This window comes from Homo sapiens, chromosome 17 (genome assembly GCF_000001405.40).
Source record: "Homo sapiens chromosome 17, GRCh38.p14 Primary Assembly".
Taxonomy (NCBI): domain Eukaryota; kingdom Metazoa; phylum Chordata; class Mammalia; order Primates; family Hominidae; genus Homo; species Homo sapiens.
The window spans coordinates 38,019,518-38,141,413 of NC_000017.11; the positions used below are offsets into that span (position 1 = coordinate 38,019,518).

General features: G+C 44.8%; 2 protein-coding genes, 2 long non-coding RNA genes and 1 pseudogene across 14 annotated transcripts; 2 read left to right on the forward strand and 3 right to left on the reverse strand.

The window, feature by feature from the left end:
- Positions 1-9,777: 9,777 nt before the first annotated feature.
- LOC102723819 (uncharacterized) lies at positions 9,778-22,207 on the reverse strand. The gene is made up of 3 exons (XR_429957.3): positions 22,072-22,207; positions 18,952-19,059; positions 9,778-9,862 (listed from the first exon to the last, which is right to left on the reverse strand). It is a non-coding gene; the product is annotated as an uncharacterized LOC102723819 (long non-coding RNA).
- A 15,968-nt stretch (positions 22,208-38,175) lies between these two features.
- TBC1D3C (TBC1 domain family member 3C) lies at positions 38,176-50,784 on the reverse strand. Of its 7 annotated transcripts, none has more exons than NM_001001418.6 (14): positions 48,979-49,117; positions 47,478-47,550; positions 47,230-47,315; positions 45,907-45,946; positions 45,344-45,424; positions 44,793-44,900; positions 44,354-44,463; positions 43,050-43,098; positions 42,386-42,506; positions 41,578-41,672; positions 41,127-41,192; positions 40,564-40,663; positions 40,041-40,193; positions 38,176-39,059 (listed from the first exon to the last, which is right to left on the reverse strand). In NM_001001418.6, exons 2-14 carry the CDS (start codon positions 47,547-47,549, stop codon positions 38,491-38,493), a joined length of 1,650 nt encoding a protein of 549 aa, NP_001001418.5. In that variant the 5' UTR covers position 47,550; positions 48,979-49,117; the 3' UTR covers positions 38,176-38,490. The 7 variants fall into 7 exon arrangements, with proteins under 7 accessions (NP_001001418.5, XP_011523116.1, XP_047292038.1 ...); XM_011524814.3 differs by having other exon boundaries at positions 45,907-46,129; XM_047436082.1 differs by having other exon boundaries at positions 47,478-50,784.
- A 7,960-nt stretch (positions 50,785-58,744) lies between these two features.
- On the forward strand, positions 58,745-98,847 carry LOC101929950 (puromycin-sensitive aminopeptidase-like protein; annotated as a pseudogene). The gene is made up of 6 exons (NR_164156.1): positions 58,745-58,829; positions 81,886-81,963; positions 91,884-92,005; positions 95,262-95,369; positions 98,023-98,223; positions 98,670-98,847. The product of NR_164156.1 is annotated as a puromycin-sensitive aminopeptidase-like protein (transcript).
- A 5,741-nt stretch (positions 98,848-104,588) lies between these two features.
- Positions 104,589-119,351, forward strand: TBC1D3E (TBC1 domain family member 3E). Of its 2 annotated transcripts, XM_006722254.3 has the most exons (15): positions 104,589-104,626; positions 105,053-105,113; positions 109,978-110,050; positions 110,213-110,298; positions 111,582-111,621; positions 112,104-112,184; positions 112,628-112,735; positions 113,065-113,174; positions 114,430-114,478; positions 115,022-115,142; positions 115,856-115,950; positions 116,335-116,400; positions 116,864-116,963; positions 117,334-117,486; positions 118,468-119,351. In XM_006722254.3, the coding sequence occupies exons 3-15, from the start codon at positions 109,979-109,981 to the stop codon at positions 119,034-119,036; spliced, it is 1,650 nt and encodes a 549-aa protein (XP_006722317.1). In that variant the 5' UTR covers positions 104,589-104,626; positions 105,053-105,113; position 109,978; the 3' UTR covers positions 119,037-119,351. The 2 variants fall into 2 exon arrangements, with proteins under 2 accessions (XP_006722317.1, NP_001278395.1); NM_001291466.2 differs by lacking the exons at positions 104,589-104,626; positions 105,053-105,113 and adding an exon at positions 108,434-108,549.
- On the reverse strand, positions 107,518-108,344 carry LOC102723851 (uncharacterized). 3 transcript variants are annotated; one of them, XR_007065736.1, is made up of 2 exons: positions 108,264-108,344; positions 107,518-107,833 (listed from the first exon to the last, which is right to left on the reverse strand). It is a non-coding gene; the product is annotated as an uncharacterized LOC102723851 (long non-coding RNA). The 3 variants fall into 3 exon arrangements; XR_007065735.1 differs by having other exon boundaries at positions 108,260-108,341; XR_007065737.1 differs by having other exon boundaries at positions 108,282-108,315.
- Positions 119,352-121,896: the final 2,545 nt, after the last annotated feature.

Sequence of the window (121,896 nt, forward strand, 5' to 3'; positions counted from 1 at the left end):
TCTCATGACATTTATGCAAATATTCAAATGTTTCAGGAATATAAACATTTAAAATTTGGGTTATAAATAATGCCTCCTGGCTCTGAAATTATCTGAATTCATGAAGCAATCAGTAGTAAATATGAAGGAAAAATGAAACACAGCCTTATATGCAAGGACAAACACAAATTTCTAATTCTTGTTATAATTTGGGTGCCCACCTGGTTTTGAAGGTGAGCCTTGGTCTGACTGGTTCTGAGACATTTCTCTCAAATAGCAAATGAGTAGTGGGTATGAATAGGGTACATTGGAAAGTCATGTCAAAATTCCATGTAATTTTTGGAGCGTTTTTTCTCCCATATGATTTATATAATTTGACATGTGTATTCCTATGTAAAATATTTAACCACTTCTCTACAATAAGCATTAAGTGGGCTAATTAGTATGCTCTTCTTATTCCATATTTCTGTGATTTCTCTTATCTGGAACGACTTTTTTATGCCACCCAGGCTGGAGTGCAGTGGCACATTTACTGCTCACTGCAGCCTCAACTCCCCAGGGTCAAGCCATCCTCCTATTTCAGCTTCCCTAGCAGCTAGGACTACAGGTGTGCACCACTATGCCCTGCTAATTTTTGTGTTTTTTTGTAGAGACGGGGTTTTGCTATGTTGCCCCGGCTGGTCTTGAACTCCTGAGCTCAAGAGATCCACCCACCGCAACCTCCCAAAGTGTTGGGATTACAGGCGTGAGCCACTGCACTCAGCTTCTTTTCTAATTTGTTTTTATTCTGAGATCAGATGAGATCGGCATGTTCAGGTTGGTATGGCCATAGACTGCTTTTATCTATTCTAATAATTTTGTATTGTACAATGTGTTGGAAAGGCAAGATGAAGTTAGATTATGAAGGGTTCATTTCCATTCAATTCTGTCTATCCTTCTGGACTTTGCCTAAATCTTACCTTCTTTGGAGCTTTCCTGAACTAACTTATCTCCTTTGAATTCTTACATTTGGATCCTTTGTATTTGAGTATTTTTACATATATATGTACATAAATAACACGTTTTATGTGTAGTAATTTACTCTCCCAACTAGATTGAAAGCTGCTTGAAGAGTAACCTTTTTTTAAAGTCACATTGGACCGTTTTAAGTACAAATTTAGCATATGCTTGATGATTGAGAGAAGAACCATATGGTTACAGTCATTGGTGTGTCTATGATTGTGATATGTTGCTATTTAAAAATCAATAGTTATTTCTTATTTAGTTTTCTGTTAAGCCATAACCTTTTGCTCTCATTTATACGTCTTCTGAACGTTAAGTAACATGTGGCTCATATTTCAAACTCCCAATTTGGAAGTTTATAGCAATGTAACTGAAGTTTATAATTACAGGTCTCAGAAAACTGCACTACACAGAAGTTCTCTATGTGTTAGAAGAATTTATTAGAAGATAGACAATTGTAGGTTACACTGTAATTTAGAAGACTTTTGCGCATCTCATGTATTTGTGTCAGTTTGAGAATTTGAAAATGCCCCCAAAATGTCTGTTCTTCACTAGTGCCTCTTGTGATCCTGGCAGAGATAAGCTAAACTTTTGAAAGGGTAGACTTTTTCTGTTTATCTTAGTATCCTGAGTCCCTAAATCTGGAATGTAGTAGATGTTTGTGCATTTCCCTATGTCAGTGAAGTCAAAATACTAGAGGTGGATTTTTCAGCTTTTCAAAGTTTTCACATTTACTAAGTCCTTCACAGTTATCGCCTACTAGTTAAAAAACTATTTGCCTCAATTTAGGCCAGTGCTACTTTGACATTTGCATTGCTGTAAAACCCTTACTAAAAGGTATATTTTTCTGGTATATAAATACATGTATGCAGCTTTTCTCATATCTTTGAGAAAGCAAAAAATTGTACTAAATTATGATTTCCACTGTAATAGGATTATGGCTTAGTCATGATCAGTATTATGTTTTCAGCTATGTCTTACTAGGATTATTGTAAAAGACTTTCAAAATAGTTCATGTGAATCTTTGTCTGATCTTCACAAACTCGGGTATGTACATAGCTCTCCCCCACCTTCTCCTGGCTTTGGCAATTTATTTTATTTTTATGGTGGTTATATATATATATATATAAAACATACCATTTACCATTTGAACTATTTTAAAAAGTGTACAATTAGTGGCATGAAGTACATTCACAATATTGTATAACCATCACCACTGTCCATTTCCAGAACTTGTTCATCATCCCAAACAGAAATTCTCTATCCCTTTTCTTCCCCAGCCCCTGGTAACCTCTATTCTACTTTCTCTTTTTATGAATTTGCCTATTCTAGACACTTCATGGAAATAGAATCAAACAATATTTGACCTTTCTTATTTCACTTAGGATAATGTTTTCAAGGTTTATCCATGTTGTAGTACATAGCAGAATTTAATTTCTTTTTTTGACTGAATAATTTGTATATACTACATCTTGTTTATACATCCATCTGTTGATGGGACATATTTGGGTTGTTTCCACCTTTTGGCTATTGTGAATAATGTTGCTGTGAACACTGGTGTGCAAATATCTATCTGAGTCCTGCTTTCACTTCTTTTGGATATAAACCTAGGAATGGAATTGCTGGGTCATATGGTAATTCTGTATTTAACCTTTTAAGGAACAGCTAACCTGGTTTCCACGGCTTCTGTACCATTTTATATTTCTACCAGCAATGCACAAGTGCTCCTTCCATTTTCTCCATATCTACCCAATACTTGTTATTTTCTGTTTTCTTTCAATTAATAACCATCCTAATGGGTGTGACATAGTATTGTCATTTTGATTTTTAGCTTCCTAATGGCTAGTGCTAATGAGCATTTTTTTATGTGCTATTGGTCATTTGTATGTCTTCTTTGGAGAAATGTCTGTTCAATCCTTTGCCCATTTTTGAATTGAGATGTGCGCTTTTTTGTTGTTGAGTTGTAGTTCTGTAGTTCTTTATACATTCTGGATATTATTCTCACATCAGATATATGATTTACAAATATTTTCTCCCAAATACTTCTGTGGGTTACAGATATATTAATATCTGTAGATTGTCTTTCATGGTCTTGATAGGATCTTTTAATGCCCAAAAGTTTCTAATTTTGATGAAATAATGTATGTAGTTTTGAACTTAAACAATGTTACAGATTGCGCAAAGGATATAACCATGAAATTCTGATGGAGTGACCCCACAGCTGCAGAAAACCAGAAAGAACCCTACTCTAAAACCCAAAAGACTTCCCTAGATAGAGTCCTTCGAAAATAATTTTCTAAATTATTCACACAGCCTGTGGATAAATTAAGAGGAAATGATATCTGTAACAGTGCTGCTTGTGATGAAAACACAGAAGAGTCAATTATATTATCAAATCTTAGCTGGAATGGAAAATCAGGAGGATATTTATTAGCAAACATTAATAAAAGGTTGGCCTTTATTATTGTAAGCATGTACACAGACGACAGCATGTAGTCTCTACCATAAGAATGAGAAATGCCTCCTATCTTTATGCATTCTGAAATTTAACCTTTCTTAACCCAATTGCTGTAAGGGCCTAGGGTTTATTTGTTATGTGTGTTATTGGAGTAGAGACTGTTTGAAGGTTAAGGGGGTATTTAGTGATGCAAGTGACATTTATATGTTTTAAAATCTTCTGCTTTTCTAGGCACTTTTTAAAATGAAATGCTATATTTTTAAACTTTTAAAAATTATTTTTATTATTTTTTGCAGAGATGAGGTCTTGCTGTGTTGCCCAAGCTGTTCTCAAACTCTTGGCCTCAAGAGATCCTCCTGCCTTGGCCTCCCAAAGTGCTGGGATTACAGGCGTGAACCACGTGCCTGGCCCAAACTTTTTAAAGACTTTATTTCTGGAGGCAGGTTCTCAAAAGATATCCTATCTTAATGGGCATATATAGAGAGAGAGTAGTAGGTGAGTTTAAGGGGGATGTAAATATTGGCCGAAAGAGGTTTCTTTTAGGTATATAACCCCTCAAATGTAGCCCTTTGGATATCAAAAGTTTATTATGGCAATGTTCTTTGTGCATTTTTATTCGATGTTGTCAGCCATTCATCTAATAACTCTTCAGAAGATTTTGTCTCTGGGCAGTGGCATTTTATAACTTCCTATATGGAAGAAAACTTTTATCCAACTGATAACTGATATGCCAATGTGTTAGTATGAAAAAATTTTCCCAACATTCTTACCAGGTGTGGTGGCTCAACCTGTAATCCCAGCACTTTGGGAGGTGGAGTCGGGCGGATCACTTGAAGTCAGGAGTTCGAGACCAGCCTGGCCAACATGGTGAAACCCTGTCTACTAAAAATACAAAAATTAGCTGGGCGTGATGGCAGGCACCTGTAATCCCAGCTACCTGGGAGGCTAAGGCAGGAGAATTGCTTGAATCTGGGAGGTGGAGGTTGCAATGAGCCAAGATTTCCTCACTGCACTCTAGCCTGAGCGACAGAGTGAGACTCTGTCTCAAAAAAAAAAGAAAAGGAAAAAAAAAGAAAATTTCCCAAAATTCAAATGTCGTTTCACTGCGTGGCTTTGTTTGATTATTAATACTTTAATACTGTGTTTAAAATTAATATTTATTATTTTTAAAAATCAGCTTCCTTAGGTCGAAGAAACATTAATGTTTAATATTAAGCTATTATTGTAGCTTAGTGTAGTTATAATAAGATACTGGAACTCATGGAAGGGGTTAGATTTTCTTCATCTTAGAAACCGTTACTTTTCATAAAATATATATTGTGCAATTATATATAAAATTATATAATAATTAGATATACAAATAAAAAATCGGATTATAGTTGGGCTCAGTGGCTCGCATTTGTAATCTCAGCTCCTTGGGAAGCTTAGACTGGAGGATTTCTTGAGTCCAGAAATTTGAGGCTGCAGTGAGCCATGATTGTGCCACTGCATTCCAGCCTGGGCGACAGGAATGAGACCCCGTCTCTAAAAATAAAAACTAAAAAAAAATAGATTATGATTGGCAAAAGATTGAGTGACAGTGAAAATGCAATGAATATTTTGACTACTATTTTTTGATTACATACATAGGAAGATACGAATTTTTCTGTCTTTCCAAATTAGTTTAGAAATTAAAGATTTGGCCGGGCATAGTGGCTCACCCCTGTAATCTGAGCACTTTGGGAGGCTGAGATAGGCAGATCACCTGAGGTCAAGAGTTTGAGACCACCCTGGCCAACATGGTGAAACCTCGTCTCTACTAAAAATACAATAAAAATTAGCTGGGCATGGTGGCATGCACCTGTAGTCCCAGCTACTTGGGGAGACTGAGGCAGGAGAATCACTTGAACTCAGGAGGCGGAGGTTGCAGTGAGCCAAGATCGTGCCACTGCACTCCAGCCTGGGCGACAGAGCGAGACTCTGTCTCAAAAACAAACAAACAACAACAAAACACCAGAAAAAGGAAAAATAGTGTTAAGAGATAACTTAGTATGTACTGTTTGTACACTTCATGGGTGTGCATATATGACGTGTTTGGTTTTATAGTGAAAATTCTAACATTCTGCTGTATGGTTTATGGTGCCTTGTAGACGTTCCTTTAAGCACTCAATGATAAAGATTAAAATTACTAAGATAGAGAGTAAATCTATGTTATATGTAGTCATTTCTCAGTTTGCATAGTAGTATGGGACTGTAAAAATGACCATGCAAGCTAAGACTATTCAAAGGGATCATAGTAATCAGTGGAAAAAATTGTGATTGTTCTGTTGGACCTTTAAAAATTTTTGTCAAAACATTAAAAACTCTCTCACAGTTGGTTATAGATATACAGGGTAAGAAGAAGCGTGGTATCCACAGAGAAGGAGGGAGCTTCATAAACAAAGACAAACAGGAATATCAACTACCAGCCACCAACAGCACTCTTGTAAAACTTATTTAAATATTACAAAAAACAATATACAAGATTACTAAGAGATTGGAAGATAAAGGGAGAAAATTTCACTAATGATCTCATCACCAAACACAGTTAATTATTTGCTGTTACTCTTTTATCAAATTAGTGTTTAGTATTGTTTTAATCATAATGTACATACAATTTTGTATCTTGCTTTTTCTGAGATGTCTGTTTCTGTCCATGTTATACATACCTATACAGTCCTGTGCTGCATGATGATGTTTTGGTTAACGATGGACTGCATACACAACTGTGATCCCATAAGATAATAGTAGAGCTGAAAAATTCCTATTGCCTAGTGACATTGTAGCCATTTACTTGTTTTTGCTTTCTGCTTTTTTTATGTAGTCATTTACTATACTAAACCTTTAATCATTATTTTAGAGTATACTCCTATTTATTTAGAAAGGTCCCCCAAGGGAGGACAGAAAACACTCATAATTTAATGTTATTGTCCTTTTCACACATATGTAGCTATATCTATTATATTTTATTTTACTTTATTTTATTTTAATTTTTGAGACAGAGTTTCACTCTGTCACCCAGGCTGGAGTGCAATGGTGCAGTCTCAGCTCACTGTGACCTCCACCTCCCAGGTTCAAGCAATTCTTCTGCCTCAGCCTCCCGAGTAGCTGGGATTACAGATGTGCACCACCATGCCTAGCTAATTTTTGTATTTTTAGTACAGACGAGGTTTCACCATGTTGGCCAGGCTGGTCTTGAACTCCTGACCTCAGGTGATCCACCTGCCCCAGCCTCCCAAAGTGCCGGGATTACAGCACTTTTACAGCATGAGCTGCCATGCCCAGCCTATTTTATTTTATTTTGTTTTATTTTATTAGAGACAGTCTTGCTCTGTCCCCAAGCCTGGAGTGCAGTGGCGTGATCGTAGCTCACTTGGCTAATTTTTAAACTTTTTGTAGATATGGGGTCTGGGTATGTTGCCCAGCCTGATCTTGAACTCCTAGGCTTAAGTGATCCTCCTGCCCTGACCTCCCAAAGTGCTGGGATTACAGGCGTGAGCCATCCTGCCCAGCCTGTATCTATTATATAAGCTGGTTTTTTTGATTACTTTAATGTAAATGAGATTATACCATACTCTCTTCTCTGTCACTTCCTATTTTCATGTAATTTATGTTAGACATCTGTCAATGTCAGTATAAATAGGTCTAGATCATTTTTTATAGTTGTATACCTTTCGTTACATGGATGTTTCACAATTTACTTAGCTAACTACCTATTGTTGGACATTTGGTTATTTCCAAATTTTTGCTGTTTTATATAATGCTGCGCTTATATAAAATATAGTTCTATATAATTATGTTTAATTATGTACTACCGCTGTATCTGACAACTGACTTGTATCAAGAACATACAAAGAACTGTTACAAGTTGCCAGGCAGAGTGGCTCATGTCTGCAATCCCAGGGCTTTGGGAGGCCAAGGTGGGCGGATCTCTTGAGCCCAGGAGTTGGAGACCAGACCCCGTCTCGACAAAAATACAAAAATTAGCCAGGCATAGGGGCACACATCTGTAGTTCCAGCTACTTAGAGGCTGAGGTGGGAAGACTGCTTGAGCCCAGGAAGTTGAGGCTGCAGTGAGCCAAGATGACACCACGGCACTCCAGCCAGCGCGTCAAAGGCCCTGTCTCAAAAAAAAGGAAGAAGCAGGGGCGGCAAATAAGTAGAGTATAAGCCACCTCATCCAACTTTATTGGAACCAGTAGTTGACTGGTTAATCAGTCCAAGCAAGGAAGCATAAAAACTGATGCATGTGCCGGGCATGGTGGCTCACGCCCGCAATCCCCGCACTTTGTGAGACCGAGGCGGGCCGATCACCTGAGGTTAGGAGTTCGAGACCAGCCTGGCCAACATGGTGAAACCCTGTCTCTACTAAAAATACAAAAGTTAGCCATGCATGGTAGTACACGTCTGTAATCCCAGCTACTCAGGAGGCTGAGGCAAAAAAAGGAGAAGAAATGCTATGTGAAGCCTTTTTATAAGCACATTAATTTCATTCACGAGGGCAGAGCACTCATGACCTAATCACCACCTTGAAAGCCTCACTTCTTAACATCATCACATTAGGTCTTAGGTTATAACATGAATTTTGGAGGACTCCAGAAAAAAAAAGTGAAAGACAACCCACAGAATGGGAGAAAATACTTGCAAATTATGTACAAAGTAGGCTCACTTTATTTGTGGAAAATATGTAGCCAGACACAGTGGCTCATGCCTGTAATCCCAGAACTTTGGAAAGCTGAGGTGGGAGGATCACTTGAGCCCAGGAGCTCAAGACTAACCTGGGCAACATAGGGATACCCTATCTCTACAATAAATAAATAAAATTACCCAGATGTGGTGACATGTGCCTGTGGTCCCAGCTACTTGGGAGGTTGAGGTGGGAGAATCACGTGACCCCAGGAGGTTGAGGCTGCAGTGAGCCAAGATAACATTAATGTATCCCAGCCTGGGCGATAGACCGAGACCTTATCTCAAAAAAAAAAAAAAAATATATATATATATATATATGTATATATTTATCTATCTACCTATATATTCATATATAGATATAGATTAATATAGATATATAAACATATATTTATAGATATATAGACACATAAATATATAGCTATATATAAATATATATTTATAAATATATAGATATATATGTAACAAAATATGTTCCAAGACCTCCAGTGTATACCTGAAACTGCAGATAGTACCAAACTCTATATGTACTATGTTTTTTTCCTATACATACATACATACCTATGATGAAGTTTAATTTATAAATTAGGCACTGTAATAGAATAACAACAATAACTAATAATAAAAGAGAACAATTAGAATATACTTTTTGTTTTTGAGATGGAGTCTTGCTCTGTCACCCAGGCTGGAGTGCCATGGCGCCATCTCGGCTCACTGCAACTTCCACCTCCCAGGTTCAAGCGATTCTCCTGCCTCAGCCTCCCGAGTAGCTGGGCCTACAGGCACCTGCCACCACGCCCGGCTAATTTTTGTATCTTTAGTAGAGGCAGGGTTTCACCATATTGGCCAGGCTGGTCTCCAATTCCTGACCTTGTGATCCACCCACCTCGGCCTCCCAAAGTGCTGGGATTACAGGTGTGAGCCACTGTGCCTGGCTAGAATATACTTTAACATAAGTTACATGAATAGTTTTCTCTGTCTCAAAATACTGTAATATTTGGGATTGCAGCTGCCCGCAGGTAACTGAAACTGCAGAGAGCATACGGGAGACTACAGTATCTGACAATGGACTTGGATCTAGAATACATAAAGAACTCTTACAACTTGATAATAAAAAGGATATAACCCAATTTTAAAATGGACAAAAGATCTGAACAGATATTTCTCCAAAGAAGACATACAAATGGCCAATAAGGGCCAGGTGGTGGCTTATGCCTATAATCCCAACACTTTGGGAGGCCAAGGCAGGTGGATCACTTGAGGCCAGAAGTTCAAGACCAGTCTGGCCAACATGGCGAAAACCCATCTCTACTAAAAATATAAAAATCAGCCAGGCGTTGTGGCGCATGCCTGTAGTCCCAGGTACTCAGGCAGATGAGGCACAAGAATCACTCGAACCCGGGAGGCAGAGGTTGCAATGAGCTAAGATTGCACCACTGCACTCCAGCCTGGGCAACAGAGCAAAACCCCACCTAAAAATAAATAAATAAATAAAAATAAAAGAAAGAAAATAAATGGCCAATAAGCACAAGAAAATACACTCAATTTCTGTCTTAGTCTGTTTGTGCCGCTGTAACAAAATACCTGAGACTAAGTAATTTATAAGTAAAAAAATTTATTCCTCACGGTTCCGGAGGCTGGGAAATCCAAAATCAAGGTGATAGCACATTTGGCATTTGGTGAGGGCCTGTTCCATTGTTCCCGTTCTCGCAGTGGCATCTTCACATGGCAGGAGAAGAAAGGAAAAAAGAAGAAGAAATGTTATGTGAAGCCTTTTTATAAGGGCATTAATTTCATTCACGAGGGCAGAGCCCTCATGACCTAATCACCACCTTGAAGGCCTCACTTCTTAACATCGTCACATTAGGTCTTAGGTTATAACATGAATTTTGGAGGACTCCAACATTCAAACCATAGAAACATCATTAGCCATCGGGGAAGTGCAAATCCAAACCATGTTAAGATACCACTTCACACTCACAAGAATGGCTATAATAAACAGACACATAATAACAAGTGTTGGAGAAAATGTGGAAAAATTGAAACACTCACATGTTGCTGGAGGGAATGTAAAATGCTTTGCAATGAAGTTGGAACTGCTTTGGAAATAGTCTGGCAGTTCCTCCAAAGCTTAAACATAGAGTTATCATATGACCTGGCAATGCCAGGCTTCATCATATTCCCAAGGGAAAGGAAAACATATGTCCACACAAAAACTTACACATGAATGTTCATAGCAGCATTATTCATAATAGTCAAAAAGTGGAGACAGCTGGGTGTGGTGTCTCCCAACACTTTGGGAGGCCAAGGCGGGAGGATTGCTTGAGGTCAGGAGTTCGAGACCAGCCTGGCCAACAGAGTGAAATCCGATCTCTACTGAAAATACAAAAATCAGCGGGACATGGTATACGTGCCTGTAATCCCAGCTACTTGGGAGGCTGAGGCAGGTGAATGGCTTGAATCCAGGAGGCGGAGGCCGCAGTGAGCCAAGATCACACCACCGTACTCCAGCCTGAGTGACAGACTGAGACTCCATCTCAAAAAAAAAAAAAAAAAAAGTGATAAACAGATAAATGAAATGTGTTATATTCCTACAACAGAATATTATTGAGCCATAAAAAAAAAGGAAATAAGTACTGACACATGCTATAACATGAATGAACCTTGAAAACATTAGGTTACTTGAAAAAAGCCAGTCACAAAAGATCACAAATTGTATGGTTCCATTTATATGAAATGTCCAAATAGGCAAATCCTATCCTAAAAGAAAGTAAATTAGTGGTTGCCTAGGACTGAGGGCTGGAGGAAATGGGGAGTGACTGCTCATAGGTATGGTATTTTTTTTTGAGAGAAATGAAAATATTCTAAAATTGATTGTGGTGGCCAGGCACAGGGGCTCACGCCTGTAATCCCAGCACTTTGAGAGGCCGAGGCGGGCGGATCACCTGAGGTCGGGAGTTCGAGACTAGCCTGACCAACATGGAGAAACCCCGTCTCTACTAAAAATACAAAATTAGCCGGGCATGGTGGTGCATACCTGTAATCCCAGCTACTCGGGAGGCTGAGGCAGGAGAATCGCTTGAACCAGGGAGGTGGAGGTTGCAGTGAGCTGAGATCGTGCCACTGCACTCCAGTCTGGCGAGAGAGTGAGGCTCCATCTCATAAAAAAAAAAAAAAAAAGAAAGAAAGAAAAAAGAAAAAAAAGAATGTTTCAGGCAAAGGGAAGAGAAGTGCAATGGTGCTATTTCAGGCAGAAGCTTGTCAGGTTTGCTGTGGTGTGGTAGTGTGGAAGGACTCAGTGGGAAGGAAAAGAAATGAGGGCACAGTAGTGGGCAGGGCCAAGATAAAGCCATACGCATACTGCTACATTTTTTCCTTGTCCAATATATTTCATTAAATGTAGACAAAACTTATTATAAAGACATAACTTTTGATGTTTGTAAGGTCATCTGTTATTTGCACTCCTTTTTTTTTTGAGATAGGGTCTCACTCTGTCACCCAGGCTGGAGTGCAGTGTTGCCACCACAGCTCACAGCAGCCTCGACCTCCTGGGCTCAAGCACTCCTCCCACCTTAGCCTCCTGAGTATCTGGGACTACAGGCACATGCCACCGTGCCCCACTAATTTTTTATTTTTTGTAAAGACAGGGTTTCTCCATGTTACCCAGGCTGGTCTCAAACTCTTGAGCTCAAACAATCTACCCACCTTGGTCTCCCAAAGAGCTAAGATTACAGGCGTGAGCCACTGTGCCTGGCTTGTTATTTGCATTTGTGATTTTAAAATTCCATGTTTTTTATCATAAGATTGTCAGGTGCTTTCTGGACAGGAAATGCCTTAATTTATGACTCAAAATACAAACAAGTGTAGGTGATCAAATGCATATCTATGTCTTCAATGGAAATATATATACATACAAGTCATTAACGAAGACAAATGAGAACATGAAATTCATGACCTATTTTCCTTTCCATCACCTAGCCCCCTAAAGGAGAGATCTTTTTCATTCAGAGCCCTGGGTTTTGTTTTGTTTCATGATTTGCTTTTTTTTTTTTAAAAATAAGAGTTTATTTATTTATTTATTTGAGACAAGGTTTCACTCCCATCAGCCAGGCTGGAGTGCAATGGCGTGATCTCAGTTCACTGCAACTTCTGCCTCCTGGACTCAAGTGACTCTCTTGCCTCAGCCTCCTGAGTAGCTGGGACTACAGGCACGTGCCGCTGCATCCAGCTAATTTTTTGTAGAGACAGGGTTTCACCGTGTTGGCCAGGCTGGTCTTGAACTCCTGAGTTCAAGCGATCCGTCTGCCTCTGAGTCTCAAAGTGCTAGGGTTACAGGAATGAGCCGCCGCGTGGCCAAAAGAGTTTATTTTTTAAAGAAAATTGACTTCTTTGAAAACGTAGAAATGAGGCCGGGCGCAGTGGCTCACACCTGTAATTCCAGCACTTTGTGAGGCCGAGGCAGGTAGATCGCTTGAACTGAAGAGTTTGAGACCAATCTGGCCAACATGGTGAAACCCCATCTCTACTAAAAATACAAACATTAGCCGGGTGTGGTGGCAGGTGCCTGTAATCCCAGCTACTCGGGAGGCTGAGGCAGGAGAATCGCTTGAACCCGGGAGGCGGAGGTTGCAGTGAGCCAAGATTGCGCCATTGCACTCCAGCCTGGGCAACAAGAGCAAAACTCCATCTCAAAAAGAAAAGAAAAAGTAGAAATGAGGAAGCGGCCAGCCTGTGTGGGGATCTAATCAAACAAATCTTCCCCTGATGAGGGTAGCACTTAAGTTGAAAAAAATTTGCCTATATAATAAATATTGCAATACTTTATTTATTTATTTATTTATTTATTTTTCGAGATGAGGGTCTCGCTGTGTTGCCCAGGCTAGTCTTGAACTCTTGGGCTCAAGGGCTTCTCCTGCCTCAGCCTCCCCAGTGGCTGGGCTAATAGGCACACACCACCATGCCCAGCTCTACATACTGATTTTTTTTTTTTGAGATGGAGTCTTCGCTCTGTCGCCCAGGCTGGAGTGCAGTGGCGCGATCTCCGCTCACTGCAAGCTCCGCCTCCCGCGTTCACGCCATTCTCCTGCCTCAGCCTCCCGAGTAGCTGGGACTACAGGCGCCTGCCACTGCGCCCACTAATTTTTTGTATTTTTAGTAGAGACGGGGTTTCACCGTGTTAACCAGGATGGTCTCGCTCTGCTGACCTCGTGATCCGCCCGCCTCGACCTCCCAAGGTGCTGGGATTACAGGCGTGAGCCACCGCGCCCGGCCCATACTGATTTTGAAATTTAAAAAATCTACATTCTATATTCGCATCATAGCTTCTCCCTAATAAAATCTTTGTGAGTGTTTATGGGACTTATTCCCCGAAAAATCTGCAAGCAGCCTGGTAGCTTTATATACACAGGAAAGCCAAAGGACAAACTAGGAATTACCTCAGAGATGGGGAAAGACTAAGGATCTTACCCAAATCAGTTGAGAATCAGCCTTAAGTATAAATGGGCCAGGTGTTGGTGGCTCACACCTGTAATCCTAGCACTTTGGGAGGCCAAGGCGGGCAGATCACTTGAGGTCAGGAGTTCGAGACCACCCTGGCCAACATGGTGAAACCCCGTCTCTACTAAAAGTACCAAAATTAGCCAGGCGTGGTGGCACGTGCCTGTGGTCCCAGCTACTTGGGAGGCTGAGGCAGGAGAATCGCTTGAACCTGGGAGGCAGAGGTTGCAGTGAGCTGAGATCACGCCACTGCACTCCAGCCTGGGTGACAGAGTAAGACTCCGTCTCAAAAAAAAAAAAAAAAGTATAAATGAAGCACAATTAACATTTGTTAATTTTATAAAGCAAAAGTTCATAAAAATAAATATTCTAATTAACTCTCCTACATCTTATAAACACTATTACCAAACCCATTTAAGATTGAAGATAAATTATATCATGGCATGGGTAAAGATTTTCAATAAGGAGTTGCTAGGATAAAAGTCAAAATTCTCCAGCATAAATTCACTGACAGGGATTTCTGTTTAATCTTTTCAAAATTCTAATACCCAATTTGTTTCCTCTAGAGAATAACTCGTGTAACATCATAACCTCTTTGGTGGACCTTGATTTTTCCATCTGTAAAAGTATAGAACTAGTTTTGACTTAACAGTCAACAAATGCCTACCCTCTCCACATCTAGCTGATTAGAGCGCCCTCATGTGCGCATTTGCTGTAATGTTTTAGAAATCTGAAAAAGACAATATTAATCTCAGCAGTAATACAATAAATAATGTCTTCATTTGCACATTTATAGCAAATGCTATAAATATATAGCTCCAAGTATTACTCAGTAAAAGCTAAAGGCAAATGCTGTAGTAGGTTAATCTTACTGTCGTTCACTATCAAACCTTTCATATGCCAATTTTATCCTAAAACAGTGAAGTTATTGTTTTGGTTTCAATTTTAATTTAATGACTTAAAGGATTTTTTCCCTTAAAACTTCTAAGTATTTCATTATAATATTATTTCATCATTAGGCTTAAAGGAAAATATGTGGTCAATTGAGTTGTTATTTATTATACATGATAGCTTGACATCATCTTTTTAGGGATGGAAAACAGCTCCAGGGACCAAGTCTAACTCAGTTTTTTGATATAAGAATTTACCTGTCGGCCGGGCGCAATGGCTCACACCTGTAATCCCAGCACTTTGGGAGGCCGAGGCGGGCGGATATAGGTCAGCAGATCAAGACCAGGAGTTCAAGACCAGCCTGGCCAAGATGGTGAAACCCCATCTGTACTAAAACTACAAAAATTAGCCAGGCGTGATGGCAGGCACCTGTAATCCCACCTACTTGGGAGGCTGAGGCAGGAGAATCACTTGAACCCGGTTCAAGTGAGCCGGCTGCAGTGAGCCAAGATCACGCCACTGCACTCCAGCCTGGGCAATAAGAGCAAGACTCCATCTCAAAAAAAAAAAAAAAAAAAGAATTTACTAGTTTGAATCATAACAATTTCTTCCTACTCAAAGAGACTACATTGGAGGAAGCCAAAACAGAAGCTTATTTATTTATTTATATACTTTATTTATTTATTTTTGAGACAGAGTCTTGCTCTGTCACCCAGGCTGGAGTACAGTGGTGTGATCTTGGCTCACTGCAACATCTGCCTCCCGGGTTCAAGCGATTCTCCTGCCTCAGCCTCCCTAGTAGCTGGGATTACAGGTGTGTGCCACCACGGCCAGCTAATTTTTGTATTTTTAGTAGAGACGGGTTTTCACCATGTTGGCCAGGCTGGTCTCAAACTCCTGACCTCAGGTGATCCACCTGCCTCAGCCTCCCAAAGTGCTGGGATTACAGGCATGAGCCACCAAGCCCAGCTTAGAGAAGCTTATTTTTTAAAAGAAAATACACAAAAAAATCAAAATCTCATAAGTCCAATTGTAATTTTTTTTTGGCTTTTAAAAATTGTTAATGCCCTCAAATATTCTCCTATCCAATCACTGTATTTTAAATGGCATTCCTCCAGCAAATATTTGTTGAGCCCCCACTATGTGCCAGGATTGAAATGTCAAATTGAAGGAGGCAATAGCTACTGAAGTAAAGCAAAAAAAAGTACTGGTTATTTTTCCTTCTATAAAATGACCTAGTAATAACCGCTTTACCCAGGAGAGTTGCTGTAAAGATCTAATAACATGACACATATAACCACACCCCTAAAGAATGAGGTGTTACTGCATGTTCTCACTCATAGGTGGGAATTGAACAATGAGAACACATGGACACAGGAAGGGGAACATCACACTCTGGGGACTGTTGCGGGGTGTGGGGAGGGGGGAGGGATAGCATTAGGAGATATACCTAATGCTAAATGACGAGTTAATGGGTGCAGCACACCAGCATGGCACATGTATACATATGTAACTAACCTGCACATTGTGCACATGTACCCTACAACTTAAAGTGTAATAATAATAAAATAATAAAATAAAAAAAAGAAATTTTGCTTAAATAAATATTATAATAAAAAAAACAAATGAGGTGTTATTAAAATGTTTGCAAGAGAAACCCTAGTAATTCCAAACACATATTTTAGGAATGGTTTCTTGTGTAGAAAATCCTGGAATGTGAGGCTCTGCTGATTTTTTTAATGCATATTCTCTTCTTATGTATGCGGAATTTTTTTTTTTTTTGAGATAGAGCCTTGCTCTGTTGCCCAGGCTGGAATGCACTGGCACGATCTTGGCTCACTGCAACTGCCACCTCCTGGTTTCAAGTGATTCTCCTGCCTCAGCCTCCCGAGTAGATGGAATTACAGGCGTGTGCCACCGCACTTGGCTAATATTTGTATTTTTAGTAGAGATGGGGTTTCACCATATTGGCCAGGCTGTTCTAGAACTCCTGACCTTGTGATCCACCCACTTCAGCCTCCCAAAGTGCTGGGATTACAGGCATGAGCCACTGCACCTGGCCTATTTTTGTTTTTACTAATGTTTCAAGAGACCCACTTTATGTACAGAATTCTGGCTACAACCTAACAAATGAGTTGCTCTGTTCATCAGTTATAGCCAATTTAAGTAATTATGAAAAGCTCAACAATACTTTTAACTGGCAATGAAAGCGTCAATAGCTCACATTTACCACCACAACTTAGGATTTCTTGGTAGCTAAATAAAATGCTTCTATTTTGTGGGGGGAAACTGTCACATAAGTTGAAATTCTGCAATGTTCAATTGATGAAAAGGTCTCTATGTTAAATCAAAGGTATAAATTCCACATCAGTAGTACATGAAAGAGAAAAAAAAAGCCAAAATTAAAGTGATTCATGCCCACTTCCCTGAGTGAACCTAAGATTTTACTAACAGAGATGCCGTAACTTTGATCATGCACACATCCAACTTGAATTTAAAAACATGCATGCACTCACTCATCTTTTATCTCTTATGTAATTAATACTGTAAGATTATATTTTGCCTACGTGCTCTATATTACTAATTTATAGGATTATTACTATTCAGTGTTGTTTACTTGAAACCATACTGTACTATACACAACTTTTGCATTCCATGCTAACTTTATTTTTTTAATTATTTTTTTTTTATACAGAGTCTCACTCACTCTATTGCCCAGGCTGGAGTGCAGTGGCACGATCTTGGCTCCTGCAACCTCTGCCTCTCGGGTTCAAGTCATTCTCCTACCTCAGCCTCCCAAGTAGTTGGTACCACAGGTACATGCCACCACACCCGGCTAATTTTTGTATTTTTGGTAGAGATGGGGTTTCACCATGTGGGCCAGGCTGGTCTCGAACTCCTGACCTCAAGGTTATAGGCCTGAGCCACCATGTCCCAGCTCCATGCTAACTTTAGAGCTTATTTCCCATCCCATAAGATACAACACTACTTGTGTTATATAGTGAGCAGTGTGGGGAAGAAAAGCATAGAATTAAGTTAGTGACAAATCCAGTGAACTCAAAAAGAGGGAAAAAAACACTCCCAAACAATTGTTTTCCCCATATTCTATTCTCCCTAGAGGTATTCCATACAGGAACGAAAAAAGAAAAAAAAGGATACAAAATGAGAAAGATGTTCATGTGACATATAAGTACAGTAATAAAATCAACAAGCATATATGGTATTTAAGCAAAATAGTATGTATGCATTGATGGTCATCTGATATAAATCCATCATTTCTGTTGGCCAACATCTAAAACCTTTACTTTTCTGAGGAGACAAGCTATAAATCTATACGGATATTTCTACAACGAGAATTCACTATTACATATGAACCAATATAATTTGATGTCAAATATTCACAATTAGGTTTAAAAAATCCCCTACTTGGCCGGGCGCAGTGGCTCATGCCTGTAATCCCAGCACTTTGGGAGGCCAAGGCGGGTGGATCATGAGGTCAAGAAATCAAGACCATCCTGGCCAACATGGTGAAGCCCTGTCTCTACTAAAAATACAAAAATTAACTGGGCGTGGTGGCAGGCGCCTGTAGTCCCAGCTACTCAGGAGGCTGAGGCAGGAGAATCACTTGAACCCAGGAGGCAGAGGTTGCAGTGAGCTGAGATCGCGCCACTGCACCCCAGCCTGACGACAGAGTGAGACTCAGTCTCAAAAAAAAAAAAAAAAAAATCCCCTACTTATGTTAAGAGTACCAAAAATAGGGCCAGGAATGATGGCTCATGCCTATAATTTTGGCACTTTGGGAAGCCGAGGTGGGAAGATAGCTTGAGTCCAGGAGTAAAATAGTGAGACTCTGTCTCTACAAAAAAATAAAAAATTAGCTGGATGGGGCACACACCTGTAGTCCAGGTACTCACGAGGCTGAAATGGGTGGATCACTTGAGCCTGGGAGGTCAAGGCTGTAGTGAACTGTGATCACACCACTACACCCTACACCCAGCCTGGGCTACAAGGTGAGACCCTGTCTCAAAAAAAAAAAAAAAAAAAAAGGTACCAAAAATCTATAGCTGTTTCAGAAATAAAATACATGTAGTTAGTGAGGTTTTTCTCTCCCACTGCTATGACTTAATTTTTGGTTGAGATGCTAAGCCAAACATCATTTTAAGTCTGTGGCCCAACCAAAAAAGGGAATCATACTCTCCAAAGAATTGTACATTCCCACTCTAATTGCTAAAATAAAATGTTGGATTATGAAAATCAATTTTGTAGGTATCAATAAGTTATAAGAGCATGGCTTATTTAAAAAAAAAAGTGGGCCAGGTTACCTACATGAGCTGCAAAGCAAGCAAACTGAATTTTCTTATCGAAGAGCCCATCCTCATACTTAAAATTTCCCATGACTACATGGAAATTCTTTCACTTACCAAAAACACCTGATTGGCACTTTCACTGAGAGTTGTGTCATCTGGGCTGTCGACAGGTGTCTGACGTGTAAACTTGGAATCAAACTGACTTACATCCTCTTCAGATTGCTCTACACAAACAAAATAATTTAGAAAATAATGAATAGTCCATATGACATCAATCAAATGCACTGTAAGCTCTGGGAGCTCTTTTCGCAGGGGTGAACTATAATAAAGTATTAGAATAGTCTTAGCAGGCACTATTCTAATAGTGGAGAAATGCAAGTGGAAGAAAAAAATGCAAGTGGAAAGTACTGAGTCAAATTACATCTTCAAATCTTAAACATGCACTAAAAAAGATTTTAGTATACTGTTATTCCTATTAAAAATGTGAATATATTGGCTGGGCATGGTGGCTCAGGCCTGTAATCCCAGCACTTTGGGAGGCTGAGGCAGGCAGATCATGAGGTCAGGAGTTCAAGACCAGCCTGGCCAATAAAGCGAAACCCCGTCTCTACTAAAAATACAAAACATCAGCCGGGCGTGGTGGCGGGCGCCTGTAATCCTAGCTACTCGGGAGGCTGAGGCAGGAGAATTGCTTGAACCTGGGAGGCAGAGGTTGCCGCAAGCAGAGATCGTGCCACTGCACACCAGCCCAGGTGACGGTGCGAGAGTCTGTCTCAATGAAAAAAAAAAAAAAAAAAGAATATATCGAGCTCAAAACAAGCTGGAAAAAATGTGAATATCAATTTCCCCTCTCACAAAGCTTCAGTGTGCCTAGTCCACTGGCTAAATCCCTGTTTAGAGATAATTAATTCAGTTGGCTACTGCAGGTTTGTAATAAACCTGAAAAACTACTGAAGCAGAGTTAAAACATGAATAATACTGGTAAGATGCTCCAGTTAAAGTTTCTTCCCACAGCTCATTTCATTCCTTCAGAAATCTAAAGGAGCAAAAATAATTTTCTATTCCGCATGGGTTATAAGTTATATTTCCTTGTGAAAGTATAGTTATCACTTCAGTTCTAACCATGAGATTTATTTATTTAATTCCTTCTCTCTTTCCCAAAATATCTGGTTAAACTCTTGGGCCAAATGTAAGAAGTAAATAATAATTTAGAATATCTGACTTAATACTAAAAGATGATGACCACATTGACCTTATAATTCTCTTAGAGCCCAGACTGTGAACCTGCACTCCCTGGAGGAATGGCTGATTCCAAGTGTGGGGAAAATGTACAAGATAAGCATAGAACACCAGTTTCCTTATTTTGCTCTCTCGTACAACACCAGACAATGTGCTCATGTCAAAAGGACTCAGAACCCAACATGAAGATGCACCCAGCATTCACTGCACCCAGCATTCAACGAAGGGAAAAAACGAGCACCAATAAAAATAACTGCTAGGTGCGGTGGCTCACGCCTATCATCCCAACACTTTGGGAGGCAGAGGCAGGTGGATTGCTTTTGAGCTCAGGATTTGAAGACCAGCCTGGTGAACACGGCAAAACCCCGTCTCTACCAGAAACACAAAAATTAGCTGGGCATGATGGTGTACCTGTGGTCCCAGCTACTCAAGAGGGTGAGGTGGGAGGATTGCTGGAGGTCGGGACGTCAAGCCTGCAGTGGGCAGCGATCATACCACTGCACTACAGCTTGGGTGACAGAGTTAAGACCCTGCCTCAAAACAATAAATGAATAAATAAAAATAAAATAAAAATAACTGCGATGAAAGGAAACACAAATATGTTAAAACGTGTAAGTTCATAATATACTAAAAAAGAAAAAAACACACACAAAGTTCATTGGTCAATTTTGGAAGATGCTAGGGAACTAATTCATTATTTTGAAAACTAGGAAAGAATCAAACATACATCCTGCCTTTTCTGTATGAACTGTACCTTGGGTAACTAACTGATCAAAGAGTTTCTCTTTATGAAAGAATTCCAGCTAACAAAGAAAGAAGAAATAACAGTTAGAATAAAACCATTTCACAAACACCTGATGAAACTACAAAAGTAGGCCAGAGTTTCTCAACCTCAGGGCTACTGACATTTTAGGCCTATTAATACTTTGCGTTAGGGGGCTGTGCTGTGCTGTGCTGACTCTTACCCCTGAAGGTACCTATAGCATTCCCTCTCCCAAGCTGTGACAATCAGTGTGTCTCCAGACATTGCCAAATTACCCTGGTAGTGAAATGCTGACACAGGCAGTGACCACTAACATCACTAAAAAAACACACATATGCACACACAAGTACACATTATGCCTCCTGATCAAAGCATATGCGATACTGAGAGTGTAATCTGAATCAGATCAACCACCTAAATTTAACTACCAGTTTTTGGAAATTTGGGGAACAGATGAACATGGTCAATGACACTCTGGGGATAATATCAGCAAAATCAAAATTTGAGAATTCTACAGGACAAATGACCCCGTTTCTTCAGTAAATCACGAGGGGAATCTATAAACGAAAAGAGACCTAAGAGACATAGTAACCAAACTACATACAGACCTTGATTAAATCCTTACAAACAGGAGAAAAAAAAAAAAAGAATGGAACAACAACAACAAAAAAATTAGGTGGGGCAACACAGGGAGACCTCATCTCTAGAAAAATTCAAAAAATTGGATGTGGTGATGCACCCCTGTGGTCCCAGCTATATGGGAGGATCCCTTGAGCCTGGGAAGATGAGGCTGCCATGAGCCACTATCATGCCGCTGCACTCCAGCCTGGGCAACAGAGAAAGACCCTATCTCAAAAAAAAAAGAGAAAAAAAAAACTGGGGAAACTGTCAACTTCTTAGGTGTGATGATGGGATGACAGTTATGTTTAAAGAAGATGATCTAATTATTTTTAAGCTGGGCAGTAGGTGTATGACAGTTCTCCTCCTTACAATTGTTTGTTGTTTTTTAAAGTGGGTCACATTATGGGGCATGACCAAAAAATAATCACCATCATCATCCTCCTCCTTCTCCACCTACAGCCCAAGGAATGGAAAAAGAAACTGTTTTCTCAGATTCTGAGGTGGCAGAAAGACAATAACACACTAACTCATTTACTCATAAACATATTGTTATGGATTGAATCGTGTCCCTTACCCACCCCCCAGAAAATTTCGTATGTTGAAACTCTAACCTCTAGTTCCTCAGAATGTGACCTTATTTGGAAAGGGTTATTGCAGATGTAATTAGTGAAGATGAGGTCCTACTGGAGTAGAGAGGAACCCTAATCCAATATGCCTGGTATCCTTATAAAAAGGGGAAATTTGTCCACAGATATGCACACAGGTAGAACACCATGTGAACATGAAGGCAGAGATCCAGGTGATGCACCTACAAGCCAAAGTATGCCAAAGATGAGCAGCAAACCACCAGAAGCCAGGGGAGAGGCATGGAACATAAGGTTTCTCACAGTTGTCGAAGAAACCAACTCTAACAACGTGATCTAGAACTTCTAGTCTCCAGATCTATGAGATAATAAATTTCTGTTGTCTAAGCCACCCAGTTTGTGGTACTTTGTTGCAGCAAGCCTAGCAAACTAATGCACACATATTCTATATTTTGAAGAAAAAATTCCCAGAGAATCATATTTAAAATGGTTAAATTAAGCAAAATAAAACAAACCAAAAAAAGAAAAGTCCCAACTACCTGAAATATTTAATTGTCTTAGGAAACTGACTTAAAAATATCTAATACAGGCCGGGCGCGGTGGCTCACGCCTGTAATCCCAGCACTTTGGGAGGCCGAGGTGGGTGGATCACAAGGTCAGGAGTTCAAGACCAGCCCGGCCAAGATGATGAAATCCTGTGTCTACTAAAAATACAAAAATTTGCTGGGCATGGTGGCAGGTGTCTGTAATCCCAGCTACTCAGGAGGCAGAGGCAGAGATTTGCTTGAACCCAGGAGGTGGAGGCTGCAGTGATCCGAGATCACACCACTGCACTCCAGCCTGGGGGACAGATCAAGACTCCGTCTCAAAAATAAAAAAATAAAAATAAAGAGGAAGAACGCTATGGAATTTGACTAGAATTAGGGCTAACAATATGAAGCACTTTGGGAAGCCAAGGCAGGTGGATCACCATGTCGGCCAGGAGTTTGAGACCAGCCTGGCCAACATGGTGAAACCTCATCTTTACTAAAAATACAAGAATTAGCCAGGTATGGTGGTGAGCACCTGTACTCCCAGTTACTCCAGAGGCTGAGGCACGAGAATCACTGGAACCCGGGAAGCAGAGGTTGCAGTGAGCTGAGGCAGCCTGGTGTCCAAGCTGTGGTGAGCCATGATCATACCACTGCACTCAAGTCTGGGCAACAGAGGAAGTCCCTGTCTCAAAAAAAAAAAAAAAAAAAAAAGGGCCAGGTGCAGTGGCTCACACCTGCAATCCCAGCATTTTAGGAGGCTGAGGCGGGCAGATCATGAGGTCAGGAGTTGAAGACCAGCCTGGCCAACATAGTGAAACCCCATCCCTACTAAAAATACAAAAATCAGCCGAGTGTGGTGGCATGTACCTGTAATCCCAGCTACTCAGGAGGTTGAGGCAGAAGAATTGCTCGAACCTGGGAGGCGGAGGTTGCAGTGAGCCAAGACCACATCATTGCACTCCAGCCTGGGCAACAGAGTGAACCTCCATCTCAAAAAAAAAAAAAAAAAAATTTAAAAAGGGAGTATAGGGCCAGCCACGGTGGCTCACGCCTGTAATCCCAGCACTTTGGGAGGCTGAGGTGGCTGGATCACGGGGTCAAGAGATCAAGACCATCCTGGCCAACATGGTGAGACCCCATCTCTACTAAAAATACAAAAAATTAGCTGGACACAGTGGCAAATGACTGTAGTCCCAGCTACTCTGGAGGCTGAGACAGGAGGATCGCCTGAACCTGGGAGGCAGAAGTTGCAGTGAGCTGAGACCATACCACTGCACTCCGGCCTGGTGACAAAGCGAGACTTCGTCTCAAAAAAAAAAAAAAAAAAAAAAGAGTTTAAAAAAATCTTTACAGAAGAATGACAATATAGAAAAAATACAGAAAAAATAGAAAAGTCTCCAATTTCTAATCACTATAGTAATATTTGATTTGGGCAAGAAGCAATCCAGATGAAACCATTAAGTAAAGATTATTATGGGACAGAATATTCACACTGTTTCTATCATGCCATAGATCACTTGTTAATTACAAAAGGAAAAAGAGGCTGAGAATGGAGTCTCACGTCTGTAATCCCAACACTTTGGGAGGCCAAGGAGGGCGGATCACCTTAGGTAAGGAGTTTGAGACCAGACTGGCCAACATGGCAAAACCCCATCTCTACTATAATTACAAAACTTAGGCAGGCATGGTAGCAGGCACCTGTAATCCCAGCTACTTGGGGGGCTGAGGCAGGAGAATCGCTTGAACCCAGGAGGTGGAGGTTGCAGTCAGCCAAGATTGCACCACTGCACCCCAGCCTGGGTGACAGAGTGAGACTCCTTCTCAAAAAAAAAAAAAAAAAATGCCCTTATTCTTAGGAGATGTATAGAAGAAATTAGGGGTGAAGTGCTATGAAATCTGCAGTTAACTCTCAAATTGTACAGAAAGAAAATTTATTAATGTTAAAAAAAGTCAATATTCATAGATACACATATATGTGGGGGCAGGTAGAAAGGGAGGGACACAGAGACAAAGAAAATATGGCAAAATGGTAACACCTGGTGATCACTGAACTATTCTTGCAACTCTCAAAAGTTTAAAAAATTTCAAAGGTATATTGTTTTTGAACTGCTCGGGAGGTTTAAATTTTTGAATTTTTAAAATAAGCAATCAATTGTGAGGAAGTCTGAGAAGCCACAGACTTAAGAGATAAGATGAAAAATAAGGAAAGTAGAATCACAGTAATAAGAGGAACAGAGTTTCAAAATGCTGTGGTCAGTCAGTAGCTTCAATGCAAAAGAAAGTTAAATTAAGGACCAACTCAGTAAAGACAACTGGATTCAGCAACTGGGAAGTCAGTGATGACCTAGGGTACAGGAGCTGCACTGAAATAGTAGAGTTGGGCCACGCGTGGCCCACATCTATAATCCAGCAGTTTGGGAGGCCGAGGTAGGTGGACCTCTTGAGGCCAGGAATTCAAGACCAGCCTAGCCAACATGGTGAAACCCCATCTCTACTAAAAATACAAAAATTAACCCGAGACAGTGGCGCACCCCTGTAATCCCAGCTACTCAGGGGCCTGAGGCATGAGAACTGCTTGAACCTGGAAGGCAGAGGCTGCAGTGAGCTGAGATAGGGCCACTGCACTTCAGCCTGAGTGACAGGGGAAGACTCTGTCTAAAAAAACAAAAAATAGGCCTGGCGTGGTGGCTCATGCCTGTAATCCCAGCACTTTGGGAGGCCGAGGCAGGCGGATCACGAGGTCAGGAGATCGAGACCATCCTGGCTAACACGGTGAAACCCTGTCTCTACTAAAAATACAAAAAATTAGCTGGGCGTGGTGGCAGGCGCCTGTGGTCCCAGCTCCTCCAGAGGCTGAGGCAGGAGAATGACATGAACCCGGGAGGTGGAGGTTGCAGTGAGCTGAGATTACGCCACTGCACTCCAGCCTGCGTGACAAAGCCAGACTCCCTCTCAAAAAAAAAAAAAAAAAAAAAAAAAAAAGACGTAAACTGGGTATGTGCCTTTAGAGGTGGTGCACATTTTTAGCATTATAAATGAATATAAATGAGTGGCAATTGTTACTTTGGTGCACAGATTTTTGGTATCTTAACTAGTTTTTGGTCTCTTCCACTAAAGGCATTGCCTGTTGAACCTTGTTAGGAATGTAAGTACTGAAGGCAAACTGCCTGGGTTTGAATTTTGTTCTGTCCCTTGCACCCTGCCTGGTTTCAAATCCTAGCTCTGCTTATTACGTTCTTTTAAGGGGATGACCTTTGAGCAAATGTCTTAACTTCTGTTTTCCCCAGTAAATGGACACAATAGTTGCTACTTTGTGAAAGATTCATGTAATTGACCAGCATTTACCAAGTAGCATCAGTGTTTAGTTTCAGTCATTGGTGATTCTGCAGTTGGACTGTGAGGGGGTATTGGGGTGGGGGGTGGTGTGTGTGTAGCACTTAATTGCAGGCAGGAAGGAAAAGATACTTTTGATAACCGACAGGCAGCTTTTCTCTGCTTTTGTGTCAAAAGGGAGGAAGGGAGTTTGGAGAGGGAAATGAATTCTCTGTAACACTAAGCTCTCTTCCTCAAAACCAGAGGTAGATAGAATGTGTAATAATTTACAGAATTTCTAGACTTCAACGATCTGATTTTTTTAATTTATTTTTATTTTTTCAGGTTGAGACTGAGCTAAAGTTAATCTGTGGCGACGTTCTGGATGTACTGGACAAACACCTCATTCCAGCAGCTACAACTGGCAAGTCCAAGGTTTTCTATCATGAAATGTAGGTTCTATACTAACAATTAACAAGTGTACTTCAATAAATTTAAACATTCTCAGGAATAATTGACTTTGTTTCTTTTTTTCTTAGACATTTCATATTATTTTCCTTATTAAATATAACCAAAAATCCCACAGAAATTAACTGAGGAGCCTCTAAATATCAACAAAATTATCACTTGATAGACTAGAATTAAACAAGCAAGTGGTTCCAAGAAATGGCACGAGTGTATTAATCATAAAATAAAATTTCTACATGAAACATTCAGCCATTCTAGACCATTTCTGTCTGTGCAGACTCATCTTTTCCTGTTCTTTGCAAAGCCCAGCTAGAGCAAGCAAGTTCTTCCCAATAGGTTTTTCCCATCTCTGGTTGCTTGGCTGGCTGGGCTTCCTCTACAAACCCCCTTCCTTTCCCCTAAGCAGGGCCCGGTGTCCCCATCCCGCGGAGTTGACCTCATGAGGGCATCTGACCAGGAGTAGCTATTCCTGGTGCTATTGTCATTGTCCTGTTTCATGTGTGAACATGGCTGGCTCTACAGAGATTTGGCGGGTAGCAAGGAGGTTTCTTTTTGAATCTTCTTTTGGAAGTCAGACTTGATGAGGATCTTATGCCCACTTTTTCCTAGCTCTGTGGTGTCAGGCAAAGTCTGTTTCTGCAAATGGGGGTTAAGAATTCCTACCTCACAGCAGTCTTTTGATAAATAAATAAGATCTTAAGTGTAAATTATTCCACTAGAAATTGCACAGTCACTTTGGTCTTCATCCTGGAGGTCCACTGACAAGCCTCATGCAAACCTGTGGCCCTGTTCATAAAGTGTTTTGATCCATACTTTCAAATGGCCTCAGGAAGACCTTTTATAAAGTAAAAATGTTAGGCAGCCACATGATATCCATTGACCCAGTGAGGCTGTTTTACTGGATATAAGAGGTTTGACCCGGCATTTTGGGGGGCCGAGACAGGCAGATCACTTGAGGCCAGGAGCTGGAGACCTGCCTGGCCAACATGGAGAAACCCCATCTCTATTAAAAATACCAAAAAAATTAGCTGGGCATGGTGGCACATGCCTGTAATCCCAGCTACTTGGGAGACTGAGGCACAAGAATCGCTTGAACCCGGGAGTCAGAGGTTGCAGTGAGCCAAGCCGAGATGGCGCCACTGCACTCCAGCCTGGGCAGCAGAGTGAGACTCTGTCTCAGGGGAAAAAAAAGGGTGAGGGGAGGGTTTGAAAAAATAGTAGCATGTAGTTATGTTTCTACAATATTTGATATATATAAGGATTTACCAACCTCTTGCATTAGCTGCTATCCCCTACAGCAGTTGCTGTAGGAAAAAAACATCAAGTTCTGAGCTCCTACTGTTTGCCAGGCATATTCTGAGATGATCACGTTGAAATCTCAGAGTTACCCTGCAGAGTAGTCAGGGTATCACTGCCTGACAGATGAAGAAGCTGAGGCTTCCAGCAGTTAAATGACTTACCCCAGGCCACATAGAAAATGAGTGGGAGAGCCCAGGTCTGTCTGTGAGGTATAATGAAATTAGCATAAACCCTCCACATTGGCGCCACTCGCATAAATTAACATATATTCTCTCACAGAAAGTATTTTATTGGGCATAACAGTTTGTATCATTTACCGTTTAACATTAGCCGTGGATCTTCCCACATCACATGACTATGCCTCATTCTTTTTGGATAATATGATTACTATTGAATGGATTTACTATCATTCACTTAATCAATACTCCTTTTGATGGCCATTTTAATTGTCTATTTTTTCCTTTTGCACAGATTGGTGTAATAAACGTGATTTTATAGTAATATTTTTGTCTGCCTGTGAAAATGTTTGCTGGACAATAAATTCCTAGGAGTCAAATAAGGTCAAAGATTATAAATACAGTATTTATTTTCATAAATATTACCAAGTCAGCCACAAATGTTTAAATTACTAATGGTTTCAGATTATTGTATTTAATGAGTAAACACTTTTATAGGGTTTACTTTTATGAACACTTTTATTTGCCAGATATCATTCTAAGTCCTTTACAAAATTAACTTTTTTAATTTGTAATATAACCCTGAGATGTATATTAGGATTATCCCCATTCTACAGATAAGAACACTGAGAAGTTAATTAACTTGCCACATATCTAGGAAGTGACAAGGCTAGTTGCACAGCCAGGCAGTCTGGCTCCTGAGTCCACATTTTAGACAACACTATACCTCCTGGTTCTTTTGAGGCATTACTGCTGGAACTATCCTAATACTCATAAATAAACATTTCTTTTGGGGAGGGCCAAATAAAATTTTAAACAGAAAAGTTTTCACCAACTGTCAAGCTCATAAAGTTGTACGTTATACACTTTTTTCATGATGCCCACAGATAATTTATTAATGATATCATCTATTTTAAAAGACGTATGTAAAACCCAACCCTTAAGAAAGGATTCCTATCACTGTTCCCACAGGCACCCTCCTCAGTCTTATACCTTTCCATTCCACCCCCCAAAACAAATCATTCAGCATATTTATTTCATACTGTAATAGAGGAAGTAGCTTCTTTTTAGATATTCTTAGATTATTAACATTGATCATACAAACATGGAATAGAAATTCCTTATGTTTTATCTGGATTTAAGGTGCTACATAATGGAATCTATTTCTATCAAGCCATACACATTGGAGATAATGAAATCACTTGTGTTCTAGCCTAAACGTTATGGGAATTTCAGAACTGCAACATAACAGATAATCCTTGGACGAAAACTAAATCTCTCCTCTGGTCAGGCATCTATGTGCATCAGTGAAGAGAAGACGGGGACTGTGGAAGGGAAAACAGTGAGTCAGGAAGGACTGTGGCCACATCTGTTCCCCGGACCCTCAAGTAGTTAAATCCTGACCTCCTCTACCCCAGACTGTCCTGGGGAACGGCCAACACTGGCTTTTCACAACTGTGTGTTACCAGAAATGCAACAGAAACCCAGCTGAATCCCCAGGGTTTCCCTTCTGCCCTTCTCAATGGAAAGATCTGTCCCAGGACCATTTATTCCAACATTTTCAATTATGAGAAATCTGGGAAGATAAAGTTATTTTCACATTTCTCAAGAAATACATACTTATTCATACTCATGACAGGAAAGTCAGAATCTACAGAAAACCAAGAAGATTTTTAAAAATCCATGATACCACCATCAAAAGAGCCACACTTAGTATGTTGGTCCACAGGTTTCCTAGCACCCTTTTCTGTTGGTGTATGCACAAAATACACAATCACATTCTGTCTACATTTTACAATTTGCCATTTTTTGATTAACACTATATATTGACCAATTTTTAAGACCTGCAACATATGTCGACAACATTATTTCAGAATAATATATTTATAAATAAACGCACACACAAACTGTCTGTCTTATATACAACACGTCTTACTTTCTAATTCTCCACTCTGGAAGATTTAGGTTTTCCTAACTTTTTAATATACTCACCAGGAATCAGTAAACTTTTTTTATAAAAGGCCAAAGGGTAGATATTTTAAACTCTGCAGGCCATAGGTTTCTGTTGCAACACTCAACTCTGCTGTTGCAGGGAAAGAAGCCATACACAATTTGTAAATGAATGGGCATGACTGTGTTCTGATAAACTTTACAAAAACAGGTGGTGGACTAGATGCAGCCTGCTCCTCTGGACATGGCTTACCAGCCCCTGACATATACCACTACAGAGGATGCTGTTAGAATGAAATCTCTTTACACATCTCTGATCATCTCCTTAGGACTAATTGCTAGACATGACATCATGGTAGCTGTGGGTCAAAGGGCATGCACGCTCTGGGATGTACATTGCCAGATTGCTCATGATCAGCCTTTCTCATGTCAAAATGTTTTGTGACCACCAGAAGGCTGGTTCTGCTTTTATTATCCATTGACTGAGGAGTAGAAATGATATGGCATGTATGCAGGATATTTAACCATCGTATAGATAATCCTTGTGCACAAGTGCATTCTATATTCTTTCCCAATAGGTCTACATCTGCCAGAGTTGAAATAAAATAAAACAAAACAAACCTATTTAGCACCTTCTGTGTAGCAGGTCCATTCATGTATGTTGTTGTATTTCATTCTCAGAATTCTTATGACCTAGGCATTTTAAACATTTTTTTAAAAATATTGAGTTGACAAGGATTGTGTATATTTAATGCATACAATGTGATGATTTCATATATGTATATATTGTGTACTAATTATCACAATCAAATTTATTACATCCATTACCACCTATGCTGTACATTAAATCTCCAGAATTTGTTCATCTTATAACTGAAAGTTTACACCCTTTGATTAATAGCTTCCCATTTTCCCCACCTCCAGCCCTTGGCAACCACCATTCTACTATCTGTTTTTATGAGTTTGACTCTCTTAGATCCCACATATAAGTGAGATCATACAAAACTTGTCTTTCTGTGTCTGGCTTATTTCACTTAGCGTAATGTCCTCCAGGTTTATCCAGGACAGGAGTTTCTTCTTTTGAATGGCTAATAGTCCATTGTTTATATGTATTTTATTTATCCATTCATCTGTTGCTGGACACTTAGGCTGTTTCCATATCTTGGGTATTGTGAATAGTGTTGTAATAAACATGGGGCGCAGATCTCTCTTCAAGGTTCTAACCTGATTGCTGAATCGTATGGTAGTTCTGCTTCTAATTTTTTGAGGAACCTCCATACTGTTTTCTGTAAAGGTTATACCACTTTACATTCCAACCAACAGTGTACAAGGGTTCTCTTTCCTCTATGCTTTCGCCAACACTTGTTATCTCTTGTCGTTTTTTTATAAGAGCCATCCTATCCTATGAGGCAATATCTCACTGTGGTTTTGATTTGCATTTCTCTGATGATTAGTGGTGTTGAGCACCTTTTCATATGCTGGCTGGCCATTTGTATATCTTCCTTGGGGAAAAAAGTCCATTGGGGTCCTTTGCCTATTTTTAATTGCATTATTCATGTATTTATTAATTTTTGCTATTGAATTGTGTGAATTCCTTATATTTTTTCAAATAACCCCTTATCAAATATATGGGTCGCAAATATTTTCTTCCATCCCGTAGGTTGCCTTTTCATTTTGTCATGGTTTCCTTTGCTGTGTAAAACCTTTTAAGATTGATGTAGTCCCATTTATTTATTTTCACTTTTGTTGCCTGTGCTTTGGTGTTACATCAAAAAAAATATTGCCAATTATGACCAATGTCGAGGAGATTTTTCCCTATGTTTACTTCCAGGATTTACATGGTTTCAGATATTACATTTAAATCTTTAATCCACTTTGAGCTAATTTTCTGTATATGATGTAAAACAAGTATGCAATTTCATTCTTTTTCATGCACTTTCCCCAACACCATTCATTGAAGAGAGTTTCCTTTCTACATTGTGCCTTTTTTTTTTTTTACAGTACAGTGAAAGCAAGTCTATTAAGAAAGTAAAGGAATAAAAGAATCTACATTGTATATCCTTGATGGCCTTGTCAAAGATCTGTTGACCATATATGCACGGGGTTATTTCTGGGTGAGCTTGGCATTTTTTTTTTTTTTTTTTTTTTTTTGAGACAGAGTCTCGCTCTGTCGCCCAGGCCGGACTGCGGACTGCAGTGGCGCAATCTCGGCTCACTGCAAGCTCCGCTTCCCGGGTTCACGCCATTCTCCTGCCTCAGCCTCCCGAGTAGCTGGGACCACAGGCGCCCGCCACCGCGCCCGGCTAATTTTTTGTATTTTTAGTAGAGACGGGGTTTCACCTTGTTAGCCAGGATGGTCTCGATCTCCTGACCTCATGATCCACCCGCCTCGGCCTCCCAAAGTGCTGGGATTACAGGCGTGAGCCACCGCGCCCGGCCGAGCTTGGCATTTTTATCTACCTCATTCTACCGATGAGGAGGCCGAGTCTCAGAGAGTTCACAGACCTGCCTAAGGTCACTCAGCTAGAGGTGATACAACCAGGGTTTGAACTGAGATCTGCCAAGCTTCTGAGTTTATTCTTTTTCCCCCACACCAAGGATCCTCAATTCTGCCTTACTGACATCAGGATCCGGTCAATTCTTTGTGATGGGGGCTGTCCTGCACCTGGCAGGATGTTTAGCAGCTTCTCTGGCCTCCACCCACTGGATGCCAGGGGAATGCAGAAGAGGCTTGTTCATTCTCCCATTTAATCCTCAGGACAATATCTGACATAAATGTTACGTCTTTTATTTTATAAATGAAGAAAATGAGACTCAGAAAGGTTTAAGTGAGTTACTTAAGAACACACAGACAGCAAAGGTAGAACTGGAAACCGAACACAGGTGTCCACATGGGACAACAAAAAAGTTCACGTTCCATCTTCTTTTGAGTCTCTCATTTCAATAATTACCATTGTGTGGATATGAGCTGAAGTACAGGAAACCTGGGGCTGAACTCTCCTCCCATCAGGCCTAGGAGCCCCAGACCAGAACCCCAGCCCAAGGTCTCCCAGTCAGGCCCGCTGGCGTGAGCTGGCATCTACACTAGCATGGTCTCCCAAAGCTGCAGGGATGCCAGTCTCGCCGCTGATGAAGAAAATGAAGGGCATTTGCTTCTCATGCAGGCTGTCGGGATTTAACACAGATTCCTTTTCTTGCTCTCTTCTCCCATAGCACAAAACTGGGTGGTCCATCCCCCTCCCAGTGTCCCAAGGCTTTGTTGCGTGTTCTCTTTAATTTCTCCCACTCTTGTGGTGCACCCTACCCTCATCTCCCTGGCAACCTTTCTGCTGTATCCTCTCGACACCTGGATCACAAGAACACTTGTGAGACCCCTTAACAAGTTACATCCCAAATTATCATTCCCCTTTGTCCTCAGCCAGTGCTCAGGTCCAACTTGCTCTCCTGGGGTGACTTTCTTTCCTGCCCAATATGGTTTCATCATCTGTAAATTGGGGATAATTAAAGTCTTGATCCTGATATTTGACTCTCAAAGCAGAAGTAGCAAGCTCAGCCAAGTCACTTCAACAAGAGGAGAAGTTCCTTGTGAACCAAAAGGGCACTGGTCACAAGGGCCGCTCCTTCTTCTGTCAGGCCTCTCCAGCACGCCCTTGGCTCAGCCAAAGAAGAGACTCAGGCTGTGCTTCTGCACTGTTGGGATAACATAGGCCTCTTCCATGTGGTTCCACACCAGGAACATGGGGACAATCAGACCTCTCCCAGTGTGGGCATAAGGATACAAGATCATGTCAATATTGACGTTCATAATGGCTGGGCGCAGTGGCACATGCCTGTAATGCCAGCACTTTGGGAGGCTGAGGTGGGCAGATTGCTTGAACCCCAGAGTTCGAAACCAGCCTGGGCGACTTGGCAAAACCAGTCTCTACTGAAAATACAAAAAATTGGCTGGGCTTGGTGGCGCACACCTGTAGTCTCAGCTACTTGGGAGGCTGAGGTGGGAGGATTGCTCAAACCCAGGGAGGTTGAGGCTTCAGTGAGCTATGATGGCACTGCTGTACTCCAACCTGGGCAACAGAGTGAGGCCCTGTCTCAAAACAAAAACAAAGACAAAACAACATTCATAATAGTAGCAATAGCTACTATGTGCCAAGCCCAGGCACCTCTTCGAGTCTTTGCTGTCACCCTATCAGGTAAGCGTGCTTAGAAGTTACACGAAGCACACGGCTCAGTGTTTGGCCCATGGTAAGGGCCTAAAAAGGGATAGCCCCAGTGGTGGGGATGCTGCTGCTGCTGACCATTAACCCCAGTCTGCTCCACCTTCTTCCAGGCAGTCTGTGAGATGTTTCATGTCCGAGGCAAACAGCACATTCAGATCCCCAAGCTCTACACCTCCAGTGTGACCAGGCACCTGCACCACTTCAGGCTCATGCAGGACTCACAGCCTTTGGACCTCAGCTAAAGGACTTGCTTCTCTTCAGCACACGGGGCTTGTTTGTGTTGGGGTCTGAGCCCTGAGCCCATGGTCAAGGAGACCCCCAGGTCTTTCTGAACAGAGACAGCTGGCCTGGGGGCCTCCCTCTCACTGCGTGCAAGAGGCTGTTAGGGTGCAAGACTCAAGGCGCTGAGGGAGGCTGTTTCAGGAGGGAGCCCCAGGAGGGTGGTGGAGACAGAAGGGGGCAGCATCTGCCGAGGCCCTACTGTGTGCCTGGCACCGTGTGGGGTTTCTGGCCCATATGGGCTAAGTGACCCTGCACACTCCTCTTAGGAGAGAGGCTCAGATGGAGAAATTGCAGTTCAGGAAGGTGAAGCAAGCTGCTAGCCTGTGGCCATGTTGGGATCTGGGCCTCAGCCTTCCAGCCACGAAGGCAGCCAAGTGTCATGAAGAAGGCATCACAGAGGCAATTCCAGGCTGTAGTGGTGAACTTTCCACTCTGCATCCCCGGGTGCTGTGCCCTGTGCCCTGTCTAAGGTAGCCCTGTGGGTTTCTATATGTTTAAATTGTCCCCAGCATCAATGATGCTCTCCTGTGGATCCCAAGCCATGGAGATGTCCTGGGACTTTTCATTTTTAGGTACCTAAATTGAATTTCCCAACACACAGAAGCAAGACAGCCGCCCTAACAGACTCTTGCATGCAGTGAGAGGGAGGCCGCCAGGCCAGCTGTCTCTGTTCAGAAAGACCTGGGGGTCTCCTTGACCATGCGCTCAGGGCTCAGACCCCAACACAAACAAGCCCCGTGTGCTGAAGAGAAGCAGGTCCCTTAGCTGAGGTCCAAAGGCTGTGGGTCCTGCATGAGCCTGAAGTGGTGCACGTCCCTGGTCACATTGGAGGTGGAGAGCTTGGGGATCTGAATGTGCTGTTTGCCTTGGATCTTTATTTGTGATTCAGAAACAGTGGAATAAAAGGAAAGGAAAGAAAACCTGAATGGCCACCTCAGCAGGATGCTCCAAGGGTAGTGTCCAGGTGGCACTGACTCAGATATGTGGGGGCTTCCCCCACCCATGCTCAAGAGCCACTTTGCCATTTCACCATCTCTCTGTCCTCCACACCCCTCAGCAGCAAGCACAACAAGAATGTGTTCACCATGAAGCTCAAATCTCAGCAGAATCTAGAGTCTGAAATCCAAGTAAGGGAAAGTGTAGAGCTTCTTGGATGATGCCCTGTCAATTTTATTTTAACGAATGAAAGACCAGAAGAAGTCAGTCTTGAAAGGAGAGGACAGGAGCATCTGCTGGCATTAGCAGCCGTGCCATCGTAGGACCGACTCACCTGGACCCGCGGCCACCTGTGCTTTTACATCTAGTCTTGGTTAACCATGGGCCACTTTTCCAGCTTGGAAACTAAGCATATGCTCCACTTCCTCTCCTTCCTCATTGAACTCTTTCACTAAAAGAACAGTGCAAGAGAGACTTAAACTGTTTGCCTCATTCTTAAGACCTTTCAGGAAAAGTGTTGGCAGGGAAGGAAATCTCCCAGCTCTGGGAAACAGTCTTGTGGATTATCTGCTGGTTTCATTGATCTGTGCTGTCCTCCCTGCATTCATTAGGAAAACTGGCCTTGGTTCAAATAAGAACAGGATTTGTCCTGGTGACAGAGAAAGGTTTCTTCTGATGTCCATATATCTCCGAGGGGGATGCTTTCTCCAGGCAGAGGCTGTGGCCAAGCGATCGGGGGGCTCAGAGGGCTGCTGGGAAGGGGTGGGCCCCTCTCTCCCCAGAGGGAAACTCCTGGGGACCTCTCGAGCACCCCTGCCCATCCTTTAAACATAAATTCATAAATACAAACAAGTAGGCCATTCACAGAAATATATAAAATATGTCATAGGACGGGTGGCACTCTCATATGGCAATAATTATGACAGGGGCCGGCAAATGACCTGCGTGACCCGGAGTGACCTGAGCACTGACTCCCAAATGCCCTCCATAGGATGTTCTGCATCCCCGAGACCCTTTCCTGGGTCCTCCTGGGCCCTACCACCCCCTAGACCATCCAGACCTCAGGTCATCCCCCTGTCTGTTGACAGAGTAGTCTCCGTTCCTGAATGTGCTGGTCACCAGCAACAGCAGCTGCTCCTCCTCCGGGAAGCTCAGCCTATACTTCTACACGCAGAGAACCTGGACGGCACCCAGGTGGACCTAAGCCTTCAGCTCCCAGTAGACGCTCTGGGTTTCCTACCCTGCCCAGACACTCTGGGCTTCCCCCCACACCTCCCCTCGGCCGGGGCTCCTGTGTGCATCTGTCTCTCCCAGTGCCCAGCACAGGCGTGGAACGGAAGAGGTGAATGGACCGATTTGAACACATCATCCTGGATTCTCCGTTCCCTCTCAAGCCCTGCAGCTAACCCATCGGCAAGCCCTGGAGGCTCTGCCTCCAAAATCCTGCCTATCCCATGTGCAAACGCCTCTCACCACGTCCACTGCTATTTGCAGTTCTGTGTGTGTGGAAATACTTCCACAAATTTGGAATGAACAGGTCACGGCTGTGCCTGGAGGGAATGGCCAGGGAAATGTGCCCTCGCCTTGCTGTTCTATCCAGGCCCACCCAGCTGAGGATGGGGGACCTGCCACCACTCTCCTGGCAGTTCCGGACTCCTGGGAACCGGCAGGTGAGGACCCAAGAGTGTTTTCAGTGACCCGGCTGACCTGGTCATCCGTCAGTCCCACCTTGGCCTAGGCCTCTATACAGCACAGATCACAGCTCATTCCATCCTGGCATTACACTGGCCTGTGCCCTGTCCTCAGGGTCACATCCGTCTCCCAGAAGCCGTGCAACCCTGGAAAACCCAGGTCTAACAGTCAGGTTCCTCCTCCGTGCATTAACAATGGCGTTGACGCCTGCTTTGCGGCACGCTGGGAGGGGAGAGGGAGGTGTATGCTGGAGAGCTCCCCAGGGGCAAGGCCTGGCTCTGCGTCACCCACTGTCAGATCCTGAGAGCCTGGGGCTGGCCCAGCACGTGGCCACCGTTCCCTAAGAGTTGGATTTCATCCCTCAGTGCTGAAGGCAGGGGATAGAGCTTAGACAGACCCCCTGCGTCCTGTCTTCTTTATCTACAGCTTTCTCATCCTTGCCCCTTTCACGTGCACCCGGCAGAGCAGGTGTTCACTGAGCTTGAGCAAAATTCAAGCTAGAGCAGCTGATGGATCTTGAGGCCTAGATTCACTGTCAAAGTGTTTCTCAAACGGTGCTCTCCAGAACACCAAGGAAAACTCATTGACTGTGTAAGTCTGAAAATCCCTGCCCACCGGTCTACCTTTGTGTATGAGCGATCAGCTCTACCATTCAGCCCAGGTGTGTGTTTGCTGGACCATGTGGAGGAAGCTGAAGAGACGTGAGCTGAAGGCAGAGGGTGAGTCCAAGGTGGGATCTTGGGACAGGTACGAGAAGTTAGGCAAAAATGGGATAATTCTAGCCTTCATAACCTTAGATAATAGTTCACATTATTATTTAGTTAATAGAACTGTACCCACATTAAATTTCTTAAATTTTTTTAAGAGATAAAGTCTCACTCTGTCACCCAGGCTGGAGTGCAGTGGTGCAATCATGGCTCACTGCTTCCTGGAACTCGTGGGCTCCAGCAATCCTCCTGCCTCAGCCTCCTGACTAGGTGGGACTATAGGCACACGCCACCATGCCTGGCTAATTTCTTTGACTTTTCTCTAGAGACCGGGTCCACCTAGGTTTCCCAGGCTGGTCTCAGACTTCTAGACTCAAGTGAACCTGAACCTCCCGCCTCGACCTCTCAAATTGCTGGGATTACAGGTGTGAGCCACCACACCCGGCCTAAATTTCTTATGTGCCATGGGACTGCAAAACATCATTATTAGGGGCAGCTGGATGGAAGGTATAGGAGGATACTATAGTGCCTTTTCAATATTTCTGTCTAAAATCTAAAATCATTTCAACAGGAAACATTTATTTCAAAACATGAAGGTGGTTATCCTTCCATGAGTTTGAAGTACAAAGGTAGGCTCACGGTGTCGTCAGAATTCAGAACGATGGTCGTGGGGCTGGGGGTGCTGGGAGGGGCTGGGCATGGTTGGCTTTGTGATCTGGGGTCTGGTGTGTTCCATCTCTGAATCTCTCTCGAGCTGCACTCTTTCTTAATACATTTTCATAAGTTTAACCAAAAATAAAACGAGGATGCGAAGCTTGCTTGGGTTGTTAAGCCTAGGGAAATTATCCAGCCATGAGCCCTGGCCCAGATGCTTCTAGAAGCCTGGAGGGAACTGAGAACTTTCCAAGTGGAGGCCGCAGAGGCAAGGCCCTGAGGTGGGAGCACACTGCTGTTCGTCCCTAGCTCTGAAGGGGGTGCCCTGGTCGGAATCAGTGCTGGGTGCAGCGAAAGCCGATCTCACCCGCTCCGCAGGGTGTTCAGCCTGCCAGCAGGGGGCCAGCTGGTCCTCCTGGGATATGGCACGGACCCAGCAGCTCTGTCTGAAATCATAATGGCGGAACCAAGGGCCCTCTACGTCCAGGTCCGTTGGGAGGCGGGGCATGGAGTTCCACTGCAGGAATCTCCAGGAACCCTGAGGTCCTCCCTGAGCCAGGGCCGGGCTGGGCACACCCTGAGTGCCCACAGGGTAGGTGTCTTCCCGGACAGCCCCACCAGGACAGGGTGTGGAAGAACGAGGTGCCCGTGGCGGGGAAGCTGACCAAATGGGCCGCGGGAACCGGGCTGGTGGGCCTGGAGGGGCCTGCCTGTCCCCCTTGCAGAGGGTCTTCCCGCCACGTGAAGCCGGCACAGGCCTGGATGCCGACGACCCTTGCTCGGGTTTGGCTGAAAGGAAAACAGACGCGGTCAGCATCTCCAGTGAGCCCACGCAGGCCTTTCCGGGCTGGGCCCCACCTGCCTGCGTCTCTGGAGTCCTCGGGGTCTCTGTGTGGCCCCCGTGGCCTGACACCGAGGACACGCCTGTAGTCTGCTGATCCCAGAGGGAGGGGTGCGTGCTGCCTGGCGTGGGGAAGCTGTCGTGGCATGGCGGGTGGCTCCTGGGACTGCCCCCAGGGTTCAGACTGGCTGGGGGCTTCCTGCCACACACCTTCGTCCCAGGGCTGTTGGGCCTGGGATACGGCCCCCAGTCAGAACTCAGGTGGGAGGGGCCTTGGATGTCACCCAGCCCCTTGTCACCTCACGTGGGGACCCGTCTCCGCAGTGGGTGATTGGGCCCGGACGTGGGTCACCCTCTGCCCTCCTGGGCTGCCCAGTCCATGCCAGGACTGACCGTTCCCACTTCTGGCTGAACTCTTGGCTCTGGCTCTGGGCCCGGGGTCCCGCCTGTGCCCTCTCCCTGAATGCTCTGTGGGTCAGGGACACGGATTCCCTTGTCTCCCTGGCTCCAGGCTTCTTGTCCTGGCAACCTTGGAGGAGCGTGCAGGAGTGAGGGGCCTCTGCTGCTCTCTGAGGCTGTGGGTGCTTGCAGGGAGGGGCGGGGTCTCCCACAAATGGGTCTGGGCTCGTCTAGTAACTTGGAGGGCCCTGCGAGGGGGAGAGGGAGACACCGTGGAAAGTGGGAGGGGGCTTGTTGGAGGGTCTTGCCCACATCCCCCTCCTGCGTGCACAGCATGTCCAGTATACACGCACTGAGCGCCTGCCCTGAGGACCGGTGGGCCTCCTGTACTTTCTTAGAGTCCAGGAGGAAGAGGAGGAAGAAAAGGTGAAGAGGAAGGCCCAGGTAGTAGGGTTGCGGGTCCCGGGCACTCCCCTACTACTGACTACCCCAGAGGGTGACATGGGAGGGGACATGGCACTGGAGCCCACCTGGGGGTGGCAGGTCCCCCTTCTTTCTTGTTAGTTTCTTCATAGAGGCCCTAAGATGCTTGAGCACAGTGTCCTCATCCCTGGCCCAGGTATCAACGAACCGGTTGCAAAAACGTGCCCACGGGCCACACCTGGACGTCTTCGTGAGGCGCTCTAGGGACAGGGTGGATATCAGGCCAGGGGAGTTACCTGGGAATGGTCACAGCTCATACCCCGTGGCCACTTCAGTCTCCTACTGGGCGGTGCCGGATCCTTTTGTGGCCACCCCAGGTGTCCAGATACACACAGGAGACTGTGGCTGGGGGGCGATCCGGACAGGGAAGTGCTCACCACACTCTCGACTTTCATCTGGGTCATGTGGGGGATGGGCTCGGTGTCACAGTGTCCTGCCCAGCCCACCTGGCCAGACCTCCCTCTGGGCCAGAACAGAGGATCATGAGGACAGTGTGAGGAAGCTGCCCTCGGGCCAGTCGGGGTCTGACCCCAGGGCTCCCCAGGCCCCGCTGGGCACACGTAGACTTACTCTGCTGAACCTTAAAGGCGATTCTTGTTATCGGCATCAACGCCTGTTCGCCTTCTACCAGATACACGTCCCACAGGCGCAGGGTGAGCCCGAGAGAGATCTGTGGGGACAGCAGGTGTGAAAGAACCTGGTCCTTCCAGGCTGGGGCTGGTGGCTCGAGCTGCGCACACTGGGGCTTCAGTCTCCAGAGTCAGTGACCTTCCCCATGAGGGTCGCCTGAGCCCTCCAGGACGCTGGGTCAGACAAGGTCTTGAAGCTCCTCATGGGGGGCACTCATTTGAGTGGGGATGTGGCTCCTGGAGAGAGGGGCTTGCCCAGGGCTTGAGGCTTCCCTGAGCCCTCTCAAGTCGGGTCCTGGCCCAGTCTGCCCATGAGGCTGGGCCTGAGCCCCAGCCATGGCCCTGGGATGACCCCCCTTGGGCAGAGGGTTTTGCTCGTGTGTCCTTTGGGGACCCGCCTGAGCCTCCTGTGGGCTGGGAGTGAGCCAGACCCCCGGGCTGGGGAAGCAGGGCACTGCAGGGCAAGGAAGGTCCCTGAGCCAGGGTCTCCCTATGCCTCCTTACCCCGTCAATCAATATCCGGATGAGGCAGCCTAACGGGGAACACTGCCCACATAGATCTTTCTTGTCCTGATGGAAGCAACAGAGGTGCTCAGGCCACTGGGCTGCCCTAAAAACCTCCCTCTTCCAGGGCCTCTGAAGACCCTTCCCCTAGTGCAGAACACTGGGCGGTGTCCAGAGCTCCCCACAACACTGTCACCTTCCCACACTCCCGGTGGACACACTGCCCTTTGCCCTGCTCTGCGGGAGCTGGGCCCCCCATCCCTGTGCCTCTGTCTCCTCCAGGGCAGGAAAGGAAACCAACTCCCAGCCCATGGAGAACCCGACGTCCCAGGTCAGGCCCTGGCTGGGACTCAGCCAGTCACCAGCCCCACGAGGGGCTCCAGCCCCCCTGCTCCTACAGCCCCACGGGAGGCAGGGCCTCTGGGAAGAGCTGAGGGGACCATAAACTCACCTGATGCCCCATGGTCTTGGGTTGTGACGTGGCTACCACATGCTCCTGTTGGTCTTGGAGCCCCTGGACGGTCCCGCCATTTGGGCTGTGAAATCCTGAGAAGCCCCCAGCCCATCATGAAATCAGAGCCTTCCCCCAAGATGTGGAGCCATCAGCTGCAAGAGCTGGGCAGCTGGAGAGGCCCCCAAACCCCAAGGCCTCCCACCCTCCCGTCTGGTGACCCCAACATGCGGCCTTTACCCTGGGGAGGTGGGGCGGGAACATTCCCTGGAGCCTGGCTGGAGGTTCCCCTGGAGGCCTCCTGGGCCAGGGTGCAAAAAGGGCAAGCCTGACTTTCAGGCCACGACAGGGTGGCCGGAACTGGGTGGGCGCTGGGCTTCCCGGTCATCTCCTGGTAGTGGGGTCGGGCCAGGGAACAGGGGATGGGGAGATGCTGCCACCTGGGCTTGGTCGGCCCATTCGTGGGCACCGATGGCAGCAGGAGCCCGGGCAGCTGGAGGGCAGGAGGACTCTCAGGGAGGGGAGAGTCAGCTGCACAGAATCAGAGCCGGAGGGCGTGGCTCCAGGACACAGAGGGTGGCCACGGGGAGGATGAGATGCCCTCTGCTGATGGGGATGAGAGGCGTCTGATTTGGGCTTTGGGGGTCAGCCGTGGACTCCTGTGGGACCCTCAGCAGAGACATCCTAAAGTCTCCCAACAAGCTGGCGACACAAGGAGGGTGCCTTGGCTGAAAGCTGTGATCACCTGGCCAGGGTGGCCATCCCCAGGTCTGGCTGCAGGAGGTCCCCGGGGCAGCTGTTCACTTACCCTGCAGGGAGTGCCTCTCACTGGCCAGCAGCTGCACCAGTGCCCAGAATGCATCCTCCTCAGGAAGATAGAGGAGGAACAAGGCGGCGATGTGGCTCAGGTCCCTGCAGTAGCCCACCTCCTGCAAGAGCCAGAGTCACCATGGAAGGACATCACCTGGGAGGGCTGAGGTCACCTGGGAGGACTCATGTCATTGGAGAGGGCAGAGGTGACTGGAGAGGCTTCCTCTGAAGGAGAGGCTTCCTCTGAAAAAGAGGCTTCCTCAGGATGCACATTCATTTCATGACAAGAGCCAAGTCCATCAGGCACTTCAGCACCTTGTCCAAAATGTCTGCTGATAGCACCATCCTGTGTGCGATGCTGCCAAGCTCCTGGGCTTTGGGGCAGCCCCAGGAGGAGGGCGTCATTTCTTGTTCTGAGAAGTGGTGGTCAGGCCCAGGTGACACCAGGAGTCCAGGCCCTGACTCCTTTGTGTCTCAGCTTGACCCCTTGAGACCACCCCCTTCCTTGGAGGTTTATGCCAGCGGTGAGCTGACATCCTACCTCCTATATCCTGGTGGGTCACAAATACTAACTTTAAAAGAAGCAACGACACCCCCACCAGACACCCACTCCTGTCAATATGGAAATATGGCCCGGGAACCTCACTGCCGGGAATACTCACCGGGTTGTACTCCTCATATGCCAGGAGGATGTGGAGTAGTTCCCGCTGCCTAGGAAACAGAGAAAGGGGGCTTTGGTTTGTTTTGTGCAGATGTTGTTAATTTCACTTTGTCTACAAAGCCTAACAGCAAATCCCATTTCAGGTTCAGATGTTTCACCAGATAAGCAGTGAGCTCTTCAGGGCCTGAGACTCTTGAAGAAATGTTTCAGTAAAATCCACATCTGTGACATGCAAATAGCCCAGTTGTACAGTGACTTGCCTGATCCTTTTCACTCTGAATGATTTTTTTTTTTTTTTTTCAGTTTGCACACACGCCAGTTCAGTCTGTGGGTGTACAGTTCCTCCACGGTTCCAAACCGATGTGCAGAGTCTCCCGGCCACCGCTCCAGCCCCTCCTGGGGCGACTCCTTCATCCTCCAAGTCTCCAGGGTGGCCCCTATGCACCCAGCCTCTCCCCGATCCGTCAGCCCCTGGCCACCCAGACTGCTTCTCAGTCCCTGTGGTTTGGCCTTTTCCAGAATGGCCTAGGAATGGGAATCCTACTGTGGTAGCTTATTGGGTCTGGCTTCTGTCCCTCAGCAAAATGCATCTAGGATCCACCCACGTTCGTGCGGGCATCACCGGCTCGTTCCCTTTTCTCACTGGGTCTTCCGTTTGAAGGGAGGACCAGCCTTGCTCTCCCCATCCCCGTGTTGAAGGCCGTCCCCGAAGGCTCCGTGTGTGAGTGACGAGGAGTCAAGCAGTGAACCTGGCATGCTGGTTTCATGTGGATGTCAGTTTGCAAATCAGTGGGTTCAATATCTGTGACACTTTGGGGATGTGTGGTTCAAGTCCATCGAGCTTTGTGAGCCACTGCCCAACGGGCTGCCAACGTGGCTGTGCCATGTCATGTTCCCAGCGGACCTGGATGAGAGTTTCCAGGACCCCTAATTCTCCCAGCATTTGGTGCTGTCACTGTTGCCTGGGGGGGGCTCATGGGCCCTCTATCCTGCCACCCTCCCGTGGGTCCTACCATGGGTCCCCATGGGTCAGGGAGAGCACCCTTCACCATTGTGCATGATGTTGTTTGCTGCCTTCCATCTCCTCAGGATCCTCCTGGGTTCTGGCCCCACATGTTCCAGTCTGGCCCAGGGCTTGGAACCAGGGAGGTGCTCGGTTCATGGTGCCGGCTGCTCCCTGGGCCGGGAGAGCTCTTGGCAGCTGTGTCATCCCTCCTGGGTGACCCTGGCTTCTGCTCCGGGGAAGCCCCCATCCCTCTCATTCACCCCATCTCTGCTGGGACCCTGTGGCTCCCGTAGGCTTACTTGGTTCCGTATCGATCCCTGAAGAATATATGCTTCCTTAATGTCCCGCTTACGTCCCGGTCGATGCGCTGGATGTGCTCAGATGACCTCTTGCCCTTCTCCTTCATGATCTGTAGGGCAGGGCCAAGAGGAGGAAGCAGTCTCAGAACAGATGGAAGACTCCCTGCCCCCAGTGGCAGTCAGCCCACAGTCAGCACTTCGGGAAGGAAGGACAGAAGGAAGGTTTCCTTCTGCAGAAAGCTGCATTTTGGCTTGTTACTGAAGCCAGGGAGGGTCACCAGAGCTGAGTTTGTCTGTGGTGACTGTGTCACCATCTGTGCCCAGGGTGTTCATCTGACCTTCACCCCCAGCTCCCCAGGGTGGTCTTGACGTTCCCTCCAGCTGGAGACCTGGGCCCCGACACGGCCTGTCCTGTTTGTTGTGCTCTGGCTGAGCGTACCTGGTATCTTCCGGGGTTTTTCAACTTCATTTCCTCAGTGTTCAGGAGGACTGACCACATCGGGCCCCGGATGTTCATGGGCATTCCCTTGTACGCTCGATCTATGAGCTGTGGGCAGAAAACGATCTGGTGTCACAGGCCACGGGGTGACCCCAGTGAGGACCAGAGCCCGGGGATTCTGGAAATTGTCGGTTTTGGCCCCATGATTCCTCAGTAGAGGTGAGATCAAGCTGGGACAGGGTCTCCCTTCCCAGGACTGAAAGAGTGGATGGACACTCAGAGTCGAAACTCTGATCTGAACCTTTTCCTTCCTTCAGGTCACCAGGGCATCCCTAGCCTTGAGCTCCGGGTAGTCCCAGCCCTAGATTCAGATTCCCTCCCTGCAAGGTGACGCTTGCACGAATAGGCAGGAAATCTGGCGACCAGGCCTGCAGTCCTCTGGGCGAGGACAGTGTGCCGCCCACCCTCTGAGAGGCTGATGGTGCCAGGCCACAGCCATGGGTGCCTGTCCCCTGTCTCTGCAGAGAGTGCTTCCTCCCTCCACACGTTACCTTTCTGCTGCTTTTGTATTTCTCCCAGTCTCCCAGCATATCCACCCACTTGCTCTTTCGGCTGATCTCCCGCCGAATTTGCTGTCAAATGAGGCATGTTGGAGTTAGCGGAGCTGCCAGGCTTCCCAGAGCCGCCCGCGGATGCTGGGTCTTGGGCTCTGGAGCCCTGGTGGGAGCCAGCTGGAAGGAGCCAGGGAAGGGCAGACCTCAAGGGCTGAGAGCCTTTGAGCAAATGAGCACCAGTGGGCTGGCTTTGGGACCCCGGGATGTACCATCCTCAGGCCACAGACACACCAGTCTTAGGTCCCAGCCTCTAGGTGGGGTCCTGACACAAGCGCGCAGCCACCCCCAAGCCAGGACTGTGGTTCTCCTTTTGGAATTTTATCAAACTGCCAAAGTGAACAGCAACCTGGGGTCAGGTCCAGCAGGGACTGCTGCCCCTCCCAGTGACAGCGTGTTGCCCTCACCCGCCACCGCTCAGGCCAGCTGCTTCCTCTGCCTCACTGACCACCCGCCCAGTCCCTACGTCCCTGGACCAGCCCCTCCACGCATCAGGCTCTTACCTTCGCCTCCCGCGCAGTCAGAGGAGGCAGCTCCGTCTCACTGTAAGGCAACCCAGGCAGAGCTGAGGAACTGCACGGGGCCTGGAGCGGCCCCAGCCTGGGTGCCGACCCCCAGAAAGGACTGGCTCTGTCCCTTTCCAGCTCAGGGCTCAGCCCAGGAGAAGGCACAGGGAAGGGAGGACAAGGGCCTTCCTGTGGGGCTGACTCCCAGGAGGGGCAGGACCTGGGAGAAGAAGGAGTGTAGGGACAGCCTGGCCGGGGTTACTGGGGCCCCTGGCGTGGGGGGCGGTCAGGCTGCCCAATGGGGCTGCCCGTCCTGGACTCGAGGTGGTGCTTTCTGCTGGAGCTGAGAAAGGTTAGCCCTGAGATGGGATGGGGGCCGCCCAGGGTGGGCGACCGGGCCCTGACAGGAGTCCCTCAGGGAGTGACCACATCCCCCCGCCAGGGTCAAGGGAGCCTGCCCTGAGACCTGCCCGGTGTACTCTGGCTGCACCAGGGGCCCACCCCACTTGACAGCCCCAAGGCCCTTGCAGGTTCTGACCTCCCAGCATCCACCTGCCTCTCCCTGCACCCGAGCCACACACCCTGCGTTTCAGAAGTGGCACGGCTCGTCAGCTCCCTCCCGCCCTACCTCCCCAGGGATCCTCTGTCTCTCCATCCTGTGATCCCTGAGGGATGGGCTCCTGGCTGGGCTCCTCTTACCCGGCCCCAGATCCCTTCCCAGCACCAGACCCAGGTCTTTAGCCGCGAGCCCTGCTGCCTCCCTGGCCTCACCGTGAGATGCCCAGAACGGGGCCCTGCCCATCTTCTCCCCCGTTCTCCTAGGGCTACAGCCCCCATTGTCACCATGCCTTTTCCCCTCACGGGACAGTGAGGGCTGTAGCTCTAGGGGAATGGGGGAGAACAGGGGCAGGTGGGCCCTCAGAGACCTGCTGGACAACAGCCCTGAGGCTGGGCCAGGCGTCTCCTCACCCTGTGGCCATAACCCTTGCATCTCACCGGGGTTGTCTCCAAGTAGACAGGGCCAGACCCTCAGGCTGCCCCGCTCCTCTTGTGCTCACTTGCCGACAGAACTGCTGAGCGCCCAGGGGCCTGACCTAGCCCAGTCTCCATTCCCACCGGCTCCCTAGATGGGCCCCACACCTCTGGCCTAACAACCTCGGGCTGGACCTGCAGGGGAGTCAGGGAGGAGTTCTGTCCCTGGAAAGGAGGTTGACCCGACCTGGTGAGACATGTCCTGCGTCAGAAAGGCCTTTCTAAAAGCAAACCCATCCCTGAGCTGAGACAGGTGCTTTAGGGGTGAGGGGAGTGCAGAGGACTCACTGTACAATCCCCAAATGATCGACGTTGTTGTTGTAGCTTCGAAAAGGCTTAGGCCCCTTGTCCTCTGGCAGCCCAGCTCGGTGTCCCTGTAGCCCAGAGGGAGCCTTGGTGAGGGGTCCAAGGTAAAGGGTGCAAGGGCCTGGGGGCATTGGCCACCCGTCCCTGCCCTGTGCTCCTAGGGAGCCCAGGACCCTTTGACCAGGGCACACTGGAAGAGGCCTCCCTCCAAGAAGCAGACCGACTTGTACCTTTTCGTATTTCATAATGATGTCCTCTCGCTCTTGTGCCCACCAACTGCCCGCGACCTCTACCACGTCCATCCTGTGAGACAGAATTGTCTAAAGGTCACACCGTACGCGGCGGCTTCGGAGAACACCTGAACCGCTCTCGCCGGGCTCCCAGATGCTGGCTGGCTGCGTAACCCCCATTCCACCGCCGCCCCCAGGGAAAAAGGGGCCAGACCCAGTGGCCCACAGCTGCTCCAGTCTCTGGAGTCTCAAGTCCCAAGCAGGGGTGGGCATCTTCCCAAGGACTTGAGTACAGTGGGACCTAGACAGAGAATCCTGTTGTCCCCCAATGCCATGAAATGGGGACACACCGGCCCCAGCAGGTTGAATGGTTTCCACCTGCCAAGGGTGAAGGGCCCATGATGGGCTATTCCAGGGATGTGGAGGCAGACTGGGGTCAGCGACCAGAGGTCTCTGTGCAATCGGCCTCCTGGGATGCTCAGGGCCTCAGCGATGCCCAGTTTCCTACAGGGAACAAGATCTCTCCCGACTGCTCGGTTCTACTCCGCTCATCACTTTGGCTACCGTGGCTCTTCAGTCTGAACAGTGAAGCCACTTTAGGAATAACGCCTGTTGAGCAGGAGGGTGTTGGGTTTGGGGGATGAGAAAGATCTATTGTACGCATGGAAACCACGTCTCTCGCGGAGGGACTGTGGAGTCCACCATTCTGAGCCGTCCCAACAGGAGGAGGCTTCATTTTCCTGGGTCACTGAGGAAGAACAGTGGGTCCTTGGTCCTGGAGAACAGCTGGATGGACCGTCCCTCCTGGGAATACTCGAGGCAAAAGGAGGGCGAGGCCTCAAGAGGACCACGCAGAGCAAGAAATACCTGGGGAGAACCCTAGTGCCCGGACCCCTTTGAACACAAGGGAAGATAGTCTCCCCTCAGCCAGCCCTCCAGGGCTCCTTCATTTTCCACAGCTGCCCAAGGGCAGCAGGCTCCCCCGGACAAGGGACCATGTGTGTTCAGTGGGGCCCACAGCGACCATCAGGACCCAGCTTAGGGCACAGAGGTGTTCTGAGGACCGTCAGTGGATCTGTACCAGTGGCTCTATACCAGTGGCTCTGCCAGGACCAGGCTCTGCCCCATCGGGATGGGAAACCTGGGCAGATTTGGGATCTAGGGCAGGGAGGTCACAGGGTTCAGGCCTGAATTCCAGCACAGCACACGGCAGGGCTGAGAGCAAAACTCAGGGTCATGTCCGGATTCCCAGGCCGGTTACTGCCTCTCTGACCCCAGACGTCTCATCTGTCGAATGGGGACATTTGGGAACAGCACCCACTCTACGAAGCCACCATGGAGACGAAAGAGCCAATCGTCTACACGGGCAGTGTAGAACGGGCGCCTGGTGAGTGCTCAGGGATGACCCTCCTCGGTAGCTGCCCCACAGAGGCCAACACCGCCCGCACCGTAGCCACTGCCCCCAAGTCCGCCTGGAGGGAAGAGAGCAGGTCACGCTCACCTGATTCTGATGAATCAGCTGGCCTGGGTCGTGCCTCTCAGGGAGAAAACCTTTGAGTCCACAGAGCTGCTCACAGATACCACTGCCTGTGTGTAACTGCTGTAGACCACTGAGGCAGACCAGAGAGCAGATAGGTGCTAAGCACCAGTGACATTCTGAGGTCATGGCACGAATCACAGTGGGGCCTTGCCCGGGTCAGCAGCGCCCAGAGTCAGGGTCCTCCGCTGCCTGAGGCGTCAACATGCCTGCCTGCAATGTGTTTGTGCACGTGCGTGCACATGTGTATGTGGGTAAACACATCTGTGCACGTGTGTGCTGCTTCTCTGGCCAGGCCCGGCTGCCCCACTCATGTGTGCACCCAGTTCCTCATCACTGTCACCCCCGAGGCCCAGGGCCAGCATCAGAGCATCCATGGCTGCTCCCTAACCTCAGCCCTCCCCGCCCAGGGTGGTCCTGGGATACACATAGCGGTGGAGGGAAGTGACTGCTGCTGTTGGATCTCAGAATACAAAAGCTAGTACTATTACCTAATGGTCTTTTTAGTGTCTCTAATGGTATCGCTTTTTCATTTCTGATATTTTAACTGGGTATTTCTCTCCATGACCCTTGGATATTCTAGCTAGAGGATCCTGTGGGGAAAGTGCCGGGCACACAGTAGGGGCTCACTCTTCTAGACATGTTATCTAAAACCTGGTTCATCTGTCCTTCCACACAGGGCCTAGGGGATGCCAAATTCCAGGGGCCAGAAAGAGCTTGGGATAAAAAGAAACTTCAAGGGGACGGCTTTGACCTGGGCTGAGTCTGCCTGTGCCATCCAACTGGAGTCTCAAGTCCTGAGGCAGGACGTCCAGATGCCCCAGTGCAGGGTCCTCCTGATCAACACCTGCTCCCCTGTACTCATTAGCAACCTCACCCACCCTACTCTCAAAGCACACTTGGCTCTCGTATCCAGGAGCTCTGCATCTGTAGATTCAGCAACAGCAGATGGAAAATATTCAGAAAATAAATTGGACGGTTATGTTTCTATTGAACATGTGCAGAGTTTGTTCTTGTCATTATTCCCTAAAGAATCCAGTATCACGACCATTTATGTAGCATCTGCATTGTATTACACATCATGAATAATCCAGAGATGGTCTAATGTCTACGGGAGGATGTGCATAGCTGATATGTAAATACTAGGCCATGTTATGTCAGAGACTTGAGGATCCATGGATTTTGGCATCCCCGGGGACCCTAGAACTAATCCATGGATACCAAGGGATGACTGTATAAACTCACTCAGGAAGGCTTCTCATTGGAGGAAGGTCCCAGTTCAGGACACACAGGGACATCTCCCTGGACTACTGTCCATTCATCCATCCATTCATCCATTGTCTCCCCCCACCCCCCCATCTCGGACTGTCCCAGTGACAGCCCTAGCAAGAAGAGACAAGAAACAAGTTCACGTTGTCCAGTTTTGAGGTAATGGAAGAAGTTGCACCAGTATGAGAATAGTGGGTCAGTTTTCTACAGGATGCAGAAAGCATATCGGGCAGCCTCGGGGTGCGGAAAGGAGCCTGGCCTCTCTAGCAGCCACACAGGCCTGCAGTAGGATGGGGCTGTGGCTGGCCATGTGGATCACTTGGGCCTCATGAGGGGAAAGGAAATACCAGGGGGGCAGAAGAGGAGCATGGGGGCAGCTGGTTGCCTAAGGAGAAGGCACCTCAGGGAAGGGGACTGTATTCATTTGTTTTCACACTGATGTAAAGAAATACCTGAGATTGGGTAATTTATAAAGGAAACAGGCTTAATTGACTTGCAGTTCCGGAAACTTACAATCATGGCAGAAGGGGAAGGGGAAGCAGGCACCTTCTTCACAAGATGGCAGGAGGGAGATTGTGCAGTGGCACAATCTCGGCTCACTGCAACCTCTGCCTCCCGGGTTCAGGCAGTTCTCCTGCCTCAGCCTCCCTAGTAGCTGGGATTACAGGCATGCACCACCACGCCTGGCTAATTTTGTATTTTTAGTAGAGACAGGGTTTCACCATGTTGGCCAGGCTGGTCTTGAACTCCTGACATCAGGTGATCTGCCTGCCTCCGCCTGCCAAAGTGCTGGGATTACAAGTGTGAGCCACCGCGCCAAGCCATATCTGTTCTTTTTTTTTTTTTTTTTTTTTGAGACAGAGTCTCACTCTGTTGCCTAGGCCAGGCTGGAGTGTGCAGTGGTGCGATCTCGGCTCACTGCAACCTCCACTTCCCTAGTTCAAGGGATTCTCCTGCCTCAGCCTCCCTAGTAGCTGGGATTACAGGTGCATGCCACCACACCTGGCTAATTTTTGTATTTCTGTAGAGACCAGGTTTCACCATGTTAGCTAGGCTGGTCTCAAACACCCGACCTCAGGTGATCCGCCCGCCTCTGCCTCCCAAAGTGCTGGGATTACAGGCATGACCCACCGCGCCTAGTCCATATCTGTTCTTTTTTTTTTTTTTTTTTTTTTTTGAGACAGAGTCTTGCTCTGTCGCCAAGGCCGGAGTGCAGTGGCGTGATCTCAGCTCACTGCAACCTCCGCCTCCCGGGTTTAAGCGATTCTCCTGCCTCATCCAAGTAGCTGGGACTACAGGCACCTGCCATCATGCCAGGCTAATTTTTGAATTTTTAGTAGAGAAGGGGTTTCACCATATTGGCCAGGCTGGTCTCGAACTCGTGACCTTGTGATCCACCCGCCTCGGCCTCCCAAAGTGCTGGGATTACAGGCCTGAGCCACCGCACCCGGCTAGCCTGTGTCTGTTCTTTAAAATTGTTTTGTTTTCCTTACTCTCAGATTCTTCTTGCTGCTTATTGTGCCTTGTTGCTGCCTGTTGTGCAATTTCTTCCCTCTTGTATTTTACTGAACTTCATCTGAAGAAGCCTTAGTAGCCAGATAAACAAGCTTGTTTGGGCTAAAAAATCAATTGCTGTGTGAGAGTTTGTTGGATTCTCTTCTGAGTAAAGGGTATGTGTTTTATTGTACGGACTTTGTATCACCTATTTTGGCTTTTCATCCAGGCCTTTTTTTTTTTTCTTTCTTTTTAGCTTCCTGGTTCTAGATACAACTGATACTCTGATACAACCTGGGTAAATGTGGTCTTGAGTAGTAAATTATCTGTGAAGCTTCTCCGAACTTTGCCACATAAATGAGCCTGCTCTTGTTGTGAAGTAAATCTTACTCTAATCTGTATGTGAGTCAGTGGGAAATAACTGAGCCTTCGGATGGCTTTTGTTGTTAACTGAGATTAGTTCTCTAGATTTTAGTGATTTTGTTTTGAACACCATACAAGTATGTGGTTCTTGGTTTATTTGGTCACTTGTAATCTCTTTAAAATTTTATTTTAAATTAGGAAGTATTTTAGAAATACAAGAAAGTCACACACTATGAGATTAAACAGATGTTAACATTTTGCCCCATTTTCATCAGACTGTGCATGCTTTTTTTGGGGGGGAATAAAATGTCACAGATACCACTAAAGCCCGTTTCCATCTCGTCCCACCCTGCCTCTAGAAGTAACTTCTTTCTTCAGGTAGGTGCGTATTATTCCTTTTTATTCCTACGTATAGTTTAAAACTTTAATTGCATATTAGTAGCCACAAACATCACATACCAATATTCTGTGCCTTTTGCATTTTTACATTAATGGTAATTATTTTTGACCTTCTGCAAATGGCTCTTTTCAGTGTTTCTTGTTAGAAAACTTGGCTCAACTTGAGTTTACTAATTATCTGCTTCTTCTTGTCTTTAGCTATTATAGAACTGTTCCACCAAGGCAACAATTATTGCTATTTTAATGGTGAAATCAGTTTTATTAGGCAAATTGACTCAGGCTTCAGACTGGCATTTGGAATTGTCACACTGGAGATTTTCTTTTACTGAAGTCTCAGGACATTGACAATCAGAAAAAAACCCTCTTGAGTCTTACTATCGTACATGTAAGATATGTTCCTGAGTGACTATAGTAAAGACTCATTCAGGAAAATGTTATCTCCGATTTCTGCCTCCCTAGCTCATAGGAAACTTCCATTGTAAAGTTGTTACCAGGCGTCAAGCTGCCTCTTTGGTACAGCCCTTACTTAGTATTTGGCTCAGTTGAAGTGCAGTCTATATAGGAGGCCAAGAAGACTTAATCCTGGGTTTGAAACAAAGCAAGGATACACTAACATTCTATCCTTTAATAACATCAAGTAGAAAAATTGAAAATGAGCTTGTTATCAGTGCACTTTTATATGCCAACCTTGTTTCACTTGTGTTTTAAACTGGGAAACTGAAGATTTTAATGCTGAAATTTCTTTGAATTATTACCTGTTTTTTTGATAGTGGAACACACAGCTAATATTTACTAATATGAAGGTGTCAAAGGTGAGAAATCATGTACTACACCATCAGGTCAGCACTACTGTTTGGAAGAGCAGCATCACAAAGAGCAGTGTTACACTGCGTTGTAGTCAGCACATACACTTATGTCCAGACAGATATTTTAAATTACCTTCTTGGGGTAGTACACATATGCTGATATCCAAAGTGCCATATAATACAATACATAGTTTTTAAACTTCATATCATTCTGATCAGAAGCTTTATAAACTGTTAGGTGAATGCTGTTAGATGATATGAGAGCACAATTTAACCTGTGTGTGTGTATATGTATGTCTTAACATCTATTAAGTGATGACTACATATGAGGCACTAAGTGCTAAAACAGAGACTTTACATAGATTATCCCATTATTGGTCAACTTTTTAAATAAGTGCATCTCTAATATAAGACAAGATGCTGACCAATTTTTAAAATGTGAATGGATTTCTATTTTTAAGATAAGTACCTTTGTTCCTTTGGTTCCTCCCTCCCACCCTTCCAGAAATGGTAGTATCCTGGAAAAAAAAAATTAGTAGCAATTCAAGAAACAGCTTAATTCATTAGTATAAATAGATGAGTTTCCCCTAAACACAGGAGGAGTTGGAAGGTACTTGAAATTGGATGTTGTGCATGGTGCCTTTCCAAAATGCACAAATACTTTCTCTCAAATGGTTGCAGTAGTAATGTGCTGTGTGATTTGGCATGTATAATGTTGTACAGGTATCTTGACATTGGTGGATTAACTGCTTGGCTACTGTGAAATTCACTGTAGATGTTGATGGATGAAAGTGTGGTTGCCTAGGTAATGATTAAGACCAGTAACTAAACCACAGTTATTATTTTGCTGGCATAAACTTCAAACTCAGAAAGGTTTTTATTCATTTTACCCATTGGAGCATACCCCAGTAAGTGCTTCATTTCTTTGTGTTTCTGATTTTTTTTTTTTTTAAGATGGAGTCTTGCTTTTGTCGCCCAGGTTGGAGTGCAATGGCGCGATTTCGGCTCACTGCAACCTCCACCTCCTGGGTTCAAGCGATTCTCCTGCCTCAGCCTCCCGAGTAGCTGGGATTACAGGTGCCTGCCACCACGCCCAGCTAATCTTTGTATTTTTAGTAGAGATGGGGTTTCACCATGTTAGCCAGGCTGGTCTCGAACCCCTGACCTCGTGATCCACCCACCTTGGCCTCCCAAAGTTCTGGGATTACAGGCATGAGCTGCCGTGCCCAGCCATGTTTCTGAATTTTTAAGTCAACTTCTGAATAGGCAAAGAATTCTTTTTGTTTTTTTGTTCAACTTTAGTGCTATAAATCGCCAGTTGGACACAAAGGTTTTAGTGCTATTTAGGTATGTTTTGGTGAAATAGTGTGAAGGAATATTGCTGCTTAAAAGATAAGCCATTCATTAAATGACGTCTTTGTTTTGAAACATGAAGACTTATGAGAAGCATTTTTTTTGTAAGCCAAAGTAGTTTCACTTTATGTGTTACAGATTTTGAATAGCTCATTATAGACTTTGTAATTTACTGTCTCTCATTTAGGCAGGTAATTTTAGTTGCCAGCTAATCATGTTTAAATATGTATTGGTTATTAATAAATGATTACCCGTATACAGGTCTTTCATGCAGATATCGTACTACTCTGATGTTCTTACCTAGTTTTGTGGTATGTTCAGTTGTCTAAGAGCATTGTTGATCTGCACACAGATTTTGTTTGGTCTATACAGTGTTTCTGAAAACTTGAATTAGTTACCATTAATAAAAAATAGAGAGACTGCACATGAAATCTGAATTTGTAGCTTTTAAAAAAAAAAATTGGAAGATCAGGCCAGGTGCGGTGGCTCATGCCTGTAATCCCAGCACTTTGGGAGGCCGAGGCGGTCAGATCACCTGAGGTCGGGAGTTCGAGACCAGCCTGACCAACATGGAGAAACCCCGTCTGTACTAGAAATACAAAATTTACCGGGCGTGGTGGCACATGCCTGTAATCCCAGCTACTAGGGAGGCTGAGGCAGGAAAATCGCTTGAACCTGGGAGGCGGAGGTTGCGGTGAGCCGAGATCACGCCATTGCACTCCAGCCTGGGCAACAAGAGCAAAACTCCGTCTCAAAAAAAAAAAAAAAAATTGGAAGATCTGTCAGCACTAAACCTGCCAGTCACCATAGCGATAATTCTTTGGCTCCAAGAAATGGCTACCACCTCCTTCTTTTAAGGGGTTGTGCACAGCTTCCACATGGCTTGCTACACTTACCTGCCTCAGGAAGCATTTCTTTGTGATTTAGGGCATCTGTGTTTTTGTTATTTTAGATTTAGAACATTCAAATGTCTGGAAATGAATTTGAAGTTTTGTTTTAAGCAAGGTTATGACTAAATTGAAAAATGCACAAGAGGCCAGGCGTGGTGGCTGACGTCTGTAATCTCAGCACTTTGGGAGGCTGAGACGGGCGAATCACGAGGTCAGGAGTTTGAGACCAGCCTGACCAACAAGGTGAAACCCCATCTCTACTAAAAATACAAAAATTAGATGGGTGTGGTGTTGCACACCTGTAATCCCAGCTACTCAGGAGGCTGAGGCAGGAGAATCACTTGAACCTAGGAGATGGAGGTTGCAGTGAGCCAAGATCGCATCATTGCACTCCAGCCTGGGTGAGAGAGCGAGACTCCATCTCAAAAAAAAAAAAAAAAAAGAAAAATGCACAAGAGTGTTAAACAAGCAGTTCACAGTGGAAAAACTTAATGGCGCGTGCACACACACACACACACACACGAGAAAAGATGCATAGTAACCAATGTTATTAGTAATCAGGGAAATTCTGATTAAACCAATGGACTATCAGTACAAAAATTTTTTTTTTTAATTTTTGAGACAAAGTTTTGCTCTTGTTGCCCAGGCTGGAGTGCAATGGCTCAATCTAGCTCACTGCAACCTCCACTACCTGGGTTCAAGTGATTCTCCTGCTTCAGCCTTCCAAGTAGCTGGGATTACAGGCACGCACCACAGGCCTGGCTAATTTTTTTTTTTTTTTTTTTTTTTTTTTTTTTTTAGTAGAAATGGGGTTTCACCATGTTGGTCAGGCTGGTGTTGAACTCCTGACCTCAAGTGATCCACCCACCTCAGCCTCCCAAAGTGCTGGGATTACAGGCGTGAGCCACTGTGCCTGGCCAGGACTATCATTTAATACCCATTAGATTGTCAAAAATACTAAAGTTTTTCAGAACATGCTGAAAGTGGGATTTCTTCATTCTTTGCTCATGGGAATGTCAGTTGACACCACTCTAGAGGATAATTTGGCAGTTCTTGGTAAAGTTGAAGATTTATGTCCAACAATCCAGAAAGTCCACTATTAGGTTCCTTTCCATGGAAAAATTCTCTCATGTGTGCACAGGAAAACATGGACCAAGATGCTAGTTTGTTTGTTTATTTATTTATTTATTTATTTTTGAGACAGAGTCTTGCTCTGTTGCTCAGGCTGGAGCGCGGTGGCACAATCTCCGCTCACTGCAAGCTCCGTCTCCCAGGTTCACATCATTCTCCTGCCTCAGCCTCCCGAGTAGCTGGGACTACAGGCACCTGCCACCATGCCCGGCTAATTTTTTGTATTTTTAGCAGAGACGGGGTTTCACCATGTTAGCCAGGATGGTCTCGATCTCCTGACCTCATGATCCGCCTGCCTCGGCCTCCCAAAGTGCTGGGATTACAGGCGTGAGCCACCGTGCCCGGCCTTAATTTTTGTATTTTTAGTGGAGATGGGGTCTCTCTACTCTCTATGTCAGCCAGGCTGGTCTTGAATTCCTGGCCTCAAGTGATCTGCCTGCCTGACCCTCCAAAAGTGCTAGGATTACAGGTGTGAGCCACCACACTCGGTGGTAAGAGTTATTGTATAAAGTTTTGACATAATTTATAGTATCAGCCTTCTTCCTCTATCCTCACAGAAGGCCTCATGGTGAGTTTGATGTGCAGGTTAAAATATATAATTATTGCAATATGTTGTAAGAAATGTTTCCTAATTAAGATTTTTATGAAATTAAACGTATTTATTTATTTATTTTGAGATAGAGTTTCACTCTGTTACCAGGCTGGAGTGTAGTGGCAGGATTTCAGCCCACTGCAATCTCTGCCTCCCGGGTTTAAGCAATTGTCGTGCCTCAGCCCCCTGAGTAGCTGGAATTACAGGCCTATGCCACCTTGCCTGGCTGATTTTTGTATTCTTTTTTTTTTTTTTGAGACGTAGGCTCACTCTGTCGCCCAGGCTGCAGTGCAATGGTGCGATCTCGGCCCATTGCAAGCTCACCTCCTGGGTTCAAGTGATTCTCCTGCCCCTGCATCGTGAGTAGCTGGGATTACAGGTGTGTGCCACCAGACCTGGCTAATTTTTAGTAGAGATGGGGTTACACCATGTTGGCCAGGCTGATCTCAAACTCCTGACCTCAAGTGATCCGCCTGCCTCGGCCTCCCAAGGTGCCAAGATTACAGGTGTGAGCCGATGCCCCCAGCCTATTTTTATTTTTTGAGACAGAGTCTCACTCTGTTGTTCAGGCCGGAGGTCAGTGATGTAATCATAGCTCACTGCAGCCTTGCTTGACCTCCTGGGCTTAAGGGATCCTCCTCCTTCAGCCTCTCCTGTAGTTAGGACTATAGGTGGGTACCATCACAACCTCCTAATTTAAAATTTTTTTTTGTCTCACTGTGTTGCCCAAGCTGGTCTTGAATTTTTGACCTCAAGTAATCCTCCTGCCTCAGCCTCCCAAAGTGTTGGGATTACAGGCATGAGCCACTGTGCCCAGCCCTTTAATAGTTTAAAATCAAAGTTTAAGTAGAAAACATTATTTTATTTGGCTCATTGGTTAGATGTAAGTGATGTGAAATACTTAAACATCCATTATTGTTTTTAATATAATTTGGAAAATATGAGTTGCTTTGGATTATTACAACTTCATTTATTTGTACCATTGATGCATAAATTCTCAGTCTAGGTTTTAGCGAAGTCTGGATTTTAAAAAATTGACTGTGATATTAGTTCAAGTCTTACGAACATCATTATTATTATTATTTGAGAGACACAGAGTCTTGCTCAGTTGCCCAGGATGGAGTGCAGCTGCACAATCACAGTTTATTGCAGCCTCAACCTCCTGGGCTCAAGCAGTCCTCCCACTTCAACCTCCCGAGTAGCTGGGACTATAGGCACACATCACAACTCCTGGCCAATTTTTGTATTTTTTGTAGAGATGGGGTTTCGCCATGTTTTCCAGGCTGGTCTCAAACTCCTGGGCTCAAGCGATCCTCTTTGCTTAGCCTCCCAAAGTGCTGGGATTACAGGTGTGTGCCAACACACCTGGCCAAGTTGTATATACTATTAATCTAGGCTATTTCTGACACTGTTGATTTTCCTTTTCCCCTTAGGTGAGGCAGGCGACTAATCAGATTGTGATGAATTGTGCTGATATTGATATTATTACAGCTTCATATGCACCAGAAGGAGATGAAGGTAAGAGCTGTTTTCCATTTTAATTTGCTGTCTGCATGTGCATATGTGGGGGGTGTGTGTGTGTGTGTGTGTGTGAGAGAGAGAGAGAGAGACATTTTCAGGTTAAGACTTCAGTGTTTGTTACTTTAGAAATGGGTAAATTCAGCTGGGTGAAGTGGCTCACGCCTATAATCCCAGCACTTTGGGAGGCTGAGGCGAGCAGATCCCTGAGCCCATGAGTTTGAGACCAGCCTGGGCCACATGGCGAAACAAAAACAAACAAACAAACAAAAATATTAGCTAGGCATAGTGGTGCGTGCCTGTAGTCCCAGCTATTTGGGAGGCTGAGGTGGGAGGATCTATTGAGCCCAGGTGGCCGAGGCTGCAGTGAGCCATGACTGCGCCGCTGCACTCCAGCCTGTGCGACAGAGTGAGACCCTGACTCAAAAAAAGAAAAAGAAAAAGGGTAAAATGTTTATGGGAAATATTGAATAGTATAACCTAACAGTATTGTGAAATAAATGTCACAATTTATTTTACTTTTAAATTTATTTTTATTTTTATTTTTTTTGAGACAGAGTCTTGCTCTGATGCCCAGGCTGGAGTGCAGTGGCATCATCTAAGCTCACTGCTATCTCTGCCTCGTGAGTTCAAGCAGTTCTCCCTGCCTCAGCCTCCTGAGTGGCTGAGATTACAGGTGTCCACCATCATACCTAGCTAATTTTTGTATTTTTAGTAGAGACAGGGTTTTGCTATGTTGGCCAGGCTGGTCTTGAACTCCTGATCTCAGGTGATCTGCATGCCTCCCAAAGTGCTGGGATTACAGATGTGAGCCACCACACCCGGGCAAATGTCACAATTAAAATTCCACTTCCAAGATTAACTTATTTTGTGGTACTAGGGAAATCATATTTTCATAAGTATAAAATGAATATAATACGCATAATAAAGCTGATGAGTTATTTGAAAAATTAAGTACTTTGAACATGAAAGGCTCCTCAAAGAGGCTTCGTTTTTATGTTTTTCTTAAAGTTTTTTTTTCTTTTTGTACTATAGTTTAAAATTGAGATAAGTCATACTCCTAATTCAGAGAAAAACATTTGCTTTATGAGACAATATGAAGATTAGAAGCTAAATAATGGAGTTAGTTACAGGGGAAGAACATGCTAAAAAGAAACATGGTATAGAATGTGGAACTCGATTAGTGTCTATAAAATGAGAACTGTTTTATTTTATTTTATTTTATTTTATTTTTTATTTTTTTTTGAGACGGGGTCTCGCTCTGTCCCCCAGCCTGGAGTGCAGTGGCGCGATCTCGGCTCACTGCAAGCTCCGCCTCCCGGGTTCACGCCATTCTCCTGCGTCACCCTCCGGAGTAGCTGGGACTACAGGCTCCCGCCACCACGCCTGGCTAATTTTTTTGTATTTTTAGTAGAGACGGGGTTTCACCGTGTTAGCCAGGATGGTCTTGATCTCCTGACCTCGTGATCCACCCGCTTCGGCCTCCCAAAGTGCTGGGATTACAGGCGTGAGCCACCGCGCCCGGCCGAGAACTGTTTTAGACCTTATAATTTTAGTATGAAAGTAGTCCGTTTTGACTGGAAATCTTATTCCCGTATGAGCTGATTTTTAAATAGATACCAAGTTTGGCATAAACTCTTACAAGTACATCAGTATTGGAGCTGGATTGCTTTTTACTTTTTTTTTTTTGAGAGAGTCTCGCTCTGTCACCCAGGCTGGGGGGCAGTGGCATGATCTCAACTACCACAACCTCTGTCTCCTGGTCTCAAGCCATCCTCCCACCTCACCCTCCCAAGTAGCTGATATTACAGGCGTGTACCACCATGCCTGGCTAATATTCGTATTTGTATTTTTTTATAGATATGGGGGGGGTCTTCCTATATTGCCCAGGCTGGTCTTGAACTCCTGGGCTCAAGGGATCCGACCTCTTCGGCCTCGCAGGTTGCTGGGATTACAGGCAAGAGCCACCACACCTGGTTGCCTTTTTACTTTTGATTTCACCTAGACATTCCTTGTCAAAATGGTTATTGGTTACTCTGAGACTTCTTTAATAAAAAATAATTTAAGGCCGGGCGCAGTGGCTCACGCCTGTAATCCCAGCACTTTGGGAGGCCCAGGTGGGCGGATCACAAGGTCAGGAGATAGAGACCATCCTGGCTAACTCGGCGAAACCCTGTCTCTACTAAAAATACAAAAAATTAGCCTGGCGTGGTGGCGGGCGCCTGTGGTCCCAGCTACTCGGGAGGTTGAGGCAGGAGAATGGCGTGAACCCGGGAGGCGGAGCTTGCAGTGAGCCGAGATCGCGCCACCGCACTCCAGCCTGGGCGACAGAGCGAGACTCCGTCTCAAAAAAAAAAAAAAATAAATAAATAAAATAAAATAATTTACACATTTGATCTTTTAACTTACATTTTATATTTTGATTTCCTCTCTCCTTTACATTATACTGAAAAGAAGTTTCATTTTAAGGCCTCATAACATTTATGATTTTTTCTTAAACTATTTTGTCTATAGGAAGTCAAAGTAGTAGCAGTTGAACATACTGTTCCGAAGAAGTACTTAAGTTCAATTGATTGTAAATTAGATCAAACTGCTGGAAGAACAGATTCTTCAAATGGACTTGAATGAGTGCCACTTTTAAAAAATTGTCTGGTAAATGAAAGAGTGATTATTTAATTTCTTTAACTGTGGAGAAAAATAGAAGTACTTTAGCCAGGTATATCAAAGCAACAAGGCTTTCTTTGTTGCAGGTAGAGAATGTTTAAATTCGATGTGTGGTTTTAAAGTGGTATGTAGATAGGTAGATCTAGTAATATAAATGTGTACCTTCCAGCTGGCATGGTTTCAGCTCAAGTTTGTTTTTTATCTTCCTGTACTAAAAATGTCGGGATAGAATTCAGGTGACTGAAAAGTTCTTTTTTTTTTTTTTTGAGATGGAGTCTAGCTCTGTCGCCCAACGATCTCAGCTTGCTGCAACCTCCACCTCTGGGGTTCAAGCAATTCTTCTGCCTCAGCCTCCTGAGTAGCTGGGATTACAGGCGTGTGCCACCACACCCGGCTAATTTTTGTATTTTTAGTAGAGATGGGGTTTCACCATGTTTGTTAGGCTGGTCTTGAACTCCTGGCCTCGTGATCCACCCTCCTCAGCCTCCCAAAGTGTTGGGATTACAGGCGTGAGCCACCGCGCCCGACCTGACTGAAAAGTTTTGAATATGTGTAACCGAATGTTGCTAAGCTCATAATGATCTGTATCTCACGGAAGCCCAGTTAGTGTTCTTACTAAGAGAGTCAGGAGAGAAATGAAAACTTAATGGAAAAGAAGATTTGAAGAGAGATTCTGATAAAACATTAAATTATTTTAGATACATAATATATATTCAGTGCTGGGTGCAGTGGCTCACGCCTGTAATCCCAGTACTTTGGGAGGCTGTGGTGGGTGGATCATGACGTCAGAAGTTCAAGACCAGCCTGGCGAAGATGGTGAAACCCCATCTCTACTAAAAATAAAAAAATTAGCTGGGTGTGGTGGCGGGTGCCTGTAATCCCAGCTACTCAGGAGGCTGAGGCAGAGAATTGCTTGAACCCAGGAGGCAGAGGTTGCAGTGAGCCAGGATCGTGCCACTGCACGCCAGCCTGGGTGACAGAGACTCTGTCTCAAAAAAAAAATATTTTCCTTCAGAACTAGCTAAGGTACATTTCTCAACACTTTTCTACCACAGCAACAGGAAAAAACCTGAAGTCATGTGTAAGCCCATGTAATTTTAGAGTTTAAGAGAATGGGAAGTTGTATGAGTTGTTAAAGTTTGAATTGGGGGCAGCCAGGTGTGGTGGCTCACACCTATAATCCTAGCATTTTGGGAGGGCTAGGTGGGCGGATCACCTGTGGTCAGGAGTTTGAGAACAGCCTGGCCAACATGGTGAAACACCGTCTCTACTAAAAACACAAAAATTAGCTGGGCGTGGTGGCAGGCACCTGTAATTCCAGCTACTTGGGATGCTGAAGGCAGGAGAATCGCCTGAACCCGGGAGGTGGAAGTTGCAGTGAGCGGAGATTGTGCCACTGCACGCCAGCCTGGGCGACAGAGCAAGACTCTGTCTCAAAAAAAAAAAAAAAATAGTTTGGATTGGGAACAGGGATAGATTTGGGCTTCCACATGTATGTATGTGTGTGTGTGTGTGTGTGTGTGTGTGTGTATATATATATGTAATAAAAAAAGAAGATAAAAGTAAAATCAGAAAATTACTTTTAAGGCATGAAATTGTTGCTTCTTTTAATTTTTTTTTTTTTTTCTTTTTGAGATGGAGTCTTCACTCTGTCGCCCAGGCTGGAGTGCAGTGGCGCAGTCTCGGCTCACTGCAAGCTCTGCCTCCCGGGTTCACGCCATTCTCCTGCCTCAGCCTCCCCAGCAGCTGGGGCTACAGGCGCACGCCGCCACGCCCAGCTAATTTTTGTATTTTTAGTAGAGACGGGATTTTACCGTATTAGCCAGGATGGTCTCGATCTCCTGACCTTGTGCTCCGCCCGCCTCGGCCTCCCAAAGTGCTGGGATTAAAGGTGTGAGCCACCGTGCCTGGCCAATTGTTGCTTCTTTGTGTAAGTTTTTATTTGAAGAAAAAGGCCATTTTTTTGTGATATGTGCAGTCATCCTAAAAGACCTATGGGCATGTGTCTGTTTTTTTTTTTTTTTTTTTTTTTGAGATGGAGTCTTGCTGTATTGCCCAGGCTGGAGTACAGTGGCGCAGTATCGGCTCACTGCAACTAGTAGAACTTTTTTTTTTTTTTTTTAAAGAACTTGTTTTAAAATAATCCTTAATAGGCTTTTATTAACTCTGTTTGGATATTAGTTATGTACCCTTTTCTCTTTGCAAAAATGAAAAATCATTTCAAGTAGAAATTAAAGGTTTGTTTCTCATCCCTTTCTTTAGATATAGTAACAGTTATACCAGATATATATATATATATGTTTTTTTGTTTTTTTTTTTTGAGACAGAGTTTCACTCTTGTTGCCCAGGCTGGAGTGCAATGGCATGATCTTGCTCACTGCAACCTCTGCCTCCCAGGTTCAAGCAATTCTCCTGCCTCAGCCTCCCGAGTAGCTGGGATCACAGGTGTGCACCACCACGCCCAGCTAATTTTTGTATTTTTAGTAGAGACAGGGTTTCACCATGTTGGCCAGCCTGGTCTCGAACTCGAGACCTCAGGTGATCCACCTACCTCGGCCTCCCAAAGTGCTGGGATTACAGGCATGAGCCACCACGCCCGGCCCAGTTATACCAGATATAAGCAAATTTGCTAGTAGTTTAGATTTCTGGAATTGTGCCAACTACACATCAAGAGACTATTTAGCTTTGTTACAGAAGTCAGTATCAGTTTCTTGTTATAAGACGAGACCTGGTTTTACAGACTTTTCTATTTCTCAATGGAACTTTACTCTGAAGATATACTCTTCCATTTAAATACTAGTTCCAAAACCTACATTATATGGTGGCTGCTTAATAAACATTTAACATTTTGGTTAATTTAAATCTTGTTGATGTGTATACATGAATAACTGGGCTAAAAGCAGATACCTTTGATTATTGTGAAACTTCAAGTAAATATTGTGTGAAAAGGACCCCTTCTGTCTCACAAATTCTGGCCCCTCAGCTCATTGTCTGAACAGTGATTCCCTTGCATATAATAAATTCCCTTGGCTTATATATAATAATAAATGAAGTTTATTATTTATTTGAACTTTTTACCCCTGTAAATACCAAGGTTCTTTTTGCCTAAGTGGTAATTTGTGTCATTCAAAGAGTTTTTATTAAATATTATTATTATTATTTGAGATAGAGTCTCACTCTTATTGCCCAGGCTGGAGTGCAGTGGCACTATCTCGGCTCACTACAGCCTCCGTCTCCTGGGTTGAAGCGATTCTTGTGCCTCAGCCTCCCAAGTCGCTGGGATTACAGGTGTGTGCCACCAAACCTGGCTAATTTTTAAATTTTTGTAGAGATGGGGTTTCCCCATTTTGGCCAGGCTGCTCTCAAACTGTTGACGCCCACCTTGGCCTCCCAAAGTGCTGGGATTACAGGTGTGAACCACTGCACCAGACCTTAAATACTCTGTTTAAGTGATAGTTTGATAAGTGTGAACGCAAGTCTGAAATAGGTTTCTTTGCTTGTGAGAAAGTATAACGAATTGCCAAGACAATAGTGACAAACAGAGGGCATATTTTTCAAAGAGGAAGAGTTTATATAGTGTTAACATTAAGACAAAAGTCTTAAGTTTCTAATTTCTGATCTTGTTTGTTGGGATTTCTTTTTTTTTTTTTTTTTTTTTGAGACAGGTCTTTCTCTGTCATCCAGGCTGGAATGCAGTGGCACAGTCATGGCTTACTGCAGCCTCCTGGGCTCAAGTTACTCTCCCACCACAGCCTCCCGGAGAGCTGGGATGGCAGGCATGTGCCACCACACCTGGCTAATTTTTTAATTTTTGTAGAGATGGGGTTTTGCAATGTTCCCCAGGCTGGTCTCAGACTCCAAGACTCAAGCAGTCCTCCTACCTCAGCTTCCCAAAGTGCTGGGATTACAGATATGAGCCACTGTGCCTGGCCCTTGTTTGGATTTCTATGCTTATCTGTGAAGTATATTCTGGTTTCTATGCAGGATAGATCCATTCTCAAATAAACAACCCTTAAGTATCATTAGTTCAAACTGGAGCCAAATAAATGTCAGCATTAGAAGGAGCAAGTGATAGTTAGCCAGCCCCTTTATTCCTTTTTAGTGCAAATCAGAGATAAAGAACATGAAGTTTGCAGTGTATTTGCATTCTTTCATTTTTACATTTGTTGGTTTTGAATAATATTGAGGGGCTGTCTGATAAAGAACCTGTGTAGGTTTCCATATGGCTATATACAAAGTATATGAGCGTAGAATAGTTTTAAATTTTGTCTTAGTTATACTTGGTAAGTTTTAAAACGTTATTTAAATAGCCTTAAGGTGATATGGATTGCTTTAGTGACTGCTGTTTTAGGAATTTAGTTGGCTTATTGCTGACTATAGAGGGAACGTTTTATCTTCTTTTTAACCTCCAGTTCAGGTTAGGTGCCTAACCAAGTGAAACATTTTTCGTAATATAATGTTTAATAGTGATAATTATAAAAATAATGATGAGTTTAGTGTTTACTCTATACCAGGCACTAAGTGCATTACCTGTTCATATAGAGAACAACCGTAGGCACAGAGAGGGTATCTACTTTAGGTAATAAAACTGATAAATGTTAGAGCCAGGATTCAAACCCAGGCGGTTTGGATCTAGGGTCCATGTACTTGCCACTCTATTGCTTGTCATTAATGTAACCACACCATATTGCAATTATTTGTTTGTGTCATGTCTGTACTACTTTTCAATGGAATCTTAAGATCCTTGAGGGGCCGGGCATGGTAGCTCATGGCTGTAATCCCAGCACTTTGGGAGGCCGAGGCGGGCGGCTCACCTAGGGTCAGGAGTTCAAGACCAGCCTGGCCAACATGGTGAAACCTCGTCTCTACTAAAAAAAAAAGTACAAAAATTAGCTGGGTGTGGTGGTAGGCGCCTGTAATCCTAGCTACTCGGGAGGCTGAGGTGGGAGAATTGCTTGAACCTGGGAGGCAGAGGTTGCAGTGAGCCAAGATCACGCCATTGCACTCCAGCCTGGGGGACAAGAGACTTCTACTCAAAAAAAAAAAAAAAAAGATCCAGTAATTATGATTCATTCTTTTTCATTTGTGGTTTTCCCTGGTATCTGACATATAGTAGGGATTTAATAAATATACATTGAATGAAACGAAGAAAATCTAGATAAATGGAGTAAGTCTGTCATACAGTAGTTCCTCCTTATCTATGGCAGATGTGTTCTAAGACCCCCAATGGTACGCCTGAAACCACAGATAGTAGCAAAACTTATATATGCTATGTTTTTCCCTATACATATGTACTATGATAAAGTTTAATTTTTACATTAGAAATAGTAAGAAATTAACAAAAGCTAATAAAAAATAGAACCATTATAACAATATACTGTAATAAAAGTTACATGAATGTTGTGTGCATCTCTCTCTCTTTTCTTTTTTTTGAGACTTTGCTCTGTCGCCCAGGCTGGAGTGCAATGGTGCGATCTCAGCTCACTGCAATCTCTGCCTCCCAGGTTCAAGCGATTCTCCTGCCTCAGCCTCCTGAGTAGCTGGGACTACAGGCGCATGCCACCACACCCGGCTAATTTTTTGTGTTTTTAGTAGAGACGGGGTTTCACCGTGTTAGCCAGAATGGTCTCCATCTTCTGACCTCGTGATCTGCCCGCCTCGGCCTCCCAAAGTGCTGGGATTACAGGTGTGAGCCACAATATCTTTTTTTTTTTTTGAGATGCAGTTTCACTCTTGTTGCCCAGGCTGGAGTGCGATGGTGTGATCTCGGCTCACTGCAACCACTGCCTCCCGGGTTTAAGCAAGTCTCCTGCCTCAGCCTCCCAAGTAGCTGGGATTACAGGCATGCGCCACCACGCCTGGCTAATTTTGTATTTTTAGTAGGGACAGGGTTTCTCCATGTTGGTCAGCCTGGTCTCAAACTCCTGACCTCAGGTGATCTTCCCCCCTCAGCCTCGTAAAGTGTTGGGATTACAGGCATGAGCCACCGCGCCCAGCCAATATCTTCTTTTTAAAAAAAATTATTTCATTTATTTATTTTTAGAGGCAGAGTCTCTGTTGCCCAGGTTGGAGTGCAGTGGTGCCATCATATCTCACTGCAGCCTCAAACTGCTGGGCTCAAGTGATCCTCCTGCTTCAGCCTCCCAGTTAGCTAGGACTATAGGTATGCACCAACACACCCAGCAAATTTGTAAAAATTTTTTGTGAGTCAGGTCTGGCTTTATTGCTGAAGTTGGTCTTGAACTCCTGGCTTCAAGCGATCCTCCTGCCTCAGCCTCCCAAAGTGCCAGGATTACAGGCATGAGCCACTGTGCCCAGCCTCTCTTATAGTATCTTATTGTATTATACTCACTCTTCTTCTTTGACATTTCCAAACTGCTAGCATCACTACTCTTGTGCTTTGAGGCCATTATTAAGTACAATAAAGGTTACTTAAACACAAGCCTTGTGATACATTGACAGTCAATCTGATAACTGAGATGGCTACTATGTGACTAATGGGCTGGGTGGCATATATATACAGCATGGATAGGTCGGAGAAAGGGATGATTCATGTTCTGGGCAGAATGGAATGGGAGGGCACAAGATTTCATCACACTATTCAGAACAGTACAGTTTAAAACTTATGAATTGTTTGTTTCTGGAATTTTCCATTTAATATTTTCAGACTGTAGTTGACTCTAGGCAATTGAAACTGTGGAAAGTGAAACTGCAGATAAGGGGGACTTGTCAGGTCTGCATTTCTTCATGTGCTCTATCCTAGTAACTTTATGGGTAACAAAATTATTTCGTATTTGAGATTATTTTGTTACCAGCTTTAACTTGTATTTTACTTCCCTTTGAGGACTACCATCAAGATACTTACTAATTGTAAAGATTCTTTACAGTATTTTAAATATTAAGAAAATGGAGAGCATAAAAAACTGCTGTAAATTATGTAGTTTTTGCATTAAATGTAGAGAAAACACTGATTGCATAATGTTAGTAACATTGTAGTGTATGCTGTTCTTTTTTTTTTTTTTTTTGAGATGGAGTTTCGCTCTTATTGCCCAGGCTGGAGTGCAATGGCATGATTTCGGCTCGCCGTAACCTCAGCCTCCCGGGTTCAAGTGATTCTCCTGCCTCAGCCTCCTGAGTAGCTGGGATTACAGGCATGCACCACCACAGCCGGCTAATTTTGTATTTTTAGTAGAGATGGAGTTTATCCATGTTGGTCAGGCTGGTCTCGAACCTCCGACCACAGGTGATCCGCCTGCCTCAGCCTCCCGCAGTGCTGGGATTACAGGCACAAGCCGCCGCGCCCGGCCGTGTATGCTGTTCTTAAGTGTGAAGCTGGAAGAGTTAGTTGTTCTCCAAATCAATGCTTCCTTACTTTTTTTCAAGGCATTAGTAGAAACTGATGTTTTCCTGGTACATAAGGAAGAGGAGGCTCACAACTGGAGGGTATCAGAGATCTTTCATTGCTCTAGGCCTACCAGGCTGGTCCAAGGGCCAAGGGAATTATTATCTTGATAAACCTGTAATACATGTTTGGATCTGCCACAGTTAGGGAAGCTCTGCTATAGTTTCAAGTTAATAGAATTAGAAGGGAAGTTAGGTAGTAGTCAGGGCTCATTTTATTTATTTGTGCCTTCTGTTTTACTTTTTTTTTTTTTTTGAAATGGAGTCTTGTGCTGGCGTGACCTCGGCTCACTACAACCTCTGCCTCCCGGGTTCAAGCAGTTCTCTTGCCTCTGCCTCCCAAGTAGCTGGGACTACAGACGCAGGCCACCACGCCCGGCTAATTTTTGTATTTTTAGTAGAGATGGGGTTTCCCATGTTGGCCAGGCTGGTCTCGAACTCCTGACCTTGTGATCCACCTGCCGTGGTCTCCCAAAGTGCTGGGATTACAGGCATGAGCCACCGCACCCAGCCTGTTTTACTTTTTTCTTGATCCCAGATCTTTTTCAGTTTTCTTGCTTTTTTTCTCAAAGAACTAACCATTGCTTTGTAGACCTCAGTTAACTATTATTTCCTTATTAACTTCTGCTTCCTTTGGGTTTACTTTGCAAGGTTTTTTTTTTTTTATTTTTGAGACGGAGTCTTACTCTGTCACGCAGGCTGGAGTGCAGTGGCGTGATCTTGGCTCACTGCAATCCCTGCCTTCTGGTTTCAAGTGATTCTTATGCCTCAGCCTCCTGATAGCTAGGATTAAAGGCATGTGCCACCACACCCAGCTAATTTTTGTATTTTTAGTAGAGGCGGAGTTTTACCATGTTGGTCAGGCTGGTCTCAAACTCCTGACCTCAAGTGATCGGTTCGCCTTGGCCTCCCAAAGTGCTGGGATTACAGGTGTGAGCCACCGCTACCGTGCCCGGTCTACTTTGCAGATTTAAAAAAACTTCTTTAGGCTGGTCCCAGTGCAGTGGTGTTTATAACTCATCAATCATAGCCAGTTACAGATTTCTTTATTCCTCCTTCACTCCCACTGCTTCACTTGACTGCCCTTAAAAAAAAACAAAAAACAAACAGAAGTCTTGAGATGGATGTTTGGCTTATTACTTTTCAGTCCTTCTTTCTATTATATTCATTTAAATATAAATTTTAATCCTAAAAATGTACTGCTTTTAGCTGCAGCCCACACTTTTTTTGGTTTGTTTGTTTTGGGGGAAATTCTCCAGGCAGTAGTTATGGCTGTTGTTGCTTGCTGCTGCTTCTTTCCTATTTTTGTTGATAGCTTTGTGAGAGTACCTGTAATGTTGACATACTATAAAGGGTACATCTTAAAATATGTAATTTGATAAGTTTTCTCATGAATGTAACCAGGTAATGAGCATATTCATCACCCTAGAACATTTCCTCATGCCCCTTTATAATCCTTTTCTCCCCTTTTCCTTGCTCCTTCCCCAGGCAATTATGATTTGATTCCGTGTTATTTTTTTTTTGTACAGAGTCTCTGTCACCCAGGCTGGGGTACAGTGGCTCTATCTCAACTTACTGCTACCTCCACCTCCCGGCTTAAAGCAATTCTTGTGCCTCAGCCTCCCGAGTAGCTGGGACTTCAGGTGTACGCCACCACACCTGGCTCATTTTTGTGGGTTTTTATTTGTATTAATTAATTAATTTTTATTTATTTATTTAGAGATGGAGTCTCGCTCTGCTGCCCAGGCTGGGGTGTAGTGGTGTGATCTCGGCTCACTGCAACCTCTGCCTCCCAGGTTCAAGCAGTTCTCCTGCCTCAGCCTCCCAAATAGCTGGGATTACAGGCTTGTGCCACCATTCCTGGCTAATTTTTTCTATTTTTAGTAGAGATGGGGTTTCACCATGTTGGCCAGGCTGGTCTTGAGCTCCTGACCTCAAGTGATCCACATGCCTCAGCCTCCAAAGTGCTGGGATTACAGGCATGAGCCACCACACCTGGCCCACCCCCCACTTTTTTTTTTGAGACGGAGTCTCGCTCTGTCACCCATGCTGGAGTGCAGTGGCTAGATCTCGGTTCACTGCAGTCTTTGCCTCCTGGGTTCAAGCAATTCTCCTGTTTCAGCCTCCCAAGTAGCTGGGATTACATGCGCCTGCCACCACGCCTGGCTAATTTTTGTGTTTTTGTAGAGACGGGGTTTCACCATGTTGGCCAGGCTGGTCTTGAACTCCTGTCCTCAGGTGATCTGCCTGCTTTGGCCTCCCGAAGTGCTGGTATTCTAGGCGTGAGCCACCATGCCCGGCCTCTTTTTTTGTTAAGATAGGGTCTTGCGGTTGGGTGTGGTGGCTGACGCTTGTAATCCCAGCACTTTGGGAGGCCGAGGTGGGTGGATCACAAGGTCAGGAGATCGAGACCATCCTGGCTAACATGGTGAAACCCTGTCTCTACTAAAAATACAAAAAATTAGCCGGGCGTGGTGGCGCATGCCTGTAGTCCCCCCTACCTGAGAGGCTGAGGCAGGAGAATTGCTTGAACCCGGGAGGCGGACGGAGGTTGCAGTGAACCGAGATTGCGCCATTGCATTCCAGCCTGGACAACAGAGCGAGACTCCATCTCAAAAAAGAGGGAAAAAAAAAAAAGACAGGGTCTTGCTCTGTCACCCAGGCCAGAGTGCAGTGACAGGATCGCAGCTTACTGCAACCTCAAACTCCTGAACTCAAGTGATCTTCCCACCTCAGCCTCCTGAGTAGCTGGAACTACAGATATACGCTACCATGGTGCCTGGCTAATTTTTTTTAGTAGAGATGGGGTCTTGCTTTGTTGCCTAGGCTGGTCTCGAACTCCTGGCTTCAAGGGATTCTCTCACCTCAGCCTCCCAAAGTGTTGGGATTACAGGCATGAGACACCGTGCCTGGCCTGTTTTTTCTTATTACATATTTTTGTTCTAGAATTAATTTTTCCAGATTTGCTTGTTTTCTTTGTTTTGCTTGGTTTTGGGTTTTTTTGGGGGTTTTGTTTGTTTGTTTGTTTTTTTAAAGTAACTTCGCGTTACTTGCCAAATTTTTCAGGATTGGGATTTTATATTTTTGAACATAGTAAGCAGGTATATGAATAGTTTGCTAGTATCTAGGGGAGCTTTGTTTTGTTCCCCGTTGGTTACTAATACTTAAGGTTCATCTTTTTCCAGTGTCTGGGCTTCAGATGTTCAGAAGTTTAATCACATTCCACTTGTGGACTGCTTTTCTTCTTGTTCATCTTTCCTGGTAGGATATCACTTTTTTGGTTTCAAGCCCAAAGGAGGGGGTCATTTACTCAAGCTTCTTGTCTTGTCTTGTCTTGTCTTGTCTCTTCTAATAGAGATAGAGTCTCACTGTGCTACCTAGATAGACTATGTTACTTAAACTCCTGGGCTTAAGCAGTCCTTCCACCTCGCCTCCCAAAATGCTGGGATTACAGACACAGTGCCCACCCAGCCACAAAGCCCCCAGTGTTGATGGGCCCTGGATTTCCACTTTTGTCCCTGGGGCCTATAGCCTCAGCTTCCAAATCTGCTACATCTCTGCTAGATCAGCAAATGACCCCAGAGCAAAAGTGGCCTAGAATGCAAAGCTTCCTCTTTATGGAATTTCATCCTCTTCTTCATCTTGATCACCTTATCTTGTTCTATGATTCTTTTAAGGAGAAGTTTTCCCTTCCTTCCAGCTTTTTTAGTTTTGTGGGTGTCAAGTAGGAGAGAGATAATTAGTTTGAATTATATACTCCTCTATTACCCAAATATAAAATCCTTTAAAAAAAAAAAAGATAAACTGAGACCTAGACAAATTAAGTAACCGTGTAAGACCACATAATCAATGGAAATCCTGGTCCAGAATCCTGAGTGATTTTAATGAAATAGTTCACAGTCATTTATTAAGAGCAGGGGCACCCTAGAAGGAATTTTTTGATTCTGTTGAACCAGATTTATATTTGGCACATGCTCATTCTTTTTAGACTTTTTAGATAGCCTAATAGGATAGAACCATCACTATGTTATATAAATGTGAAATCCATTTGAAAATATGGGACCTGTCAGTATAGGTACTGCTTGAACTGTAACTATGCATATATCTGATTGGCTTTTATGCCCTACGGTGAGAAGGAGGTCACCTTGAAGCTTTGCAAAGTAAGTTCTTGGTTCCATTTTTCACTTGAATCCCCCTTGGATATCCTCCAGAATGATGTGTTTTCTTTCCCATTGCAACATTATTTTCAGCTTTGTGGAGAAACAAAGTATGTTCCAAGTAGCAGGTAGTCACTGTAGGCCTTCTTTGAACTGTGAACTTTATTTTTTTGCACCTGAACTGCTTTCTAAAACCACATAAACAATATGATAGGGAAGTTGCTATCTGAATAAAAAAACAAAATAAAACCTCACAATGTGTTTGATCTAGTACTGAGCTACACTGGTATATGTGGGCTATATAGAATTATGTGGTTTAGATTACTTGTTTAAGTATAGCAGTGGCTTGGAGGAAAATACATTCTGAGTTTCAAATAGATAATTTGTAAAGGAAAATTTGAAGTACAGTTGACTTGGCACTTCTGATATTGAAATTTTAGAAGATTTTATTTCTGTATCTCAATGTAATGCCTAGGCAGAATCCACTAGATGCTTGTATAGATGGTATAAGCAATAATGATTTCAGCTATTTTAAAAAATTTCAATCTTTTTTTAATGTTGCCTCTTGAAATACCATCTTGTACTTCTCATTTTCCCTATACCTCCTTTTATGTGATTAAGTTTTATTATGTATAGACATAAAGGGGGCCTGGCACAGTGGCTCATGCCTGCAATCCCAGCATTTTGGGAGGCCAAGGCACAAGGATTGCTTGAGCCCAGGAGTTCAAGACAAGCCTACGCAATGCAGTGAGACCCTGTCTCAAACAAAAAAAAAAAAAAAAAAAAAAAAGGTTGGGGAGGGTGCTATGATATTATGATACATATGTTGGTTTTCATCCACAGTTTCTGTCATAGAACACCCATAGTCCCTGTTATTTCCTAAGTGACTAAAACAATATACATATATTTTATTGAAATATTTGGCCTTTTATTCTTGGTTTTTGAAGTGGCTTCAGTACAGCTTCAGATCAATAAAAGTGAAAGATGGTCTTTTGTAATAACGTTGGGGCACTTTAAACCTCAGAAGCAGGCTTCAGAAAACAGAATCGCTCTCTGACCTTTTCTTGCCTTGCTTTTACCTGCTCCTTTTTCTCCCCAAGCAGGCAATAGAAACTAAAAATATACTCTGATCATCCCCCAACATTCTGTCTTGGAGCTGACAGCAAAGAAATTATCTGACCTACCTTGTCTGATTGGAGGTCATAAGACCCCCATTTCAGAAGGCATCCTGCCCTGTACTTGGGAGGAAAGAAGTTGCACAGAGAGGCCAAGAAGACTCTGAACAGAGAGGCCTTGCTAGGTTTCCCCACTCAGTCTGTTAGCATTAGGTCCTACTTTGTCCAATCATATTTCTACCCGGTTGTCCATGCTTCAGTCGTGACGGTCCAGTGAAGTCCTGGACCGGGTACAGAGAGCTTCCAGATAGCTGAACACGTGGAGGGTCCTGGAGGGTGGTGCACCCAGGGAGGGTATGAGAGCTCTGCACCCCTTCCCACATGCCTTGTTCTGTGCACCTCTTCATCTGCATTCTTTGTGCTATTCTTTATAATAAACCAGTACACGTGTTTTCCTGAGTTCTGGGCACAGCTTTAGCAAATTAATCAAACCTAAGAAGGGGGTCATGGGAACACTGACTTGAAGCTGGTTGGCCAGAAGTTCTGGATGAGGCCTGGCCTTACAACTAGTGTCTGAAGTGGGGGCAGTCTTGTGAGACTGAGCCCTCTCTCAGCCTGTGGGATCTAATGCTATCTCCAGGTAGATAGCATGAGAATTGAATTGGATTAGAAGGTGCTCAGCTGGTGGTATCTTCTGCAGAACTGATTGCTTCTTGTTGGTGGGGAGAAATCCCCACACATTTGGTCACAGAAGTCTACTGTGTTGATGATTGTGGTGTAAGAGCAGAGGAAAAGCAATTTGATTTTTCTCCACAAGGGGAAGAAAATGTTTCATGATTCAACTAATGATTTACCTTTCATTGTAAGGTTATCATGCTCAAGTATTAATGTAGGAAGGCTTTTTTGATGCAGAGTGTGTGTGTGTGTGTGTGTGTATATACGTGTGTGTTTGTAGAGGGCTAACATTAAAAAGGGAAATGTAATAAGGAAGAAGAAATGGTGTTCTAAACTTAAAACCCATTTCATCTGCTAAATCGTCCTAGTGAAATACCAACTTTAGTTAATTTTAAAAAAAGTTTAGTTAATTGTAAAAAAAAAAAGAATCTCTTCATTATATTTTAAAAACCATTTGTGTTTCCTTTTTCTGTAATTTATTCATATTTGTCCATTTTAAATTTCAGTGTTATTCTTATTCTTGTTATTGATTTTTTAAAACGTGGTCTTTATATTTGAGTGAAATTAACCTTCCATCATGAGTTGGAGCATTTTTTCCCCAATATATACTTCTCTTTTGATTTTGCTTATGGTCATTTTATAATGCCATGGTTTTTTTTGTTGTTTGTTTTTTTTTTTTTTTTTTTGAGACGGAGTCTCGCTCTCTCAGCCAGGCTGGAGTGCAGTGGCGTGATCTCAGCTCACTGCAACCTCCACCTCCCCGTTTCAAGCGATTCTCCTGCCTCAGCCTCCCGAGTAGCTGGGATTACAGGCGTGCACCACCACGCCTGGCTAATTTTTGTATGTTTAGTAGTAATGGAGTTTCACCATGTTGGACAGGCTGGTCTCAGACTCCTGACCTCAGGTGATCTGCCCATCTTGACCTCCCAAAGTCCTGGGATTACAGGCATGAGCCACCATGCCCAGCCTGGTCATGGTTTTATACATGCTATGTTTATAATCAAATTTTACTTCTATTTAATAGATGACTAACACACTTACACATAGATGCTTATACCCAAATATATATGTTTATAGATTTTAAAATGCTAATTATATTTAAAAGGCCTAATAAGGAGTTTCAGCAAAAGCTGTTATATATATGTATATAATGGACCAATTGCAGTTGGATCAATAAAGAACTGTAAGGTGTGTTATGATCTAGAAAAGTGATTCTTTTTTTTTTTTGAGATGGAGTCTTGCTCTGTTGCCCATGCTGGAGTGCAGTGGCACGATCTCGGCTCACTGCAAGCTCCGCCTCCCGAGTTCACGCCATTTTCCTGCCTCAGCCTCCTGGGTAGCTGGGACTACAGGCACGTGCCACCACACCCAGCTAATTTTTTGTATTTTTAGTAGAGACGGGGTTTCACCATGTTGGCCAGGATGGTCTCGATCTCTTGACCTCGTGATCCGCCCTCCTTGGCCTCCAGAAGTGCTGGTATTACAGGCGTGAGCCACTGCTCCCGGCCCTGAAAAGTGTTTCTTAACAATAACTAGGAACTGTGCTGTGTGTTTTATATAAGAGTATATTATATAATTTTTTTTTTCTTTGAGATGGAGTCTCACTCTGTTGCCCAGACTGAGTGCAGTGGTGCGATCTCAGCTCACTGCAGCCTCTACCTCCCAGGTTCAAGCGATTCTCCTGCCTCAGCCTCCCAAGTAGTTGGGATTACAGGCGCACGCCACCATGCCCTGCTAATTTTTGTATGTTTAGTTTTACCATGTTGGCCAGGCTGGACTCAAACTCCTGACCTCAAGTGATCCTCCCACCTCGGTCTCCCAAAGTGCTGGGATTACAGGTGTGAGCCACCGTGCCTGGCCCCCAATCTTTAATTAAGAAGCAGGTGCCAGGCACAATGGTATACTCCTATAATCTCAGCTACTCAGGAGGCTGAGGTGGGAGGATTGCCAGTGCTTGAGCCCGGGAGTTTGAGACCAGCCTGAACAACATAGTGAGACCCTTATCTCAATTTTAAAAAGAAAGAATTAGGTAATGATATGATTTTAATTTTATAGGTGTGGAAACGGAGGCTTAGAGAATTGAATAATCATATATACCTTATAAGATTCTCTCATACTCCATTTTTAAAAGTTTTCGATCAAGTTTAAGTTGTATTGATACACGATATATAGTGAAGTGTCTATGTACAATGCTTAATTTACATATATATACATTTCCAATTATGAATATATTGCAAACTGTATTAGTGAATGAATTATTCATTTATCATATCAGTATTATATATTACTATAATATATAAATATACTAATTATATATTAGTATTAATGTAAACATTAATTTAGAAATACTTTTTTCTCCAGTGAAGCCTCCTCAGACTTCTCATATGCATCTTCAGTATTTATGGGTTTCTACCCTTTAAACAATCTAACAGTTCCAGAGCAAATATTATCTTCTAAGAGGTTTGAGATAGATCCTTATTTGAATCAGTATATTATGTTGTGACTGGAAATTTTATCCCTAGCCATGTCTCTATTCACATAACATTAGTAAATGTGATTTTTCATTAATATATTTCATATGAGTAGCATTAATGATCTCCATGACATAATTACTTAGTCTGTTGCTTTTGAAGTGATTCATTCATTCTACAGATACTTACTGAACACACACTATGTGCCAGAAACTGCTAGCATTGGAAGTAGAGCTGTGAACAAAATCAAGCATCAACATTTCTGATATTTGAGAAGACAGGCAACAAGCAAATATGTGATGTAAAGTAGTGATAAGTGCTGTAAAATCACAAGAGGGTATAGAATGAGGATTGTTCTTCAAGTTGATAGAACAGATCTTTAAAGAAGTGATTTGAGGCTGGGCGTGGTGGCTTACACCTGTAATCCCAACACTTTGGGAGGCCGAGGCGGGTGGATCATGAGGTCAAGAGACTGAGACCATCCTGGCCAACGTGCTGAAACTCCGTCTCTACTAAAAATACAAAAATTAGCCAGGCGTGGTGGTGCGTGCCTGTAGTCCCAGCTACTCGGGAGGCTGAGGCAGAAGTGCTTGAACCCGGGAGGCGGAGGTTGCAGTGAGCCAAGATCATGCCACTGCATGCCAGCCTGGGCGACAGAGCAAGACTCCATCTCAAAAAAAAAAAAAGATGATTCGAGGCTTCGTGTGGTGGTTCATGCCTGTAATCCCTGCACTTTGGGAGGCTGAGGCAGGAGGATCGCTTGAGCTCGGGAGTTTGAGGCCAGCCTGGGCAACATGGTGAAACCCCATGTCTATAAAAAATACAAAAATTAGTCGGGTGTGATGGTGGGCGCCTGTAGTCCCAGCTATTTGGGAGGCTGAGGTGGGAGGAACACTTGAACCTGAGAGGTCAAGGTTGCAGTGAGCCAAGATGGCAGCACTGTACTCCAGGTTGGGCAACAGAGTGAGACCCTGTCTCAAAAAAAAAAAAAAAAAAGTGATTTGAGCAGAGGCCTGAATGACATAAAGTGTTTAGATATCTGGAGACTTTGCAAGCAGATGCAGAAACCCTGGGGTTGGAAAATGCTTACAGTCTGAATAGTAAAAGAGGCACCACCAGCATGACTTCTAGTTATTGTGCTACACCCTGCACATTTTTTTTTCTTTTTCGAGACAGGGTCTCACTCTGTCACCTAGATGGGAGTGCAGTGGCATGTTCATGGCTCACTCCAGCTTCAACCTCCTAGGCTTCAGCAATGCTCTTGCCTCAGCCTTTGGAGTAGCTGGGACCACAGGTTTGTGTCACCACGTATGACTAATTTTTTTTTATTTTTCCTGTGTTGCCCAGGTTGGTTTTGAACTCCTGGGTTCAGGTGATCCTCCTGCCTTGGCCTCCCAAAGTGCTGGGATTCCAGGCAAGAGCCACCATGCCTGGCCCTGGGCAACATTTTTATTGTCAGTCATTTAATAGCCTAGTCTAATGGATGTGTAGTGATATGTCATTGTGATTTTAATTTGCCTTTCCTTAATGGCTAATGATGCTGAACACTTTTTTATGTGCTTTTTTTTTTTTGCCATTTATAAATTTTCCTTTGTGAAGTTTAAGTCTTGCCATTTTTAAATTGGGTTGTTTACCTTTTTATTCAACAGCTGTAGGTTTTTTGTTTTTTTTTTTTTGATACAGAGTCTCACTCTGTCTCCAGGCTGTAGTGCAGTGGCACATCTTGGCTCACTGCAACCTCCGTTCCCAGGTTCAAGTGATTCTCCTGCCTCAGCCTCCCAAGTAGCTGAGATAACAGGCATGCACCACCACGCATGGTCCACCCACCTCGGCCTCCCAAAGTGCTGGGATTACAGGCGTGAGCCACTGCGCCCAGCCCAGAAAGGAACATTCTTAAGCATTGAAGTGATTCTTGTCAAATTTGATTTCTATTCAAATTTAGGAGCTGGGCCAGGCACGGTGGCTCAGCCCTGTAATCCCAGCACTTCGGGAGGCTGAGGTGGGTAGATTGCCTGAATCCAGGAGTTTGAGACCAGGCTGGACAACCTGGGGAAACCCCTGTCTCTACTAAAAATACAAAAGATTAGATGGGCCTAGTGGCACCTCACGCCTGTAGTCCCCAGCTACCCCGGAGGCTGAGGTGGGAGAATCTCCCGAACCTGATGGGAAAGGTAGCAGTGAGTTGAGATAGTGCCACTGTACTCCAGCCTGGGCAACAAAGTGAGACCCTGTCTCAAAAAACAAAACAAAACCAAACAAATGTAGGAGCTAGCTTGTGATTGTAGAAATAATTTTGGCAATAGAAGTGAAGGAACTGAGTTGTAGTCTAGCTAGTTAACATGTGACAAACCATTAACTTTATATGTCTCATTTTCTTCATCTGTAAAATGAGGAAGATTTGATTAGAGGATTTATTAAAGTTCTTTTAAAATCTGAAATTACAGTTTCTTAATTGGTTTTGTAGAGATTTTGGCTTTATAAAAATGTGTGAACCATAGTGACAGCAGAAACATTTGAAATCCTATATTTGGGTGATTCATAAAAGAAAGGAAGAATTATGGGCATCTTGCCTGTAAAATGTTATGTAATCTGAATCATTGTTACCCACAGCATCCTGTGACTGATAAAGGTACTCATGGCCACCTCTCCTCCCTTGTCTTTCTGTAGTACTTTCCTTTCTCCCCACCTCAATAATAGCTTTATTGATGTATAATTCACATACCATACATGTCATCTATTAATATTTAAAGCATACAATTCAGCGGTTTTTAGTCTATTTACAGAGTTGTACAGCCATCATCACAATCAATTTTAGAACACTTTCTGAACTCCAGAAAGAAAGTACCCTGCCTATTTCCCCTCTATCACCTAGCCCTAGGCAACTATGAATCTACTTTCAGCCTCCATAGATTGCCCTGTTATGGACAAATATGTGGCTGGTTTCTTAGTATAATGTTTTCAAGGTTATTTACATTGTAGCATGTGTCAGCTATTTCATTTCTTTTTATTGTCAAATAACATTCAGTTGTATGGATATACCACATTTTATCTATTCCATCAGTTGATGGACATTTGAGTTGTTTTCATTTTGGGATTATTATAAATAATGCTACTATGAACATTTGTATACAAACATTATGTGGACATGTGTTTTCATTTCTCTTGGACATATACTTAGGAATGGGATTGCTGTATCACATGATACCTCTGTATTTAACCTTTTGAGGAATTGCCAAACTGTTTTCCAAAAGTGGCTGCACCATTTACATTCCCACTATCAATATATGCTCCAGTTTCTCTACATCCTACCTTATACTTTTTTTTTTTTTTTCTTTTTTTGAGACAGAGTCTCGCTCTGTCGCCCAGGCTGGAGTACAGTGGCACAATCTCGGCTCACTGCAACCTCCGCCTCCTGAGTTCAAGCAATTCTAAATTATCATGCCTCAGCCTCCCGCATAGCTGGGGTTAGAGGCGTTTGCCACCATGCCTGGCTAAGTTTTATATTTTTAGTAAAAATGGGGTTTCGCCATGTTGGCCAGGCTGTTCTCGAACTCTTGACCTCAGGTGATCCACACGCCTCGTCCTCCCAAAATGCTGGGATTATAGGTGTGAGCCACCATGTCCGGCCTGATTGGCCAGCTTTTCATTTGGAATGGGGATAGGACATAGTTGGAAGTTGGTGTCTTTGGTTATTTCCCTAACATGTCCAAGCATCCTAAAGTATCAGTCAAATAAGCAGTCTCTTCTCATTCCTGGCAGAGAGTAAGTCAAAGCCTTAATTCAATTTGCATACCTGTTTTCATGTAACAACAAATAATTTTTTTTTTTTTGAGACAGAGTTTCTCTGTTGTTGTTTAGGCTGGAGTGCAATGATGCGATCTTGGCTCACTGCAACCTCTGCCTCCCGGGTTCAAGCGATTCTCCTGCCTTAGCCTCCCAAGTAGCTGAGATTATAGGCATGCACCACCACAGCCGGCTAGTTTTGTATTTTTAGTAGAGACGGGGTTTCTCCGTGTTGGTCAGGCTGGTCTTGAACTCCTGACCCCAGGTGACCCGCCTGCCTCGGCCTCCCAAAGTGCTGGGATTACAGGCGTGAGCCACCACGCCTGGCCACAACAAAGAATTTTACCAGAAGTGGGTATGATTTATATCTTAGTTTGAATTGCTACTTACCTTTGGGGAACAGACCTTTCCTTGATGTATCTTTAACACTGAAATCTTGGCAAGTTGCCAAGTCTCAAATGTTCATGAGTAAGACTGCAATATCACAATATCATAGTCACACAGGAATCTGATAGAAAAGCATCACATTTATAAAGCCTTCTTTCCTGTACATCACTGACATTTTGTGAATTTTAAAGAATTTGTAATTATTTTTAAGGAGCATATTTAATGTAGTTAATGTAACCTAGAATAGGCTCATTTGAAATGAAACTCTTGCTAATAGGAACTTAATTCACCAAATTAAGAATATTTAGTTTTTGTAGAGATTTTGCTCTTGAAAATGTTGCAGTCTTGATTTCGTCTTGTCAGTCCAGTCAGAATTGTGAAGTATTTTTTTTTCTCATTCCAGAAATACATGCTACAGGATTTAACTATCAGAATGAAGATGAAAAAGTCACCTTGTCTTTCCCTAGTACTCTGCAAACAGGTAAGAGACATAGCTTTTGTAAAATCTCGTGATGAATATAGTGACATCTGACTTCCTCCAGAGAAATTTATTGTATGCCATTTTTTCCCTCGTTGTTATTAGCAGATTAAGTATTAAGAGCTTTTTTTTTTTTTTTACTTTGAGACGGAGTCTTACTCTATTGCCCAGGCTGGAGAGTAGTGGCATGATCTTGGCTCACTACAACCTCCACCTTCCAGGTTCGAGTGATTCTCCTGCCTCGGCCTCCCGAGTAGCTGGGATTACAGGTGCCTACCACCACACCGGCTAATTTTTTTGTATTTTTAGTAGAGACAAGGTTTCGCCATGTTGGCCAGGCTGGTCAGGCTGGTCTTGAACTCCTGATCTCAAGCGATCTGCCCGCCCTGGCCTCCCAAAGTGGTAGGATTACAGGCAGGAGCCACCGCGCCCAGCTGTATTAAGAGCTTTTTAAAGAGGTTTGTTGCAACTTTTGGGCCACCAGCATTTCCTTCTGCGGAAGTTGGGCTACGAAAAGCAGGGTTTCCACCTCCTGTCACTCTATATTCTCTTTAAACAAACAAGCCAAGAAAAACAGGACAAAAACTAAAGATCATTCTATCCTAGAATGTAATGTATTGTTTTCCAGTTTTACCTTTTTAAAAATACCTTTACCTAGGCCAGGCGTGGTGGCTCACACCTGCAATCCTAGCGCTTTGGGAGGCCAAGGCGGGCTGATCACTTGAAGCCAGGAGTTAGGGACCAGCCTGGCCAACATGGCAAAACCCCATCTCTACCAAAAAATACAAAAATTACCCAGTGTGGTGGCTCATCCCTATAATCCCAGCTACTCAGAAGGCTGAGGCAAGAAAATCGCCAGAAGTCAGGAAGTGGAGGTTGCAGTGAACCGAGATCATGCCACTGCACTCCAGCCTGGGTGATAGAGTGGGACTCTGTCTAAAACAAACGAACAAAATACTTTTACCTAGCTCCATCTTCTATTAATTCAATCCAAATCCCTGAAGTGAATGGTCACAGATGATTTTGATATACAACCAGAGATCAAATAGGTATTGTGTTATTGAGGGCACAGAAAGAAAGATACGTTGATATGTTACTATTGTTAGGTATAAAAGCACAAAGAAATAGACTTTCTGAGCTTAGTATATGTGGAAGAAATTATATACCAATCAATTGGTGAAGTACTAAGACTTTGATGAATGAACAAATGAAAAGGAACAGATAATTCAAAAGGAAGAAAATGTAAATGACTAATAAACATGTGAAAAGATATTGAGCCTCCTAGTAATGAGAAATTTTTGCTTCTCATGTGAGCTGAAATTTTAAAAATTCCCAATGATATGGCTGCCTTGATATCGCTGGGGGGAGTATAAATCCATGTAATTTTTTTGTAAAGCATTCTGGCAGTATATCAAGAGCCTAAATATGTTCATGTCCTTTGACCCAGCAATTCTGCTAATAGGAATATATCCCAAGGAAAAGTCATAAATACAGAAAATACTTTATGCCCAGAAGTGTCTGAGATATTACTTACGGTAGTAAAAAATTATAATTAATATATTTGTTCAACACTAAGGAAATGATCAAGCCAGGAATGATATATCTATATAGTGAAATATACTTAGCAATTAAAAGTGAGGTTTGCGAATTCTTAACCCTGTAAAGTGCTTATTATAATGTAAAATTGAAAAGAAGAATATAAAATTACATATTTAAGGTGGTGAATCATGTCTCTAAATGGCACAAATAAAATGATAATTATGTCTGGGTGTTGACATAATTGGTGATTTTTATTCTTATTTATATCTTTTGTCTGATTTTCACAATTTTCCTACTGAGAATCTATTGAATTAATATAAAATTATTTTTAGAAAAAATTTAAATTGGAGATGTTTAGTCTTTTATTTCAGTGCTCTTGGAGGCCCTTTATGTGTAATTATTATAAAAATAAATGGGCCGGGCGTAGTGGCTCACGCCTGTAATCCCAGCACTTTGGGAGGCCGAGGCGGGCGGATCACGAGGTCAGGAGATCGAGACCATCCTGACTAACACGGTGAAACCCTGTCTCTACTAAAAATACAAAAAATTAGCTGGGAATGGTGGCAGGTGCCTGTAGTCCCAGCTACTCGGGAGGCTGAGGCAGGAGAATGGCGTGAACCCGGGAGGTGGAGCTTGCAGTGAGCCGAGATCGCACCACTGCACTCCAGCCTGGGTGGCAGAGTGAGACTCCGTCCCAAAAAACAAAACAAAACAAAACAAAAAATGCTTTGCCATGAACATGTATTAAAAGCTATTGAAGAATATAATTTGAAAAGGAAGGAGATTCTTTCGCTGATTTCTTCTACTTCCATTGTCTGGTGAATCTGTCTAGAAATATTCCTATGTATATATAAATTTATGTATATAATTTAACCCACAGATAGGATCACAAATCTCAGTGGCTTATAACCACTGAGATTTCTTTCTTTTTTACACATGGGCCATGAGGACTGCTGATCATATGCAGCCATATCACCAACTCTGCTGGCTCCACTTGGCTCCCAACTGTCTTTCCAGGACTAGTAGTCAGCGAGCAGCCACTCTCTGTATCATGCATGGCAGAGGGCAGAGGCTCAGGGATGGGGAGAAAGCTAGACCACAAAGACACATTTAAAACTTCTGCATGGCCAGGCGTGGTGACTCACACCTGTAATCCCAGCATTTTTGGAGGCTGAGGCAGGAGGATTGCTTGAGCCCAGGAGTTCGAGACCAGCCTAGGCAATGTAGTGAGACCCTGTCTCTATAAAAAATAAAATAAAAAATAAAATTTCTGTGTGATGGTGGTATACTTGATGTCTACTCACATTTCATTGACCAAAGCAAGTAGCATGACCAAGCCCAAAGTCACTGGGGTAGCATTTAACAGACATTTGCGAAAAGTTTCTAATGAAAGATAGGGCAAAAAGCAAAATTATAAGTATAATAGAAATAAAGGAAGTTGGAAAAAGCAAAGACAAATCTAAAGAAAGTTAAAAAAAAAACAAACCCATAGCTAATTACTATCCTTAGAGAGTTAAGAGAAAGCATTGCGTGCATTAAACAAGGACAGGACAGAATGCCATCAGATAGGAAGAATTACAGCAGGAAAACTTGGAAATTATGATAGGTATAAAAAACCCAGTAAAAGTGTTAAAGATGAAGTTGAGGAAACTTCCAAGCAGTAGAAAAAACAGATAGAAAACAGAAAAATAGATTTGAGAACCAGTCCAGCAGAACCAACATCCATCTAGTAAAACAGAAAGCAGAGGAAATGGGAAGAGGATTTTTTAATTTTCATTTTTGCAACAGAATCTTGCTCTGTCACCCAGGCTGGAGTGCAGTGGTGCAATCTCGGCTCACCACAGCCTCCACCTCGTGGGTTCCAGTGATTCTCCTGCCTCAGCCTCCTGGGTAGCTGAGATTACAGGCACACACCACCACGCCCAGCTGATTTTTGTATTTTTAGTAGAGTTGGGGTTTCACCATGTTGGCCAGGCTGGTCTCGAACTCCGGACCTTAGGTGATGTGCCCACTTCGGCCTCTCAAAGTGCTAGGGATTACAGGCGTGTGCCACTGTGCCCGGCCAGAAGAGAAACTCAAAAAGACAGGAACATTTCCTTGAACTGATAGAGCAGGAGCCTTCAGTTTGCAAAGGTACACCATTGAGAGAGACTAGCTTAAAAAATGTAAAAATTGCCACACTGACTGAAATTTTAGAACTTCTGCGATAAAGTAAAACTCCCAGAAAGTTCCTGTCTGGGATAGGGGGCAATAGGAGGGAAGGCAGGTGGCATACTACCTTTAAAATTTAGGAATCAGAATAGTCCTAGACTTACCATTAGGAACAGTGGAAACTTAGACTCTAATGAAGCTGTTCATTCAAAATACAAAGTGAATCTGATTTTCAACCTAAGATTGCATGCTTAGCCCAACTTTGAATTTCGGAGTAAAAATATTTTCAGATTTGCAAGGTCATAGAAAATTTGATTCTTTGTAAAAGATATTGGAGTGGGGGATGGATTAGCTAAAGCATGACTTTCTACAGTGAAGAGAAAATGTCTAAAGTTGAAAAATGAAGAAATAGGCCGTGGTCGTGGCTCATGCCTGTAATCCCAACACTTTGGGAGGCTGAGGTGGGAGGATTGCTTGCCCAGGAATTGAAGGCTGCAGTGAGCCGTGATTGTACCACTGCCCTCGAGCCTGGGCGACAGAGCAAGACTGTCTCAAAGAAAGGAAAAGAAAAAATAGCTGTGTAAGCAAGACATTTAGAAGTCACAGAGTTTGAAATTGATTGCTTCTAGGGGCAGGGTGTGGGGAGTAGGGCCTAGTGTTGAGCAGGGCCTGGAGCTTACGTATTTTAAACTGTGAACTATTACTTTGATAGAAATTTAAAAAATTTTAGAGTTTTAAATCTATATCATTACAGACTATATATATTCTGTGTTTACACTGTGAAAAAATTAGAAGTCAATAGAAAAAGAGAAATGAAAAAAATCCCTTTTTATATATTTGAAAAAATTATACCTCTGAATAATTGAGTCAAAGAAGACTTGTTATGGAAATTAGAAAATATTTAGAACTGAATAATGAAATTACCACATATGAAACATTAGGGATAAACATGTTTCATATGCAGATAAAATATTAGAATATTTAGTTAAGAAGAAAGACTGAAAATTAATTAGCTAAGCATTAAACTCATAAAAACAAAAGGTAACTTGGAGAAAGTAGAAGAAAGTTTTAAGAGCAGAAACAAATGAAATAAGTGAAGTGAGGGGCAGAAATATTAAAAAACTGATATTTAAAAATAGTCCCAAAAGATATATAAACCTAGCCAGTATAGAAAATAAAAGCGTAGATTGAATTGTTGTTCAGCATTAGGAAATATGGTAACCATTTTTCATTAAATTTAAAAAGTTAAACATTCTATATTTATCAAAAGGAATCAGTTTATTTGCTAGAATTCACCAGGGAAGAGTAGACAGAAACTTCTAACATGATAGAAGATATGTATTACACACACACACACACACACACACACACACACGACATAATCTGTGCCAAGTACTGTTTTAAGTGCCTCAAAAATATTAATTTATTTAGTCCTTTCAACAACCTTTTGAGGTAGATTTGTTTTGTGACAAAGTCTCTCTGTCACCCAGGCTGGAGTATAGTGGTGCAGTCACGGCTCACTGCAGCCTCAAACTCCTGGGTTTAAGTGATTCTCCCACTTCAGCCTCCCATGTAGCTAGGACTGCCTACACATGACAGTGCATCTGGTTAATTTTTAAATTTTTTTGTAGAGACAGGGTCTCGTTATGTTGCCTAGGCTGGTCTCAAATGCCTGGCCTCAGGTGATCCTCCTACCTCAGAGAGAGGATCTTGCCATCCTCCCAAATGTTGAGATTACAGGCATGAGCCACTACGCCAGCCAGATTCTGTTACTTCTATTTTGTAGATAAACTAAGGCAGAAAAATGATTTCAGTAACTTAAATAATTTGTCCAAGGTAACATAGCTAGTAAGTAACATAGCTGGGATTTAAACCCAAGCAGTTTAACTCAAAAGTCTGCACTTTTAACCACCACATTGTGCTATCTTTATTTTTCAAATTAAATATTTCAAAAACATAGTACATTTACATAATTTGAAATTCAAATGCTATGCAATGAAATTTTGTTTGCCAGTCTACCCTGTCTTCTTTCTCAGCTCCATTCCTCAACAGAATGAAATGAAATTTTCCTTTCAAAACTATACCCTGCTTTTGTAAGCATTTATATATATACTTTTTAAGAACACAGAAATCACCATGCCATACATAATGTTCTGCACCTTTCTTCTTTTCCCCTTAACTGTAAATATTGGAGGCCATTTATTACTAGTATATAAGAGATGTATCATTCTTGATAAGGTCTGTTTACAGCAGACATGCTAAATGGTGAAGCTATTTCAAATAATAACAAACAAGTTAGAGAAGGTTATGACCATTAGTATAGTATGATTTAACATAATTTTTGATATTTTTGGCCAATATAACAATTTTGAGCTAATATAACAACTGATATAAATATTAGAACAGAAAAATTATCTTGCAGGTGTGACAATATTGAATTATTATTATTATTATTTTTTGAGATGGAGTCTCGCTCTGTCGTCCAGGCTGGAGTGCAGTGGCGCGATCTCAGCTCACTGCAAGCTCTGCCTCCTGGGTTCATGCCATTCTCCTGTCTCAGCCTCCCGAGTAGCTGGGACTACAGCTGCCCGCCACCACGCCCGGCTAATTTTGTTTTTGTATTTTTAGTAGAGATGGGGTTTCACTGTGTTAGCCAGGATGGTCTTGATCTCCTGACCTCGTGATCCTCCCGCCTCGGCCTCCCAAAGTGCTGGAATTACAGGTGTGAGCCATCACGCCCAGCCGACAATATTGAATTATTGAATATCTGTTTGAAACCATTGGCTTTCACATTTTCCCAAGGTTTGCTTTAAAAATGAAGTTAATCTTTTTCAAGACAGATTGCACAAGTGATCTATCTGATAATGAAGCAAATACTGAGCTTATCTTAGGAGGACATTAATAACCTTTGTGTTTAGCCTCATCAAATTTAACAGTAATGCAAGCTATTATACAGCTAAGTAAAACCTACTTTTCTGAAATTGGCACCATTCTGGGATAGTGATTAAATTACCATAATTATTGTAAGGTCTAACAACCTTAGAATTAGTGGCTGAGGGTCCTGAGGGTGGCATTTATATGGAGAAACACTGGTAGTTGTCAGCATTTTGAAGAGTCAAAAACAAGATAATAAAAAGTGGTGACACATGGCGAAACCCTGTTTCTACTAAAAACAAAAATTAGTCAGGCCTGGTGGCGCACGCCTGTAGTTCCAGCTACTCAGGAGGCTGAGGCAGGAGAATTGCTTGAACCCGGGAGCCGAAGGTTGCAGTGAGCCGAGATTGCACCACTGCACTTTAGCCTGGGTGACAGACTGAGACTGAGACTCCATTTTCCAAAGAAAAAAAGAGGTGGTGACACAAAGGCAACGATCTTTATTCCCTTTTTGTATAAATTAATCTCTTTATTTTTATAGCATTTAGTAGACTCATTAAATTTCTTATTATTAAAGTATTTCAAGATTTACTCCAGGTTTTACAATTGTTATACTCTCCTAAGCTTTAAACATTTAAGGTTTTTGATGGAAGTCCCAATTTTTCAGTTGTTTACTTTATAAACGAGCTTGATGTATGTTTCAAAAGGTTTACAACCCCAAACATAAATATTTCATACATTGGATATGAAATAAGGTATCTAATTTGAGGAAGTGGTGTAAATTATGTGTGTTGATAGGTATAAAATTAGACAATTTGGCAATCCGTTCATTAATATGGTGTAAATTTGATAAATGAAATTTATTAAAAAGTCATTTTTTCTCCTACTTGCCCTAAAATTCTACTATATGAATAGTAAGTAAATACTTTGTAATTGGTATCATATAATGTGACACTAATTAAACTTATTAATGATTTTTAAATACTTTAACTTGTGTTTTGTTTGAATTTCAGGTAATAACTCTTTCCAATACTTTGTATTTTGTTTAGTATGCCACTTTTTGGAAGTGGTCACTGTCAATATCTTGTTATGGTTTGATGGCCTTGGAGATTTAAAACCGAGTAAAAGTGTAAGCAGTCTTTCTTATTTAGTTATGAGTTTTAAAACCACTTATGTTCCAACTAGGAAAAAATGCAAGTAGATTTACCATGAAATATGAATTATATTTAAAAAACATCTTAACAGTTGACTGACTTAGTGAAACAGACTGGGCAATTCCACTTATGGAATTGTAACATAAAATTCCATCATATAGTTTCCATTAAAGGTAGTAGGTTTTTATAATCTGTTAGACGTTCTTTGCAAACTTTATTAATGTGAATACATTTGCTTTTTTAAAAAAATTAAGTGAACTTCTAAAGAAAATAGAAATTAAAAATTTTTAATTTAAATTTTGCTTTATAGTTTAATTTTTTAGTATCATTTAGAATTATCAATTATTTTACTATATCCATATATACTGTCCCAGTAACCTGTCATTCTCTTTAAAGAAAAAAGTATTCATTGTCCTCTTTAGATATTTACAAATATCTGATTTCTAAAAAATAAACATCACAAATGTCTATTCAATTAAGCTTCAGTTGAGTTGTTTTTTTCTCAGAATGATTAAGAATATAGCACTTTCATTAGTGGTGACTTTGCTCTAAAGGTCTGAAATTTTCACTTAAATTACTTTCAGAACCAGTTTGAGGCATCAGGCTAGAGACAGTTTGTAGTTTGTCATTCACTTATTCTGTAGACTCGCACTCCCCATAACTTTTGGTCCTTTCCAAAAGCAAATTCAATTTTATAAGATGAAGATTTGACTTTGAGATCATTCAAAAGAGTGTCAGAGGGGCTGGGCACAGTGGCTCATGCCTGTAATCCCAGCACTTCGGGAGGCCAAGGTGGGTGGATCACTTGAGGCCAGGAGTTTAAGACCAGCTGGCCAACATGGCAAACCCCTGTCTCTACTAAAAATGCAAAAATTAGCCAGGCGTGGTGGTGCCCGCCTGTAGTCCCAGCTACTCAGGAGGCTGAGGCACAATTGCTTGAACCCAGGAGGCGGAGGCTGCAGTGAGCCGAGATCACACCACTGTACTCCAGCCTGGGCAACAGAGTGAGCCTCTGTCTCAAAAAAAAAAAAGAGAGAAAGAGAAAGTCACAACATTTTGAACAATGTCAAATGTCATTGCTCTTTAGCGTTCCAAAATGACAATTTGAAACATTAGGATATAAAAGTTTGGTATGATTGGTTAATTACTTTATAGTCATGCCCTATCTTTGATTTGTTAGACTTCCCATGCTTTAAATCTTGATATACGTAGGGCCTTTAAAATGGTCAACTAAAAAGTCACCATTCCTCTACGTTTTTTCGTGACTTGATTTGTAAAACACAGAATGGGATTACTGTTTTGCCATGCATCTGTATTTAGCAGATGATTACTAGATAATAATTATAATTTTTTATGTTATAAAAAAGAAAGTATATAAACTCAAAAAAGCTCACTTTTTTGTCTAAATTGTTTTTGCTCTTATACAATAGAATACATATTTAAGTTGTATTTTTATTTGCATTTAATAATTTATTAATTAAATGTATTTCTTTGTCAGATTTCAAATGATTGAGGTGACTTGTAAGAATTTGTTTTATGCCCTGTTGCTGATCAAATCATTGGTCTTCCCTATAGCTCCTTACAAAATTATGCAATCAGTGTTCCATTTGGAGTAAACATTTAGTGTCTTATCTTGATAGAGTAATTGGCTACATTTCTCTTTCTATGCATGAAGTTGTGTAAAAGGACCAATTCACATGTATAATTGGCAGAGAGCATGAATTCTGGACTTAACATTTTATCCCATTCTCACTACTTACTAATTTTATGACACTGGACAAGTTATTTAGCTTCTCAGCCTCAGTTTCCTCATCTGAAAAAATGAGGACAATATCTACTTCCAGGTTTATAAATAGTTATATATATTTTAAAAGCACTGTGCACAATAGCACATATCAGGCATTTAAGAATAAATGTTTGTTTCCTTTCCTGTTCTTATTTTCACATATTGGTAGTTTGAGACTAAGTTAATAACTTTTTAGGCAGTCACCCTAAACATGACTTTCAAGAGTTATTTTAGGATTAGTCTGCCTTTTACTTTAGTAAGTACTGTATTCTCTCCATTGCCAGGAGGAATATTTGAAAAAGGAAGGAATGATTTGAACATTGTAAATAGCTAACTGAATATAGTGTCTTGAGGACATATTTTTGGTAACTGTGTTTAACATCTCCATAAAAGTGTTTTTTATTTATCTTCAATCACAGGTACAGGAACCTTAAAGATAGATTTTGTTGGAGAGCTGAATGACAAAATGAAAGGTTTCTATAGAAGTAAGTATACTACCCCTTCTGGAGAGGTGCGCTATGCTGCTGTAACACAGTTTGAGGTATGGGTTATTCTTCTCTAAAATATTATTATTCTTAAATTAGGCATTCTGACAAAGGTGTGTTTATTATGTGGGGTGATTATTTGAGGCTAGGTGCCCTTGGCCATGATTGTATTCACAATTTTAGAATTTTTATTTTATATTTAGCCATTATCTCTATAGAAAGGAGGGAATTAAGGGTATGGGTTGGGGAATGATTATATACAGTTATACACACAGACATTCAAACACACGACACATTTTGATACCTGAATTGCCTATATACTGTGTACCTTTCTTAAAATCATTCTCTTAGTATTTGACACCTATGGCTTTTCCTACAGTATTATTAGCTGTTTTCTAGAATTCCTTTCCTTCTTTGACATCTTTTGTTTATCTTACTGTAGTATCTGTGCTGTCTTTGATTTTTTTTCTCTCTCTCTGTGTGTGTGTGTGTGTGTGTGTGTGTGTGTGTGTGTGTATACATATATATATACACACATATATATATTTGCTGTCCTACGTAGGCCAGGATGATTTTTATTTGTCAGGTATTTGCAAATTATATAAATTGTTTTGAATCTGCTAGTCGTATTTTTAAGTGTTAAATCTAATTAAATTTATTTCTATAAATTTCAGTATGGATAAAGAAACAATTCATGATATCCATTCTTATGTTTCTGCCCATATCCCTATATTGTTTGCTTGTTTGGGATAACCTAAAATTTTTTATCCAGTTTACTACTAATTTGTTTTACCTGATGTATCTTCTCTTTCAATAATTTTATGTTACCTTCTGTTTAGAATAATATTTGCCACAGATATTTAGGTTTAATTCTGTGTTTGAATGATTCCAATGCCTTTCTCTACCCACTTTGAACACTTCATCCTGGAATGGTTGGCTGATGTATGTCTCTAAACAATTTTTTTTTTAGGAGAAGGTATGTGGGTAATGTAATTCCTAAACCTTTGCTTTTCTGAAAAATCTTTCATTTGCCTTTATACATGACCAGATTTACTGGGTATATAGATTTGTTGATGAAAAAAGGTAAAAAGAGCAACTTTTGACATCCAGAGGTTGTCTGGCACTCACAGCTAGCCCGTGTTATTCTCCCTATTAGACATAATATTACAGAATACCAACTTTAGACAAGGCTACTTGAGACCATAATAAAGTGAGACAAAACAAGGGATCCATAATTTTGCCTAGGTACAGTACATACAGGATCACTATGCTACCCGCAAAATATCAAACATCTCCATCTCTCAGTTAAAATGAGTGACTACTGCTTCTTTACCAATTACGGTTTTAGATTTGCTCTAGTCTGGCCTCCGTATAGATAAGATTTATTGAGATACATACCCATAGAATTGCCTCATAGGACTTCTTGCAGCACTCAATCTAGAGTGAATCCCTGTTTACTTAGACCCTCTTCCAAATCATGTAAACCAAATCCCAAATCGTATAGTGGGTTCTTTCTTACATTCTTATGGAGACACCAGTGGTTCCCTGTGGTGTGAGTTCTCTCTTGCCATGAGTAATAGGCCCAGCTCATTCAATTGTAAGAGTAGTACAATCAGCTTACAATTTTTCACTTTCAAAAGTCTGTGAATATTGTTTCCAAAGTCTTCTACATCTCACTTTTTCAAGAGGAGGGGTCACAGACTAAAATGTTTCTTCTTCCTTTGTAGGTAAGATGTTGTTTCGTTTTGCTTTATTTTCTTCCTGCTTGCTTGTTAAATTATATCTTGATATCGAAAATTAAACTGTTTTTTAAACCAGGTGTTCACTTTTCATTGATTTTTGCATAGTACTTGGTGAACCCTATTGATTTTTAGATTCAGGTAATTTTTCAGTGTGAAAGAGTTTTTCTGTTATATCTTCACTGTGATATCCATTCCATTCCCTTCTCAGTTAATACTCAGTTTAGCTCTAGTATCTGTCTCTCAAATTATGTTTAATTGCTTTTATCACTTTGTCCTTTAGATATTTTCAAACTTAAATCTTGTTATCTGTCATTAATTTCCTTTAGTATAAATTCATTTCTCTACTGCTGCTGCTTCTAATTTAAATGCTTCTGTGCTGCCATTTCTTTCCTTATACTCTCCCTTCTTTTCAGATGTCTTTTTTATTCATTGATAGAATTCATTATTTATTTAATGTTTTTGAGAATGTAGTCAGCCAAGTTTCTTCTACCTCTTTGGTTTGTTTGTTTGTTTGTTTGTTCGTTTGTTTGTTTGTTTTTTAGTCGGAGCCTTGCTCTGTCGCCCAGGCTGGAGTGCAGTGGTGCAATCTTGGCTCACTGCAACCTCCGCTTCCCAGGTTCGAGCCATTCTCCTGCCTCAGCCTCCCGAGTAGCTGGGATTACAGGCATGTGTCACCATGCCTGGCTTATTTTTGTATTTTTAGTAGAGACGGGGTTTCACCATGTTGACCAGGCTGGTCTCGAACTCCTGACCTCAGGTGATCCGCCCACCTCGGCCTCCCAAAGTGCTGGAATTACAAGCATGAGCCACTGCACCCAGTCTGTTGTTTCTTTTTATGATACAGTATCTTGTCATTGGTTCCATTTTATTTACTAAATAAATGGAAAATTCTGTTTACTGAAGTGTCTTTCCTTTATAACTGATACCCTGCAGAACCCCTAAGTTTTATTTTGCTTTCATAAGGTTGCTCTTTTTTAAATTTTTAATGAAAGAGTAAGGACTCAAGTAGGTCAAGTGGCGACAGTTTTATGTGTAGCATATGGAAGTGCCATTAAATGAATGACCTGTCTTGAATTGATAGAGCATCTGTCTTTATTCCCATTGCTGCCATTCCAGATAAAGAACAAAGCACATCAAAGATTGAGAATATTTTTATTTTTAATTCAAAAATAAAAGCCAGAGAGGCAACTTACCATGTTTTCCCAACTTTGAATTCTTATAGCATACTCTTTACTGTTCTGTGCTCTGTGTTGTGTTAACATTATTGATTTGAAGGCATTTGCATTAAATTTGAAATGTTAAAATGTAAACAAAAATTTAGTTGTAAATAATTATAATATATTGTTAAAATCCATAGCAGACACTGTTCCTGGATATTTGCTGGAATGGCAGTGGTAGCAAGTGTTGTCTTTTCTTTCTAGTTAATGCCTAGCTTGTTGCCTGGCACTGAAGAGAAAGTAAATATTTGAACAAGGGAATGAATGAATGACAGAGGGAAATGGCGACTGCTTTATGAAATAACTTGTTAGGTTAATTCTAAGGTATTTATATTTCATATTCTTTTCTTAAGGCTACTGATGCCCGAAGGGCTTTTCCTTGCTGGGATGAGCCTGCTATCAAAGCAACTTTTGATATCTCATTGGTTGTTCCTAAAGACAGAGTAGCTTTATCAAACATGGTATGTATGTGTTTATAAGTTTATCTAAAATTTTAATAGGCTTTAGCAGATTTAGTTTGCTGATTAGATGGGATAATATGAAACCACCTACCACAGTGCTGGTATATTATAGGAACATAAATAATAGTTTTCTTTATTTTCAATAAGCCTCTTTTTCTTTCTTTTTTTTTTTTTCTGTAGAGTTGGGGTCTCATTATGTTGCCCAGGCTGGTCTCAAACTCCTGGGGTCAATCTGTCTTCCTGCCTCAGCCTCCCAAAGTGCTGGGATTAGAGGCATGAGCCACCATGCCCAGCCAAGACCTCTTTTTCTTGATAGCTTTATTTTTGGAGGATTTTCTCCTTGTCAAATTCCTTGTTAAATACATTTATAAGATTATCTACTTCTTTTAATTTAGAGAGGTAAATTGACAAGTTTAATAGATTTATAGTAACTAAAAGCAAAAGTCTTGGGCTGGATATGGTGGCTTACACCTGTCATCCCAGCACTTTGGGAAGTCAAGGTAGGCAGATCGCTTGAGGTCAGGAGTTGAAGACCAGCCTGGCCAACATGGTGAAATCCTGTCCTTACTAAAAATACAAAAATTATCTGAGTGTGGTTGCACACACCTGTAGTCCCAGCTACTTGGGAGGCTGAGGTGGGAGGATCACTTGAACCCAGGAAGCGGAGGTTGTAGTGAGCTGAGATCACACCACTGCACTCCAGCCTGGGTGACAGAGCCAGACCCTATCTCAGAAAAAAAAAGAAAAAAAAAAGAAAAAGGTCTTGACTTATTAAATGTCATAAGAAAGCCAGGTACAGTGACTCTTGCTTGTAATCTCAGTGCTTTGGGAGGCTAAGGCAGGAGGATTGCTTGAGGCCAGGAGTTTGACACCAGTCTGGGCAACATAGTGAGACCTCATTTCTACAAAAGATTTAAAACTTAAAAGTTAGCCAGGTATGGTGGCAGGTGTCTGTAATCCTAACTACTTGGGAGGCTAATGTGGGAGGATCTCTCGAACTTAGGAGTTTGAGGCTACAGGGAGCCATGATTGCGCCACTGTATTCCAGCCTGGGTGACAGAACAAGACCCCATCTCTTAAAAAAAAAAAATAGGCCAGGCATGGTGGCTCATACCTGTAATCCCAGCACTTCAGGAGGCTGAGGCAGGTGGATCATTTGAGGCCAGGAGTTCGAGACCAGCCTGGCCAACATGGTGAAACCCCATCTCTACTAAAAATACAAAAATTAGCCAGATATGGTGGCAGGCACCTGTAACCCCAGCTACTTGGGAGGCTGAGGCAGGAGAATTGCTTGAACCTGGGAGGCGGAGGCTGCAGTGAGTTGAGATCGCGCCACTCCGCTCCAGCCTGGGTGACAGAGCAAGACTCCATCTCGGGGGGAAAAAAAAAAGGTTGCAACAGAGCAAGACCCTGTCTCTATCTTTTTAAAAAGTTAAAAAAATTCAAAAGATGTAGCTGCATAATGAAGTATATTTAGGTTTCTGGCTGTTTGTATTCTTGGAATGTATTCTCTTCACCAGTGTTATTGATCTCATTCATGAACAGGGTAAGCATTCCCCACTTGAAGTGTGTTGTCTAGGACTGTCTTGTGTGGGGAACTTGGAAAAACCTGCTGCACCTGAAAATAACTCTTTTATGTATTTACTGGGGGAGAGCATCCCATAAATAGAATGTCATTCTCTTCACACATATTCTTAGAAGAGGAGGCTAATACATTAAGCAGAAATATTCATTCACACTTTAGTATGAGTGAATTTATCAGTGTGTTCTTGAATAAGTCTTCCTTGGAAGGAAGAATAGAGAGAGCTTGAGGAAATGGAGCCTGAATAGGAAAAAGAGGGAGAACACCAAAGGAAATTAGGGACTCCAAAGGTAAAGTTGAAATTTCTTCACAAATAAGCTTAGAGCCAACTTTGGTAGAGAATGCCCTCGATCTAGAAGTTTGTATCCTTTGAAATGGGAGATTCTACAATTATATTATATTTTTTTTATTTATTTTTGAGAAGGAGTCTCGCTGTGTCGCCCAGGCTGGAGTGCAGTGGTGTGATCCCAGCTCACTGCAAGCTCCGCCTCCCTGGTTCACGCCATTCTCCTGCCTCAGCCTCCCAAGTAGCTGGGATTACAGGCACCCCCCACCATGCCTGGCTAATGTTTTGTATTTTTAGTAGAGACGGGGTTTCACCATGTTAGCCAGGATGGTCTTGATCTCCTGACCTTGTGATTCGCCCGCCTAAGCCTCCCAAAGTGCTGGGATTACAGGCGTGAGCCACCGCGCCTGGCCCCTATTTTATTTTTATTAATAGTCATTTTCTCCTAAACTTATGTCAGTTGAAAAGTATGAAGCCCTTACTTAAATCATCCCAATGCCTGGCTTATAATAAGTATTCGAGAAAAGTCCATTCCTCTTTTCTCTCACAGGTCCTTGGTAGTTTTAACACTTCAGCCTCCAGCTTCTTAGTATGAGTGTTTTATCAGACCACTTTCCTTCTTAAAGACAGCATAAAAGCACTGGATGAATTGGGGTAGAGAAATAAGCCATGCTAGAATAGAAAGGGGGAAAGAGATGCAATAAAGCCTACAGTTTTTGGCTGGTATTTGCTCTATGGTATTAATGTAAACCTATTTAAATTTTTCTTTTTTTTCTTTCTTAAAGAATGTAATTGACCGGAAACCATACCCTGATGATGAAAATTTAGTGGAAGTGAAGTTTGCCCGCACACCTGTTACATCTACATATCTGGTGGCATTTGTTGTGGGTGAATATGACTTTGTAGAAACAAGGTCAAAAGATGGTGTGTGTGTCTGTGTTTACACTCCTGTTGGCAAAGCAGAACAAGGAAAATTTGCATTAGAGGTAAATGTACTTGAAGAGGATTGTTCCAGCAGTCCATAACTCCAGGTTGGGGAATTTACATTTCTGGTCAATTATTAGTACAGTTATTTATAATTTAATCTGAAAGTTGTGCTACTTGGTTTATTTTTAATAGAATTTAGGAAATGCCAACCTTGGTGTTTCGTTATTTTACAAAATAATAATTAAGAGAATATAAGAGTGGAATTTCTCTAGGGAATGGGTTGGAAAATATGTAGTTATATTTTTCATATCAAGTTATAAATGGATTAAAGTTTGGCCATTGTATTCAAAGTTTGGAGCTAAGGCAGTCTTCGGAGGTAGGGCTCCCTGGGATTCATTTCTAGTAATTTAAGATACATTGGCTTGCAACAGGATTCCTTTGTGGGTTTCAATATGAATTATAATAACATATTTATTAGATGGTTATTTTGTTTATACTTTTATAGGTTGCTGCTAAAACCTTGCCTTTTTATAAGGACTACTTCAATGTTCCTTATCCTCTACCTAAAATTGATCTCATTGCTATTGCAGACTTTGCAGCTGGTAAAGTAAATTTCATTTTATTGCTGAATTGTAATAACTTTTTAAAATTTTGTGACTTTTGATGCAAGAGTATATATATATATATATATATATCTCAATAAATGTTTATATTTATTTTGTGAAGGTGCCATGGAGAACTGGGACCTTGTTACTTATAGGTATGTTAATGATGTATTACCCTGCCTTATCTTTTCAAATCACTGATTTCAAAAGGGCTTCCCTCCTAATCACAGTTGAGTAGCTTCTGCTTTACGATATGGTGTAAATTTTTCTACCTTCCCCCACTTCCATGCACATTTCAAGAATGCAGATGGACACCTCTCCCTTTGGTGCTACTGTCTGAGGGTGTAAGATTTTAAAGTGAGCATCTGGCGGTAGTAGCATTTTTAGATATATTCTTGGCTAAGTTTCTCATTGCAGTGCCTTTCTTTCCTGCCAGTAGTTTCACAGCTATTTATCCAGCTTGGAGAACCTTCCCTAATTTCATATCTTCTAGCCAAGTTTTTACATGTCTGTCACCACAACATAAACATGTGAGTTGAATAACTTTTAAAAGCAGAGTCTGTCTGTAAACAAGTTTTTGCCTTCTACTTTCAATTGCCTTCTTAGATGAGCTAAGTGTTGAACGGCCGGCTCAGTGCTGTTTTTGGGACTATGGAATGCATCTTCCTCCACCACTCCCCTCATTTAATGAAAGGACTTTCTTCTCTCTCCATCTAGCACAGTAATCGCTAATCCCTTAGACAATGTTTTCCCAAAATTTCAGGCAGCTATTCTATCAACAAACTGATAATTAAACTTGTGTCACATCTTTGATATTCTGTTGTATTAATTCTGTTGGGGTAGTCTTTAATCTTCGTGAAACTTTTTCTTTCCATATTAGGAAATATTTTCCTAATATCTCTAAAGCCTAACTTGTCCATCTGACTTACTGTCTGAATCTTCCCAACTTATGCATGCCCACTTTTATTGTTTAAATTTGTTTCTCTTTTTTTTTTTTTAAACATAGGGAGACTGCATTGCTTATTGATCCAAAAAATTCCTGTTCTTCATCCCGCCAGTGGGTTGCTCTGGTTGTGGGACATGAACTTGCCCATCAATGGTTTGGAAATCTTGTTACTATGGTATTTAATATTTTTAAGTGCTCAAATATATTTATCTTCATCCTACTCCACATTATTTTGGCTACATAGTATTTCAAGTTTGGCTGCAACACTGTGCCAAAAAATAATTGAGTGATAGAAAAGTATTATTTTAAAAGGTCCACTTTGAAAGGGCTTATCAGAATCTCTGCATTGAACAAGGGCATATGGACAGTCTTTATTCAACAGACACTTCCTAAACTGTTCTAAAATTTGTCTGCAAATGGGAAAAGTCAAGATACTAATTTGGGTGAGAGGAAAAGATTCCTCTTAGGTGTAGATGAATGAATCATGCAGTGAGATTCCAGGCTAACTGTAGTTTCTTGAATCTTATTTGTTAATCTGACTCACAGCTGAAAAGTAACCTGATGAATAACAGACTGATCTTTAATTAGAGAGAAATGTTTTTAGGAGTCAGTTTTTTCATTGCCTAAAATGTTAAGTTGAAATTTAATGAAATAAAAGTAAACAAACTGCAGAGTGACTGCAGAATAAAGCTGTATTAAAATTCCAGCTGTTCTGTTGAAATCCTTATAATGTTTGCAGTAATGATCTCTGTCCTTCAGTCCTGATTTTTCACTCTTACTCTAAGTAAATACTATTTATGAATGCCAACTGTGTTAGAGCTTGGGAGCACAGGATTTAATAAGTGAACTAGATGTACCTCTGCAATTAAATAACTGGATATTCTGGAGCCAGCTAGATTCCCTGACATTTTAGGCTGCCAAAGAGCAGAACCTGATTTGAATGTAGATTGAGTCCATACGTTATATAAATAAGAATGTAAGACATTTATCAACTGTTACGTGTCTCAGAGAGTTTCTACAGAAAGTCAACCCTTGAAAATAAATCTTTTCCTTTTATTTTGGATGTTTAAAATTTTACAGGTGAAAAAAATTCTTTGAAATATAATTTCAGGCCGGGCACGGTAGCTCACGCCAGTAATCCCAGCACTTTGGGAGGCCGAGGCGGGTGGATCACTTGAGGTCACGTGTTTGAGACCACCCTGACCAATGTTGCGAAACTCCATCTCCACTAAAAAAAAAATAGAAAATTAGCTGGGCGTGGTGGTATGCACCTGTAATCCTAGCTACTCTGGAGGTTGAGGCAGAAGAATCGCTTGAACCTGGGAGGCAGAGGTTGCAGTGAGCCGAGATCACGCCACTGCACTCCAGCCTGGGCAACAAGAGCGAAACTCCATCTCAAAAAAAAAAAAAAAAAGAAATATAATTTCATGTGGAACTATGTGTTGGTGCCTGTATTCAAATATGTGAAGAAATGGCCTTTTCTTCTAATGCAGCGAGTTTGCTACTTTGTACCAAATAATTTTTTTGCTTGGCTTTGAGATAACTTTATGATTTTATTTTGAAACTACAAGCAATAAATTTTAGTAGGGGAAATGTGTACATTCTTATTAAACAACTTTTTACTGGTTTTATGTAACTATTCTAGTTATTAGAACTGAAATTCCAAGGGCTTAGGGATAGGTTGGAAAATAAGTTTCATTTTATGCTAGTTTATTTTAGGAAGCTACTAGGCAAATAGCCACTTATCACTTAATATCAAAATAATTTTTTTTTAAGACAGAGTCTCACTCTGTCAGTTAAACTGGAGTGCAATGGCACAATCATGGTTCATTACAGTCTTGACCTCTGGGCTCAAGCAATCCTCCTGTCTCTGCCTCCTGAGTAGCTGCAATTACAGGTGTGTGGCACCATGCCCAGCTTATTTTTGCACTTTTTGTAGAGACAAGGTTTCACTGTATTGCCTTTTGTAGAGACAGGGTTTCACTTTGTTGCCTAAACTGGTCTCAAACTCCTGGGCTCAAGCAATCCTCCCACCTCAGCCTCCCAAAGTGCTGGGATTACAGGCATGAGCTACCACACCTGGCCTTTTCTGGGGGGACTGGTTGGGGATGGAGAATAGGATCTCACTTTGTTACCCAAGCCGGAGTGCAGTGGCACAATCATGGGTCAGTGCAGCTTCATCTTCCTGGGCTTATGTAATCCTCTTGCCTCAGCCTCCCAAGTAGCTGGGACCACAGGTGTGTGTCACCATGACCAGCTAATTTTTTTTTACTTTTTAATTTTTTTAGAGATGGAGTCTCACTGTGTTACCCAGGCTTATCTCAAACTCCTGGGCTCAAGTGATCTTCCTGCCTTGACCTCCCAGAGTATTGGCATTACAGGAGCAAGCCATTGTGCCTGGCCTGCTTTCTTTCACTAATAGGCTTAATCAACTTTAATAAAATTTAGATTAAGATCTTTAAAATTTTTTAAAAACTGATTTTATCTGTCACTCATATTCTTTGTCCATTCCATTTACTATGCATTCTTATTTAACAGGTGATAATTTCATATTCCATAAGTGCTTAAACACCATTCATTACTGAACTACATTTTTGTTTAATTTCACATAATTTTTATATAAGCAGTACTCTTTCTCAGTTTCTCTTGAACATTCAACTCATTAGTGAGTGGTTTTCCCCAGTCATTTCCATTTTTCTTTATTTGGCTCTGATAGTTTTCTGTTTTTGTTTTTCAGAGATAATCCTTTACTATACTAAATTCTACGTGATTATATTTTCCACCTCTATTTGCCTATATTTATCTGCTGTCTTTTCCTTTTCCATATATGGGCTTATTTTTTTTTTCCCTCTTCTTCCTTTTCTACCTTTGGTATTTAAAAAGTTACTTAGGACTGAGTGCACTGGCTTACGTGTGTAATCCCAGCACTTTGGCAGGCTGAGGCGGGAGGATTGCTTGAGCCCCGGTGTTCAAGGCTGCAGTGAGCTACGATGGTGCCCCTGCCACTCCAGCCTGGGCAACAGAATGAGACCCTGTCTGGGTTTGGGGGAGAAGTTATTTACAATGTTTTGAAAATATCCTTTGGCCCAGGCATGGTGGCTCACACCTGTAATCCCAGCACTTTGGGAGGCCGAGGCAGGTGGATCACTTGAGGTCAGAAGTTTGAGACCAGCCTGGCCAACATGGCAAAACCCCATCTCTACTAAAAATACAAAAATTAGCCAGGCATAGTGATACATGCCTGTAATCCCAGCTACTGGTGAACACTCCAGCCTGGTGACAAAACAAGACTTTGTCTCAAAAAAAAAAAAAAAAAAAAAAAAAAAGAAAGGAAAAGAAAATGACCCTCAGATATAATTCTAATATCACCAGTTGGCCTTTCTTGACATCTCTTTTAGTCTTCTCTCTTTTTCAGAAATGTGAGTTCTTTGCGAAATGTTTTGAACTGAATTTTAGGTCATTAAATTGTGAGTTTTGGAATATAGTGGAAGGGACATGTGAGTGTTTTAGATTAGTAGAATGACAATCATTTCAATTTCTTTAAGTATTTTCATCTTCTGTTTTTAGGAATGGTGGACTCATCTTTGGTTAAATGAAGGTTTTGCATCCTGGATTGAATATCTGTGTGTAGACCACTGCTTCCCAGAGTATGATATTTGGACTCAGTTTGTTTCTGCTGATTACACCCGTGCCCAGGAGCTTGACGCCTTAGATAACAGCCATCCTATTGAAGTGAGCCATACTTTCTAACCATTAGCCTATGACTGCTCTCATTTACAATGAAATACGTAATTTGTTACATAGATACTTTGGACTTTGAAAAGAAGAGAAAATAGCATGGGTGATTTTACTGGTTCATATTTCTAGTCTTGAAAAGCTAGTAAGTCTAAGTTCTAATTAAACATTTCTTTTAAAGGTAGGCAGTAAAAAAAAATTGGTCTGGCCAGGCGCAGTGGCTTACGCCTGTAATCCTAGCATTTTGGGAGGCTGAGGCGGGTGGATCACCTGAGGTCGGGAGTTTGAGACCAGCCTGACCAACATGGAGAAACCCCGTCTTTACTAAAAATACAAAATTAGCTGGGCACGGTGGCGCATGCCTGTAATCCCAGCTACTCGGGAGGCTGAGGCAGGAGAATCACTTGAACCTGGGAGGCAGAGGTTGCGGTGAGCCGAGATCGTGCCATTGCACTCCAGCCTGGGCAACAAGAGCAAAAAACTCTGCCAAAAAAAAGAAAAAGAGTAGTATGGGAGAAGTCATACCTATTGGGTAACACTATGGTTCCATTGTTTATGTCAAGGAAAATTCTGGACATATTTTATTGTCAGGGTCTGTTTTGTGAATACTTTAATTCTCTTGACTTAGCCTATCCCTACTTCAGTTTATATATATAAATTTTGTATCTAAAGAACTAGAGTTATAATCCTACTTCAACATATTTAATTAGGCTCCCATATAATTGTAATTCATTACAATTAGTGCAAGAAATCTAATGTTCTTCACCTCCATGTCTTCCTCATCACTCCTCTGCAACTACCCCAAAAATAAACAGAACCATAGTGGCTTCTTTCCCAGCAGAACAAAGCCAGGACTGGAACCCAAGCTCTAAGGGATGACAGGAATCATGTTCTATTCAACTTTATTATTATTAGTTACTACATTTTTTTGAGGACCATCGTTATACATTATGAGTGAGTTAAAGGCAGAAAAATGTAAGTTAGAAGGGTTTTCCTAGAAAGCGTTTTATGTAATTCAGTATTACAGGCTATCTGCTTCCTGTCATAACCCTGAATCACACTGTCTGCCAGGTCAGTGTGGGCCATCCATCTGAGGTTGATGAGATATTTGATGCTATATCATATAGCAAAGGTGCATCTGTCATCCGAATGCTGCATGACTACATTGGGGATAAGGTAAAAAAAAAAAACTTTAAGTATTTCATTCTTTCATGGTGAAATCATAAGAGTTTTGCATGAAAAAAAGTCTCACTTTATTTGGATTAAGTTCCCAAATAGTTTCTGGCTTGTCATTTTTTTTAATGACCAAAAAGAATGAGAATTCAATTATTTGAAGTTGACTACTGTGGTCTCTCAGATGAGTGATGTGCAGGTGTGTTTGGGAGTGGAAATGGGAGGCTGTTATAAAACTTAAGAGCAAGAATAGAAGGCATAGAGTACGCATTATTAAATAAAAGGCAGTAGGCATCAGAAGGATATATGTGTTTCAGTGTATCTGATACTTGAGTATTTGAGTAAATTTGTTTTTGATTACTAATATACAAATATACTATAAATTCTGAGATCTGACTTCCCTGGATTTTAAAAATTGTGTTTTCTCAGGACTTTAAGAAAGGAATGAACATGTATTTAACCAAGTTCCAACAAAAGAATGCTGCCGCAGGTAATCTTTAATAGCTTGAGATAGAAATGGAGAGAAAGTATTGTCACTCTATCCAGGCTGGGACATTTTATTTTTGTTCTGAATACTTAACTCAAGGTCAGGATCCATGTAATAAATAAATTAGCCTTATTTGAAGCTGTGTTCAGGTTGAATATCTCTAATCTGAAATTTGAAATGCTCCAGAATCTGAAACTTTTTCTTTTCTTTCTTTCTTTTTTTTTAATTAAAGTTCTAGGGTGCATGTGCACAATGTGCAGGTTTGTTACATCAGTATACATGTGCCATGTTGGTTTGCTGCACCCATTAACTCGTCATTTACATTAGGTATTTCTCCTAATGCTATCCCTCCCCCAGCCCCCTACCCCATGACAGGCCCTGGTGTCTGATGTTCCCCGCCCTGTGTTCAAGTGTTCTCATTGTTCAATTCCCACCCAAAATCTGAAACTTTTTGAGTGCCAACGTGATGCTCAAAGGAAATGCTCATTGGAACATTTTAGATTTTGGATATTGCAATTATAGATGCTCAGCTAGTAAGTATAATGCAAATATTCCAAAATCCAAAAGAAATATGAAATTCAAAACATTTCTGGTCCCAAGCATTTTGGATAAGGGACACTCAACCTGCAGTAAGTCATAGGGTCAACATGAATCAGGACTCATTATCCCTTTGGTCATCCTCCAGCATTCTGCTTTCCATAACTGAATATTTTGCCAACTTAAAGAGTCTGGGCCGGGTGTGGTGGCTCACGCCTGTAATCCTAGCACTTTGGGAGGCCAGGATGTGAGGACTGATTGAGCCCAGGAGTTCAAGACCAGCTTGCAACATAGCGAGACCCCACCTCTACAAAAAATACAAAAATATTAGCCGGGTGTGGTGGTATGTGCCTGTAGTCCCAGCTACTCAGGAGGCTGAAGTGGGAAGGGTCACTTGAGCCCAGGAGTTTGAGGTTACAGTGAGCAATCGTGGCACCACTGCACTCCAGCCTGGGCAACAGAACAAGATCCTGTCTCTGAAAAAATAAAAAATCAAGGGAATAGTCATGTGTTGCTTAACAACAGGGATATGTTCTGAGAAATATGTTGTCAGGCAATTTCATCAATATGTGAACATCATAGAATGTACTTACAGAAACCTACACAGTATGTCCTAGGCTATATACACCTAGCCTACATGGTATATACCCTGTTGCTCCTAGGCTACAAAATACCTGTACAGCATGTTACTGTACTGAATACCATAGGCAATTATAACACAATAGTATTTGTATACCTGAACATTTCTCAATATAGAAAAGTTACAGTAAAAATATGATATTAAAGATGCTCCATCAGCTGGCTGATATGCCTATAATCCGAGCACTTTGGGAGGCTGGGGCAGGTGGACTGCTTGAGTCCAGGAGTTTGATACCAGCCTGGGCACCATGCCAATACCTCGTCTCTATAAAAAGTACAAAAATTAGCTGGGTGTGGTGGCATGTGCCTGTAGTCCCAGCTACTTGGGAGGCTGAGGTAGGAGGATCATAGTTTCAAAGTGTGGCACTTACTGGTTCTCCACTCACTCCCTCCTGCCGTCTTGTGAAGAAGGTGCCTGCTTCCCCTTCCCCTTCTTCCATGATTGTAAGTTTCCGGAACTGCAAGTCAATTAAGCCTGTTTCCTTTATAAATTACCCAATCTCAGGTATTTCTTTACATCAGTGTGAAAACAAATGAATACAGTCCCCTTCCCTGAGGTGCCTTCTCCTTAGGCAACCAGCTGCCCCCATGCTCCTCTTCTGCCCCCCTGGTATTTCCTTTCCCCTCATGAGGCCCAAGTGATCCACATGGCCAGCCACAGCCCCATCCTACTGCAGGCCTGTGTGGCTGCTAGAGAGGCCAGGCTCCTTTCCGCACCCCGAGGCTGCCCGATATGCTTTCTGCATCCTGTAGAAAACTGACCCACTATTCTCATACTGGTGCAACTTCTTCCATTACCTCAAAACTGGACAACGTGAACTTGTTTCTTGTCTCTTCTTGCTAGGGCTGTCACTGGGACAGTCCGAGATGCGGGGGTGGGGGGAGACAATGGATGAATGGATGGATGAATGGACAGTAGTCCAGGGAGATGTCCCTGTGTGTCCTGAACTGGGACCTTCCTCCAATGAGAAGCCTTCCTGAGTGAGTTTATACAGTCATCCCTTGGTATCCATGGATTAGTTCTAGGGTCCCCGGGGATGCCAAAATCCATGGATCCTCAAGTCTCTGACATAACATGGCCTAGTATTTACATATCAGCTATGCACATCCTCCCGTAGACATTAGACCATCCCTGGATTATTCATGATGTGTAATACAATGCAGATGCTACATAAATGATCGTGATACTGGATTCTTTAGGGAATAATGACAAGAACAAACTCTGCACATGTTCAATAGAAACATAACCGTCCAATTTATTTTCTGAATATTTTCCATCTGCTGTTGCTGAATCTACAGATGCAGAGCTCCTGGATACGAGAGCCAAGTGTGCTTTGAGAGTAGGGTGGGTGAGGTTGCTAATGAGTACAGGGGAGCAGGTGTTGATCAGGAGGACCCTGCACTGGGGCATCTGGACGTCCTGCCTCAGGACTTGAGACTCCAGTTGGATGGCACAGGCAGACTCAGCCCAGGTCAAAGCCGTCCCCTTGAAGTTTCTTTTTATCCCAAGCTCTTTCTGGCCCCTGGAATTTGGCATCCCCTAGGCCCTGTGTGGAAGGACAGATGAACCAGGTTTTAGATAACATGTCTAGAAGAGTGAGCCCCTACTGTGTGCCCGGCACTTTCCCCACAGGATCCTCTAGCTAGAATATCCAAGGGTCATGGAGAGAAATACCCAGTTAAAATATCAGAAATGAAAAAGCGATACCATTAGAGACACTAAAAAGACCATTAGGTAATAGTACTAGCTTTTGTATTCTGAGATCCAACAGCAGCAGTCACTTCCCTCCACCCCTATGTGTATCCCAGGACCACCCTGGGCAGGGAGGGCTGAGGTTAGGGAGCAGCCATGGATGCTCTGATGCTGGCCCTGGGCCTCGGGGGTGACAGTGATGAGGAACTGGGTGCACACATGAGTGGGGCAGCCGGGCCTGGCCAGAGAAGCAGCACACAACGTGCACAGATGTGTTTACCCACATACACATGTGCACGCACGTGCACAAACACATTGCAGGCAGGCATGTTGACGCCTCAGGCAGCGGAGGACCCTGACTCTGGGCACTGCTGACCCGGGCAAGGCCCCACTGTGATTCGTGCCATGACCTCAGAATGTCACTGGTGCTTAGCACCTATCTGCTCTCTGGTCTGCCTCAGTGGTCTACAGCAGTTACACACAGGCAGTGGTATCTGTGAGCAGCTCTGTGGACTCAAAGGTTTTCTCCCTGAGAGGCATGACCCAGGCCAGCTGATTCATCAGAATCAGGTGAGCGTGACCTGCTCTCTTCCCTCCAGGCGGACTTGGGGGCAGTGGCTACGGTGCGGGCGGTGTTGGCCTCTGTGGGGCAGCTACCGAGGAGGGTCATCCCTGAGCACTCACCAGGCGCCCGTTCTACACTGCCCGTGTAGACGATTGGCTCTTTCGTCTCCATGGTGGCTTCGTAGAGTGGGTGCTGTTCCCAAATGTCCCCATTCGACAGATGAGACGTCTGGGGTCAGAGAGGCAGTAACCGGCCTGGGAATCCGGACATGATCCTGAGTTTTGCTCTCAGCCCTGCCGTGTGCTGTGCTGGAATTCAGGCCTGAACCCTGTGACCTCCCTGCCCTAGATCCCAAATCTGCCCAGGTTTCCCATCCCGATGGGGCAGAGCCTGGTCCTGGCAGAGCCACTGGTATAGAGCCACTGGTACAGATCCACTGACGGTCCTCAGAACACCTCTGTGCCCTAAGCTGGGTCCTGATGGTCGCTGTGGGCCCCACTGAACACACATGGTCCCTTGTCCGGGGGAGCCTGCTGCCCTTGGGCAGCTGTGGAAAATGAAGGAGCCCTGGAGGGCTGGCTGAGGGGAGACTATCTTCCCTTGTGTTCAAAGGGGTCCGGGCACTAGGGTTCTCCCCAGGTATTTCTTGCTCTGCGTGGTCCTCTTGAGGCCTCGCCCTCCTTTTGCCTCGAGTATTCCCAGGAGGGACGGTCCATCCAGCTGTTCTCCAGGACCAAGGACCCACTGTTCTTCCTCAGTGACCCAGGAAAATGAAGCCTCCTCCTGTTGGGACGGCTCAGAATGGTGGACTCCACAGTCCCTCCGCGAGAGACGTGGTTTCCATGCGTACAATAGATCTTTCTCATCCCCCAAACCCAACACCCTCCTGCTCAACAGGCGTTATTCCTAAAGTGGCTTCACTGTTCAGACTGAAGAGCCACGGTAGCCAAAGTGATGAGCGGAGTAGAACCGAGCAGTCGGGAGAGATCTTGTTCCCTGTAGGAAACTGGGCATCGCTGAGGCCCTGAGCATCCCAGGAGGCCGATTGCACAGAGACCTCTGGTCGCTGACCCCAGTCTGCCTCCACATCCCTGGAATAGCCCATCATGGGCCCTTCACCCTTGGCAGGTGGAAACCATTCAACCTGCTGGGGCCGGTGTGTCCCCATTTCATGGCATTGGGGGACAACAGGATTCTCTGTCTAGGTCCCACTGTACTCAAGTCCTTGGGAAGATGCCCACCCCTGCTTGGGACTTGAGACTCCAGAGACTGGAGCAGCTGTGGGCCACTGGGTCTGGCCCCTTTTTCCCTGGGGGCGGCGGTGGAATGGGGGTTACGCAGCCAGCCAGCATCTGGGAGCCCGGCGAGAGCGGTTCAGGTGTTCTCCGAAGCCGCCGCGTACGGTGTGACCTTTAGACAATTCTGTCTCACAGGATGGACGTGGTAGAGGTCGCGGGCAGTTGGTGGGCACAAGAGCGAGAGGACATCATTATGAAATACGAAAAGGTACAAGTCGGTCTGCTTCTTGGAGGGAGGCCTCTTCCAGTGTGCCCTGGTCAAAGGGTCCTGGGCTCCCTAGGAGCACAGGGCAGGGACGGGTGGCCAATGCCCCCAGGCCCTTGCACCCTTTACCTTGGACCCCTCACCAAGGCTCCCTCTGGGCTACAGGGACACCGAGCTGGGCTGCCAGAGGACAAGGGGCCTAAGCCTTTTCGAAGCTACAACAACAACGTCGATCATTTGGGGATTGTACAGTGAGTCCTCTGCACTCCCCTCACCCCTAAAGCACCTGTCTCAGCTCAGGGATGGGTTTGCTTTTAGAAAGGCCTTTCTGACGCAGGACATGTCTCACCAGGTCGGGTCAACCTCCTTTCCAGGGACAGAACTCCTCCCTGACTCCCCTGCAGGTCCAGCCCGAGGTTGTTAGGCCAGAGGTGTGGGGCCCATCTAGGGAGCCGGTGGGAATGGAGACTGGGCTAGGTCAGGCCCCTGGGCGCTCAGCAGTTCTGTCGGCAAGTGAGCACAAGAGGAGCGGGGCAGCCTGAGGGTCTGGCCCTGTCTACTTGGAGACAACCCCGGTGAGATGCAAGGGTTATGGCCACAGGGTGAGGGGACGCCTGGCCCAGCCTCAGGGCTGTTGTCCAGCAGGTCTCTGAGGGCCCACCTGCCCCTGTTCTCCCCCATTCCCCTAGAGCTACAGCCCTCACTGTCCCGTGAGGGGAAAAGGCATGGTGACAATGGGGGCTGTAGCCCTAGGAGAACGGGGGAGAAGATGGGCAGGGCCCCGTTCTGGGCATCTCACGGTGAGGCCAGGGAGGCAGCAGGGCTCGCGGCTAAAGACCTGGGTCTGGTGCTGGGAAGGGATCTGGGGCCGGGTAAGAGGAGCCCAGCCAGGAGCCCATCCCTCAGGGATCACAGGATGGAGAGACAGAGGATCCCTGGGGAGGTAGGGCGGGAGGGAGCTGACGAGCCGTGCCACTTCTGAAACGCAGGGTGTGTGGCTCGGGTGCAGGGAGAGGCAGGTGGATGCTGGGAGGTCAGAACCTGCAAGGGCCTTGGGGCTGTCAAGTGGGGTGGGCCCCTGGTGCAGCCAGAGTACACCGGGCAGGTCTCAGGGCAGGCTCCCTTGACCCTGGCGGGGGGATGTGGTCACTCCCTGAGGGACTCCTGTCAGGGCCCGGTCGCCCACCCTGGGCGGCCCCCATCCCATCTCAGGGCTAACCTTTCTCAGCTCCAGCAGAAAGCACCACCTCGAGTCCAGGACGGGCAGCCCCATTGGGCAGCCTGACCGCCCCCCACGCCAGGGGCCCCAGTAACCCCGGCCAGGCTGTCCCTACACTCCTTCTTCTCCCAGGTCCTGCCCCTCCTGGGAGTCAGCCCCACAGGAAGGCCCTTGTCCTCCCTTCCCTGTGCCTTCTCCTGGGCTGAGCCCTGAGCTGGAAAGGGACAGAGCCAGTCCTTTCTGGGGGTCGGCACCCAGGCTGGGGCCGCTCCAGGCCCCGTGCAGTTCCTCAGCTCTGCCTGGGTTGCCTTACAGTGAGACGGAGCTGCCTCCTCTGACTGCGCGGGAGGCGAAGGTAAGAGCCTGATGCGTGGAGGGGCTGGTCCAGGGACGTAGGGACTGGGCGGGTGGTCAGTGAGGCAGAGGAAGCAGCTGGCCTGAGCGGTGGCGGGTGAGGGCAACACGCTGTCACTGGGAGGGGCAGCAGTCCCTGCTGGACCTGACCCCAGGTTGCTGTTCACTTTGGCAGTTTGATAAAATTCCAAAAGGAGAACCACAGTCCTGGCTTGGGGGTGGCTGCGCGCTTGTGTCAGGACCCCACCTAGAGGCTGGGACCTAAGACTGGTGTGTCTGTGGCCTGAGGATGGTACATCCCGGGGTCCCAAAGCCAGCCCACTGGTGCTCATTTGCTCAAAGGCTCTCAGCCCTTGAGGTCTGCCCTTCCCTGGCTCCTTCCAGCTGGCTCCCACCAGGGCTCCAGAGCCCAAGACCCAGCATCCGCGGGCGGCTCTGGGAAGCCTGGCAGCTCCGCTAACTCCAACATGCCTCATTTGACAGCAAATTCGGCGGGAGATCAGCCGAAAGAGCAAGTGGGTGGATATGCTGGGAGACTGGGAGAAATACAAAAGCAGCAGAAAGGTAACGTGTGGAGGGAGGAAGCACTCTCTGCAGAGACAGGGGACAGGCACCCATGGCTGTGGCCTGGCACCATCAGCCTCTCAGAGGGTGGGCGGCACACTGTCCTCGCCCAGAGGACTGCAGGCCTGGTCGCCAGATTTCCTGCCTATTCGTGCAAGCGTCACCTTGCAGGGAGGGAATCTGAATCTAGGGCTGGGACTACCCGGAGCTCAAGGCTAGGGATGCCCTGGTGACCTGAAGGAAGGAAAAGGTTCAGATCAGAGTTTCGACTCTGAGTGTCCATCCACTCTTTCAGTCCTGGGAAGGGAGACCCTGTCCCAGCTTGATCTCACCTCTACTGAGGAATCATGGGGCCAAAACCGACAATTTCCAGAATCCCCGGGCTCTGGTCCTCACTGGGGTCACCCCGTGGCCTGTGACACCAGATCGTTTTCTGCCCACAGCTCATAGATCAAGCGTACAAGGGAATGCCCATGAACATCCGGGGCCCGATGTGGTCAGTCCTCCTGAACACTGAGGAAATGAAGTTGAAAAACCCCGGAAGATACCAGGTACGCTCAGCCAGAGCACAACAAACAGGACAGGCCGTGTCGGGGCCCAGGTCTCCAGCTGGAGGGAACGTCAAGACCACCCTGGGGAGCTGGGGGTGAAGGTCAGATGAACACCCTGGGCACAGATGGTGACACAGTCACCACAGACAAACTCAGCTCTGGTGACCCTCCCTGGCTTCAGTAACAAGCCAAAATGCAGCTTTCTGCAGAAGGAAACCTTCCTTCTGTCCTTCCTTCCCGAAGTGCTGACTGTGGGCTGACTGCCACTGGGGGCAGGGAGTCTTCCATCTGTTCTGAGACTGCTTCCTCCTCTTGGCCCTGCCCTACAGATCATGAAGGAGAAGGGCAAGAAGTCATCTGAGCACATCCAGCGCATCGACCGGGACGTAAGCGGGACATTAAGGAAGCATATATTCTTCAGGGATCGATACGGAACCAAGTAAGCCTACGGGAGCCACAGGGTCCCAGCAGAGATGGGGTGAATGAGAGGGATGGGGGCTTCCCCGGAGCAGAAGCCAGGGTCACCCAGGAGGGATGACACAGCTGCCAAGAGCTCTCCCGGCCCAGGGAGCAGCCGGCACCATGAACCGAGCACCTCCCTGGTTCCAAGCCCTGGGCCAGACTGGAACATGTGGGGCCAGAACCCAGGAGGATCCTGAGGAGATGGAAGGCAGCAAACAAAATCATGCACAATGGTGAAGGGTGCTCTCCCTGACCCATGGGGACCCATGGTAGGACCCATGGGAGGGTGGCAGGATAGAGGGCCCATGAGCCCCCGCCAGGCAACAGTGACAGCACCAAATGCTGGGAGAATTAGGGGTCCTGGAAACTCTCATCCAGGTCCGCTGGGAACATGACATGGCACAGCCACGTTGGCAGCCCGTTGGGCAGTGGCTCACAAAGCTCGATGGACTTGAACCACACATCCCCAAAGTGTCACAGATATTGAACCCACTGATTTGCAAACTGACATCCACATGAAACCAGCATGCCAGGTTCACTGCTTGACTCCTCGTCACTCACACACGGAGCCTTCGGGGACGGCCTTCAACACGGGGATGGGGAGAGCAAGGCTGGTCCTCCCTTCAAACGGAAGACCCAGTGAGAAAAGGGAACGAGCCGGTGATGCCCGCACGAACGTGGGTGGATCCTAGATGCATTTTGCTGAGGGACAGAAGCCAGACCCAATAAGCTACCACAGTAGGATTCCCATTCCTAGGCCATTCTGGAAAAGGCCAAACCACAGGGACTGAGAAGCAGTCTGGGTGGCCAGGGGCTGACGGATCGGGGAGAGGCTGGGTGCATAGGGGCCACCCTGGAGACTTGGAGGATGAAGGAGTCGCCCCAGGAGGGGCTGGAGCGGTGGCCGGGAGACTCTGCACATTGGTTTGGAACCGTGGAGGAACTGTACACCCACAGACTGAACTGGCGTGTGTGCAAACTGAAAAAAAAAAAAAAAAATCATTCAGAGTGAAAAGGATCAGGCAAGTCACTGTACAACTGGGCTATTTGCATGTCACAGATGTGGATTTTACTGAAACATTTCTTCAAGGGTCTCAGGCCCTGAAGAGCTCACTGCTTATCTGGTGAAACATCTGAACCTGAAATGGGATTTGCTGTTAGGCTTTGTAGACAAAGTGAAATTAACAACATCTGCACAAAACAAACCAAAGCCCCCTTTCTCTGTTTCCTAGGCAGCGGGAACTACTCCACATCCTCCTGGCATATGAGGAGTACAACCCGGTGAGTATTCCCGGCAGTGAGGTTCCCGGGCCATATTTCCATATTGACAGGAGTGGGTGTCTGGTGGGGGTGTCGTTGCTTCTTTTAAAGTTAGTATTTGTGACCCACCAGGATATAGGAGGTAGGATGTCAGCTCACCGCTGGCATAAACCTCCAAGGAAGGGGGTGGTCTCAAGGGGTCAAGCTGAGACACAAAGGAGTCAGGGCCTGGACTCCTGGTGTCACCTGGGCCTGACCACCACTTCTCAGAACAAGAAATGACGCCCTCCTCCTGGGGCTGCCCCAAAGCCCAGGAGCTTGGCAGCATCGCACACAGGATGGTGCTATCAGCAGACATTTTGGACAAGGTGCTGAAGTGCCTGATGGACTTGGCTCTTGTCATGAAATGAATGTGCATCCTGAGGAAGCCTCTTTTTCAGAGGAAGCCTCTCCTTCAGAGGAAGCCTCTCCAGTCACCTCTGCCCTCTCCAATGACATGAGTCCTCCCAGGTGACCTCAGCCCTCCCAGGTGATGTCCTTCCATGGTGACTCTGGCTCTTGCAGGAGGTGGGCTACTGCAGGGACCTGAGCCACATCGCCGCCTTGTTCCTCCTCTATCTTCCTGAGGAGGATGCATTCTGGGCACTGGTGCAGCTGCTGGCCAGTGAGAGGCACTCCCTGCAGGGTTAGTGAACAGCTGCCCCGGGGACCTCCTGCAGCCAGACCTGGGGATGGCCACCCTGGCCAGGTGATCACAGCTTTCAGCCAAGGCACCCTCCTTGTGTCGCCAGCTTGTTGGGAGACTTTAGGATGTCTCTGCTGAGGGTCCCACAGGAGTCCACGGCTGACCCCCAAAGCCCAAATCAGACGCCTCTCATCCCCATCAGCAGAGGGCATCTCATCCTCCCCGTGGCCACCCTCTGTGTCCTGGAGCCACGCCCTCCGGCTCTGATTCTGTGCAGCTGACTCTCCCCTCCCTGAGAGTCCTCCTGCCCTCCAGCTGCCCGGGCTCCTGCTGCCATCGGTGCCCACGAATGGGCCGACCAAGCCCAGGTGGCAGCATCTCCCCATCCCCTGTTCCCCGGCCCGACCCCACTACCAGGAGATGACCGGGAAGCCCAGCGCCCACCCAGTTCCGGCCACCCTGTCGTGGCCTGAAAGTCAGGCTTGCCCTTTTTGCACCCTGGCCCAGGAGGCCTCCAGGGGAACCTCCAGCCAGGCTCCAGGGAATGTTCCCGCCCCACCTCCCCAGGGTAAAGGCCGCATGTTGGGGTCACCAGACGGGAGGGTGGGAGGCCTTGGGGTTTGGGGGCCTCTCCAGCTGCCCAGCTCTTGCAGCTGATGGCTCCACATCTTGGGGGAAGGCTCTGATTTCATGATGGGCTGGGGGCTTCTCAGGATTTCACAGCCCAAATGGCGGGACCGTCCAGGGGCTCCAAGACCAACAGGAGCATGTGGTAGCCACGTCACAACCCAAGACCATGGGGCATCAGGTGAGTTTATGGTCCCCTCAGCTCTTCCCAGAGGCCCTGCCTCCCGTGGGGCTGTAGGAGCAGGGGGGCTGGAGCCCCTCGTGGGGCTGGTGACTGGCTGAGTCCCAGCCAGGGCCCGACCTGGGACGTCGGGTTCTCCATGGGCTGGGAGTTGGTTTCCTTTCCTGCCCTGGAGGAGACAGAGGCACAGGGATGGGGGCCCAGCTCCCGCAGAGCAGGGCAAAGGGCAGTGTGTCCACCGGGAGTGTGGGAAGGTGACAGTGTTGTGGGGAGCTCTGGACACCGCCCAGTGTTCTGCACTAGGGGAAGGGTCTTCAGAGGCCCTGGAAGAGGGAGGTTTTTAGGGCAGCCCAGTGGCCTGAGCACCTCTGTTGCTTCCATCAGGACAAGAAAGATCTATGTGGGCAGTGTTCCCCGTTAGGCTGCCTCATCCGGATATTGATTGACGGGGTAAGGAGGCATAGGGAGACCCTGGCTCAGGGACCTTCCTTGCCCTGCAGTGCCCTGCTTCCCCAGCCCGGGGGTCTGGCTCACTCCCAGCCCACAGGAGGCTCAGGCGGGTCCCCAAAGGACACACAAGCAAAACCCTCTGCCCAAGGGGGGTCATCCCAGGGCCATGGCTGGGGCTCAGGCCCAGCCTCATGGGCAGACTGGGCCAGGACCCGACTTGAGAGGGCTCAGGGAAGCCTCAAGCCCTGGGCAAGCCCCTCTCTCCAGGAGCCACATCCCCACTCAAATGAGTGCCCCCCATGAGGAGCTTCAAGACCTTGTCTGACCCAGCGTCCTGGAGGGCTCAGGCGACCCTCATGGGGAAGGTCACTGACTCTGGAGACTGAAGCCCCAGTGTGCGCAGCTCGAGCCACCAGCCCCAGCCTGGAAGGACCAGGTTCTTTCACACCTGCTGTCCCCACAGATCTCTCTCGGGCTCACCCTGCGCCTGTGGGACGTGTATCTGGTAGAAGGCGAACAGGCGCTGATGCCGATAACAAGAATCGCCTTTAAGGTTCAGCAGAGTAAGTCTACGTGTGCCCAGCGGGGCCTGGGGAGCCCTGGGGTCAGACCCCGACTGGCCCGAGGGCAGCTTCCTCACACTGTCCTCATGATCCTCTGTTCTGGCCCAGAGGGAGGTCTGGCCAGGTGGGCTGGGCAGGACACTGTGACACCGAGCCCATCCCCCACATGACCCAGATGAAAGTCGAGAGTGTGGTGAGCACTTCCCTGTCCGGATCGCCCCCCAGCCACAGTCTCCTGTGTGTATCTGGACACCTGGGGTGGCCACAAAAGGATCCGGCACCGCCCAGTAGGAGACTGAAGTGGCCACGGGGTATGAGCTGTGACCATTCCCAGGTAACTCCCCTGGCCTGATATCCACCCTGTCCCTAGAGCGCCTCACGAAGACGTCCAGGTGTGGCCCGTGGGCACGTTTTTGCAACCGGTTCGTTGATACCTGGGCCAGGGATGAGGACACTGTGCTCAAGCATCTTAGGGCCTCTATGAAGAAACTAACAAGAAAGAAGGGGGACCTGCCACCCCCAGGTGGGCTCCAGTGCCATGTCCCCTCCCATGTCACCCTCTGGGGTAGTCAGTAGTAGGGGAGTGCCCGGGACCCGCAACCCTACTACCTGGGCCTTCCTCTTCACCTTTTCTTCCTCCTCTTCCTCCTGGACTCTAAGAAAGTACAGGAGGCCCACCGGTCCTCAGGGCAGGCGCTCAGTGCGTGTATACTGGACATGCTGTGCACGCAGGAGGGGGATGTGGGCAAGACCCTCCAACAAGCCCCCTCCCACTTTCCACGGTGTCTCCCTCTCCCCCTCGCAGGGCCCTCCAAGTTACTAGACGAGCCCAGACCCATTTGTGGGAGACCCCGCCCCTCCCTGCAAGCACCCACAGCCTCAGAGAGCAGCAGAGGCCCCTCACTCCTGCACGCTCCTCCAAGGTTGCCAGGACAAGAAGCCTGGAGCCAGGGAGACAAGGGAATCCGTGTCCCTGACCCACAGAGCATTCAGGGAGAGGGCACAGGCGGGACCCCGGGCCCAGAGCCAGAGCCAAGAGTTCAGCCAGAAGTGGGAACGGTCAGTCCTGGCATGGACTGGGCAGCCCAGGAGGGCAGAGGGTGACCCACGTCCGGGCCCAATCACCCACTGCGGAGACGGGTCCCCACGTGAGGTGACAAGGGGCTGGGTGACATCCAAGGCCCCTCCCACCTGAGTTCTGACTGGGGGCCGTATCCCAGGCCCAACAGCCCTGGGACGAAGGTGTGTGGCAGGAAGCCCCCAGCCAGTCTGAACCCTGGGGGCAGTCCCAGGAGCCACCCGCCATGCCACGACAGCTTCCCCACGCCAGGCAGCACGCACCCCTCCCTCTGGGATCAGCAGACTACAGGCGTGTCCTCGGTGTCAGGCCACGGGGGCCACACAGAGACCCCGAGGACTCCAGAGACGCAGGCAGGTGGGGCCCAGCCCGGAAAGGCCTGCGTGGGCTCACTGGAGATGCTGACCGCGTCTGTTTTCCTTTCAGCCAAACCCGAGCAAGGGTCGTCGGCATCCAGGCCTGTGCCGGCTTCACGTGGCGGGAAGACCCTCTGCAAGGGGGACAGGCAGGCCCCTCCAGGCCCACCAGCCCGGTTCCCGCGGCCCATTTGGTCAGCTTCCCCGCCACGGGCACCTCGTTCTTCCACACCCTGTCCTGGTGGGGCTGTCCGGGAAGACACCTACCCTGTGGGCACTCAGGGTGTGCCCAGCCCGGCCCTGGCTCAGGGAGGACCTCAGGGTTCCTGGAGATTCCTGCAGTGGAACTCCATGCCCCGCCTCCCAACGGACCTGGACGTAGAGGGCCCTTGGTTCCGCCATTATGATTTCAGACAGAGCTGCTGGGTCCGTGCCATATCCCAGGAGGACCAGCTGGCCCCCTGCTGGCAGGCTGAACACCCTGCGGAGCGGGTGAGATCGGCTTTCGCTGCACCCAGCACTGATTCCGACCAGGGCACCCCCTTCAGAGCTAGGGACGAACAGCAGTGTGCTCCCACCTCAGGGCCTTGCCTCTGCGGCCTCCACTTGGAAAGTTCTCAGTTCCCTCCAGGCTTCTAGAAGCATCTGGGCCAGGGCTCATGGCTGGATAATTTCCCTAGGCTTAACAACCCAAGCAAGCTTCGCATCCTCGTTTTATTTTTGGTTAAACTTATGAAAATGTATTAAGAAAGAGTGCAGCTCGAGAGAGATTCAGAGATGGAACACACCAGACCCCAGATCACAAAGCCAACCATGCCCAGCCCCTCCCAGCACCCCCAGCCCCACGACCATCGTTCTGAATTCTGACGACACCGTGAGCCTGCCTTTGTACTTCAAACTCATGGAAGGATAACCACCTTCATGTTTTGAAATAAATGTTTCCTGTTGAAATGATTTTAGATTTTAGACAGAAATATTGAAAAGGCACTATAGTATCCTCCTATACCTTCCATCCAGCTGCCCCTAATAATGATGTTTTGCAGTCCCATGGCACATAAGAAATTTAGGCCGGGTGTGGTGGCTCACACCTGTAATCCCAGCAATTTGAGAGGTCGAGGCGGGAGGTTCAGGTTCACTTGAGTCTAGAAGTCTGAGACCAGCCTGGGAAACCTAGGTGGACCCGGTCTCTAGAGAAAAGTCAAAGAAATTAGCCAGGCATGGTGGCGTGTGCCTATAGTCCCACCTAGTCAGGAGGCTGAGGCAGGAGGATTGCTGGAGCCCACGAGTTCCAGGAAGCAGTGAGCCATGATTGCACCACTGCACTCCAGCCTGGGTGACAGAGTGAGACTTTATCTCTTAAAAAAATTTAAGAAATTTAATGTGGGTACAGTTCTATTAACTAAATAATAATGTGAACTATTATCTAAGGTTATGAAGGCTAGAATTATCCCATTTTTGCCTAACTTCTCGTACCTGTCCCAAGATCCCACCTTGGACTCACCCTCTGCCTTCAGCTCACGTCTCTTCAGCTTCCTCCACATGGTCCAGCAAACACACACCTGGGCTGAATGGTAGAGCTGATCGCTCATACACAAAGGTAGACCGGTGGGCAGGGATTTTCAGACTTACACAGTCAATGAGTTTTCCTTGGTGTTCTGGAGAGCACCGTTTGAGAAACACTTTGACAGTGAATCTAGGCCTCAAGATCCATCAGCTGCTCTAGCTTGAATTTTGCTCAAGCTCAGTGAACACCTGCTCTGCCGGGTGCACGTGAAAGGGGCAAGGATGAGAAAGCTGTAGATAAAGAAGACAGGACGCAGGGGGTCTGTCTAAGCTCTATCCCCTGCCTTCAGCACTGAGGGATGAAATCCAACTCTTAGGGAACGGTGGCCACGTGCTGGGCCAGCCCCAGGCTCTCAGGATCTGACAGTGGGTGACGCAGAGCCAGGCCTTGCCCCTGGGGAGCTCTCCAGCATACACCTCCCTCTCCCCTCCCAGCGTGCCGCAAAGCAGGCGTCAACGCCATTGTTAATGCACGGAGGAGGAAGCTGACTGTTAGACCTGGGTTTTCCAGGGTTGCACGGCTTCTGGGAGACGGATGTGACCCTGAGGACAGGGCACAGGCCAGTGTAATGCCAGGATGGAATGAGCTGTGATCTGTGCTGTATAGAGGCCTAGGCCAAGGTGGGACTGACGGATGACCAGGTCAGCCGGGTCACTGAAAACACTCTTGGGTCCTCACCTGCCGGTTCCCAGGAGTCCGGAACTGCCAGGAGAGTGGTGGCAGGTCCCCCATCCTCAGCTGGGTGGGCCTGGATAGAACAGCAAGGCGAGGGCACATTTCCCTGGCCATTCCCTCCAGGCACAGCCGTGACCTGTTCATTCCAAATTTGTGGAAGTATTTCCACACACACAGAACTGCAAATAGCAGTGGACATGGTGAGAGGCGTTTGCACATGGGATAGGCAGGATTTTGGAGGCAGAGCCTCCAGGGCTTGCCGATGGGTTAGCTGCAGGGCTTGAGAGGGAACGGAGAATCCAGGATGATGTGTTCAAATCGGTCCATTCACCTCTTCCGTTCCACGCCTGTGCTGGGCACTGGGAGAGACAGATGCACACAGGAGCCCCGGCCGAGGGGAGGTGTCGGGGGAAGCCCAGAGTGTCTGGGCAGGGTAGGAAACCCAGAGCGTCTACTGGGAGCTGAAGGCTTAGGTCCACCTGGGTGCCGTCCAGGTTCTCTGCATGTAGAAGTATAGGCTGAGCTTCCCGGAGGAGGAGCAGCTGCTGTTGCTGGTGACCAGCACATTCAGGAACGGAGACTACTCTGTCAACAGACAGGGGGATGACCTGAGGTCTGGATGGTCTAGGGGGTGGTAGGGCCCAGGAGGACCCAGGAAAGGGTCTCGGGGATGCAGAACATCCTATGGAGGGCATTTGGGAGTCAGTGCTCAGGCCACTCCGGGTCACGCAGGTCATTTGCCGGCCTCTGTCATAATTATTGCCATATGAGAGTGCCACCTTTCCTGTGACATAATTTAGACATTCCTGTGAATGGCCTACCTGTTTATATTTACAACTTCATGTTTAAAGGAAATTTGTATCACTCTCATAAATGGAAAGCCAGCAAAACATAAATTCAATGAAAACAAAATGAAGTCAATGAACTTTAGCTAGATACTATTCCCTGACCAAGGCCTGCTGGAGGCCGTACAACCGGGGTTTGAATTGAGATCTGCCAAGCTTCTGAGTTTATTCTGTTTCCCCCACACCAAGGATCCTCAATACTGCATTACTGACATCAGGGGCCAGACAATTCTTTGCGATGGGGGCTGTCCTGCACCTGGCAGGATGTTTAGCAGCTTCTCTGGCCTCCACCCACTGGATGCCAGGGGAATGCAGAAGAGGCTTGCTTATTCTCCCATTTAATGCTCAGGACAATATCTGACATCAATGTTACGTCTTTTATTTTATAAATGAAGACAATGAGACTCAGAAAGGT

Excerpts from the sequence above, each read along its gene's own strand:
- TBC1D3C (XM_011524814.3), bottom strand. The coding sequence starts at position 47,549 with ATGGACGTGGTAGAGGTCGCGGGCAGTTGGTGGGCACAAGAGCGAGAG. Across the intron at positions 42,507-43,049 it reads CATATGAGGAGTACAACCCG|GAGGTGGGCTACTGCAGGGA; the intron begins GTGAGTATTCCC and ends TGGCTCTTGCAG. Across the intron at positions 41,193-41,577 it reads CCAAGACCATGGGGCATCAG|GACAAGAAAGATCTATGTGG; the intron begins GTGAGTTTATGG and ends TGCTTCCATCAG.
- TBC1D3E (XM_006722254.3), top strand. The coding sequence starts at position 109,979 with ATGGACGTGGTAGAGGTCGCGGGCAGTTGGTGGGCACAAGAGCGAGAG. Across the intron at positions 110,051-110,212 it reads TCATTATGAAATACGAAAAG|GGACACCGAGCTGGGCTGCC; the intron begins GTACAAGTCGGT and ends TCTGGGCTACAG. Across the intron at positions 111,622-112,103 it reads TGACTGCGCGGGAGGCGAAG|CAAATTCGGCGGGAGATCAG; the intron begins GTAAGAGCCTGA and ends CTCATTTGACAG.